This window comes from Leptodactylus fuscus, chromosome 4 (genome assembly GCF_031893055.1).
Source record: "Leptodactylus fuscus isolate aLepFus1 chromosome 4, aLepFus1.hap2, whole genome shotgun sequence".
In the NCBI taxonomy this organism is placed as follows: Eukaryota; Metazoa; Chordata; class Amphibia; order Anura; family Leptodactylidae; genus Leptodactylus; species Leptodactylus fuscus.
In genome coordinates, this window is record NC_134268.1 from 71,430,216 (window position 1) to 71,551,330 (window position 121,115).

General features: G+C 41.4%; 1 protein-coding gene across 2 annotated transcripts; it reads right to left on the bottom strand.

Annotated features, from left to right (window-relative positions):
• Positions 1-21,720: 21,720 nt before the first annotated feature.
• MYOM1 (myomesin 1) lies at positions 21,721-106,284 on the bottom strand. Of its 2 annotated transcripts, XM_075270634.1 has the most exons (37): positions 106,172-106,284; positions 92,233-92,392; positions 89,145-89,279; positions 88,102-88,315; positions 83,881-84,038; positions 82,459-82,551; positions 79,301-79,389; positions 74,890-74,949; positions 74,642-74,806; positions 73,793-73,954; positions 70,415-70,556; positions 68,172-68,371; positions 67,398-67,454; positions 67,174-67,298; positions 66,690-66,873; positions 66,255-66,429; positions 65,693-65,814; positions 59,054-59,250; positions 54,566-54,692; positions 53,254-53,438; positions 52,921-53,035; positions 52,667-52,826; positions 52,322-52,428; positions 49,839-49,883; positions 46,850-46,986; positions 45,722-45,866; positions 44,873-44,932; positions 43,546-43,613; positions 43,288-43,401; positions 42,524-42,611; positions 41,994-42,032; positions 41,607-41,712; positions 29,830-29,993; positions 29,104-29,140; positions 26,779-26,801; positions 24,857-24,912; positions 21,721-23,871 (listed from the first exon to the last, which is right to left on the bottom strand). In XM_075270634.1, the coding sequence occupies exons 2-37, from the start codon at positions 92,364-92,366 to the stop codon at positions 23,584-23,586; spliced, it is 4,476 nt and encodes a 1,491-aa protein (XP_075126735.1). In that variant the 5' UTR covers positions 92,367-92,392; positions 106,172-106,284; the 3' UTR covers positions 21,721-23,583. The 2 variants fall into 2 exon arrangements, with proteins under 2 accessions (XP_075126735.1, XP_075126736.1); XM_075270635.1 differs by lacking the exon at positions 92,233-92,392 and having other exon boundaries at positions 106,172-106,258.
• Positions 106,285-121,115: the final 14,831 nt, after the last annotated feature.

Genomic DNA, 121,115 nt, shown 5'->3' on the forward strand with positions numbered 1-121,115 from the left:
TCCGACCTTAGACTCCGCCTCCTCCGGCAGAGCCAGCGCTGATTGGCCGAAGGCTGGCCAATGCATTCCTATGCGAATGCAGACTTAGCAGTGCTGAGTCAGTTTTGCTCAACTACACATCTGATGCACACTCGGCACTGCTACATCAGATGTAGCAATCTGATGTAGCAGAGCCGAGGGTGCACTAGAACCCCTGTGCAAACTCAGTTCACGCTAATAGAATGCATTGGCCAGCGCTGATTGGCCAATGCATTCTATTAGCCCGATGAAGTAGAGCTGAATGTGTGTGCTAAGCACACACATTCAGCACTGCTTCATCAAGCCAATACAATGCATTAGCCAGTGCTGATTGGCCAGAGTACGGAATTCGGCCAATCAGCGCTGGCTCTGCTGGAGGAGGCGGAGTCTAAGATCGCTCCACACCAGTCTCCATTCAGGTCCGACCTTAGACTCCGCCTCCTCCGGCAGAGCCAGCGCTGATTGGCCGAAGGCTGGCCAATGCATTCCTATGCGAATGCAGACTTAGCAGTGCTGAGTCAGTTTTGCTCAACTACACATCTGATGCACACTCGGCACTGCTACATCAGATGTAGCAATCTGATGTAGCAGAGCCGAGGGTGCACTAGAACCCCTGTGCAAACTCAGTTCACGCTAATAGAATGCATTGGCCAGCGCTGATTGGCCAATGCATTCTATTAGCCCGATGAAGTAGAGCTGAATGTGTGTGCTAAGCACACACATTCAGCACTGCTTCATCAAGCCAATACAATGCATTAGCCAGTGCTGATTGGCCAGAGTACGGAATTCGGCCAATCAGCGCTGGCCAATGCATTCTATTAGCCCGATGAAGTAGAGCTGAATGTGTGTGCTAAGCACACACATTCAGCACTGCTTCATCAAGCCAATACAATGCATTAGCCAGTGCTGATTGGCCAGAGTACGGAATTCGGCCAATCAGCGCTGGCTCTGCTGGAGGAGGCGGAGTCTAAGGTCGGACCTGAATGGAGACTGGTGTGGAGCGATCTTAGACTCCGCCTCCTCCAGCAGAGCCAGCGCTGATTGGCCGAATTCCGTACTCTGGCCAATCAGCACTGGCTAATGCATTGTATTGGCGTGATGAAGCAGTGCTGAATGTGTGTGCTTAGCACACACATTCAGCTCTACTTCATCGGGCTAATAGAATGCATTGGCCAGCGCTGATTGGCCGAATTCCGTACTCTGGCCAATCAGTGCTGGCCAATGCATTCTATTAGCTTGATGAAGCAGAGTGTGCACAAGGGTTCAAGCGCACCCTCGGCTCTGATGTAGCAGAGCCGAGGCTGCACAAGGGTTCAAGCGCACCCTCGGCTCTGATGTAGGAGAGCCGAGGGTGCACTTGAACCCTTGTGCAGCCTCGGCTCTGCTACATCAGAGCCGAGGGTGCGCTTGAACCCTTGTGCACACTCTGCTTCATCAAGCTAATAGAATGCATTGGCCAGCGCTGATTGGCCAATGTATTCTATTAGCCTGATGAAGTAGAGCTGAATGTGTGTGCTAAGCACACACATTCAGCTCTACTTCATCGGGCTAATAGAATGCATTGGCCAGCGCTGATTGGCCAGAGTACGGAACTCGACCAATCAGCGCTGGCTCTGCTGGAGGAGGCGGAGTCTAAGATCGCTCCACACCAGTCTCCATTCAGGTCCGACCTTAGACTCCGCCTCCTCCAGCAGAGCCAGCGCTGATTGGCCGAATTCCGTACTCTGGCCAATCAGCACTGGCTAATGCATTGTATTGGCGTGATGAAGCAGTGCTGAATGTGTGTGCTTAGCACACACATTCAGCTCTACTTCATCGAGCTAATAGAATGCATTGGCCAATCAGCGCTGGCCAATGCATTCTATTAGCGTGAACTGAGTTTGCACAGGGGTTCTAGTGCACCCTCGGCTCTGCTACATCAGATTGCTACATCTGATGTAGCAGTGCCGAGTGTGCATCAGATGTGTAGTTGAGCAAAACTGACTCAGCACTGCTAAGTCTCTGCATTCGCATAGGAATGCATTGGCCAGCCTTCGGCCAATCAGCGCTGGCTCTGCCGGAGGAGGCGGAGTCTAAGGTCGGACCTGAATGGAGACTGGTGTGGAGCGATCTTAGACTCCGCCTCCTCCAGCAGAGCCAGCGCTGATTGGTCGAGTTCCGTACTCTGGCCAATCAGCGCTGGCCAATGCATTCTATTAGCCCGATGAAGTAGAGCTGAATGTGTGTGCTTAGCACACACATTCAGCTCTACTTCATCAGGCTAATAGAATACATTGGCCAATCAGCGCTGGCCAATGCATTCTATTAGCTTGATGAAGCAGAGTGTGCACAAGGGTTCAAGCGCACCCTCGGCTCTGATGTAGCAGAGCTGAGGGTGCACAAGGGTTCAAGTGCACCCTCGGCTCTCCTACATCAGAGCCGAGGGTGCGCTTGAACCCTTGTGCAGCCTCGGCTCTGCTACATCAGAGCCGAGGGTGCGCTTGAACCCTTGTGCACACTCTGCTTCATCAAGCTAATAGAATGCATTGGCCAGCACTGATTGGCCAGAGTACGGAATTCGGCCAATCAGCGCTGGCCAATGCATCCCTATGGGAAAAAGTTTATCTCACAAAAATCACAATTACACACCCGATAGAGCCCCAAAAAGTTATTTTTAATAACATTCCCCCCTAAATAAAGGTTATCCCTAGCTATCCCTGCCTGTACAGCTATCCCTGTCTCATAGTCACAAAGTTCACATTCTCATATGACCCGGATTTGAAATCCACTATTCGTCTAAAATGGAGGTCACCTGATTTCGGCAGCCAATGACTTTTTCCAATTTTTTTCAATGCCCCCAGTGTCGTAGTTCCTGTCCCACCTCCCCTGCGCTGTTATTGGTGCAAAAAAGGCGCCAGGGAAGGTGGGAGGGGAATCGAATTTTGGCGCACTTTACCACGTGGTGTTCGATTCGATTCGAACATGGCGAACACCCTGATATCCGATCGAACATGTGTTCGATAGAACACTGTTCGCTCATCTCTAACTATCAGTGAATTGAATGAGATTTCATAAAATCTCATCCACAGATTTTGGGGAAAAAAGAGCTGCAGAGAAACAGTGTTTTTCAAAAACGTCCTCCTCACCTTGTATAAACCGTAGATCTGCCATACAGTCTACAATATCGCCATAATTCACATTTCTGATTGATGGAACAGATTGTGATTGTGTTTTCTATATCCTGCATTAAATCCACTCATCTTCTGCCTGTCATTCATAATGTCAAATGTATAAGAAACACAAATGATCATGTCAACAAAGTAAAAAATTGTTGTAGCATATTCTGTAAATGCATGTAAATAAGTGCCAATCAACCATTATATGTGTATCTATAGCCAGGGAGCAAAGCGCATTAAGTGTCATTCAGACAAAGGCACTATGTTGCGGAAATGCAGATTTTTTTGTTGCAGATTTTTTTGCGTTTTTTTGAGCCAAAGCCAGGAGTGGATTGAGCAGAAGGCAGAAATATAAGAACTGCCTATATATTTCCCATTAGTTTTAAAGGCATTCTTGGCTTTAGCTCAAGAAACCACAAGAAGATTTTAACATGGGACTTCAGTCTAAAGTAGGAAAGAGAGAGCGTTATTGGCTTTAAGGAAACTCTTTGCTGCTATCAATATGTGCCACTCCATTGATTCTGGCATAGTAAGTTTTTACTTTTCTGTTTTATTAGTTTTATTAATATAGTATTTTAAAGTTCAGCACAATCTTTCCATAGGTTCTCATAAGAAAAATACTAATAATCAGTCTCGCAGCATTGTAGCACATCCCAATAATACATACAATAATATTATTAGATTCATTTAAACAAAAACAAACTAAGACTAAGACCGTTTGCACATGATTGAACAGCATGGCCGGCACACGGATGTCATTCATGTTCTGCCCATGCATTGGCCATGCATTCGTGGCCCCATTCAGGACTTGTCCTGAGTTTTGCAGCCCGGACTGCACATAGGACCATGTAATTCCTGGTCGTGTGCATGAACCAACAAAAATGAATGGATCAGTGTGCAATATGGGAAAAATCCAGACAGAACACTGAACCATGCCATGGTCATCTGCAATGGGTCTAAGGAAAAACTTCAATTTAAGGGGGGTCGAAGAGTAGCAAACAGTATATGACAAACCACTATCCTACGTGAATATGGAATGTAGTCTAATGGTCCTATTAGTTTTAGCACTCAATTAGGCCAACTACTGTTAGACAGTCCCAGACTGGAGCAGAGTTCACAGGACCACCCACCGGACTGTAAAGAGCCTAATCCATATATAGGGTGCTCAAACTAACAGGACTGCTCAAGAATAGAGGGGGGCTAGAGAAAAAAATCTATGTTTGCCAGAATCAGTGGAGTGGAGCCGATGGAAGGTTGGAAAGAGTTGAACTTGGTGGAAAGGGGTGGTGAAAGGTTTCTTTAGGAGACAGCCAGGCATATACCCGTTAGTATCTATAAGAAAATGCATTACAAAAAAGCAATGATAGCTTTTCATCAGGATACCTTGTGTTGAATGAGGAACTCTTTACAGACCATCTGCATGTATGTAACATATTGTGCATCTTTATACACCCAACTACTACCTAAAGACCACTTAAAGGGGTTGTCCAGTTTCAGACCGATATTGACAGACTAATGTTATAGTCACCACAGTAATCAGACATCTGGTAACCAGCTGTGCACCTTTTTGTCCATCACATGACCATGGATTCTATATCACATGACCATGGACTGGATATCAAATGACCAAGGACTGTATATCACATGATCATGGAATGGATATCACATGACCAAGGACTGTATATCACATGACTATGGACTGGATATCAAATGACCATGGACTGGATATCACATGATCATGGAATGGATATCGCATGACCAAGGACTGTATATCACATGACTATGGACTGGATATCAAATGACCATGGACTGGATATCGCATGATCATGAAATGGATATCGCATGACCAAGGACTGTATATCACATGACTATGGATGGGATATCACATGATCATGGAATGGATATCGTATGACCAAGGACTGTATATCACATGACCATGGACTGGATATCATATGATCATGGAATGGATATCGCATAACCAAGGACTGGATATCATATGATCATGAAATGGATATCGCATGACCAACGACTGGATATCACATGACCATGATGACTGATTTTTATCCACTAGAAATAACAAGTATGAATGATGGTATGCAAAGATCTACAAAACCATGAAGAACTGGTACAGAAAATGTATTGGAAAATCATATATCTTTTCATTATACAAACAATAATATTTGTCTGACACTGGACAGCCCCTTTAAATTGAGCTACATTCTGTAACTAGAGCCAGATGGGTAATTAGGTATAATAAGATTATGGAATTAGTAAAACCAGTACAGGAGAATTATGTACAAAAATCCAGACTACACCAAAATCATATTTATTGAACAGTGTTAAAAAGACTAATACAGTCTGTAATACCATACATAAAACTGTGAAAACAATAATAATTTGTGTGTATTTCATTTATAAAGGATTATAAAAAGGGTTAATTAGCTTTTCCAGAAAAAGCACCAGTAAAAATCTTGTTGAAGGGCTTGTACCTGGTGTTGCATCTTCACCCTATTTGTGTCTATGGTGATGAGGTGTAATACCATACATAGCCCATGGATAAGAGTGGCGCTATTATAATTATATATCATATGTGTTTATATGTGACTGTAGTTTATAATCTTTTAGCTTCTCTCTAGTTTAGATCTCTTAGGGAGAACCAATGGTACATTTATGGTCTTTCACGTCCTTATAGATGTGCAGTATTATATACCCCTAGAAAGCCGACAGTGAGCACAACAGGAAAGTAATTGACAATGGACGGTATTACATCTACACAGTCTAAGGGCCCGTGTACACGGAGTTAACACGAGCGCATTTTATAATACACGTGTATACAGTACAATACACATGCAAAAATAACATTCCCATTGACTTCAATGAAATTTTTTACACATGTAAAAAATTTCATTGAAGTCAATGGGAGTGTTATTTTTAGGGTGCATTCACACGATGTAAAGTGGAGCGTGATCTGGCACATCTACACGTGTCAGCAGTTTGCGCGCTCAAAAAGATCCCATTAATTTCAATGGGAGTTACGAGCGTATACGCCGCGTAATTTTGCGCCCGTAATTTTGCGGCGTATATGCTTGTAACTCCCATTGAAATCAATGGGATCTTTTTGAGCGTGCAATCTGCTGACACACGTAGACATACCAGATCACGCTCCACTTTACATCGTGTGAACGCACCCTTACACGTATATTCTATACACTTGTATTATGCTAAAATGCGCTCGCAGTAACTCCGTGTGCACGGGCCCTAATACTGCCTACATACACTGTGTAACCACACATCCTATTGACAAGGATAATTTGTAATTCCCAGTTGCTAATTTACATTTCCAGGGGGTGTAACAGAGGAACATTACAATGCTGTATTCTATAACATAACCATAACTCCAGCATTGTTATTTTATGAAGATTTTTTCTTACTGACACAGACCAGGATCGGTGACAGACCCTCTTTAAGTGATAGGAGTTATTTCTTCTTATGTTCTGTATTATCTGGATCACTGTTCTGAGTCAATTACTTTTATCTTCGGGGGAACATACTGGAGCTGGTAGAATTAGCTATTTTTGTAATTAACAATTTTGGTTAATGTGCAGAGCGAAATCTTCATAGAGATAAAAATAGACTGAGGCAGATCACAGAGCTCAGGAAGTGAGAAATGAACACTCTCATTTTATATAACATTTCCCTGTCAAAGGAAGATGCAGACACAAAGAGCCGAAATCTCAGACAAGTATTCCAGCTGTCGTTCTGGAAGTATTTTGGTTGACAATAAATTGTACATTTGCAGTGGGGGTAGGTGGGAACATGCTCTTACAGAGGACCTGTCACTTCTCCTGACATTTTTTTTTAGTAGATACTTGTATGCAATACAAAATAACAATCCTGAAGCATCTTTGGCCGGATGGAGCTCTGCCTTTTAGCCCCCCGTTTGTTATTCCTCCAGGAAATGCATCCGTGAATCTGGATTGTAATATCCTAGTTGTCATCAGGGTTAGCACTGAATGGGCAGTCCTATTCCGCATTCACATGACCAAGATTCATCCATGAAACTTGGTCCGTGTGTTCGCCATATTTATTGGCCTGAATGTCATGCCGGGACCTGGACTCCTAGCAGTATAGTTATCTGTTATGCAATGAGTCCCTGCCTCCCAGCCGCCATAATTACTAGGGACTCCGAGCATCACAGATCACTATACTGCTAGGAGTCGCTCCTGGTATCTCTGGCGAACACACAGGCACAGTTTCACCCATGTGAATGTGGCATTCAGGCTTATTCACATGATGGTGAAAAACGCCTGTGACATATCCGTTTTTAAAACAATGACAGTGAATGAGAGTATTCACATGTCCTTTTATCGCCAGAGAAAAAAAAAACGGTCCATTAAAAAAAAAAAAAAAACAACGGACATGTTATATATTATTTGTTCTATAAACCCAAATAAAAATCAGTGGGTCTATTTTTGCATTTTTTTCACGACCAAGAAACGGACACAATAATGTTAGTAAGGCCTTGAGCTGGCCGTAATTATTAAATGTTTATCAGCCAAACCGGCCGATTTCAATAGGATTATCCACCCATCTAATGTTTCTGTAGGACCTTCTGAAACCTGCATCACAGATGAGGGGAGGTAAGGTTCGGGCATGATAGTTGTCAACCAAATGAGTGTTCGGCCACAGCCATCAAAAGCATATGGGCTGTTTTAGACTCTTTAAGGACACTCATTTTTGAGTAGAGGAATAGTAACATTTTGTTGTCAATTTATTCATGAAATTTCCATTAGGAGTGGCAGAGGAACAGCACAATGCAGAGTTTAAAGAACGGATGATCCAGGATTATTTTATGGGGCTGACAGGTCCTCCATAGCAGGTTCAGCAGCACATTATATGCTACAATGGTTTTCCATCCTGTTCAGTGTCTCCGTCTTCCACTATAGGAATTTCATCAGGATCCGGAGTCTCTTCTATGGCAACAATCTCCTCCACACGAGGTTTAACCAATTCTAATGACGTAAAACATAAAGAGTAATTGGCATATTCTATCGCAGGCCCAGGTTATACATTTCACAGTCTTTACCAAACCTTATTATGCCCAGGCCTGACAGTAACATACCCTGAGATTATAGAGCTGTGGCTGTAGACCACCATGTAATATCCTGGGTTATCACTATTAGTTTTACCTGATATTACATGTCTAGGTTCTGCTACATTGTTGACAATGTGAGATTATCTGGTTCTTGGCACAGCTCACATTAGTTTATACTCTTGACCTTATATCCTTATAGTTCATTGCCGATGCCTCCCCCACTAGTGATACCTGTAATGCTTCATTTTCCATGTATTTGTGATGATGAAACTAATCCTTGGCAATGATGACCAGTTATCAGAGAGTCCATGGGCCACAGGAAGGAACAACCTCTAACTGTAGCACCAAATACATTGGATTTGACAACTGATAGAACTTTTTCTGCCAACTGAATAGCTTTAGTATGTCTTCTGTGCTATTTCTGTCATCTGATGTGACTCAGTTTTCCCATGCTGATATAACATATTGGCATAGTTCAGATTGTTAAACTGGCATTAGATATATAGGAGATGATCATACTCAGGGTCGGACTGGCCCGCCGGAGCACCGGGGGATCCCCAGGTGGGCCCCCGGGCCCGGACTATACTACTAATCATTTTAGCATAGGCAGGGGCCCGATCGGGCCCCTAACCACCCCATTGATGATCGGGCCCCTGCCTATGCTAAAATGATTTCAATCGGGCCCCTGCCCATGTCAGAGGAGGATTAGGGGAGGCGCTTAGGGCCCCTCCCCTAATCCTAAGAAACAGCGCAAGGAGAGTGGTAGCTCTCCTTGCGCTTGTTCAGCCATCTACGTATCAGCGTAGGCGGCGTCATCACGCCGCCTACGCTGATACACAGACGTCTGACAGAAGAGGATGCAGCAGCAGCGGGAGCAGCAGCAGCGCGCGGTCGGACGGTAAGTATAATAACTTTTTTTTTTGTTTTATAATAGGCCGCTGCCTGCTGGAGTATCTACCAGCAGGCAGCGGCCTATTTACCAACCCGGACCTGCTCACTGCCGCCCCCGCTTCCCCTTGTACTTTAGGCCGCGGCGGGCGGTAGTGAATAGGCCCGGGCCAGGCCGCGATCCCACTGCCGCTAATATTATACTCAGGGGTCTTTTCAGACCCCCGAGTATAATAATCGGAGCCCCAGGGGAGGTGAGGGAACATAATAAACAGTGTTACTCACCTCTCCGGAATCCGGTGTTACTCCTAGCTGGCTTCGGGGCTATATGGTAATGCCCAGACGTCACGTGGTCTGGGATATTACCATATAGGCCCAAAGCCTGTTCTAGCAGTAACATATAGGCCTGAAGCCTGTGGTAGTAGTAATAACCTGTTACTGCGAGCACAGGCTTTGGGCCTGTATGGTAACAGGCTGTTACTGCTACCACAGGCTTTGGGCCTATATGTTACTGCTAGCTCAGGCTTTGGGCCTATATGGTAATATCCCAGACCATGTGACGTCTGACACATTACCATATAGGCCCAAAGCCTGCTAGGAGTAAAATCAGATCCCGGCGAGGTGAGTAACAGTGTTTATTATGTTCTCTCACCTCCCCTGGGGCTCCGATTATTATACTCAGAGTCTGAAAAGACCCCCGAGTATAATAATAGTTCATGGGTGTGCAACTGTGGGGCATAATAGAGCTTGAAAGGTCCACTGTGGCCCCTGTAACCTCTATTATGCCCCACAGCAGCCCCCCTGCAACCTCTATTATGCCCCACAGTCTATTGTGCCACTGTGGGGCATAATATAGGCTGCAGGGGCTGCTGTGATATATATATCGCCCTCCCCTCACACACCAAGACCCAACCCCCACCGACCTGCGGTCAACTGCAATCTGACTATCTGATCCTGCAGGAGTCTCAGGTGTGTAAGGAAATGAAGAATATTAGAGCGAACAAAGCGGGGGGACCTGATGGTATAAGCGCAAGAGTTCTTAAAATGTGCAGTGACCAGCTGTGTGGTATTATAACGCACATGTACAATATGAGCCTGAAGCTGGGGGTGGTACCTCAACTGTGGAAAACATCTTGCGTGGTACCAGTCCCAAAGAAACCCAACCCGATGGGCTACAATGACTACCGACCTGTAGCACTGACATCACACCTAATGAAGGTCCTAGAGAGACTGGTCCTGACACACCTACGCCCCCTAGTGAGCTCCGCTCTGGACCCCCTCCAGTTTGCCTACCGGCCAGGCATTGGGGTAGATGACGCCATCATCCACCTTCTTCACAGAGCTCTCTCTCACCTGGAGAAACCCGGGAACACTGTGAGAATAATGTTCTTTGATTTCTCCAGTGCGTTCAACACCATTCAGCCAGGGCTACTGAGGGAGAAGCTGAACCTTGGTGGTGTGGACCATCACCTGTCCAACTGGATCCTAGACTACCTGACAAACCGCCCTCAGTATGTGAGAGCCCAGGACTGTGTGTCTGACACTGTGATCTGTAGTACGGGGGCACCACAAGGTACAGTTCTTGCCCCATTTCTCTTCACACTGTACACTGCTGACTTCAGGCACAACTCATCCAGCTGTTACTTACAGAAGTACTCCGATGACTCTGCTATAGTCGGCCTTATCACTGATGGCGACGATAGGGAATACAGAGACTTAAACCGGGATTTTGTTGAATGGTGCCAGCAGAACCAGCTCAGGATTAATGCTGGGAAGACCAAGGAGATGGTGGTGGACTTTAGTAAACGGAGAGGTGCTCCGACCCCGGTGGAGATCCAAGGAACATGTATTGAGATAGTCAGGACCTATAAGTACCTGGGCGTGCTCCTCAATAACAAACTAGACTGGGCTGATCACCTGGAGGCGTTGCACAGAAAGGGCCACAGCAGACTCTACCTGCTCAGGAGGCTGAGGGCCTTCGGAGTCCAGGGGACACTTCTTAGGGCCTTCTTCAACTCTGTGGTTGCCTCAGCCATCTTTTTCGGTGTGGCCTGCTGGGGAAGCAGTATATCAACCAGGGACAGAAATAGACTTGACAGGCTGATCAGGAGGGCCAGCTCTGTCCTGGGGAGCCCCCTGGACCCAGTACAGGTGGTGGGTGACAGAAGGATACTGTCTGTGGTGACCTCCATGCGGGGGAACAAATCCCACCCCATGTATGGGACCCTGATGGGACTTGGCAGCACTGTAAGCGACCGTCTGCTTCACCCCAAGTGTGAGAAGGAGCGCTATCGCAGGTCCTTCCTTCCAACCGCGACCAGGCTGTATAATCTACATCAGACCAAACGAAGAGCTCTCCGCACAGAGAACTAATGATTATGAGGATGACCATGAGGTCTTCCTCTTTCTCTTCTGTTTTTCCTTAGCTGCCATGGACTCCTAGTATATCTTCTCTTCTCAGCTTATCTGTGTCTACGTCTGTAACATATTACTCTGTATTATCCTGTATCTGTATTACTATGCTGCTGTAACACGCTGAAATTTCCCCAAGGTGGGACTATTAAAGGATTATCTTATATATATATATATATATATATATATATATATATATATATATATATATATATATATATGGTCTGGATGTGTGGAGAAGTGAGGAGTCAAAGATGTCTGTGTTTCAAACTTTACAGAGTCAAGTCACAGCTGGAAGAAGTGGTCATGGCGGTCCAAAGGGAAGAGATGGGAAATGTGGGAAGACGTCTCCTGTGAGTATTACTGCACAAAATATTACTGCATTGTATTTATTGTAATGTTGTGATTTATTGTAATGGTACTGCTAGCACCCCCAATCCCCCCGCTGTCTGAGGTGGACAATCGAAAGATGCCCCCAAATCTTTCAATTACTACAACTCCCAGCAGCTCCAGATGCCCTGGAACTGTTGAGAGTTGTAGTCCACCCACCCCATAGATGATGTCCCACTCTATTGTTATGCTGGTGCCCTTTTCTAGAGCTCCAGCATAACAATATCCAAGTTTCAGAAACGCTGAGGACTTAGGGTATGTTCACACATCAGTATGCCATCCGTCCGTTTGAATTCAGTTTGACACTTCAAAATGGACTGATACACATACTGATCTCTACTCTGGTTACAATTGCTACTTTTAATCCCCTTATCTGTCCTCTAGGGGACGGAGAGCGTTTGCTATCAGCATAAAAAGGTGTCAGTATACAATCAGTATGTGCCTCAGTCCGTTTTGAAGTGTCAAACTGAATTCAAACGGACGGATGGCATACTGATGTGTGAACATACCCTTATCTGCCTGAAAATGGCTGACACCTGGCGGACTTCATTATGTTAATGAGGTCTGCCACTGTCTGTGTGTAACAGCCATTTTAATAGTCCACCTCTCCGTCATTCTGGTCCCATTGTGGACCTGTATGACGGAGAGCTTGCCGCTGTTGTGAACCTAGCATAAGGCTATCTCTACACTATAACTTCTGTCATACAACCAAAGATGTCGCCCTGTGATTCTTTCACTCATGTTAGTGAATGGAGTCACATTGCAACCTGAGGGACCCAATGCGGCTCCATTCACTAATGTGAAAGAGTCCCAAAGGGACACTGTGATCTTTGGTTGCATGAAAGAAGTAGTGGTGTAGCCATAGCTGTTTTACACACTGTATTGTGCGTGAAAATGCACTTTAAATTAGTATAATGGCAAAAACTGGACGGGCGATATTACATATGGCAGTAGGGTGGGCCCCTGGAAATAATTCCACTGGTGGGCCCTAGTCACCCCAGTCCGACCCTGATCATACTGGTTTGGGCATCATGTACATTTACTATTGAATATTATTATATAGGTGCCATTTAATAAGACACAGTATATGTACAAAGCACATACTGTATATACTCGAGTATAAGTCGACCCGAATATAAGCCGACCCCCCTAATTTTACCACAAAAAAAAACGAGGAAAACTTATTGACTCGAGTATAAGCCAAGGGGGGAAAATGCATGACATTCTGCTTGTGCTCATGTTAATCCTAGCCGGCTTCAGGCCTATATGGTAATATCCCAGATGTCACGTGGTCTGGGATATTACCATATAGGCCCAAAGCCTGTGGTAGTATTAATAGCCTGTTACTGCTAGCACAGGCTTTGGGCCTGTATGGTGCATTATCATATAGGCCCAAAGCCTTATGGTAGCAGTAGCGGCCTGTTGTCATACAGGTCCAAAGCCTGTGCTGGGGCATTATCATACAGGCCTAAAGCCTTATGGTAGCAGTAGCAGCCTGTTGCCATACAGGCCCAAAGCCTGTGCTAGCTGTAACAGGCTATTACTACTACCACAGGCTTTGGGCCTATATGGTAATATCCCAGACCACGTGACGTCTGGGATATTACCATATAGGCCTGAAGCCGACTAGGATTAACATCGGATCCCGGAGAGGTGAGTAACACTGTTTATTTTTTTCTCTCACCTCCCCTGGGGCTCCGATTATTATACTCGGGGGTCTGAAAAGACCCCCGAGTATAATAATAGTGGCAGTGGGATCGCGGCCTGGACTCGGGCCTATTCACTGCTGGCCTCCGCGGCCTGACCACTAAGCCACCACGTTGCCCCAACCTGAGCTATAATTTCTGTTACACTCAGCGCCAATATGCTAGTATGGCTGGTTACTGTCAGGTAGAGCAGGCTGTCCATTTGACAGTAGAGAAAATAATTAGGTATAATCAATTTTTATAAAATTTTCAGAAAAACAATACAAGTGCACAATGTGAAATGCAAATGAAAGAGCATATCACGTAACAAAAGTTGCGAAAGTGGACTTGCAAGTCCAATACATGTAGAAGAAAACAACGAACAGAGGCGGAGAGAGACAATAAGAAGAATGAGGGAGGAAATAAAGGAACACCAGAAAACACACGGACAACAAAGGGAGGAGGGAGCCCACAGCAGTACCACAGTGCCAACAAGTATCAGGCACTGAGGGGAAGATCCTGTGAAGGAGGTCTGGGCATCGGTACCAGAGAGTCAAAATCTTAAAATTTTCCTCCTGAGCACTACAAGGCAGTGGCAATTTATGTGTGAGTAGAAAAGAGCAGGCCCAATCAGCAGGAGACAGATGCAAGCCAAGATCCCTCTCCCAGGAAGCCTTGTAGGAAGGAAGTCTCGGGGTGGCAGCCGATAATAAGACGTCGTACAAGAGAGAAAGAGAGTGAATCAGGGGCTTGTCTTGAGGAAAGATGTTCTCCAGATCCATAGGAGAAGATAAGAACGATGGTGAGGAGGAAAACTTAGGAAGAAAGGCAGTAAGCTGATTGTATTCCAACCAGGAGAGATATCAGGGTATTAGGATAGGACATCTGCAAATGACTGAGTAGAGAAAATAATTAGCATAGTTTTTGCTGAACTCCGCACTGATTACTCTGGAATGGCGAGGGCTAAAGAAAAAAATTCCATCTGTTCCAAATCACTGTAGTAGTGTCTGCTGAAGAATGCAAAGATTTAGGAGGTGAAAGGTCACGTACTGTTAGGTGGTCAGTCCTGGGCTGAAGCAGATAGCCTAGAACCGCCCAGTTGACTGCAGAGAGCCTAATTAGCATATCGGGTGCTGAAACTAATGGTTGCGTTAAGCTTAGCGTATAAGTCTCACAGCTTCTCAAACATATAGGTAAATGCCTATTACACTGAACTTCTAGCAATTCCTAACGTCGGTGGGTGGTTTCAAGCATATTCCAGGCAAATGTACAAAAGCTGAATTAACCTGAGCCCACAAACTTACACACAAGTCCCTATTTTTTTTTGTTATTAGCACCATTTGTAGTTTCTATTGTTAGGCTAAGCTAGTAATGGTGGCCTTTATAACTCAATATGTGGTGTAAGCGGATGGCTGGTCAGGTAATGGAGGGGGTGTACATCTCACCCAGACTACTCAGGTAAATGAGATGAGAAAACTCCAGAAGGAATGTTTGTTCTCAGCAGACAACTTTCTTCTGCTGAGCCTTTTGGTAAATGCTCAGTACTGGGCTGGATTTTTAGGAATGAAAGGTAGGATTGGTAGTGGGACCCGTCATTCCATCACCCTCCAGTCCACACTTTGGGGATGTCCGGCAGCAACTCAGCTGCAGAGAGTCTCTTCCTCAAGGAAGCTTAAGAAGCCAGCTCCTGCAGCAACATTTTGGCAGAGTTTGGCTGCAGAGCAAACAGAGAGGTCATATTTTTGGAGCGGTGTCCTGAATGATTCTACTGGCTTTTTGGGTTTCTGTTATTCTAGGTGAGGTAACCTATTCTATGTTTAGTTAGAGCATGGCCGGGCAGGGATTTATTTTTGTATTGTTTCCTTTTCTTGCTGCACTACCTTTTTTGAGTGAAAATAAAACTCTACTATTGGTTTGCACTAAAGGAACTGGACTTGTGTGTCTATGTCACCCCACCTAGCAACCCCAGACCCTGACAGTGGCTAGATTATTCCAACACTTCAGCTCTTGGTATATCTAGTCATGATCTTCTTCCTTGTGTCCCAAGACACTATATAACATTCCTATAACATTACTTCTCTCCTTATTGCACATCTTCCTTATATCTGTATTGTCAGTCCAGTTGTAGGTATTATGAAACCTGAGTGACGTGTCTGTTCCAGTATCTACAGGTCCTGGGTCCTGCTTCTTCCTTCTACAAACTTCTAGTCCATGAGGGAGCACAGTACCAATATATAAGTGAAGATGTCCTATATAACTCTTACCTTTGTCAGACTCCTTTTTCTTGTCTTGGCCTAACAAGACAGAAATATCATAGATCATAGATATAAGTATATTTATAAAGCTCATAGTTCACCAAATGGAAGAAACACGGTTATTATTTATTGGCTGCATACACCTTTGTATCAATTATTATTGAATTTAATGTATTTTGTATTAAAATATTTTTCAAATGGAATTTACATTAAAACAATGCTTGATTTCTATGGGCTCAGCAGCTGGTAAGTACAATACAAGCCGCAGAATGCCATTCAGTGCTAGATCTGTAAGGTAAGTTCTCTGACAAATCTGTCTGCAGATATCTCTGACACCTCTTGAATCTAAGATCAAATGTCATCAAAAACTAATACAAATTTTTGCTCAGACTAAGTTCACATTAGTGCCGGAGTCTCTAACGGAGACTCCACTGCAGAAACTGACAAAAATCGTCAGAGAGAAAAGTCCTGTACAAAGAACTTTTCTCTACATTGCTTTCAATATGAAAATGGCGGACTCCCAGCAGACCCCATTATAGTCAAAGGGGTCCACTATTGTCCGGGTGTATTTGCTGTTTTAGTCGTCACTTGGGTCCCCCAGAGAATCCTAACAACGGAGAGCCCAGCACAGATGTGAACCTAGCCTCAGACTCGCACAGTGCTATGGAAAATAGATGTAGAAGTGTCCATAGACTTCAAAGGGGTTTTCTGGGACTAAAAAGTTAATGACATTATTGATGTCCTTAGGATTATTAATCAGTATTAACAGTATGATCACACAGAGGTTTTTTTAAGAGGATTTGGAGAGTGTCTGTACCAAAATCTGTATGGAACACATGCAAAACTCTTGCAAGAAGTCTCCCATTCACTTCAGTAGGAAAAAACACATTGTTTAAAAAGGGTTTTCTTCCATATAATTTTTCTTCCTTGTGCAGCTTTTCAGAACCCACATTGCGGAAACACAACTTTTTTGTTGCAGATTTTGCTGTGGTTTTTTGAGCCAAAGCCAGAAGTGGATTGAGCAGATGGTAGAAGAATAAGAGCTTCCTATTTCCCATGTGTTTTGTAGCCATTCTTGGCTTTGGCTCAAAAAACGCAGCAAAATCTGCAACAAAAAAGTTGCGTTTCTGCAACGTGGGGCCTTAACCTAAGGAAGTATGTTAACTATTGGTGAGGAATCAACATAAAATCCACATCACTGGTTCAATAGATGACAATGGGAGGCTGGAAAGACCTCAGCACAATTTCTTCAAAAACCTAATCAAAACTGCATCAAAGTATTCCCGAAGATTACAAAAATTCATCCAAAACCTCTTATAAAGCTCCTATTTTTTTGGAGGAGTTTTCAAAATGGATTTGACATCTTCAAAAACTTCTGTGTGAGTATAGACCTATGTTGATGGGAGTAAGAAACCGGCTAAGCTGCAGTGATGCTCCACTAAGCAACAGATCCTCTTCACAGGCCATGTGATATCACATTCAGCTTTTATGTGGGTTTATCCATCTAATGTTCAATCTGTAGAAAACAACGGACTTGGGGCAGTTCCAATGGAATTGTATTTGTTCCTAAACACAAGACTGGTGTTATGGAATAACCGCAAGGCAGGATGGACTTGGCTACTTGGAATCGATGTTGCAACCCCAGAACAAGGTGCCAGAAAATACATGCAGGTTAAAGAGGTTCTCCCATCTGAACCTTTCAGCCAGCCTGTATGCAGCGTCTGCTTCTCACGTCCTGTATTTCTCTCCCTCCCTCTCCCTTTCGCTAAACGGTTCTAAGTGAGAACGAAAAAATAAAAGAAGCAATACCTCAGTTATTTGTTGCTGTTCCCACTTTGATGCTTACTATGTGTTAGAGTGCGGGCCGGAGCCTCCACTGCAATGTACGAAGTCTGCCAGCCTGCTCTGCTTTAAGCACAGTATCCTGCACTTCCACTCCCTGGAGGAGGAGGACCGGAACCTCTGCAATAGTCTGGGGGCACTTCCGGGGTTAGGGGGTCAGCCGTGGGCTGGAGGCAATTTAGGCCCACCGCTGGTTATTCAGTTTCCTCTGGGAATCAGCTCACCTGTGCTTCTACTCCTGTCCGCCTTTAACCTGCCTTCCTGTGTTGTTCCTGTTTTTGGCCTCCGTGTATGACCCTACTTGCTTCCTAGACCACCTCTCCTTGACTTGTGATTTGGATACCTCGTGACCTCCAGTGTATGACCCCAGCTTGCCTGAAGACTACCTCTTGTTGACCTGTGATTTGGATACTTTGTAACCTCCAGTGTATGACCCGACTCTTCTGATTACTCTTGCTGCACCCTCTGTTACCGTGTGACCTTCTGTGTACTGACCCAGCTTGTTTGACTACGTCCTGACTCCCCCCGGATTCTTCGTAACCTCTTGTGTACCAATCCGGCCTGCAAGACTTTCCTGAGGTGCTTCCGCTCCCCCTGGCAATCATATGTATTACACTCAACTCTGCTGACCAGCTTCTCCTGTTTCTTCACCCACCTAGGTGAATGTTTTTGGGTTTTCTGGTTCCACTGCAACTTGGGGTGCTCTGTGTGTGTGACGCTCTCTGGGCAGTTGTGGTTCTGGGTCCCAGAATTTACCAAGTCCAACTCCACCATCAGGAACTCTGGCAAAGACCTCTGGGGCCTAGTTCCACACTAGTTTGGAGAGCGTTGGACAGTGCTGTTTTGCTTCAGTGTGCGGGGAGTTCTGGTTGTCTGGGACTAACTTTCTATTATATATTGCACTAGGTTCCTAGCACCATGTCACTACTGGTTTCTAGTTCCTTGTTCATTCTCAACATACAGGAAATGTAGGGAAAGTCTAACTCAGTTGTTGACTACAGCAGGTCAATCTCTGTGGCTAGTGATGGGCTAACAAGTTATCTACTGACATTTCTAGAGTATCAAGAAAGGACCTGAAAATAGTAACCAGAGAGGGCCTGGTAAGAGTCAGAACAGGAGCAGGGCCAGATCAGTGAAGCCAGTATCGCTTCTTTCAATTTTTTACCAAACCTGAGTCTTATCTGAAATTTCTCTCCTCTAGGTAACTGCCTTCGGAATATTAACAGAAAAAAACTATGCGTTACTTGTCTTTTGTAGTAATAGTTTTCTCCAAAGTTACCTTTTTGTTTTCCTCCTTTGGTTCGAAATTTTGCTGGAGGTTCTTCTTTCCGTTCTTCTTTCCGTTTTCCTGGGGTCACAGTTTCCATGACATGACCTGCAGCATCGGCAACATACATAGCCATTCCAAGCTCACCCATCATGTGTGTCACTATTAGCTGAAGCAGCAAAGGAAGAGTTTTGTCATCGCACTAACATGCAATATTTACTGACTGTTTAGATAGCGGCAGCCAAACACTCGCAGCTAATGCACTTGATCAAGGATTAGTAGACCTAAGCATAAACTAATATTAGACAAAATCGAAAAGCAAGTTTAGCAGAAACGTAAAGTTGTAAATATTAATACATTTGCCGAGAAAATAGAGGTTGGTGATATTGTATGTACAAGCTCAAGGACAGTTCAGCAATATCAGATTTATGCACGGTGTTCACTGCATTTTTTCTTTGCATTTTCCTTAGTGTTTTTCACAGCTTTTTAGGCAGAAAAGGCTGTGTACAGATGATACAGAAAACACAGCATACATAGACTGACTTTTTTTGCTAATTTTTTTGTAGTCATTTACATTTTACTGCTGTCTGACAGTCTTGTAGGGTTCTTCCCTCTGTCTAAAAATGCCAGAATAAATAAATGTGCAAAATTCTTAGAAGACATTTAAAATTATTGTGAAAAACACTTAAGATGTATTGCATATAAAACACTGTAGGAATCATTACCATGCAGAAATTTCTTGCAGAAGTCAACATCTCAACATTTTCTTATCACTCCCATCCACAAGATGGTCAATGTGTAAACCTACACTGTTGTTACCTCCGGTCATATGCCCCAGGACTTTGTTTAGAATGGCATTAAGCCCATATAATGATGGGGTAATATGTACTTGGGGTGACACTAGATGGAGCTAGTAATTCATATGTGCAAAGAAGTGAATTGGCAGGAAGGTGTTAGACGTGAGTAAAAAATACTGTAAAATCTACCTTCTCCCTATCTAAAGTGCACAGTCAAAGGGAATGGTAAATAGGGTAACATCAAGTTATTGAAGCTGTGAAATGAAAATGCAGGGCAAGAATCTCTTTGTATGGCAATAATTTATTCTAGAATAAACTACTACAAAGGTTGGTAATGCTTCTTTTGAGTCAAGCCTGAAGTGGAACCATCCATAAGGAGTATACCTTCCATTTTTCTCCATCCCAACTCTAGATTTCTCCATCTTCTTCTGGAACAAGGTCTTCACAGCGTCTTCTTTCGGTGGCGACTTCTAGGCCTCGGGCCTAGGGCAAGCCAACTGCGCATGCTTGCTGCCACAAGAAAAATGCCTGCTTACATAGTATGCGCAGTTGGCTTGCCCTAGGCCAGAGGCCTAGAAGTTAGAAGCCGCCACCGGAAGAGGACGCGATGAAGACCTCGTTCCAGAAGAAGATGGAGGCGGCGCTGGAAAGTTCTCTGGCAGCGTGGAGAAGACAACGAAAGGTAAGAGAAGAATAGCCTTTCTTAAGGCTATTCCGATGTGTTCCGATGTGTGAAAAAAAAGTGATTGAATGATAGGATCCCTTTAAGGCAAAAAAAAAGTACACAGCAATGAATAAAGGATGTATGACTAGATCCCATGTATGGTCTTCATCTTTATGATTACTCATTGGCTCAGCTTTCACATTCTCTTCATGTTTGGAAGCCATTGTGGCAAGAGCAGTATGAAGATCAGGCTACTCGCTGATCTTTAGCATATGTGAATGCTTATTTCAATGAATTATTACTGTGAATGTTATTAGTGCCAGTCACTTTATAACACATGATGTCTTAAAGACATGAGCCCTGGGCTACCTATACCAACCAGAAATATCAAAACCAAGTGTATTCAACTTTAAGCTTGACTGCCTGAGATGCATTTTGCACAGTTAGTTGGCTAAAATGCTGAGGCCACAAAATTTGACTGGGCAATTTGAAATTTGCTTTTTTTGGACCATCTTGCAACGTGTTTGAAATGTAACAAACTTGCAGCAAAGGCGAGTTCAACAGACATTAAAAGACAGATGTACTGTAGACAAAGCCCCCTGTGTCACTGTCCGTCTGCATTCAGCCAAATGTAAAAAAAAAAAAAAAAAAAAAAAAGATAGAATCTTCTTCTGTTACATAAGTAAACAATTGTGGTGGAAGAAATCTTGTTTTGTTTTTTTTACACTGTAGTCCATGGGAATGTACAGTATGTAGACGGAGGGGGCTCCAGCAATGGACTGTAAATACAGTAGTGAAAATATCGATAGGTTCTTCCTGCATTGGTGGATTTGATGGATTTTCTTTCCATAAAAAAATTACAGAAACTCTGATGAAACCCCAGTAGACCCCATTAATGACAAAGGGTTCCCTTGGTGACAGTTGTAATTTGGAGATCCCAAAAAGGACTGCTAGGTGGTATAAAAGGAGCCCTACTCGGTAGTTATACAAGATTGTCCATATCAATAAGAATGGTTCACTATAAGATCTTCTCCTTCACTGCAGCCTCACCAATGGTTAAATATTAAATGTGATAAATCATATTAGGGTGAATACATATTACATGTCTCCAAATCCTTTCCACAACACTATTTATGAACAGAAATGAATAGGTGAAAAATTTTGTGATTTTAGTAAAAGTCATTGCAATCTGTGAAGAAGTGTAGAAGGTGAACATTTGTGATGAAAAGAAGGACACACAGTGAAACAATGGTGGAGGTAGAGATGAAAATTTGTGCTCAGTTTATTAGTGAACAATGATAGGACGCAAAGTGACTGAATACTCTAGGATTACCAGAAATGAGAATTAATACTACTGCAGGATACAGTATACGATGATATTACAGTACAGTATGATATTACACATTATACTACAGCACTGTTTCATTACACTCCTAAAACATAAACTTTTCAACATCCTCTTGGGTTGTGTACTGCCAAGCCCTGTAACTTATATTTAATACCTAATACCTTATTTTTCCCCTGCAATTCAGCATTATGTCCTGGATTTTATGTGACTCCAAATCAATATCCACATTGTATACTATTCTTTATACGGTTACAATATGGACATTGATACGCAAAGAGACTTGGAGTCATATCTTTTTTTATAAATCTGCTAAACTTTAGGAAGAGGCTTGTTGGGTTATAGCGGCTAGCGGACTCATCATATATATAACTGAGGTATAAGGTAGTAAAAATTTGATTTTTAAAGACACACCCAATATATTTTAGTCTTAACAGTACTCCAGTTCTTTTACCCACCTCATCTCATTGTGATATAATAGTACCTGTAGTCACACTTCATAATGCTGTAATGTTTTTTCGTTTTTTGTTTTTTACTTTATCCTTTGAAAGTTCTCTTTCTATACTGCATAGTAATGCCAGGCATAGGCACGCATACCCCATATATGCACAGATATTTTACACTATGATCAAAATGACTTTTCCAAGACATTCTACAAACAAAATATGTCCGTGCGCCACGAAAAATACTCACTTATACCTCTATAGATAACATTATTTTGGGGGGTTAGCATTTACACCAATATAACATTGAAACAAAAAAATAATAATAATTTCTGTGAATTTTTGTAGGGTCTTGAAGTATGGGTAATTCATAGAATTTCATTCATACCCCTCCTCTGTTAGAGGTGCAGCATATCCCCTATCTACACTTTATATATCACTGACAACCATTCCCAACTAAAGGATGGCATCACCAAGTGAATGCTGGCCATGTATAGAATTATTGTTCGTGAAAGTTGTCATTTAGTCGTTTATTGACCTGTGTAAAAGGCCCTTAAAATGGGGAAATCTAATGTAGCTTCTTCCTATCAGATAATACAAGTATAAAGACCTAGATAAAGATAAGACAATGCAGACTAGATATGTTCTATATTGTTTTGTAGCTGATGCGTGTGCAGTTTTAGGTTTGTTCTTCGTTTTATGATAGATTTCTCAAGACTATGCTTTGGGACGTAAAGACTATAAAGTCAAACTAAAGGGATGTCAGAAAATGGACAGATGTTATATTTAGATATAAGGGAACATACATTTTTGCCTCCATTATTATAAGGTTATATTTTGTATCTATAGCTAAATCATTAGATTCACAGTTTACGTAAACTTTTTCAGTCACCTCCTATTACTGTACTGTATTATTTTATGGGCTGGGCCAATAACCCCGCTGAAGTGTAATGGGAGAATGGACCAGCTGCAGGCTTATAGATATGGATATTGTCTCAGGCCATAAATGGCTACCACAGTGACAGGTGACAGATATATTTAAGGTTGTCTATGTAAACTAAGCTAGAAAAGAGGTAGGTTAAAGGAGTGGAGTCAATGACTTAACCATTGCTTCTCAAAGCTTCTCTTAAATCCTCTCAATAGTGCATATTCTTTGGATTTCCCCAAAAAAACAGGACTCAATATTGCATATTTATTAAGAAAGTGCGTTATATACCTTAAACAATGTGCACTGCTGAGAGGCCTTAAGAAGGTTTAAGAAACGACAGCTCATTCACACACTAGTAGCACTTAACATCATTCTATCCTCCGTAATTTTTCCCTCCTATTATTTTTTCTTAGCCTCAGTCTGATCCTCCTCCTCCGCTTCTTCCTCAACATCTGGATTAAACACACTTACAGTAAAATCATTAGTTTCAGTGCCATATTTGTTCTTTGCCCGGATGCAGTATTTGCCAGAGTCAGACTGTGAGACGGTGGTAATGGCAAAGCTGGCGTATTTCCCAGACTCGAACTTAAGGATGCAGTGGTCATCTCCAGTCAGCTCCCTCTCGTTCTTCAGCCAGGTGACCTCAGGAACTGGATCACCCCAAATGTTACATGTCAGGTTAAGTGCCTAGATGGTTACAACACAGGTACAAGGTCAGCGGAAAGAACATCGGCTTTTATGTATCAAAACTGTTCTTCATAGATCATGATCATCTTCATTGCAAGGTGCTGGGATCTACTATGTATTAGGTGGCATTTCACAATAATATGATGGTTTCGCCACCCCATTTCTTTAGGTCAGATAATGATCCTTATACTTGGAGGAAAATTTCCATTACCATAAATAAAATAGTAAACATTTACATCTGCATTGTATGATGTATTAGCTGCGTTGACAAATTTTGTCATACTGACCTCATGGATTCTTCACTGATCTGATGCTGTCTAGTCACTCATGATCTCCATTTACTGGTCGGGTAACCACATGTCAGTATAGGCTACATCATTGGCTACAGCAGTGACCTGATAAAGTCATGGACTGGCTGCAGTGGTTATGTGTCCCATATTGATACATCATCGTTGGACCAAGAAGTAGAGACCATTGGAGGGACCAGAAAGGATTGGAATTGGAACACTGAAAATTCATGAGGTGAGTATGACTGCATTTATCTTACAACTTCTAAGAATTTTCCCTGACTGGGAAATCCCTTTGTTCAGTAGACAATTACCGTATGCTATATAACCCATTAGGGCTACACATATCCTCCTCTTCCATTCTGCAAACACTGTCCCCATTACTGGTCAATTTTTGGTATTATGAGCCACTCAATAGATTCAAATGCAAAGAAAGGATTGTAAGCTGAACACACTGCCCCACATTACTGTCATTTAACAGTACTACACAGTAGATGAATACCTACCAGGCTCTTGAGCCTCAGTACACTTGGATAGTGGCCTATCTGGCAGGACTCTTTTTCATTGATGAACCTACCACTGCTGGTGAGAACCTGAGTGGCTACCTGCAGTGTTCATGTTTTAGCCAGACCTATACACCTTTCCAAAATCTACACAATTAATATTACTTAAATGGACAGTATGATACATTGCCTTACCTTTCCTTCTTGTATGGTAACAACATCTGGCAAACCTCCTACTACTCTGGCACGATCTAGAAGGACAGAAGATTTATTAACATGTATTCAGAAATACTGGGTGATTTGACAAACATGCATGGCTAGAGGCCCATAATATTAAGAACAGAGGTTAGAGGTCTTCTGAAATTGTGATGACAGCAAGAAGTACTTGTCTTATTGTCAGGGAGAAACATATCTGTGTACGGGATCTTTTACACCCCCATTATTATATTCCAGGACTGTATTTTTCTAACAGAGAAAAAATCCTGCATGTAGGACTTCTTTCTTTCGCTATAAAAGTAAATAGACATGACAGAAGAAGCTTACGTTATGTTTTTTACAGTAGAGTCAATGCAAACAGACTGTGCAATGTCTACATCTGTCGTTCTGTCAACAATAAAGTCTGTTGCTCTTAGTCTGCGATTGATAAGAGTGGCAGATTATAATAACGGAAGATTGAACCCACCCTAACACCATGCAGATATAGGCCGGACTCCCATAATAACTCTTGAAGTACATCTATTAACATTGGCATGAAAATGGGCTGTTTGGTAAAGTCACCAGAGCCATGCCTGTAACACTGCCAGCGGAGTGTCCCCTTAATAACATTGCCAGTTGAGTGTCCCCTTAATAACACTGCCAGCTAAGTGTCCCCTTTTTAACACTGCCAGCTGAGTGTCCCCTTAATAACACTGCCAGCTGAGTGTCGTCTTAATAACACCGCCAGCTGAGTGTCCCCTTAATAACACTGCCAGCTGAGTGTCCCCTTAATAACACTGCCAGCTGAGTGTCCCCTTAATAACACTGCCAGCTGAGTGTCCCCTTAATAACACTGCCAGCTGAGTGTCCCTATAATAACATTGTCAGCTGAGTGTCCCCTTAATAACACTGCCAGCTGAGTGTCCCCTTAATAACATTGCCAGCTGAGTGTCCCCTTAATAACATTGCCAGCTGAGTGTCCCCTTAATAATGCTGCCAGTTGAGTGTCCCCTTAATAACAATGCCAGCTGAGTGCCCCCTTAATAATACTGCCAGTTGAGTGTCCCCTTAATAACAATGCCAGCTGAGTGCCCCCTTAATAACACTGCCAGCTGAGTGTCCCCTTAATAACACTGCCAGCTGAGTGTCCCTATAATAACATTGCCATCTGAGTGTCCCCTTAATAATACTGCCAGTTGAGTGTCCGCTTAATAACACTGCCAGCTGAGGGTCCCCTTAATAACACTGCCAGCGGAGTGTCCCTATAATAACATTGCCATCTGAGTGTCCCCTTAATAATACTGTCAGCTGAGTGTCCCCTTAATAACATTACCAGCTGAGTGTCCCCTTAATAACATTGCCAGCTGAGTGTTCCCTTAATAACATTGCCAGCTGAGTGTCCCCATTGCCAGCTGAGTGTCCCCTTAATAACATTGCCAGCTGAGTGTCCCCATTGCCAGCTGAGTGTCCCCTTAATAACATTACCAGCTGAGTGTCCCCTTAATAACATTGCCAGCTGAGTGTCCCCATTGCCAGCTGAGTGTCCCCTTAATAACACTGCCAGCTGAGTGTCCCCTTAATAACACTGCCAGCTGAGTGTCCCCTTAATAACATTGCCAGTTGAGTGTCTTCAACAACCAGAGTAGCAGCAGACTGACCCCAGTATACAGTTCTTCCATCACTTTTCCACATAAACCATACCAACACTAGGCTAAAACAAGTCTTGTGATAGTGGGGATCCCCACTGCTCTAATCCATGGCATGGCATGGGACGGCTGGATAGATTGGTTCAGTTTTTACATTGATAACTAGAAGCGACCACTTTTACTATAGTAGTAGGAATTTACCAAGTAATATTACTGAGAACACCTCCCGATCATTTACAATACAATTATACATGAAGATAATAGAAGATTACTCACTTTTTTCTGCTATGGCTGCTTGCCTGTTATTGGAATAAAAGAAATAAAAGTAATTAAAAAATTACTTTCTAAACTCCCAAACCTATCCTATCCTATCCATTTAACCCATTGATACCAAACAGTACCATTTACAGTCCTATGAAAAAGTTTGGGCACCCCTATTAATCTTAATCATTTTTAGTTCTAAATATTTTGGTGTTTGCAACAGCCATTTCAGTTTGATATATCTAATAACTGATGGACACAGTAATATTTCAGGATTGAAATGAGGTTTATTGTACTAACAGAAAATGTGCAATATGCATTAAACCAAAATTTGACCGGTGCAAAAGTATGGGCACCTTAACAGAAAAGTGACATTAATATTTAGTAAATCCTCCTTTTGCAAAGATAACAGCCTCTAGTCGCTTCCTGTAGCTTTTAATCAGTTCCTGGATCCTGGATGAAGGTATTTTGGATCATTCCTCTTTACAAAACAATTCAAGTTCAGTTAAGTTTGATGGTCGCCGAGCATGGACAGCCTGCTCTCAAATCATCCCACAGATGTTCAATGATATTCAGGTCTGGGGACTGGGATGGCCATTCCAGAACATTGTAATTGTTCCTCTGCATAAATGCCTGAGTTGATTTGGAGCAGTGTTTTGGATCATTGTCTTGCTGAAATATCCATCCCCGGCGTAACTTCAACTCCGTCATTGATTCTTGAACATTATTCTCAAGAATCTGCTGATACTGAGTGGAATCCATGCGACTCTCAACTTTAACAAGATTCCCCGTGCCGGCATTGGCCACACAGCCCCAAAGCATAATGGAACCTCCACCAAATTTTACAGTGGGTAGCAAGAGTTTTTCTTGGAATGCTGTTTTTTTTGGACTCCATGCATAACACCTTTTTGTATGACCAAACAACTCAATCTTTGTTTCATCATTCCACAGGACCTTCTTCCAAAATGAAGCTGCCTTGTCCAAATGTGCTTTTGCATACCTCAGGCGACTCTGTTTGTGGCGTGCTTGCAGAAACGGCTTCTTTCTCATCACTCTCCCATACAGCTTCTCCTTGTGCAAAGTGCGCTGTATTGCTGACTGATGCACAGTGACACCATCTGCAGCAAGATGATGCCGCAACTCTTTGGAGGTGGTCTGTGGATTGTCCTTGACTATTCTCAACATTCTTCTTCTCTGCCTTTCTGATATTTTTCTTGGCCTGCCACTTCTGGGCTTAACAAGAACTGTCCCTGTGGTCTTCCATTTCCTTACTATGTTCCTCACAGTGGAAACTGACAGGTTAAATCTCTGAGACAGCTTTTTGTATCCTTCCCCTGAACAACTATGTTGAACAATCTTTGTTTTCAGATCATTTGAGAGCGGGCTGTCCATGCTTGGCGACCATCAAACTTAACTGAACTTGAATTGTTTTGTAAAGAGGAATGGTCCGAAATACTTTCATCCAGGATCCAGGAACTGATTAAAAGCTACAGGAAGCGACTAGAGGCTGTTATCTTTGCAAAAGGAGGATGTACTAAATATTAATGTCACTTTTCTGCTGAGGTGCCCATACTTTTGCATCGGTCAAATTTTGGTTTAATGCATATTGCACATTTTCTGTTAGTACAATAAACCTCATTTCAATCCAGAAATATTACTGTGTCCATCAGTTATTAGATATATCAAACTGAAATGGCTGCTGCAAATACCAAAATATTTAGAACTAAAAATGATTAAGATTAATAGGGGTGCCCAAACTTTTTCATAGGACTGTATGATTCATAATCTATTGACAGATTTTCTTATATTATTTTGATGGTTCCATTCTTATATTGAGTGTACTGTGGTTATAGTTATATCTATAGATAATGATGTGGCTTAAGGCCAACCCTGGTAAGGAACAAGTCTCAATTCTGTGAAAGGATCAAGAGTAGACATCTCCATAGTGATTTAGTGAAGAAGGTGGAGGCTGCTGACATCTTTCTGCAAAAGTATAAGTACAATAAAATCTAATCACCGTCTATTCCTCCTAAGACTAAAAGGGTTCCAGTAAATATTATCCACATTTAGCCCACCAAAGATCAATGTTCAGAAGTGCTAAATCTGGAAAAGCTCAGAGGATATTACTATGACTGAGCAATATGAACAATGAACTGCAAATATTGATTTTGAAAAGGCCCGTTCCTACACACCAGCACCTTTGTCCTGCCCGAACAACCAATAGAAAATGCAATGCAATAAGAAAAGCCTAGTCTGGAGAATTTGACAGAATTGACCTCACTGCTGCAAAGTAAGGAGGTGACTAGTTGAAGCTTTTACTATGGTTTCACATGCACTTACTTCAATCTCTGGAATTCAGCAAAGGCCTCATCGTAAGCTGTAAAACGAATAGCCATGATATTAGAAACCGAGGACCGGAAAGATACATGCAGATACAATGGAAACAACTGATGGAGATTTTGCTATGAAGCAGCCGCAAATCAGAATCAGCATTTGTAGCAAACAGATTTTGGTAAATTTTGATAGTGGAGTTCATTGTGAATGGCGAAAGGTATGGTAGTGTGCATATTGTCAAAACTACAAGAAAAAAACTGCTGTATGTGGATTTTGTGTCAATATGGTCTAATCGTTGTCAGAATGACTTCTTTAGGCCGTTTGTTCAAACATCCATGCATGTAAGTCACAAACGTGTATGCCATCGTCCTTGATTTTCATGAACTCATAGACTTCAATGGACAGGCTTGGTCCACAAAACCTACCAAAGTAGTTCATGTTTCAGTTTTTCAATACATCAAACATAATTTAAAGAGCATAGAAAGAGCAGGGATTTCCATCAATAAGTTACAAGTTATCCTGAATCTGTTTGCTCAAGACTACGTCATAAATAAATGTATTCCTTCAGCTTGATAACATGTTTCTGAAAGAATCATCACAGGCTACTTTTTCCATCAACCTAATAATAATTCTACATACTAGTATTTAGATACTATAGAAAAGTAGTAACATAAAACTTTTTTCTTATTGAAAGCAACATGCACATAAAATGACATATACGCTGTTCTTTACCTTGCCCGGAAAGATCTACGTCCCTTGTGTGAGTATTTTTTCCATCAAACATTTCCATCAGATATTTGCCCTTGTCATTTGGTGTGGGCTCATTAATCTGTAGCCATATCATCTCTCCGGTGACCCCGCTCTTCACTCTATCTGTATACTTTATCTTACTTTCACTGTAATGACACATGGATACATGAAAATACATTTAGATCACTACAGATGGTAGGTACACATTGTAGAGCTGGAAAGTAAAATGGATGCTTTCCGCACAAATTTGGAGATGGGGTATATATTAAGCACAAAGCGTTCCATAACTACTATTTTTAGATGTAGGCCTCATCCTTGAATACCAATCAGTTGTAGAGATGAGCGAACACTAAAATGTTCGAGGTTCGAAATTCGAATCGAACAGCCGCTCACTGTTCGTGTGTTCGAACGGGTTTCGAACCCCATTATAGTCTATGGGGAACATATACTCGTTAAGGGGGAAACCCAAATCCGTGTCTGGAGGGTCACCAAGTCCACTATGACACCACAGGAAATGATGCCAACACCTCTGGAATGACACTGGGACAGCAGGGGAAGCATGTCTGGGGGCATCTAACACACCAAAGACCCTCTATTACCCCAACATCACTGCCTAACAACTACACACTTTACACACTCAATACCACCTCTCTGACAGTAGGAAAACACCTTGAAACATGTGTATTTGGCACTTGCAGTGAGGAGAGCTTGTCACCAGCAGTGAATTTGGCCCTTGTAGTAAGTTGAGGTTGGCACCAACATTTGTTTTGAAAATCAGGGTGGATTGAGCCTCTAACCAGCAGAGTTTGGGCAAATTCATGGTGGAGGGAGCCTCTAAAAACCCCAGTTTGGACCAATTCATGGTGGAGGGAGCCTCTAAAAACCCCAGTTTGGACCAATTCATGGTGGAGGGAGCCTCTAAAAAACCCAGTTTGGACCAATTCATGGTGGAGGGAGCCTCTAAACAGCCCAGTTTGGACCAATTCATGGTGGAGGGAGCCTCTAAAAACCCCAGTTTGGACCAATTCATGCTGGAGGGAGCCTCTAAACAGCCCAGTTTGGGCAAATTCATGGTGGAAGGAGCCTCTAAAAACCCCAGTTTGGACCAATTCATGGTGCAGGGAGCCTCTAAAAACCCCAATTTGGACCAATTCATGGTGGAGGGAGCCTCTAAACAGCCCAGTTTGGGCAAATTCATGGTGGAGGGAGCCTCTAAAAACCCCAGTTTGGACCAATTCATGGTGGAGGGAGCCTCTAAAAACCCCAGTTTGGACCAATTCATGGTGGAGGGAGCCTCTAAAAAACCCAGTTTGGACCAATTCATGGTGGAGGGAGCCTCTAAACAGCCCAGTTTGGGCAAATTCATGGTGGAGGGAGCCTCTAAAAACCCCAGTTTGGACCAATTCATGGTGGAGGGAGCCTCTAAAAACCCCAGTTTGGACCAATTCATGGTGGAGGGAGCCTCTAAAAAACCCAGTTTGGACCAATTCATGGTGGAGGGAGCCTCTAACCAGCCCAGTTTGGACCAATTCATGGTGGAGGGAGCCTCCAAAAACCCCAGTTTGGACCAATTCATGGTGGAGGGAGCCTCTAAACAGCCCAGTTTGGACCAATTCATGGTGGAGGGAGCCTCTAAAACCCCCAATTTGGACCAATTCATGGTGGAGGGAGCCTCTAACCAGCCCAGTTTGGACCAATTCATGGTGGAGGGAGCCTCTAACCAGCCCAGTTTGGGCAAATTCATGGTGGAGGGAGCCTCTAAAAACCCCAATTTGGACCAATTCATGGTGGAGGGAGCCTCTAAACAGCCCAGTTTGGGCAAATTCATGGTGGAGGGAGCCTCTAAAAACCCCAGTTTGGACCAATTCATGGTGGAGGGAGCCTCTAAAAAACCCAGTTTGGACCAATTCATGGTGGAGGGAGCCTCTAACCAGCCCAGTTTGGACCAATTCATGGTGGAGGGAGCCTCTAAAAACCCCAGTTTGGACCAATTCATGGTGGAGGGAGCCTCTAAACAGCCCAGTTTGGACCAATTCATGGTGGAGGGAGCCTCTAAAAACCCCAGTTTGGACCAATTCATGGTGGAGGGAGCCTCTAAAAACCCCAATTTGGACAAATTCATGGTGGAGGGAGCCTCTAACCAGCCCAGTTTGGACCAATTCATGGTGGAGGGAGCCTCTAAAAACCCCAGTTTGGACCAATTCATGGTGGAGGGAGCCTCTAAAAACCCCAATTTGGACCAATTCATGGTGGAGGGAGCCTCTAAACAGCCCAGTTTTGGCAAATTCATGGTGGAGGGAGCCTCTAAAAACCCCAGTTTGGACCAATTCATGGTGGAGGGAGCCTCTAAAAACCCCAGTTTGGACCAATTCATGGTGGAGGGAGCTTCTAAAAAACCCAGTTTGGACCAATTCATGGTGGAGGGAGCCTCTAAACAGCCCAGTTTGGGCAAATTCATGGTGGAGGGAGCCTCTAAAAACCCCAGTTTGGACCAATTCATGGTGGAGGGAGCCTCTAAAAACCCCAGTTTGGACCAATTCATGGTGGAGGGAGCCTCTAAAAACCCCAGTTTGGACCAATTCATGGTGGAGGGAGCCTCTAAAAAACCCAGTTTGGACCAATTCATGGTGGAGGGAGCCTCTAACCAGCCCAGTTTGGACCAATTCATGGTGGAGGGAGCCTCTAAACAGCCCAGTTTGGGCAAATTCATGGTGGAGGGAGCCTCTAACCAGCCCAGTTTGGACCAATTCATGGTGGAGGGAGCCTCTAAAAACCCCAGTTTGGACCAATTCATGGTGGAGGGAGCCTCTAAAAAACCCAGTTTGGACCAATTCATGGTGGAGGGAGCCTCTAAAAACCCCAGTTTGGACCAATTCATGCTGGAGGGAGCCTCTAAACAGCCCAGTTTGGGCAAATTCATGGTGGAGGGAGCCTCTAAAAACCCCAGTTTGGACCAATTCATGGTGGAGGGAGCCTCTAAAAACCCCAATTTGGACCAATTCATGGTGGAGGGAGCCTCTAAACAGCCCAGTTTGGGCAAATTCATGGTGGAGGGAGCCTCTAAAAACCCCAGTTTGGACCAATTCATGGTGGAGGGAGCCTCTAAAAACCCCAGTTTGGACCAATTCATGGTGGAGGGAGCCTCTAAAAAACCCAGTTTGGACCAATTCATGGTGGAGGGAGCCTCTAAACAGCCCAGTTTGGGCAAATTCATGGTGGAGGGAGCCTCTAAAAACCCCAGTTTGGACCAATTCATGGTGGAGGGAGCCTCTAAAAACCCCAGTTTGGACCAATTCATGGTGGAGGGAGCCTCTAAAAACCCCAGTTTGGACCAATTCATGGTGGAGGGAGCCTCTAAAAAACCCAGTTTGGACCAATTCATGGTGGAGGGAGCCTCTAACCAGCCCAGTTTGGACCAATTCATGGTGGAGGGAGCCTCTAAAAACCCCAATTTGGACCAATTCATGGTGGAGGGAGCCTCTAAACAGCCCAGTTTGGACCAATTCATGGTGGAGGGAGCCTCTAAAAACCCCAATTTGGACCAATTCATTGTGGAGGGAGCCTCTAACCAGCCCAGTTTGGACCAATTCATGGTGGAGGGAGCCTCTAACCAGCCCAGTTTGGGCAAATTCATGGTGGAGGGAGCCTCTAAAAACCCCAATTTGGACCAATTCATGGTGGAGGGAGCCTCTAAACAGCCCAGTTTTGGCAAATTCATGGTGGAGGGAGCCTCTAAAAACCCCAGTTTGGACCAATTCATGGTGGAGGGAGCCTCTAACCAGCCCAGTTTGGGCAAATTCATGGTGGAGGGAGCCTCTAACCAGCAGAGTTGTGGGAAAGCAGGGTGGAGGGAGCCTCTAACCAGCAGAGTTGGTGGAAATCAGGGTGGAGGGAGCCTCTAACCAGCAGAGTTGGGGGAAATCATGTTGGAGGGAGCCTAGTATTAGCAGAATTGTGCAACGCTTATGGTGGATGAGTATGAGGATGCGGAGGAATTGGAGAGGTTGAGTACAGACATGGAGTTTCATGTTGGGGTGCTTTACACAGGTGGGCACAAAAATGAAGGCTCTATCCAGTGGTGGTTCATTTTTATCAAAGTGAGCCGGTCGGCACTCTCAGCTGACAGACGGGTGCGCTTGTCAGTGATGATGCCACCGGCTGCACTGAACACCCTCTCAGATAGGACGCTGGCGGCAGGACAGGACAGCACCTCCAAGGCATATAGGGCAAGTTCAAGCCACAGGTCCAACTTCGACACCCAATACGTGTAGGGCGCAGAGGGGTCGGAGAGGACAGGGCTGTGGTCGGAAAGGTATTCCCGCAACATGCGCCTATACTTCTCACGCCTGGTGACACTAGGACCCTCTGTGGCGGCACTTTGGCGAGGGGGTGCCATCAAGGTGTCCCAGACCTTAGACAGTGTGCCCCTCGTTTGTGTGGACCGGTGAGAACTTGGTCGCCTACTGGAGGAACTGTCCTCCCTGCCGCCAACGTCACATGCTGGAAACATCTCCATCATATTCTGCACCAATTGCCTGTGGCAAGCATTGATGCGATTGGCCCTCCCCTCTACCGGAATAAAAGACGAGATGTTGTTTTTATACCGGGGGTCAAGGATAGCAAAGATCCAGTACTGGTTGTCCTCCATGATTTTGACAATACGCTTGTCGGTTGTAAAGCACCCCAACATGAACTCAGCCATGTCTGCCACAGTGTTAGTTGGCATGACTCCTCTGGCCCCACCGGAAAGTTCAATCTCCATTTCCTCCTCATCCTCCATGTCTACCCATCCGCGCTGCAACAATGGGACGATTCGAAGTTGCCCGGAAGCCTCCTGTATCACCATCACATCATCGGACAACTCTTCTTCCTCCTCCTCCTCCTCCTCCTCCTCCATTAAACGCGATGAAGCGGACAGATGTGTGGACCTACTCTCCAGCTGTGACGGATCGGATGCTATCCCTGACTCCTCTGTGTGATCTGAGTTATCCCTGATGTCAATCAGGGATTCTCTCAGAACACACAAGAGCGGGATTGTAAGGCTCACCATCGCATCCTCAGAGCTCACCCTCCTTGTGGACTCCTCAAACACCCGTAGGATGTCACAAAGGTCTCTCATCCATGGCCACTCATGGATGAGAAACTGAGGCAGCTGACTTTGTGGCACCCTAGGGTTTTGTAGCTGGTATTCCATCAAAGGTCTCTGCTGCTCAACCACTCTATTCAACATCTGAAACGTTGAGTTCCAGCGTGTGGGGACGTCGCACAAAAGCCGGTGTTGTGGCACATGCAGGCGTTGCTGGAGAGATTTTAAGCTAGCAGCGGCTACTGTCGACTTGCGAAAGTGGGCGCACATGCGCCGCACTTTCACCAGTAGCTCTGGAACATTGGGGTAGCTCTTTAGGAAACGTTGCACCACTAGGTTGAAGACGTGGGCCAGGCATGGAACATGTTGGAGTCCGGCAAGCTCCAGAGCTGCTACCAGGTTCCGGCCGTTATCACAAACGACCATGCCTGGGCCCAGGTGCAGCGGCTCAAACCATATTGCCGTCTCATCGAGGAGGGCATCCCTCACCTCGGAGGCAGTGTGCTGTCTGTCCCCCAAGCTGATCAGCTTCAGCACAGCCTGCTGACGTCTACCAACGCCAGTGCTGCAACGTTTCCAACTCGTAGCTGGGGTCAATCTAACAGCGGAGGAGGAGGCGGTGGCGGTGGCGGAGGAGGAGGCGGTGGCGGAGGAGGAGGCGGTAGAGGAGGAGGAGGAGGGGGGTGTTCTTCTCGTGTCCCTGCCAGGAATGTTAGGCGGGGAGACGAGGTACACCGGGCCAGTTTGGGAAGCAGTCCCAGCCTCAACTACATTCACCCAGTGTGCCGTCAGTGAAATGTAGCGTCCCTGTCCGCATGCACTTGTCCACGCGTCGGTGGTCAAGTGGACCTTTGTGCAAAGCGCGGAACTAAGGGCCCGCCTGATGTTGAGTGACACGTGCTGGTGCAAGGCGGGGACGGCACACCGGGAGAAGTAGTGACGGCTAGGGACGGCATAGCGAGGTGCCGCAGTTGCCATCAGGTCCAGGAAGGCGGGAGTTTCAACAAGCCGGAACGCCAACATCTCCTGGGCCAGCAGTTTAGCAATGTTGGCGTTCAAGGCTTGCGCGTGTGGGTGGTTAGCAGTGTATTTCTGCCGCCGCTCCAATGTCTGAGAGATGGTGGGTTGTTGTAAAGAAGCGCCTGATGGTGCCTTTGATGGTGCAGGAGAAGGAGATAAGACAGGAACAGGGGAGGATGAGGGAGAAGTCAACAAAGTGGCGGAGGCAGATGAAGTGGTGTCCTGGCTCGTCCTCTGGAGTGCATCGCCAGCACAGTCAGCAGTGGCAGTGGCAGAGGCAGAGGCAGTGGCAGAGGCAGTGGCAGTGGCGTGAACGGCAGGCGGCCTTTGTCCTGCCGTTGCTGCCTGCCACTGATTCCAGTGCTTGGATTCCAAATGACGGCGCATTGAAGTGGTGGACAGGTTGCTCTTCTCAGAGCCCCTAATCAATTTCGAGAGGCAAATTGTGCAGACAACACTATATCTGTCCTCGGCGCATTCCTTGAAAAAACTCCACACCTTCGAGAAACGTGCCCTCGAGGTGGGAATTTTTCGGGGCTGGGTACGAACTGGAACATCTTGGGAGATTCCGGGTGTGGCCTGGCTTCGCCTAAGCTGCTGACCTCTGCCTCTGCCTCTAGCTACCCTTTTTGGTGCTGCACTTGCCTCAACATCCACACTACTTTCCCCGCTTGACATCCCCCCTGTCCAGGTCGGGTCAGTGTCCTCATCATCCACCACTTCCTCTTCCAACTCCTGTCTCATCTCCTCCTCCCGCACAATGCGCCGGTCAACTGGATGCCCTGACGGCAACTGCGTCACATCATCGTCGATGAGGGTGGGTTGCTGGTCATCCACCACCAAATCGAACGGAGATGGAGGAGACTCTAGTGTTTGAGCATCTGGACACAGATGCTCCTCTGTTAGGTTCGTGGAATCGTGACGTGGAGAGGCAGGTTGAGGGACAATGAAAGGAGCGGAGAACAGCTCTGGGGAGCAGGGACAGTTGGGGTTATTGTTCTGTGAAGCTTGGGAATTTTGGGAGGAAGGAGGACAAGACTGTTGGGTAATAGGAGGAGAGGAGGCAGAGTCTGACTGGCTGCTGGACAATGTGCTGTAAGCGTTCTCTGACAGCTATTGCAAGACCTGTTCCTGGTTCTCGGGCCTACTAAGGTTTGTACCCTGCAGTTTAGTTAATGTGGCAAGCAACCCTGGCACTGTGGAGTGGCGCAATGCTTGCTGCCCCACAGGAGTAGGCACGGGACGCCCTGTGGCTTCACTGCTACCTTGCTCCCCAGAACCATTCCCCCGACCTCGCCCACGGCCTCGTCCACGTCCCTTTCCGGGAGCCTTGCGCATTTTGAATTCCCAGTTAGAAATTGGCACTATATACCAGTAGCAAAAATTGTGGGTGCACGTAACCCCAATATATTCTTTGAATTCCCAGTCAGACAATGGCACTATATACCAGTAGCAAGAAATGAGGGTATTTATAACCCCAATATATTCTTTGAATTACCAGTCAGAAACTGGCACTATATGGCAGTAGCAAGAAATGAGGGTATTTATAACCCCAATATATTCTTTGAATTACCAGTCAGAAACTGGCACTATATGGCAGTAGCAAGAAATGAGGGTATTTATAACCCCAATATATTCTTTGAATTCCCAGTCAGACAATGGCACTGTATACCAGTAGTAAAAATTGTGGGTGCACGTAACCCCAATATATTCTTTGAATTACCAGTCAGAAACTGGCACTATATGGCAGTAGCAAGAAATGAGGGTATTTGTAACCCCAATATATTCTTTGAATTCCCAGTCAGAAACTGGCACTGTATACCAGTAGTAAAAATTGTGGGTGCACGTAACCCCAATATATTCTTTGAATTCCCAGTCAGACAATGGCACTATATACCAGTAGCAAGAAATGAGGGTATTTATAACCCCAATATATTCTTTGAATTCCCAGTCAGACAATGGCACTGTATACCAGTAGTAAAAATTGTGGGTGCACGTAACCCCAATATATTCTTTGAATTCCCAGTCAGAAACTGGCACTATATGGCAGTAGCAAGAAATGAGGGTATTTATAACCCCAATATATTCTTTGAATTCCCAGTCAGACAATGGCACTGTATACCAGTAGTAAAAATTGTGGGTGCACGTAACCCCAATATATTCTTTGAATTACCAGTCAGAAACTGGCACTATATGGCAGTAGCAAGAAATGAGGGTATTTGTAACCCCAATATATTCTTTGAATTCCCAGTCAGAAACTGTCACTGTATACCAGTAGTAAAAATTGTGGGTGCACGTAACCCCAATATATTCTTTGAATTCCCAGTCAGAAACTGGCACTATATGGCAGTAGCAAGAAATGAGGGTATTTATAACCCCAATATATTCTTTGAATTCCCAGTCAGACAATGGCACTGTATACCAGTAGTAAAAATTGTGGGTGCACGTAACCCCAATATATTCTTTGAATTACCAGTCAGAAACTGGCACTATATGGCAGTAGCAAGAAATGAGGGTATTTGTAACCCCAATATATTCTTTGAATTCCCAGTCAGAAACTGGCACTGTATACCAGTAGTAAAAATTGTGGGTGCACGTAACCCCAATATATTCTTTGAATTCCCAGTCAGACAATGGCACTATATACCAGTAGCAAGAAATGAGGGTATTTATAACCCCAATATATTCTTTGAATTCCCAGTCAGACAATGGCACTGTATACCAGTAGTAAAAATTGTGGGTGCACGTAACCCCAATATATTCTTTGAATTACCAGTCAGAAACTGGCACTATATGGCAGTAGCAAGAAATGAGGGTATTTATAACCCCAATATATTCTTTGAATTCCCAGTCAGACAATGGCACTGTATACCAGTAGTAAAAATTGTGGGTGCACGTAACCCCAATATATTCTTTGAATTACCAGTCAGAAACTGGCACTATATGGCAGTAGCAAGAAATGAGGGTATTTGTAACCCCAATATATTCTTTGAATTCCCAGTCAGAAACTGGCACTGTATACCAGTAGTAAAAATTGTGGGTGCACGTAACCCCAATATATTCTTTGAATTACCAGTCAGAAACTGGCACTATATGGCAGTAGCAAGAAATGAGGGTATTTGTAACCCCAATATATTCTTTGAATTCCCAGTCAGAAACTGGCACTGTATACCAGTAGTAAAAATTGTGGGTGCACGTAACCCCAATATATTCTTTGAATTCCCAGTCAGACAATGGCACTATATACCAGTAGCAAGAAATGAGGGTATTTATAACCCCAATATATTCTTTGAATTACCAGTCAGAAACTGGCACTATATGGCAGTAGCAAGAAATGAGGGTATTTGTAACCCCAATATATTCTTTGAATTCCCAGTCAGAAACTGGCACTGTATACCAGTAGTAAAAATTGTGGGTGCACGTAACCCCAATATATTCTTTGAATTACCAGTCAGAAACTGGCACTATATGGCAGTAGCAAGAAATGAGGGTATTTGTAATCCCAATATATTCTTTGAATTCCCAGTCAGAAACTGGCACTGTATACCAGTAGTAAAAATTGTGGGTGCACGTAACCCCAATATATTCTTTGAATTCCCAGTCAGACAATGGCACTATATACCAGTAGCAAGAAATGAGGGTATTTATAACCCCAATATATTCTTTGAATTCCCAGTCAGACAATGGCACTGTATACCAGTAGTAAAAATTGTGGGTGCACGTAACCCCAATATATTCTTTGAATTCCCAGTCAGAAACTGGCACTATATGGCAGTAGCAAGAAATGAGGGTATTTATAACCCCAATATATTCTTTGAATTCCCAGTCAGACAATGGCACTGTATACCAGTAGTAAAAATTGTGGGTGCACGTAACCCCAATATATTCTTTGAATTACCAGTCAGAAACTGGCACTATATGGCAGTAGCAAGAAATGAGGGTATTTGTAACCCCAATATATTCTTTGAATTCCCAGTCAGAAACTGGCACTGTATACCAGTAGTAAAAATTGTGGGTGCACGTAACCCCAATATATTCTTTGAATTACCAGTCAGAAACTGGCACTATATGGCAGTAGCAAGAAATGAGGGTATTTGTAACCCCAATATATTCTTTGAATTCCCAGTCAGAAACTGGCACTGTATACCAGTAGTAAAAATTGTGGGTGCACGTAACCCCAATATATTCTTTGAATTCCCAGTCAGACAATGGCACTATATACCAGTAGCAAGAAATGAGGGTATTTATAACCCCAATATATTCTTTGAATTCCCAGTCAGACAATGGCACTGTATACCAGTAGTAAAAATTGTGGGTGCACGTAACCCCAATATATTCTTTGAATTACCAGTCAGAAACTGGCACTATATGGCAGTAGCAAGAAATGAGGGTATTTGTAACCCCAATATATTCTTTGAATTCCCAGTCAGAAACTGGCACTGTATACCAGTAGTAAAAATTGTGGGTGCACGTAACCCCAATATATTCTTTGAATTCCCAGTCAGACAATGGCACTATATACCAGTAGCAAGAAATGAGGGTATTTATAACCCCAATATATTCTTTGAATTACCAGTCAGAAACTGGCACTGTATACCAGTAGTAAAAATTGTGGGTGCACGTAACCCCAATATATTCTTTGAATTCCCAGTCAGACAATGGCACTATATGGCAGTAGCAAAAATAGTGGGTGTATATAGCCCCAATTCTATTGCTAGGGGACTTGCAGGGTATTTCTGGGGTGAAGGTGGGGGGGCACACCGTTGGAACGGGTATCGGGGGTATATATCGGGTATACGGGAATACACTGACAGTGTATTCCATTCAGGATCCTGGGAAAGCTGGGTTGCGGCGATTGAGCCCGTCAGTGCCACGTTACACTGACAAGCTTCTCCCTGGAATTTAGCTCTTATAAGAGCTGTTGGTTGTCTTCTCCTTCCTATCCTAGCCTGTCCCTGCCTACCCAGAATCTAAGCCCTAGCTAGCTGGACGGAAACCTCCGTCCTCGGTGAATTGCAAGCTCAGAATGACGCGAACCTGGGCGGCGCTGTTCTTTTAAATTAGAGGTCACATGTTTTCGGCAGCCAATGGGTTTTGCCTACTTTTCTCAACGTCACCGGTGTCGTAGTTCCTGTCCCACCTACCCTGCGCTGTTATTGGAGCAAAAAAGGCGCCAGGGAAGGTGGGAGGGGAATCGAGTAATGGCGCACTTTACCACACGGTGTTCGATTCGATTCGAACATGCCGAACAGCCTAATATCCGATCGAACATGAGTTCGATAGAACACTGTTCGCTCATCTCTAATCAGTTGAGGTTCGGAGGTTGTGATATGAGTAAATACATTTAAAGGGGTATTCCACTTGGGGACATTTATGGTGTCTGCACAAGATATAGGGCTACTGTCTCCAGAATGGGGGCTCTGACTGTCACACATTGAGTTGCTTATTCATGTCTATAAGGATTGCAGAAACAGCCGTCAAGCTTATCATTGTGCTTCCTTGCCAAGCTGTGACAACTTTATATTGAACTAGTCCAATACATTAACTGGGTGACAACTAGTGACCTCACTTTACATGAACTCATGTATAATATATAAAATATAGAGTTTTCCACATAGTAAGTAATGCTTGCTAGACGAAGACACTGACTTACTTATGTCCCCAGCTGACTTTAAGATCCTCCACATAATAATTGACAAATGAGTAGAGTCTTATGCCTTCTTCATTGCTCTGGATCTTGACTGGTGTAGCTGATTCAGCTAAAAAAAGAAATGGAAGATTATTATATTTATTTTACAATATACACAACTGCTTTGTAGTGGTGGTTTCAATGTATAGTTGTGCTGGGAAGCTTTAAAGGTTTTTTTTTTACGACAAAGAAAACTTATCCTCTATTCACAGGATAGGGAATAGCTGTCTGATCAGCGGGTGCCAGATCTTTTTCTCCAGAACCCTATAGCTATGTCCCTAAGTATATCATGTTTGTGATATGTTAAGTTAGGCTTTATTCATACTATTAACTAAATTATGATATACTTACCAATTACTTTGCAGACTGCAGACATGAGATCATCAAATGCTGTGAAAATTGGAAAGTTTATAGTTATATAGGCTTTATTACTTGTAAACACATAAGACATATGACATGAAATGCAATGTATTATGGACTACAGCAAAACTGAACTCAGAACACATGCTAGGTTCACACTAGCGTTGTGGTCTCTGTCATTTGGGTCATCTGGGGGACTTGTACAATGGAGAGCTGGATCACTAAACAGCAGTTACACACGTACACTGGCAGACCACATTGACTATAATGAGTTCTGCCATGTGTCCACCATTGGTTAACTGAAAGTCTCCAATGGAGAGAGACTCCGGCGCACATGTGAGCCCAACCATAATCGAATATTGAAACAGATATAGCACAAAGAAGAACCCCGAAAAATCTGTAAGCCCATAGGCATGTTATTCCATAGGTGGACACAAGAAGGATGACAAATTTCCAAGACAGACAGGTAAGTATTTGAAGAAGCCAGCCAAGTGTTTAGAAACTAGCTTAACAGGTCTTACCTGAATCCACAAGCTTAAGGACACTCTTATCCCTCCCTCTGTCATCTTTTAGGATTAGCTCATATATGCCAGCGTCTTTCCTAGTTATCTATAAGTAAATATTAGATGGTAAGATTTGATGCAGATAGGATGAAACAATGTGACATATACACACAATTACTGAAATCTGACAACTGCTATGAAATATATAGGATAGAATAAGATAGTATGTTCGTTATCGAGGTGTGCATGGAAATCATAGGGCCTCATAGAAAAAAGTGGTCTGCACTTATTACTGAGAGTTCTGCAAATTGTACAAAATTCCACGATTGTATTTTTAGGTCCAAAATCCTATCTAGATTAATATAAAAATGCATCTATATAGGTAAGCTCTGTTTTCCAGCTTGATATATTTTATAGTTCTTGCTACTTTACATGCCACTACTAGGGGGAACTACTGGCATAAAGTGGGAGCTATATAAACCTGTATGCAGTGAGCAGGATAGGCAGTTCAGTGCCAGGGGCCTTCTCTACAAGGCCTATGCCATACAGACCATATACTTAATGTATAAAATATATTATTAGTGATAGGTAGGAATGCCATAGGGTGTCAGTTGTAAAGATAATGCCATATATACTATTGCTAGTCAGTCTCTATCATAGTAGATGAGGTTGGATAAAGACATCAGTCCATCAAGTCCAACCTATAACATTTGATCCCTGACTCTATCACTAAGACTAGTTGTAAAGGCATCTCAAGAATGGCAATGTTATAAGTAACTTACCTCGGTGATAAGTAATGTACATACACCATCCTTAAAGTCATGTTTCTCATCAATCATTATCTCTCCTCCATCCTTATACCATGTGATAGTTGTTTCATTCTTCATATTAGCAACCTGTTGTGAAGAATCAGACATTAAGACACTGGTCTAATATAAAATCCTATTATTAATTAGAGAGATAGATAGATAGATAGATAGATAGATAGATAGATAGATAGGAAGAGAGAAAGATAATGATATACACATGCACTTTCCTACCTTACTCTTCAACAGTACATTGCATTCAGGGGTAACTTCCCATCCAAGATACTCCACAAAGTGAGGACCTTCAAATGAATACAAGTATGTTTACAAAGAATGAATATATCATCAGTAAATCCAAGACAAGCACAGCACAGTCATGGCCTGGTGAGTTATAGGAAATCTGGTGGAAAAGGACATTCCACCTCAGTCTACCTTGATCCCATCCCGCTCTTCCCACTGTCTAAAAAAGTGGCAAGTGATGAGCAGAAGCTGATATGCACCACAGTGCACCATATATCTGCCACGTTAAGGGGCATTTTTGTCCACTTTCGCGGTGCGTCCATCTTAGTAAATGTGGGCCAGTGTGTATTGGAATGTGAGGGGCTGCGATTGGTGTATGGGCAGAAACAGGATGCCATCAAACATACTATAACATAGTTGCCCTGTATGTGGACTCATGGCTTCTCTGACTTGCCCATGCGCACATACACTCAGCCTCTTCATAGAGTCCATATACTCTCTATTTGCACCACATTTTCTGTTCCCTTATGAACTAGAGGGAGCAATAGTACCACAAAATACAAAAAAGCTAGCGAAACATAACCAGAAAACGACCATTAAACATTGAGGTGTTTTTCCTGTCGCTTTCCTGGTAGGCACATCCTATTGTATTATGTGCCCCAGTTTCATACGATATGTTTCATACAATGTATTGTCATCTAAATCAATACCAGGACTGCACATTTATATTCCTTAATATGCATTTCATTTAGCAGACACGTCTGCCCTCTGCTGGCTGTTGATAGCAGGACACATAGAGCTGCAACATTACTATACATGTATATACTCTTTACCACTATGTACTGGCTTACAGCGTTCTACATCATAGATTTCAGATGATTTGTTTTGGACATAGTTTGTCTTATATAACATGTCATTAGGGGGCAGTCTAGAGTATATAGCCAAAATGCTGCTAGAGCAGAGTAGCCAAGACCAAAAAGCCAAGTGAATAATATAAGGTAGTCCATACTAGAGGTAATGCTATAGAAGGTTTCTAGACTACATAGCCTCACCACAGAAAAGAGTTATCTCACATAGATATTCCCCATCCATATGCCTGCATAGAACTCCCATTATGAATCAGTCCATGCATTACATAGACGGACATTCATTTGAATGGTCTTCGCATACAGATACTTTACATACAAGTATATATATATATATATATATATATATTAAAAAACACCAAACATCTTCTAAACATCTCAAAAACCCCTCCAGTCACATCCCTTGTCCTTAATTGTGTCTAGACTTCACTCAGGGCTTTCGGGTTATACATTACCTTGTTTCCGGATCCATTCATGTCTCTGGAATCTGGCTTCCTTCTGCAACTTATCAAACACTGTAAAGGGGACATAAGGGCAAGGTTAGAAGAACAAATCATATAGACTTCCATTGTCAGATGTGCTAGGGAATGAATATACCAGTAATGCTCTGTCAAGCAGAACACCAAATATTTCATGCAGCTTTCCAGTGCTTATCCCTTATTATACATGGGATATAATACTGAGATTATTAGTGCTGCTAAAATAATAGAATAAACTGCTTTATGGACTAAGTGATTCAGAAAACATGGGGTTAAAAATAATCTACAGCGTATTTTACCCCATTGGACTCTGTTGAACATGTTTCAAGAAATGTAAGTTCCACCCGTGTTACCTATACATTCTGTACTGTAAAGAGATGAATGGCTGAGTGTGGATCTAACACATTTCCATTGCGCCATGTCATGTGAACTGAGCAATATCTATGATATAAGAAGATGAGCTATTGTAATGTGCAGATGGGTTTGTCACTATGTAAGGACCATTTGGGGCTTTTGTCATCTTTGATCAAATTTAATTGTTTTCAACGTTATTGATAAGCATTAACATAAAGATATGGATAGAAATGAAGATTATGTGTATTTATTGGGTGGTCTCTATGGTGTTATCTTGCGAAAAGCTTTGGCATTTGTAGTGGAATTGTGACAATTGTTTCCGTATTACTACAATACAGTTGTGTGATATTATGTGATAAAGGTGATATGTTACAGATAAGCCAAAGTAGCTTAGATATCTGTGACACTAAAAGACGATGCCCATAATATGTGCCCAGAGTCGATTTCAACTGGGTCACGTGCCAGACTCACCTTCACCAATAAGGACCAGGCTGGATTGGTTTGTGGCTTTTCCATCTTGTAGCTGGAAGGTAAAGGTCCCTTCATCCTCATCCTCAAGCATCTCCATAATCATTTCTACAATTCCAGTCTTACTGTCAATGTTCATCTTATATTTCTTTAAGAAAGATCAGGAAAGTACATGTTACTCTGTCAGTATGCAAGTATTCCAGAATATATATTCTCTATGTAGATGATCATATACATTACTATTATACAATATTAAATGAAGAGAAAAGATCAGAAAGCAGTTTTCTATTATTCTGATTCTATGATTCTGTCCTGCTGAACATGGAGTCTGAGCTAAAGGCAGCATGGAGTTGAGCAGACTGATAGTTTTGTGGGAAAAGATTCAGTATAACTTGTCATGTATTCATAAGAGTGTCAGCCCTTCTGTGTTTAGGAGTCAAGTGGGAGGTACTATCCAGTGACTACTGTGCATACCTAGATGTCTGTCAGTCAGTAAGTGGGACCACCCACTGGACTCCTAAACCCAGAATAAGCAGAGATTTCTATCAATAAGATACAAGTTATACAGAATCTTTCCCCACAAACCATATATCTATCTGCTCAGCTTATCCTGCTCTTTAGGCTGCATTCACACAGAGTAACGCCAGGCGTCATTTGTGTGTAATTTGTGTGTCTTTTACGGCCGTCATAAAACGTTTACATAGAGTTCTATAGGAAAAGACGGCCGTCATTTACAGCCGTCATTTACGGCCGTCATTGTAATGACGGCCGTAAATGACGGCTGTAAATGACGGCCGTCTTTTCCTATAGAACTCTATGTAAACGTTTTATGACGGCCGTAAAAGACACACAAATTACACACAAATGACGCCTGGCGTTACTCTGTGTGAATGCAGCCTTAAAGTGAGCCTACACATAGGACTGAGTGCAAAATGTTACGTTTCCCCTAATATTTCCATCTCCATTGCATAGTATATTTCTGGTATACCAGTATCCTGTATATTACCCTATTATACTGTGTGCTGCAAGAAGGAATTGGTTGAAGATATATAAAGATATCTCTCCTAGCTGCCATTGCTTACTTTTCACTTCAGACAATACTATAATATCTTGTGATGTCTATTAGCTTACGTCTCCATGGTGGATCTCCTTATCATTGAACACATAGTTGGCCTTAGCGCTACCAGAGAGTTTTTCAGCTTGCATCCAAAAGCGAACCTGTCCCTTTTCTAATATTTCTACAGACAAGCCAGATTTCAGTGGAATAACTGTAAAAGAAGATTGTAAAGTCAGTATAAGGTTCAGCTCAGTTTAGGAATGGGTATAGAACAGGGGTCAGCAACCTTCGGCACTCCAGGTGTTGTGAAACTACAACTCCCAACATGCTCCATTCACTTCCATGGGAGTTATAACAACAGCAGAGCAAGTATGCATGCTGGGAGTTGTAGTTTTACAACAGCTGGAGTGCCGAAGGTTGCCTATCCCTGGTATAGAACATATAGAACCTGGTCCTATATATAGAACATATAGAGCCTAGTCCTGTATATAGAACATATAGAGCCTAGTCCTGTATATAGAACATATAGAGCCTAGTCATATATATATATATATATATATATATAGAGAGAGAGAGAGAGAGAGAGAGAGAGAGAGCGCCTTTTCCTACTTCCTGGCGCCTTTAGTGGCTGCCTTGATACAGGGCTCCAAGCTGGGAGCAATCTCTATCTTTCCTTTCTCACTCTTTTCCTCTGTATCTTCAAGAATCGTGTCTGAAATTTCCCCATTGTGGGACTATTAAAGGATTATCTTATCTTATCTTAGTCCTGTATATAGAACATACAGAGCCTGGTCCTGTGTATAGAACATATAGAGCCTGGTCCTGTATATAGAACATATAGAGCCTGGTCCTGTATATAGAACATATAGAGCCTGGTCCTCTATATAGAACATACAGAGCCTAGTCCTGTATATAGAACATATAGAGCCTGGTCCTGTATATAGAACATATAGAACCTGGTCCTGGATGTAGAACATCTAGTGCCTGGTCCTGTATATAGAACATATAGAACCTGGTCCTGTATATAGAACATATATAGAGATGAGCGAACACTGTTATACATATTTGATTGAATATCAGGCCGTTCGGTGTATTCGATTGAAATCGAATACCACGAGAAAAACGCAGTAAAAATTCGTATACCCTCCCACCTTCCCTGGCGCTTTTTTTGCACCAATAACTGTGCAGGGGAGGTGGGACAGGAACTACAATAACGGAGTAATCGGAAAAAAAAACGGAAAAAGTAATTGACTGGCTAAATAAGGTGACTTCCAATTTATACGAATGGTGGATTTAACATTCAATTAATTTGAGACTGTGAACTATGTGACTGTGAGACAGGGATAGATGTACAGGCAGGGTTAGCTAGGGATTACCTTTATTTAGGTGGGAATGTTACTCACCCAGCTCTTTGGGGCTCTATCTGGTCGGGATCCCTGTTAGCTTGCGATATGCATTGACCAGCATTGATTGGCCGAATGCCATATAGAGTACAGCATTCGGCCAATCAACGCTGGTTCTGCCGGAGGAGGCGGAATCTAAGATCGGTCCACAGCAGTTTCCATTGTGGTCCGATCTCAGATGTAGCAGTGCTGACACAGCTCTACTACACGGAGAAGCAGCAGAGCTCAGCACACTCAGAGATGCAGAAGAACTGACTGTGCAGCAGGGTTCAATTGGATTGAGCTGATATAGCGTGACTGAATTGCTGTGTATCACACTTAGCTTTTGGGGGGTAGACCCTTAAAAATTGGATTGAGCTGATATAGCGTGACTGAATTGCTGTGTATCACACTTAGCTTTTGGGGGGTAGACCCTTAAAAATGGGATTTTCTGGGGGAAAACCCCTGAGAAAAGCTGGTTGGAACGTATATAGTAAGAAGTAACTGCCGTGGATTCCTGCTATTTTGTGGGGGACACCCCAAATAAAAGCTGGTTGGAACGTATATAGCAACAAGTAACTGCTGTGGATTCCTGCTATTTTGTGGGGGACACCCCAAATAAAAGCTGGTTTGCACGTATATAGCAACAAGTAACTGCTGTGGATTCCTGCTATTTTGTGGGGGACACCCCAAATAAAAGCTGGTTGGAACGTATATAGCAACAAGTAACTGCTGTGGATTCCTGCTATTTTGTGGGGGACACCCCAAATAAAAGCTGGTTGGAACGTATATAGCAAGAAGTAACTGCTGTGTATTCCTGCTATTTTGTGTGGGGACACCCCTAATAAAAGCTGGTTTGCACGTACATAGCAACAAGTAACTGTTCTGTATCCCTGTTTTCCACTGTCTGTGGAAAGCTGGACTCCTGTCCCTGCAGTGTATAGCTCTGAGTAGAGCTGTTGGTTTTCTTCTTTAGTTTTTCCCTGCCTATCTGAAGCTAATGCCTATCTAGCCCTCAGCAGATATGTTTCTCTCCCTATCTCTGACCACAAATCTGACGAATATGGCGGCGGCCGTTCTTATGAATGGGAGGTCACATGACTATGAGCTTCTGTACAGTATATAATAGCCTGCAGACTGTTGTAAAACACTTTTCTGTTTTAGAGAATATATATACAGTATATATATATATATATATATGTTTTAGAGAATATATATATATATATATATATATATATATATATGTTACACATGTTACACAGTGAAAATCTACAGAAATCATACATTTATATGCAAACAAACAATGTAATGTATCAAAAATTGGAAGCAAATACAGAGAATGACATAGCCCAGGGGCCCCACATAGGGTAAAAATCACAGTGTTTTACATTACCTACAAAGTGGATGGGATTTTGGCTAAACCCATCCACACATTGCAAAAAAATATCCGCAGTGGACATGCTGCGATTTCACAAACCATCATGTTTTTGTAAATCGCAGCAAGTCAATTGTGCCTATGGAAACACTGATATTTTCTATATAGGTATAATTGTAGCAGAAAGTCCACAGAGGAAAACTCTTATGTGGAATCCGCTTGCGTTACATTTCCGCCACGTTTTTTGCTCACTATGTGGGGCCTTATCCATAGTGTTATATTTTGCAATGATATCACTTTATTTACCTGGGAATTTGTGGTCGTGGCTGAGCTGCAGCAGGCGCTTGAGCTCTGAAGGGAGAAAAACAAACATGGTGACTCTTCTAGGACAGCACTCAGCAGAGAGACAATAGTCCCTGTGTACTCTATAACCCAATGCTGCGCTCCAAATTTGGTTATGGTCATGAGTCAGACAGTTCTTACTAGTAAAGATCACCTTTATTTAAAGAGGACCTGTCACCACCCCTGACTTGTCTGCTTTAGGTCAAGGATACATGGTGACACGACTGATTGATTTTAACTAATGAGTGACAGCTACAAGATAGCATATAATTCATTGCATTCATATGGACAACAGCTGTAGATCAATACTTGAGAAAATGCACAAAAAAAGAGACACTCAACCCAAAATAAATGTCTTAAAATGTTTATCATTTATTGGAGAAAAGTGAATAAAAACAATGAAAAATTAATTGGATCAATCAGTAAGGGGTCTAAGAATAATATATACAAATGCATTGAATAGAAACTCCATGTATAAATCCAAAAAAAGAGAAAAAAACAATACAAATAAAAAAATATTTGATTAAACATGAAAATGTCGAAATGCAAATATGAATCTAATATCTAAAATTACAAACAGTAATTATGTACATGTGGTCCACATATATGGAAATAAAAGTGGCGTAACTAGGAATGGCGGGGCCCCGTGGCGAACTTTTGACATGGCCCCCCCCACCAACCGACACAGACACCGAAGACCTCGACCGACCCCCTCCCCCTCCTACGCATTCCTGCGCACTCTATTATGCTCCATGGTGGCCCCTGCACACAGTAGTATCCCCCATAGTGGCCCCTTCACACAGTATTATCCCCCATAGTGGCCCCTCCACACAGTATTCTGTCCCACTGTGGACACCCAGAAACCATTATTATACTCTCCCCCCAGGGGGAGAAAAACATTAAAAAAAACTCTGCCACTCACCTATCTCCCGTCTCCTACGCTGTCAGCCTCCGAAGTAGTCCATCTTCAATGACGGCAGACGTCACATGACCCGGAACGCAGGCCGGGGTCATGAGACGTCAGATGACTAGGCCGAAGCCTGCCCGGATCGTGGAGGTAAGTAACAGTGTTTATGTTTCTTACCTCTCCCGGTCCGCTGATCATTATACCCGGGGGTCCGAAAAGACTCCGAGTATAATGATAGCAGCGGTAGCGGCTGTCACCGGGCCCCTAATGTCGCTGCTACGGCGGTAGTTACACCAAAGGGAAATAGTGCCTAAGTGATAAGTGCTTGTATACAACAAAATAACACGATCCATTGTGATCTCTCTCCTTTGGGGTTTTATACATATGGTGATACATTGACATATGTCTGATTCGTTCCTTTTTGGTTTTAAAATCTTGAAATTTTATCATGCTATTTTGTCCTATGTAAGCACTTATAGCTTAGGCACAATCTTCATATATTTGGATTACATGTAGGCGCTTACTTACTGTTCGTATTTTCTGAGATATTAGATTAATCTTTGCATTTGAACATATGTATATTCCATCAAATATTTCTCTTTTGTAGCTTTTTTTATATTGAGGGACATAACTAGCAAAGCCTGGGCTTCATAGCAAACTTTTGACTTGAGGCCCCACTCCCACACAGCATAGCATCCCCTTTCTTGTCCCCCATATGGTATAACACCCCATTTACACACACTATGATGTCCCAAAGTGGCACCCAGACAGTATACTGTCCCATAGCGGCTCCTCCGCACAGAATAATGCCCCATAGCACCCCCTTCATAAAGTATAATGTCCCACAACAGCTCCTGTACACAGTATAATGTCCCATAGTGGCCGCCATACACTATAATGTCCCATAGCGGCCTCCATACAGTATAATGTCCCATAGCGGCCTCCATACAGTATAATGTCCCTCAGTGGCCCCTATGGTAATTGTTCAGTGTTTTTGGGTTCACAACCTAACCGAAGTATAATGATCAGTGGCCCAGTGGAGGTGATTAATCATAAAAAAAAAAAAAAAAAAACAGTTATACTTACCACTCCTGGGCTCTGGCACAATTCCCTACTTTCTTCAGCCCTCTTCAATGGCATCACAGACATGGATTACGCCGGCATCATTATTCGTCATGACGCCAGCATAACCCATGTGACGTCTGTGTTGCCACTAAAGAGGCCCAAAGACAGCAGGAAGTTGCACCCGATTCCCGTAGAGGTGAGTAAGACTGCCGTCAGTGACGTCCTGACACTGTTTAGCATAAGATATGTGATATGGGATGCACAGAGCCCCCCGGAGGGCAGAAGGAGAAGTGGAGGCAGCTATGAGCAGGAACGGGGATCACTTTGGCAGTAGTTACTCCTGTGCTGATTTTGATGGTCTATTCCAAGGACAAGACATCAATATGCTGATTCCAGAAAATCCCCTTAATACATCATTAAAAAAACTAACTTACAAAATTTTACAAACTGTAAAAACTGAAGAATATTTGCTTACCTTCTTCATCTATTGCATAGCTGGATGAAATACCATCTGTTTCAGTGACAGCACAAGAGTAAATGCCAATATCTTCTTCCGAAGGGTCTTTGAATGAGATCTTTGTCCTAAGACATATTGGAATAAGTTTGAGTATTTGGTTGGTTACTGTATGGCAAATTGGTCTATGTTTTTATCTCCTCTGGTTAGAATAGGCATTGTAAAAAAAAATAAAAAAATAGTTGAAATCTTTGGTGTTCTTTTTCCAACCTATCATCTACCATTTTGATTTCATATGTGATTTAGCATCACTGACCAATATAGTCAGAAGAGGAATTCAGCACATCAAGTGTGAGGACGGCTCACCTGCCACCTTTGGTCTCGATATCGACTCTAGATGAATCATCGCCTATTGCTTCATAATTCTTGGACCACACAAATTTGGAGTCTGGAGTAAGCTGGTCACACTCAAAGTTCAATGAAATGACTCCATTGTCATCCACCTCAACAACTACCTCCTTGGTACCTAAAGCGATACGATAAAATAAGGTTACCCTGGTAGTTTTGTCCTATGTAGTGAATATAATTCTCTGAATAAGTGGAATCATGTTTCTTATTACCTGGTCTGGTTTGTGCAAGGACAGGATCTGTGATATCAGATATCTTTCCTACACCAGCCTGGTTCACAGCTCTGACCCTCAGCACATACTTGGCACCATCAGTCAGGTTCTGAAGCTGAAAGATAAGAAGTAGCTTTTAATACTGTGATACATTTCCAGAGGTTCACTTTTACGTATTGATGAAATGAAAATGCCAGAAACTGATTCCTATTTCTCATCTTGACGGACAGTGTATAAATGACAATATTCTTATTGTAACAAGCAATAATACAAGCAAGTTCAGAGATAGAGATGTCATTTACATTTTACATTGGAATAACAACTTGGGAATACCTTAATAAATGTGTTTGGTGTTGGCTTCTCGTTCACACCTCTCCAGGCTTCCTCTGGAGCATCTGCTTCTTTAACATCCACATAAAAGCCGGTGACTGGAGTACGACCAGTGTAGATTGGAGATTTCCACAACAGAACCATAGAAGTACTCCGGACTTCAGTGATAGCGAGCTCATGTGGTGGTCCTGGGCACAAGAAAATACACAGTAAACAAGATTATAATGGAGTGAAGACTTTGTCATGGATTTTACAGTTGGTACTCTGATCTTCACTTTACCTGTTTTAGTAATCTTCTAAATTAGATGTAAATATATTATTCTAAATAGTTATTGAAGATGCCTCAAGACATGTCATGTCCATGCAAAACTAACCCTACATGCACACAACTGAATTTTACTAGTGTGGCTGACTTACTGGCCTGAACATCATGTTAAGAAGCACACTATCCCATACTATATTCACTATGGGACAGTATGGCGTTGGGACACAGGGACTCCTAGCATCATAGACAACTATAATGCTAGGAGTCCCTCTCTCGGTGTAAGGTCCAGGCCGGTAAATCTGGCCAACACACGGACCAAGTTTACGAGTGAACTTGGTCACGTGAATTTAGCGTAAGTATTTATTTCAGGCAATCCGTAAACCATCTAATGGGCCCATGCCATCTTTTACCACCTATCCAAGACCCTTGTTAAAGGGGTATTAACACAATAAACTATGCTTGGCTGTTTCTGTAACCTCCATAGATGTGGAAGAAGAAAACCATGTACAAATATTTTACTTTTTTCCTATTACCAGTATATAGGGGGTGGTTGTGAACATTTTTTTTACATACTTTAAAGTTGTCCCTAGCCACACTTTATTAATGTATTAGCAGGGTGATCCATCTCCTATTCACTGTATATTGACTGTATATAGGGATATAGAAGATACAAAAGTGAGAAGGACATTTGAAATAGCTATGGTTTTATACCACTTAGAATTGGGCTACTGAACTTTATGCAGTATGTACATGTTTTAGCTAGTGATTTATATCTTTTTGTTATAGCTAAAATGGCAAATCTCAACCTTCATATGAAACCAGGACTAATTATCTAAGTTGTATAAATCAGTTTTTTGAAGTGATCATCTCTTGGTTATAGCATTTCTATGGAGAACTTTAGAGCCTGTGTTTTGCTAAAATGAACTAAAATAAGTTAATAAAGTATGCTGCAAAAATGTACACCAAACCCTTCGCTACACAGTAGCTAACTGATTTACATTCCTGCCATGTAAGACGTACTCTATATTCCTTAGATGTCAGTTATTTTACCTGGTACAGCAATGGTCCATTCTTCACATTTGAACGGTTTACTTGGTTGGGATGGGGTCCCGAGCCCCGCTATGTTGCAGGCAGCTACTTGGTACTGATAAATTATGTTTTCTTTCAAATTCAGAATCTACGGCAGAGAATAAGAGATCATATTTCAAAGTGAGTTATCCAAAGTGGTTGCATATATGGATTGCAATGATCTATCCTTTCTTTCAAATTCTTATTTTATTGAAGGTTTGTACAGGTGAACAAATGCACAAAAATACAAGCAGAATCATGAATCAGCACATTGCACATAAATATGAGCATAGAACATAAACAATAAAATAAGTTAACCGTATAGTGAGTTGGGTTGGAGGGGGGGGAGGGGAAGGGGGTCGGAGCGGAAGGATAGAGGTGGTAAGGGAGGGATAGGTCCATAGCGACTAAGTCAGTGCAAAAAACAAAAAAGAGCATGAGAGACAAGGCTGGATGCACATGTAGCTACTGGATAGAAACGGTTAGGTAATAACAAATATCAAATATCAGCTGATGCTAACAGAAGTATGTGGCCTGGTACGGTTTCGGTACTTGAACCATGGTTTCCAAAGGTTGACAAAGGACTGGTGTTTCCTCAACTCCCAGCTATACAGGTCTTCTAGCCTAGCTACTTCATCTATTCTACTCAACCATTCAGACACTTGAGGTGACTCTTTTTCCAACCAATGTAATGGAATTAGTATTTTGGCCGACTGAATTAAGATTGTGGCTAAATCATTCTTGGAAGGTGACCAAGAGTTGGCCGGTAACCAAAGTAAAACCGAAACTGGTGAGAGCCTGATCCTACATTTTGTTATTTGATGTATAATAGATTCGACTTGTAACCAGAAAGGCTGGATTTTATTACAAAACCAAAACATATGGGCTAACGATTCACCTCGCTCCCCACATCTCCAACAAGTGTCATCCTGTCTCAACTTCATAAGTTGTAGGTCAGCGGGTGCCTTATACCATCTTGTAAGGATCTTAAAGGAATTCTCTTGGATCCTAATACATGGGGAAAACCCATGGGATTTACTGTGAATATGAGAAATTTCTGGCTCTGAAAATGTGCGACCCAGATCTTTTTCCCACTTACTAATATAGGCTGGTTTCGGAGAGTGGGGATGCGTTAACAGGTAGGTATAGAGCAAAGAGATCATACCCTTAGAAGTGTCAGAACGAGAAAGTAAGGATTCAAACCACGGCGTGGGGGGGGGGGATGCGGAAAGGATTTTTTAAGGAGAGCATGTGTGTTCTGGAGGTCGGATAATTGGAGGAAAGTGTGAGCTCTACCCAGAAGTGGACTAGGCAATACATCCCATTCTAACAGGTCTTTGAGTGTGTATACACTCAGGAGTTTCCAAGCCTCTGAAATGTCTATTGCTTTCGGGCAAAGTAGGAAGGGAGTTAAATCACCCGGTACAGCAATGATCTATCCTGATATAACATATCTATAATGCTCATGGCAGGGTTACAAGACTGTTATAGGCTGTGGTTTATGTATTGTAATACTTTCTTTCTATTTTAAAGCTCTCCTGTGTTGGAATTACAGTATACAGCAGGAGGATTCTCTGATATATACTGCACTTCCATCTGAAAGCTGCCATGTATTCTCCTATAAAGATATACAGTACAATGACATAAGTTACCCATAGGCAACATGTGGAAAAATAAATGCTATTCAGCATACATTTTTATTGGATGGCCCTTCATAGAAAAGGTGAGTCTGCTTTATACAGCACAGATAAGGTACACCAGCCTGATGGATGCTGATTTGGCAATCTTTTAGTATTTGCAGTGTGAATGGAGCCCCATAGATACCTTTGGCATATAATTTGGGACCTTTCCTTGGTTATGTGGCAATCATAGGGCTCTAATACCAGGTCCACACCGGCCCACAGGTGGACAAGTAAATTCCCCAGTGGGCCTCTTAGCCACCCTGTGATATCACATTATCTTAATACAGATACTCATCATACAGCATCTTGACCAATGTGTCAGAATAATATATATAATAATAATGGTATAATATATAATATAATATATTTCTCATTTAAGAAGCTACCCCATTTCTTCTAAAATTCTGTAGACATACTGAGCAGCTGATATGACATTTTGGTGCAGTGTCAGGCCAGTACCCATCCTCCCTGGGCCCCATTGTCTATATCACACTACAGGGACCCCCATCATCTTGCATCGTCTTTCTGCTGCCTAAGGCCTGCTGCTGTGTGGACACATATCCTTGGCTCACAGACCTAAGAGGTACTAGTTCAAGGTAAGAGCCAGACAGCAGACTCATCACATGACCATGGACCGTAAATCACATGACCATGGTCAGAGTTTTATCCTCTAGAAGTAACAAAATGAAAGACAGCAAGCTGAGATCTAGAAAACCGTGAGGAATTGATACAGAAAGTATATTGGAAAATTGTATATCTTTTTATTGCACATTTGTTTGTCAATATTGGTCTGAAAGTGGCCAACCCCTTTAAGTGAGCAAAATTATTCATTGCCTGAATTCAATGGCAAGTCCTACAGTCCTATGAAAAAGTTTGGGCACCCCTATTAATCTTAATCATTTTTAGTTCTAAATATTTTGGTATTTGCAACAGCCATTTCAGTTTGATATATCTAATAACTGATGGACACAGTAATATTTCAGGATTGAAATGAGGTTTATTGTACTAACAGAAAATGTGCAATATGCATTAAACCAAAATTTGACCGGTGCAAAAGTATGGGCACCTCAACAGAAAAGTGACATTAATATTTAGTAGATCCTCCTTTTGCAAAGATAACAGCCTCTAGTCGCTTCCTGTAGCTTTTAATCAGTTCCTGGATCCTGGATAAAGGTATTTTGGACAAACAATTCAAGTTCAGTTAAGTTAGATGGTCGCCGAGCATGGACAGCCCGCTTCAAATCATCCCACAGATGTTCAATGATATTCAGGTCTGGGGACTGGGATGGCCATTCCAGAACATTGTAATTGTTCCTCTGCATGAATGCCTGAGGATTTGGAGAGGTGTTTTGGATCATTGTCTTGCTGAAATATCCATCCCCGGCGTAACTTCAACTTCATCACTGATTCTTGAACATTATTCTCAAGAATCTGCTGATACTGAGTGGAATCCATGCGACTCTCAACTTTAACAAGATTCCCGATGCCGGCATTGGCCACACAGCCCCAAAGCATGATGGAACCTCCACCAAATTTTACAGTGGGTAGCATGTGTTTTTCTTGGAATGCTGTTTCTTTTTGGACGCCATGCATAACGCCTTTTTTTATAACCAAACAACTCAATTTTTGTTTCCAAAATGAAGCTGCCTTGTCCAAATGTGCTTTTTCATACCTCAGGCAACTCTATTTGTGGCATACGTGCAGAAACGGCTTCTTTCTCATCACTCTCCCATACAGCTTCTATTTGTGCAAAGTGCGCTGTATAGTTGACCGATGCACAGTGACACCATCTGCAGCAAGATGATGCTGCAGCTCTTTGGAGGTGGTCTGTGGATTGTCCTTGACTGTTCTCACCATTCTTCTTCTCTGCCTTTCTGATATTTTTCTTGGCCTGCCACTTCTGGGCTTAACATGAACTGTCCCTGTGGTCTTCCATTTCCTTACTATGTTCCTCACAGTGGAAACTGACAGGTTAAATCTCTGAGACAACGTTTTGTATCCTTCCCCTGAACAACTATGTTGAACAATCTTTGTTTTCAGATCATTTGAGAGCGGGCTGTCCATGCTCGGTGACCATCAAACTTAACTGAACTTGAATTGTTTTGTAGAAAGAAATGGTCCAAAATACCTTCATCCAGGATCCAGGAACTGATTAAAAGCTACAGGAAGCGACTAGAGGCTGTTATCTTTGCAAAAGGAGGATGTACTAAATATTAATGTCACTTTTCTGTTGAGGTGCCCATATTTTTGCACCGGTCAAATTTTGGTTTAATGCATATTGCGCATTTTCTGTTAGTACAATAAACCTCATTTCAATCCTGAAATATTACTGTGTCCATCAGTTATTAGATATATCAAACTGAAATGGCTGTTGCAAACACCAAAATATTTAGAACTAAAAATGATTAAGATTAATAGGGGTGCCCAAACTTTTTCATAGGACTGTATCTGCCAATTTATAGACATGATAACATGCTGCAATATGAGGAACTTGCTTTTACTTGGCATTTTAGCTGAAGAGATGTAGAAGAGATAACATGAACTTATGCCATTGGTTTAACTGCTACATCTTGATATTTTATTAAACAAAACAACAACCAATGATAAGTCCTGGAGAAATGTTTCTGCAATGGGTTTTTGTTGTCTTCTTTGATAAGATATCAGGTTGCAGCAGTTTAACCAATTGCAAGTTCGGGTTAACTCTGCTACATCTGTATATAATGTACACGTAGTGAAAACATGCATATAACATATACTATAAATCTATACATTCAACAGGAATACTTACCCTGTAGGCCCTGTCACTTATGGCTTTCACATTGGCCTCCCGCCACCTTCCTGCAACACCATTGACAACCTCCCGATAGTTGATGTAGTAGCCTTGAATATCCACACCTCCAGTGATTTTCGGTGGCTTCCAGGTAATCACCATAGAGTCGCGAACGCTCTCGAGAACAGTGATGTCATATGGAGCAGAAGGAACCGCTGTTTTCATATGAACATTAGACAAGTAGTTTGGTTTATTTGGGATACTCTTAAGAGTCGTGTTAGGAGGAGAAACACATTAATATTGAATGAAGCCGTGTCAGGGAACAGAACAGAACTGAACAAACGTGATATAAAAAAGCAAGTGAATTAGGCATTTTACAGAGAGCACTAACCCCGTATAAGACCAGTGACTATGAATCGTGAAAATGAGGTGCAAGGATCCTTCCTATTCGTTTAGATGGGAGTTCATTCATGTTCTGAGGTCCTTCATAAATGCTGGGAAATCCAACACTAATGCCTTAACTATAACCAGTCTTAAATTTCAAGATAATGAAAAGTTAAACATTTTTGCAAATATAAATTATTAAAAATTTTGCAGAGTTTTAAGGATTTTCTTTAATACGACCATGAAAATCAGCCATGATTTAGTTATTGTGGTCGGGATATCATGTCATACATGTAGTATACCTGCCTGATAACCTGTCCACAATAAGGAGAACATGACTGGGTTTCTGACAAGTCCAAGACCATAGAAAATTCCTGCATTCATGGTCATATCCAATGGCAACCTATCAAGGCCGAAGACTGTAACCATGAAGATGGTTAGGGAAAATCTTTAAAACCCTGTAAACTTATATTTGCAAAAAATGTTTAACTTTTTACTATCTCCAAATTTCAAAATGGTTATATTCATAGGAAAACCCCTTTAATGTCATATAGCACATTTCAGGGGCTGCATTGCAAACAGCATATAGATTGGAGCATCACCGTGCATGGAAAGGATCAGTGAGGATTTCCAGCATTATAAATCCCATGATAAGTAAGCAATGTCATATCTTAGTGATACAACATCACTTGCTACAGTGAGAAAACCTTTTAAAATGAAGGCGGATTAATGTTTCCCTGTGTGAGAGTATATGTGTACATATATATGATAGAGCTCTGTGATATATAGATTTATATGATCTGAAGCAGTAATAAGCCTGACAGGACTCCTAGGAGAGACAGTGAGAGTCCGGATTGTCCTGCTCACTGATTGACAGCTTTCCCTATCTGCACATTCATATGAGAGGATTCAATGGCTGTGTTCTAGCCCTTGTATTAACAGCCAACAGAAGGCCCCAAAGACTTTATTGGATTTATTCACAAGTTCATGGATTCCCTTCCGGTCATGTGAATGTAGCCTATATAGGTGTGTCTATAGAAAGAGCTGTCAGTCACTGTGTGTTCTCAGGGTGAGCAGGACTCTTACTGTCAGTCACCCCTACAGTAAGTGTCTGTATTACTTCTGCTTTTTACTCAGAAATTTAGCTTCAAGTTATATAAAGTTATATATCACAGAGTGTTTGCCTTGTTACTCTACGAAGTATGTGATATGTTAGATACGGATTTCATGTTGTCACAATCATTGCACCTGCAGTTGTTGTTCACTTACCTGATCCAATACATTAGGGTATGTTCACATGGAGGAATTTGGAGAAGATTTTTAGGTGGTGTTTCACCTCAAAAGCCTCTCCAAAAACCAGCCCACAGGTTACTCATTAATCTGTCATTCTTTAACTAGTCATAATATGATATGGTTATTCCCTGTAACACTTTAGGCCACTAGGATGTGGCAGAATAACATTTATAGTGTACAGTATACTATTTCATATGTCACTTGCATTTACAGATTCTTCCGACTATGTATTTAATGAATAACCAATTATTAATGTATGTTAAAGGAAATATTTGCAAATCTGGCAATGACTTTTTTTTACTTACCTTTATCTCCTCTGAACACCGGAGTTACAGACACAGTTATACAACTGATACAAGACTTCTATAACTTTATAATATTCAACCAATGGCAGATTGAAGTGTAAATATCAATTTACTTTGTTATAATGTTATGTTCACATCTGCACCTTGATGTCCGTTGCTCTGCTCTGTTAAAGGACCAGAACAATGGTCCTTCAGGGGTCCGTTCTTTTAAACTGGCGGACAAGAAAGTCAGACTTGTAGCACTTTTTTGTCAGGTAATTTTCAGCGGTCACTGCGGCAAAGCCTCCAAATGGAGAATCTGGTGCAGATGTGAACCCAGCCTTAGAGAATGTAGATACAATTGTAGTGTAGAGATATTCTAATGTTAGGGGGTAGGCGCCATATAAACAGAGGAGTGGTCCATAGCTTGCAGTCATCCCATTTCCCTACATTTTGGGCTCAACCCCTTCTTTTAACAGGCATTGCAACATTAGTGAGTAAGAGAGTGCAGACTAGTCATGTACCATTTTCTTTTATAGAGGATAAGAAGGGGTAGAGGAAATGTGCAGGTTATGTCCTGGGTGTGATAGTGTTAACCAACGTCAGAAGGGTGAGAGGTATTTTATTGTTTGCTTTGGGGTTCCATCTCCCCTATGTACTCTTTGATGACATGTATATGGAATAGATGCATTGTACTGTATTATATAATAAGAGGTCTTTAGTGGTCTCACAAATTGCTAGAATAGAATTAGCAGCAGAAAGCATTGTTCCCTCGGCTAGAGTTAGCACCACTTTGCTTTTTTAGGTGGTAGCATCATGAGACCTCCAAAGTGCTCAGTGGGGATGAAAGTGGTTGAACCATTCCATGACATATATGGCATATCCAGGCTATATACCACCTATGTCTTGGGTCTAAGCCTATGTCTTTAGGCTTAGGTTATACCATCAGGCGCAAGTCTGATGGAAAACCCAACTACAACATGGATCAGCTGAATTGATATATTGCTCCTTTTATTGATTCCTTTTATGAGTAAACTGACAACTGGGTGGAGCTCGCTTGGTGTGTGTGTCTACACTGTTAGACACTGTCTAACCACTGCTGAAGATATCAGACTGTGAAGGGACAAGGAATCCCCTTTTAACAAGGTAACACCCAGTTTTTTCCAAAATTTCAAAGAGAAATAACAGAGGAATGGCAAAGCGCAGTTATGCTTAGGGGTATTTCATAAATGCCTGGTGTTTTTATAGGTTTTTATAGGATTTTAGAAGGGTAAGTGAGTGATAACGTCAGAGTATTATCCAGTGTACAGTGTGTATTAAACCAACACTCATTTATTAGACAATGTAGTCAGTTACTGATATCCTATAGACCAGGCTTTATGATGAAGGTACAATGTATGGTATACCAAAAAGTGTGTAAACTCCACCCATTTAATACAAAATATCTTCTGGTTACTGTAAAGTTGTATTTTATTTGCTATTAGTCCATTACAGGTGCAGTAACTTGTGTTGTACCTCGGCATGCAAACTTTCAGCAACATTTATTGAAAACATTTGTGTTTTCAATACAGTTAACATTAACATACATGATCCAAATTTATGACATTGACAAATGCAAAGTGAACAGTGGTTAGCAGAACATAATCTCCTGGCAGATATTGGGTCTATTACCTAGACTTGGCATTCTGCAAACAAAAGAATTTCTCTAGTGGTAAAAATAGAATAAAACACAAGTGACTTTTAACAAAACTGCAGCGTTCCATGAAACTTCATGTTTAACTACCCTGTGTGAATGAGAAACAGTCCAGGCAATAGATCCCAAATCAGATTTACAGATTTTGCATGCAACAATACATTCAGTAAGATGCAATGTAAGTTCCAAAGTGACATTCAGATTTGTTTGCAATGTCAGCTAAATATTTAGGTTTGCCACATAATTGAGATATATGTAGATATTCAGAATTGACATCCTTCATTTTAACTAGCATACAATGTTTTACAGGCATTTTAGGTGCCAACCTGAACCTGTCCATGAGAAGGTCATAAAGACCTAGTTGTACAAATGGGAGGATGGCTACTTGCCGTACAACAAACCACTGATGTTTTACAATTCATTCATGAATACATTGTGAACGTTCCATTTTCTACCAATTTATGTTATATGTGATTAAATTACATGTGAAGTTGATGTGGTTATCCACTATCTAATAATGATGGCTTATCCTTAGCATAGTTCATATGTATTAGATTTGCCATGGTCTGATATCCAGGACCCCTGCAGATCATGTTGTACAGATTTTAGTGGTGGCATTAGGTACTGCAGTGCTGCTCCATAGAATGCAATTGGGATACAATGCTACATTACCTAACACCACCACTACATATCATACAGTGAATGAGCTCCAATATTACCGAGAGCTGCGTTGTCTCAGAGCAACTGATCTGCGGGGATCTCAGGTGTTGGACCCTCAGAGATCTAATATTGGTGATCTGGCCACGAATAATAGAAAGTGGATAAACCACTTAATACAGCATAAATCAGTCACATGTTTATTATAACTAGTAAAGTTTGCTACTTCTGCCTTCATTTCTTAGTAGAATACCATAAAGGGGTTGTACTCTGAACATTTTATACTACACCGCACCAAATGTAATACCCCAGCAGCACACACTACAATATCACTACTATATACCAACCACTCTACTATAGGTCATCATTATTACTAATGTCACACTCTACAACTCATACAGGCCACCATCATGTTCATAGTGAATCATTCAAGGACTACCAGCATTAACATTGCCATTTCTGATAAATATGTTGGAGGGATGGAGACAAATACTAGATGTGTATTCAATGAACTGTATTGTCCATGACTTATGGAGTTGGTGGGCAGGGGACTTTGGTTTCACACTTACTTTCATCCTCAGCTCCTTCTTTCTCTGGTGAGTGTATGGGAGCCATGGACTCATTACTTGCACTTATAGTACTTACTCCTGCAGGTCCAGGTTTACCACTTTTACTGGGTGATATGTTTTTGGTGTTAGCACTGCTACTGAGCAATGCGTCTGTGATAGGGGAATGCTGTGTGGACTCATGCTTGACTTCCCGACATGCAGGGGAGTCTGTTAGTCCATCAGCACTAGCAGGCAGTTCAGGACACGCACCATGTGGCAATCCGCCCCCTACAGCATCCAGAAGATAACAAAGACATTGTTATTATACTGTACATCTATCCTATGATTCACTAAGCAGCAGAGGACTGGTAGATGCTTCTAGGACTGTTATCACATTGGATGCTGTGCTAGCCATGCAGAAAAGAAAGCTGTAGCCTAAAAGCTATTCCTTCTGACCTCACCCCCAGACACATGCATGCTTAGCTTGACAAACCAAGCATGTATTTGTATCAGAGAGCAAAGTAAGCCACTATGAGACACCTCTAGCGGCAGCTTGTTTCCACTAAGAGTAAGGATTGGATATGTTGAAACTCAGCTACCTAATCCTTTTTCCTCCAACATCTGACTTTGAAGGCATTTAGTGGTTGGCTATTAGATTTGGCAGATTTGGCCAACACACATCTAATGTGTATGGGCACTTTATAAATACACTGAAGATTAGTAAGTATGGTCCCAAGACGGATACCTAGAAATAGAAGTCTCATAAATTTAAGCTAATGTAAGTTACAAGTCTAAGAAAACTACTGCATGCTCGAAGAAACAAGAGCTACAACAGTCCTGGATGCTAAAGAGAAGCCCTCTGTTGTTTAGTGGATATAACAGAACATATACATGCACAATGTATACAATATGTTGCAGTAGAAACTGAGAGATTATAGGTTAGTTGTGGGATAAACCAATATATTAATTGCTACGTTCACATGAACCGCATAGCATATGGTTTAGCATTGATATAAAATTATCCTGTCTGCTAAATATAATTCAGAAAGGGGTGAGCAACCTCCAGCACCCCAGATATTGTGAAATTACAACCTCCACCACGTTATGACAAACATAGCCTATTATGGCATACTGGGAGTAGTAGTTTCACAACAACTGGCATGCCAAGGGTTGCTGCCCCGGCTTTAAACATATAACTTATGTGCCAGGAGCAGCATACTCTAGGTACCCTGATGGGCCAGTCCAACACTGCTTTTTTACCCAGACACAGACAGTGATAATATAGAGAGAATTGGGACACTAAACCACCAATAGGTCAATGACCAGTGGTTTAGGCCCCAAATTCACATGACATGTTACCTTTAAATCATTGATCTATCTATGATACAATGCAGAACATTCAGCTGCATGCAGTTAGCTACTTGCAAATGAACTAGGACTATGTCATGCAACAATGGTAGATCCGTGCAATATGTTAGTAGATAACTTACAGGCATGACAATGTACAAGTGCAAGTGTACAACCGTTAGGAATGGATATCACATACTGAACCATGAAGTCTGGATTTTCATCCACATAGGCGCGATAAGATGAAGACATGGGGCTCCTTATGAAGTGGAAGGCTACGAACACTATGGGTGGTGAAATGTGTACTCACAAAGAACATCCCAGATTAATATTGGCTAGATTGTGATGAAATACATTTGACAGGAAATGTGGAGGTGATGGTGCAAAGCAAAAGCATTGGTGAAATGATCATTCTATCAGGTCTGGTGATTATTAATAAGGCATCACTTACCAATGGCAGCTTTCACTTCTATTGCCTCAGAGTCAGAAGAGTAGCCACTAAGGCCTGCAGCATTCACAGCTCGGACTCGGAAAATGTAGTGTTCACCAGTGTGAAGACCATGGCAAATAAATCTGTGTAGAATAGATAGAAGCAAAGAGGTATACAGATAGGAATGGGAATTAATAAGTGTGAGCAAATGAACTGTGCATGGACATTGAACAGGAGATCATTTACATGTACACATGAAGAATTTCTGTAGGACTTCTAAATCTCCATAGGATTTTTTTTTTTATCATGGGAAAGACCCATGAATAACATGTGGCCACTCACATGAACATAGTGTCAAATATGGGCCTTATCTGCAGTGCCTGAATAATAAACCATATTGGGCACACACAGTGCCACTCTTATCCATGGTCTGTGGTTGGTATTGCAGTTCATTCCCTTTGAAGCAAATAGAAGTGAGCTGCAATAGGTAACGGGTAAAGTATATAATATTATGTTCAATGAAGACAATCATGAAAGTCTGTAGTGTGAATATACACTAAGCTGTAGCAGGATCCTTGGTTACCTTGAGCCTTTAACTGGGTTGTTGTTGCATGGTTCCCACTGGCCAGACCCTGAAATGCTGGCCTCAATGTAGTATCCCACCAGTTCTCGGACATCCTTGGACTCTGTCCATGTAAGAACCACAGAGGTATCTGTGTTCCTTGTAGGCACAAGATTACTAGGTGGGCTGGGGATGTCTACAAAAAAAGAAAAGAAAGCTGTTAAAAAAACATTGCAGAAAGAGCATCTATATATATAAATATATATATATATATATATATATATATATATATATATGTATATATATATATATATATATATATATATATATATATATATATATATTATTATTTATTTATTTATTTAGTTATTTTTTTAGCACATTCTTTCAGAAAGACCAGACAGTGCAACTACACTTGTTAGCCTCACGGCTGGCTACGTAATTGATATCACTTACCAAGTTTGTCACCCACTACAGTAGACTCCGTTGCCTCTGAGGGTTCCCCCACTCCAGCAGAGTTGCAGGAACGTACTCTGAAACTATAAGACTTTCCTTCAGCAAGATCAAAGAGGGCAAACCTTGGAGACTTTACTGGGATTTCTGTGTTGACTCTCTGCCAGTTCTCTGTGCCAGCGACACTCTGTAACGGCAAGATAGAGTAAAGGGTTAAAGGACCATTAAGTCTTGTTCAGATGTGTTCGTGGATGTTTGTATCATGGTGCAACATGAGTTTTCTTGCATAGAATTTTGTATTTAGTCCATTTATTACCTATTCTATTTAGTCCAAAGGTTATTACCAAGATATTTCTTACTCTTGAATGTAAATCTGTCTTTTTATGCAGCAATATTAGGTTCTATATTTGCAGTTTTATTCGTTGGTTGCATTAGTTTATTTTAAGCAGCATTAAGTGGAATACAATTCATCCAAATTCAATCTTACCTTTTCTACATAGTACATGACACCCTCATGTCCACGCAGTGCAGGGGGCTTCCAGCTCAGCACCACATAGTTTTTGGTGGCTTCTGTCACAGTCAGGTTTGATGGTGGCCCAGGAATAATTCCCTCTGGTATTGGTAAAAGAGAGTCATTTATTACCATGTCCAATATATTGTAATACACATAATCATAATAATAACACTCAATGCCTGGGCTCAGTTTCTGACCTGTGGGTTCCTCTTCTGTCACAATGATTTGTCCAGTCCATGGAGCAGAAGGACGACCTGGTAAATATTATAAAGTCACTAAAAATATCCATGAAACAGTGATTGCAAATATATAATCTGATCATGGGATAATAACATGTCCTTTAATTTTCTGATGGGGTGGGGGCAACTAAAGAACAGAAATACGGTGGACCAAATAGTACAATTCACTAGTAGAAGTAAAAAGGGAAGAAAGATGGTTGACATGAGGGGAAATGGAATGGGAAGGGAAAGATGGGAGAATAGTAAGCTCAAACTTCTCATTTTTAAGATCTTGGTTTCCTTCCAGTAAATGTAAATGTTTTGGTATCCATTAAGAATTTGCTACAATGTATCCAGTCTTGCCAATTCTTTGTGAGCTAAATAGTGTAATTGGGTATAGGTGAATTTGATATGGGGAGAAAAATTCCCTCTTTTGTCCAACAGCCTTGACTCATTTTATAGAAACTCATTTTATACTAACATATTGTAGCAAACTCTCAGGATAGATCAGAGATTTGTGATTTATGTAGCTCACAAGGGATTGACTACAATAGATACAGTTGTAGCAAACACTGTGCAGATGTAATAACTGGTGGTGTCAGGTGTAAGATCCCCACCAATCTGATACTGATGACTTACATCTTGGACAACCCATGTAAGAAAGAGATAGTTGTAATTTCAGTGCAATATTATACTTTGCACTGAAGTTTAATATCTAACTTGCAGCAAGATTTAGCATTAGTTCTAACTTACTTCTGAGTCTGGCTCTGTCTGCAGGATCTAGAGCTGCTACTGGCTCTGATACACGAGAAGGTCTGCTCATTCCAGTATTATTTACAGCCCTAACACGGAAAATGTATGATCTTCCTTCAATCAAACCAGTCACGGGGAAGCGGGCAAACTTCACAGGAGTGTCATTACACTGGGTCCAGTGACTTGTGCCAACCTCACACCTTACACAAAAAATGAAGAGAGGTGAAAACTGTAAACACAATACACATAAACGATGAACACATAAGACTTGTTACACCTACATAATAAAGTATATGTCTACCTGTGGTGTATTTGTGCCTATCCCTATATGAAATGACGTACATTGAGATATAAACTGGTTATACACATGAGATAGCTAATTCAACCAGCAGCAATCTCACTTGATCCCCATATATGTTCTACTCAGCTAAGCAGTGCCTGTGTACAGAACAGTAGAGGGTACAAAGCCAAATCCAACTGACATCTGCTATGGTGGAGAGTATGGAAGAACCTTATACACATTAGACATCATCAGCTCTAGCCAACATGCATCTAATATATATGGCCTGCTACAGAGATTTGCTCTTAGTCTCATTACAACCTCTTCAATATGGTAGGCAATGGGAGCTAGACCATCATAAACCAGCTGACTGCCTTTGGTCTGGCTCTCAAGAACACTAACAGCCATTTTTGCTGGAAAAAGGTGCTTTAAAGAGGACCTTTCACCATTTTGCCCACAGGCAGTTCTATATACTGCCGGAAAGCTGACTCCCCCCTCTCTCCCTGATAATGCTCGTCTATGGACGAGCACTGTGAGCAGAGGGAGGGGGGCGTTCCTCCCGGCTCTCACAGCACAGCACGATTGGCTGTGCTGTGAAGAAGGACGTCTCTGGCTAACTGTCAGAAACGCCCTTCTGACCATAGAAGAGCTACGGTACTGGACCGTAAGCTCTTCACACCGGGCCCACATCGGGAAAGCCGACAGTGTGCTGAACTCAGTGTACTGTCAGCTTTCCGGCAATATATAGCCTATGGGCAAAGTGGTGAAAGGTCCTCTTTAAAGTTACTATATCCCCTGCAACACCCTCTATAGGTGCAATATAATATTACATGCCACCTTTCAAATAGATGTACTGAGTCAGGCAGAGTAGTTCTTGTTACTGTTTCTTTGCTCTGGTTAATAGAAATAAGACAATCTGTTTAAAACATTATCCATATTGTGAGTGGCAAGGTATTGCTAAAAACATAAACTAGTCTGGACTGTGACAGTGTTTCTTTATTTGGCATTGTATTCTCAAACTCATTGCAGTATATTTATTATTTAATTCATGCCTGATATCTGGCAGAAATATTCGGAAACTTAAGATTTGCGACTTTTGAACACCAGTTTCAACAATAATAGTTGCAGTTGGTGTTTTTGTACCTCCCACGCCACCTTCATGAAAGGTATAGATTCCAGAATAGGGGCACGGCCCGGCACAGGATCAATGGACGATGCCATGGTCACACTATGACCCAGACTAACAAATTACAACTATGTAAGAGCCTAAATTGGATAAACTTTTCTCCATACATCTAGATCCTCTTTACGGGTGTCATATCTCACTATTGTCATTAGCATTTAGTTTTGAAGAGAATAAGGATCATTTTCTTGTTATTTTTTGTTATGATGGACAAATTTTACTTTGGTTAATTTGCTTTGTAAATGCAAAACTGAGAAACTTTCTGAATAGACTTAATGAAAATGTCCTATCATTTTGCTTCTGCAGAGTGTGTATAACTTCCTCACCTAGTTGGCTGTTCTGCTGAACCTGACATCTCACTGACAGCACAATGTTTTATTCCCCTCCTTCTCTTAGTGGTAGAGTTAACCACTGGCTGAAAACTGCTTATCAAGGGTTCTGAAATATCATAGTCATGAACATTGCAACTTGAAGTTTAGTGCAACTGTTTTAACTCATGGTAACCAATAGCATGAGTAAAAATAATCTTTTCCATTTCAAAGATTTCCATAGCTTTGGGGCTACACGGCTAGGGATACACGGTGATCTCTGGTCGTGTGATGGGAGCCATGGCCAAAGTCTGTGTGTAGATCTAGCCTAAGAGTAAAAAATAGTTTCTTATATGTTCAATGTTACAGAATAACTATTAATAAATAAATACATAGCAACGTATACACCCGAAAAGTCATTTGCAGAGCTATGCCTATTTTTGAGCTAAATATGGATGTGCATGATACTAACCTGTCAATAAAATATCCTAGGATTGGACTCCCACCATCAACTGCTGGCTGTTTCCAGGAGATTATTACATAGTCCTTGTTAGCATCAAGACATTCCACATCCAGAGGAGCAGCTGGAGCTCCATCAACCTCTGGTTCACCATCTATAATAAAGTAGGACAGAAGGCAATAGATTTCAATGCATTAACAGCAATGAACTGAAAGAGTATTTTAACGGGACCATTAGGAATAAGGCATAAGAACATCAGAGAGTTGGTCCTTCATTTGAGACTCAACTTTAAGAGCCATAACTGCTTACAAGCAGTGTGAGCAAATGCAAATGAATGGGAGCTGAACTTGAGTAACTTCTACTACACTAAGAACAGAGGGTTGAGGGGATATCGTCACTCCATAGGGAGAGAACCACCATTTAGGTGTGTGGAGTCTTATTAAGCCAAGAGCGCTCCACTGTGCAAAGGAACATGGGAAGAATATGCAAATCTGACTTCCATGATGTAATTAGGAAGCCAGTGCCTCAAGTATGCACACCAATAGAGGGCGCTGACTGAGAATGTGCAAGTCTATCTTCCATGATGTAATTAGGAAGACAGAGTCTCAGGCAAGCAAACCAATAGAGGGCTAAGGGTTTTTCCCTAGAATTGGTCATTAATATACGTGCCCTTTGGGAATTGTTTGTCCTCCACAACTAATATATGCGTATACAGGGCAGGCTGCTCTGTCAAAGTGAAATCTAGCTCACTATGTAGTCCTGTATTCTGTCATCTTTACAGTGAAACAAAATAAATGTATAGGGGATCACATTGGTAAAGTCTTTGATCACCACAGATTTCCAGAATAAAATCACTGAACAAACACCTCTGACACTTATGTATTAGTGGCATATGAGTTATACTTGTTACTAAATATTGCATAAAATATTGCCAATTATTTTGGATATGTTCCATCATTTAGTGGGCAGCTTATACAAAAAAATAAGAACATAGAATGAAAAATTGATGTATTTTTGTGTAGATCTTTCCCCTATAAAAGCCCGGTACTGGTGTTCTGGTGTTGCTATTTAGATAGTGTATTATGATGGAGACTATTTGTAGGTGTGCCGATTTGCGTCACCCCAGTCAAGGTTGTCTTTCCACACGTATTGCTGAACTTAGCATAGGTTGCTTTTTGGATCCTTTACTTAGAGCCAAGAATGCAAAGCACTTGAGAACTACCAGACTGCCCGACCATCAGCTGCTGCTTATAACAGCTGACACAGAGATTAAATCTGTCCCCGCTCTACTGGTCATTCGATAGCACAGGCTCTACATAATACGTAGCAATCTTTAATTCAATTATAAAACCGGGCAATCTTCGCCTGTTATCTACAACAATAGGCTTAATCTCCCGGGCATCCTGTTTGTGGATATTAAACACCAATATTAAATATCTTCTTGGTTGGAGCTCCACGTTTGAAGACTTTAGACACATGGCTGAATATTGGACCTGACTTTATCTGACAATTTATATTTAATTTGGGTTTCCTTTGAAACATGACACAATTCAGCTGTTTCCTTTGTGTGTACTAACAAATAAGAATATTTTGAATCAACCCAAGGTCAAACTTTTTTTCCATAAATCCCGAGTTTAGGTGAAAATAAACTTTGTAATATAGTTTATAAAAAAAAATGTGCCTGTTTCTTCACTGATTTGCCTCCTTCTGCCACTGATTAAATCTATATAATATGAGTCTATGGAGAGGAGAGAGGGAAGAAGAAGAGAGCCCCTCAAAGCAGAGAGACATCTGTCCTGTAGAGACACAGCTGGGTTGTCTTGAATTTTTATCCAGCCTTCTGCTTACAGTGATTACTTATGTAGTGCTGTAAATGACCTCTTACCTAGGTCTCTCTCTTTCTCCTCCTCCCCTTCCCCTCTCTGTAGACTTTATTGTAATCTTATCTGCTTCAGTACAGGAATAGGTACTGAATAATGACCAAAGTATTACTAACATTAGGTTCACACTCAGTGGCGTAACTAGGAATGGCGGGGCCCTGTGGCGAACTTTTGACATGGCCCCCCCCCCCAACCGACACCGACGTCGAAGACCTCGACCGGCCCCCTCCTCCGCACTCTATTATGTCCCTTAGTGGCCCCTGCACACAGTATTATGCCCCATAGTGGCCCCTGCACACAGTATTATGTCCCATAGTGGCCCCTGCACACAGTATTATGTCCCTTACTGGCCCTGCACACAGTATTATGTCCCTTACTGGCCCCTGCACACAGTATTATGTCCCTTAGTGGCCCCTACACACAGTATTATGTCCCTTACTGGCCCCTGCACACAGTATTATCCCTCATAGTGGCCCCTGCACACAGTATTATCCCCCATAGTGGCCCCTGCACACAGTATTATACCCCATAGTGGACACCCATAAACAATTATTATACTCTGGGGTCTTTTCAGATCCCAGAGTATAATAATCGGAGACCCGGGGGAATAAAAACATAAAAAATTACTGTTTCTTACCTGTCCCCGGCTCCTACACTGTCTTCTCCGCTGCCATCCTTCTGAAATGACGTCAGACGTCACATGACCCGGGACGCGGGCCGGGTTCATGTGACGTCAGACAAGTATGAAGGAGGCCTGGCAGGATCGTGGAGAGATAAGTAACAGTATTTTTTACGTTCCCTTACCTCTCCTGGTCCGCCGATCATTATACTCGGGGGTCTGCAAAGACCCCCGAGTATAATGATAGTACTTATGGGGCCTATTAACGGCCTATTAAAAAAAACACACACAAAAAAATGCAGCGGTAGCGGCTGTCACTGGGCCCCCTAATGGCCCGGGCCCTGTGGCAGCCGCCTCCGCTGCCTCTATGGTAGTTACGCCCCTGTTCACACTAGTGTTTCAGTCTCAGTTCGAGACTCCATTTCCCATTCTGCTTAAAATAGGTATAGAGAAAAGTCTTGCACATTTTCGGCATAAATCGGGGGGACCCCATTATAGTCTAAGGGGTCCATGGGTTTCCATGAGTAACCTCTTTTTATGCAGATAGAGTTTCCATTGTCTCAATAAAGAATACCTACACCCAGAAACCAAAATATAAGAGAGTAGCAATGCTAAGGGAAGTCCATAAAAGAGTTTTAGAAATTGACTGTTCTTTTTGTGACTTTTTACAATGTCAATGATTATGCTAATAAGACAAGTTTACATTTTAATTAATCCATTTAGAAAGAACAACGTAAAAGTGCAGGTGGAGTAAAACCAACCAGTACATAATATGCAGATATCTTCCTATTCACTGTATATGAATAGGTAGATCAACCTTCTCATTGTCTGGGCTTCTGTAACATCTCCTAAAGACAGAGTACATAAATATATTTCTCGTCGTGTTCTCACCTCGGACAAACACGTAGGCACTGTATTGGTCATAGTATTCCCCCATGACAACTCGCAGAGTGTATAACCCTTCATCCTCCTTATTGAGATGCCTCAGTGTTATGGAGGCATGTCCTCCACTCCAGTGTGTGCTGACCCATTTTGATGGTGTGACCAAAACTCCTGAAAATGACAACCAAATTGCATTACACAAAATTAGTTGCAATTCTAACGTATTAAGTAACACTGGACATAACAGCAGGATTACAATTTTTGATATTCTCTAAAATGTACTAAGAGGTGGTAAAAATCAAAATATAGGTGCTCTCACGTCCCACTTCACCCTGTAGAAATGTATTTATATCTATAATGCATTATCTTTATCCCTCATGTTTGTGTTGTGCTTTCACCTCATTGACTTTAATGTGGAAAAAACGGGCATTGAACCAAATTACTGTCACGACTCTCCATGGTTCTCAATAAATCCTGGATTTTCTCAAACTACGTCTTAAGGTTAGGGCCACACACTGCAGAATTTCCATCAAGTAAAGTAAGCAACATGTTTCCTTGAAATATAAATTCTCTGGCAGATGCCCACCTAGCTCACACAGACCATGGGACCCTCCTCCTTTATTCTTTTTACTTTAAGTTGGCAGCCATTTTAGAGATTCCCCCCCCCCAAAAAAAAAAAAAATATATAACAGAAGTTTCAGTTATGTTACAAACTAGAGTTTTTGCAAACTTTGAGGTGAATCCAGTTTATTAGAAACTGGTTCGCTTATCTTTACTCATAAATCATCTTCGGTATATTGTGCATTGTGACTTATAGGTTACATTCATCATTTAGTGAAAAGGGGGGTAACCACCTACCATTTCTATACCATTGGATTTCTGGCTGGAAACGTTTGATGGTTGGATGAACAATGACTGTCGAACCAAGACTCAACGTGTCACCTTCTTTACCAAATGACACTCCAAATGAGTCAACAAAATGGATATCAAACTTAGTAGCAAAGCCATGTGGAGTAATAGCAACTAAGAGAGAAAAGAGACAAGCTGTAGGCAAGCTCCATATACCATAATATAACATTATAGCATTGCACCAGGTTGTCACTTACAGCTGAATGGTTCACTCCTTGGAGGCGTCAAAGGTGTAACATCCAGTTCGCCTTTATACCCTGAAAATAGAAATATTACAATGATAGAATGATTTGTATATATCAAAAATAAATGTCTTTATAGAAATATATACATACTAGCTTTTACCCGCGACTTCGTCTGCGGTGAGTTGAGAATTGGGCGGACACAGACGTGTGAAACTGTAAAAGTGCTTTAAAAAGTTTGGTGGGCTAGCAAATGTGATTTGATGTGTTATATTGTGTATGTTGTGATACAGACAATGTGATGTGTTATACAGCCTGTGTACAGGAGTATATATGTATCAGGTACTGTATATAACAGTGATAGGAGATACATGTAATATATAGTATATACAGTTTGTGTACAGGAGTATATATGTATCAGGTACTGTATATAGCAGTGATAGGTAATACATGTAATATATAGTATATACAGCCTGTGTACAGGAGTATATATGTATCAGGTACTGTATATAGCAGTGATAGGAGATACATGTAATATATAGTATATACAGCCTGTGTACAGGAGAATATAGGTATCAGGTACTGTATATAGCAGTGATAGGTAATACATGTAATTATATAGTATATACAGCCTGTGTACAGGAGTATATGTGTATCAGGTACTGTATATAGCAGTGATAGGAGATACATGTAATTATATAGTATATACAGCCTGTGTACAGGAGTATATATGTATCAGGCACTGTATATAGCAGTGATAGGAGATACATGTAATTATATAGTATATACAGCCTGTGTACAGGAGTATATATGTATCAGGTACTGTATATAGCAGTGATAGGAGATACATGTAATTATATAGTATATACAGTCTGTGTACAGGAGTATATATGTATCAGGTACTGTATATAGCAGTGATAGGAGATACATGTAATATATAGTATATACAGCCTGTGTACAGGAGAATATATGTATCAGGTACTGTATATAGCAGTGATAGGTAATACATGTAATTATATAGTATATACAGCCTGTGTACAGGAGTATATATGTATCAGGCACTGTATATAGCAGTGATAGGTAATACATGTAATTATATAGTATATACAGCCTGTGTACAGGAGTATATATGTATCAGGCACTGTATATAGCAGTGATAGGAGATACATGTAATTACAATGTGATGTGTTGTATTGTGTATGTAGTGATCCAGACAATGTGATGTGTTGTATAGTGGATATCTATATGTAAATGTGAGTGAGTAGAGTGAGGGCTACTCCTGAGGTGACAGTAAGGAGTGTGCAGGCAGGGTGAGGCAGGAAATGCCAGGCAGTGTGTGTGAGTCTATAGCTGGGGCTAGGAGTCCTGCTTTTGTGAGTCTCCTGCTAGGAAGCCATGTTGTTTAGTGGCACCAAAAGTAGCCTGTGACTCAATCCTAAGGGAAAACTATGTTTGTGGAAAATTTCACGCAAATCCGTCCAGGCGTTTTAGCGTGATTGAGGAACAAACATCCAAACTCACAAACATCCAAACACACAAACTTTCACATTTATAATATTAGTAGGATCAGGCACTGTATATAGCAGTGATAGGAGATACATGTAATTATATATTATATACAGCCTGTGTACAGGAGTATATATGTATCAGGTACTGTATATAGCAGTGATAGGAGATACATGTAATTATATAGTATATACAGCCTGTGTACAGGAGTATATATGTATCAGGTACTGTATATAGCAGTGATAGGAGATACATGTAATTATATAGTATATACAGTCTGTGTACAGGAGTATATATGTATCAGGTACTGTATATAGCAGTGATAGGAGATACATGTAATATATAGTATATACAGCCTGTGTACAGGAGAATATATGTATCAGGTACTGTATATAGCAGTGATAGTTAATACATGTAATTATATAGTATATACAGCCTGTGTACAGGAGTATATGTGTATCAGGTACTGTATATAGCAGTGATAGGAGATACATGTAATTATATAGTATATACAGCCTGTGTACAGGAGTATATATGTATCAGGCACTGTATATAGCAGTGATAGGAGATACATGTAATTATATAGTATATACAGCCTGTGTACAGGAGTATATATGTATCAGGTACTGTATATAGCAGTGATAGGAGATACATGTAATTATATAGTATATACAGCCTGTGTACAGGAGTATATATGTATCAGGTACTGTATATAGCAGTGATAGGAGATACATGTAATATATAGTATATACAGTCTGTGTACAGGAGTATATATGTATCAGGTACTGTATATAGCAGTGATAGGAGATACATGTAATTATATAGTATATACAGCCTGTGTACAGGAGTATATATGTATCAGGCACTGTATATAGCAGTGATAGGAGATACATGTAATATATAGTATATACAGCCTGTGTACAGGAGTATATATGTATCAGGCACTGTATATAGCAGTGATAGGTAATACATGTAATATATAGTATATACAGCCTGTGTACAGGAGAATATATGTATCAGGTACTGTATATAGCAATGATAGGTAATACATGTAATTATATAGTATATACAGCCTGTGTACAGGAGTATATATGTATCAGGCACTGTATATAGCAGTGATAGGTAATACATGTAATTATATAGTATATACAGCCTGTGTACAGGAGTATATATGTATCAGGCACTGTATATAGCAGTGATAGGAGATACATATAATTACAATGTGATGTGTTGTATTGTGTATGTAGTGATCCAGACAATGTGATGTGTTGTATAGTGGATATCTATATGTAAATGTGAGTGAGTAGAGTGAGGGCTACTCCTGAGATGACAGTAAGGAGTGTGCAGGCAGGGTGAGGCAGGAAATGCCAGGCAGTGTGTGTGAGTCTATAGCTGGGGCTAGGAGTCCTGCTTTTGTGAGTCTCCTGCTAGGAAGCCATGTTGTTTAGTGGCACCAAAAGTAGCCTGTGACTCAATCCTAAGGGAAAACTATGTTTGTGGAAAATTTCACGCAAATCCGTCCAGGCGTTTTAGCGTGATTGAGGAACAAACAACCAAACTCACAAACATCCAAACACACAAACTTTCACATTTATAATATTAGTAGGATCAGGCACTGTATATAGCAGTGATAGGAGATACATGTAATTATATAGTATATACAGCCTGTGTACAGGAGTATATATGTATCAGGTACTGTATATAGCAGTGATAGGAGATACATGTAATTATATAGTATATACAGCCTGTGTACAGGAGTATATATGTATCAGGTACTGTATATAGCAGTGATAGGAGATACATGTAATTATATAGTATATACAGCCTGTGTACAGGAGTATATATGTATCAGGTACTGTATATAGCAGTGATAGGAGATACATGTAATATATAGTATATACAGTCTGTGTACAGGAGTATATATGTATCAGGTACTGTATATAGCAGTGATAGGAGATACATGTAATTATATAGTATATACAGCCTGTGTACAGGAGTATATATGTATCAGGTACTGTATATAGCAGTGATAGGAGATACATGTAATATATAGTATATACAGTCTGTGTACAGGAGTATATATGTATCAGGTACTGTATATAGCAGTGATAGGAGATACATGTAATTATATAGTATATACAGCCTGTGTACAGGAGTATATATGTATCAGGTACTGTATATAGCAGTGATAGGAGATACATGTAATATATAGTATATACAGTCTGTGTACAGGAGTATATATGTATCAGGTACTGTATATAGCAGTGATAGGAGATACATGTAATTATATAGTATATACAGCCTGTGTACAGGAGTATATATGTATCAGGTACTGTATATAGCAGTGATAGGAGATACATGTAATTACAATGTGATGTGTTGTATTGTGTATGTAGTGATACAGACAATGTGATGTGTTGTATTGTGTCAGACAATGTGATGTGTTGTATTGTGTATGTCGTGATACAGACAATGTGGTGTGTTGTATTGTGTCAGACGATGTGTTGTATTGTGTCAGACAATGTGATGTGTTGTATTGTGTATGTCGTGATACAGACAATGTGATGTGTTATATAGTGGAAAGCTATATGTAAATGTGAGTGAGTAGAGTGAGGGCTACTCCTGAGATGACAGTAAGGAGTGTGCAGGCAGGTTGAGGCAGGAAATGCCAGGCAGTGTGTGTGAGTCTATAGCTGGGGCTAGGAGTCCTGCTTTTGTGAGTCTCCTGCTAGGAAGCCATGTTGTTTAGTGGCACCAAAAGTAGCCTGTGACTCAATCCTAAGGGAAAACTATGTTTGTGGAAAATTTCACGCAAATCCGTCCAGGCGTTTTAGCGTGATTGAGGAACAAACATCCAAACTCACAAACATCCAAACACACAAACTTTCACATTTATAATATTAGTGGGATGCATACTTACTCTTCACCACGACGGACGCATATGAGGAGTTCTCTCCTTTCACATTCATTGCTGATGCATGGTACTGAGCCGTGTCCTCAAAATCGCAGCTGCAATAATACAATAGATATACAATCACTATTTGTGTTATATTGTATAATACTGTACAAATAACAGGCCATAAACATAAATTTAATATTTATTACAGCGAATGTCTAAGGCCTAGTTCACATCTGTATTTGATAATCTGTTCGGAGAGTCCACATGGGGACCCTCTGAAAGAAATACCGAACGGATTGGCAATTGGTGAGCAGTGAAAGCACATGGACCCCATAGACTATAATGAGGTCCGTGTGTTTTCCGTGTAATGTCCGCATGAGTCATGCGGACAGGAAAGTAGTTCTTAAAGTACTCTTCTATCCACATGTTCCATGCGGACACAACGCAGAAAACACATGGATCCCATTATAGTCTATGGGGTTTGTGTGCTTTCATAAGCTTTGACAATGCATCCGGTATCCGCATGGAGACCCCCCCCGAATGGATTACCAAATGCAGATGTGAACCAGGCCTAAGAGTGCAAAAATAATATGCAAGTTACTACCTGCACAGCATTTTTCTTGGATCCTGCCACTCAGCCACTTTTTAGCTCATCTTCAGAGCATAGCTGTGATCTGTGACTACAATTTAGTGACAGTGCCTACACGGAGTCTGAGACACCCCCTGTCTTATGACTCAGGCGGAGGCTGCACACCCTCATGTTATAACCTCCGATTCAGGCTGCTGCCTTCTACCTCCCTGTAACTCTCCAGTCTACCATCGTGTTATGACGTGAATCAAGAGCTCATTTCTATGACAGCAAGTGCAGAAAGATCACAGAATACTGTGGTAAGGGCAGATGATAGACTGGGGAAAATGAGCTTGAGCAATGCGAAGACTTAAGGGTGGTCTTAAATATATAATATTTTTGTAATACATATTCCATACACTTTGGAGCTGCTCAGATTTTAAGAAAATAAAATAAAACTAAAATTAAAGGTTGTTTATGATTTAACATAGATCCAATCATATGTGCATTACCCGATAGAAACAGGATCTGGACCAGCTATAATAATGGCGAACTGGCATGTAAGGCCATTGTGCGGATGTCTAGTGACTTGGCCTGTGAAAATCAAGTCAGCTGGTCTTAAAGTGAACCTGTCATCACACCTGACATGTCTGTTTAGATAATATAATATAATATAATATAATACTTGTATAACTGGAATAACAATGACATTTACAATTCTGGAGTATATTTGCTTAACAACTTTTGTTGTGTGTTATTCTATTATTCTATGTAGAAATTAAAGAATAACTTGACAACTGGGAGTTACCATTCTCCTTGTCTGTGTCTGATGCTATCAGTAATGATTGGACAATATTAGAGTGTACATGGACACTTCCTAAACTAGTAACACTCAGTTGTCAATTTATTTATAAATTTCTAGTAGCAATAGCAGAGAAATGGCACAACATAGAGCCGTATCAAAAAATTCTCCAGAGCGGATATTGTGGGATTTATACTGGTTTCATACAAGCATTTTTTTTTTCCACCAAAAACACAGTTAAAACCACTGTTACTAGATGTTACAGTTTATTCTGTATTCTGTACATTACATACATAATACAGGTTAAAGCTAAAGATCCATGCAGCAGACTATAAAAATGCATTCATGGTCGTATCCATTGCCAACCATTCAATACAAAAGACTGTCACCACAAGTGACAGTTCGAGGAAAAGCTGCAAAATGATTTATATTTTCAACAATGTTTAACCTGTAATTGTCTACATATTTAAACAATTATTTATGATCATGGGAACACTCCTTCAGGCTAAGGCCTCACTCCACGTAGCGCAGCTAAACAATGCTACACAAACACAGTGGGATTTTTTTGTGGATGGGATTAGATAGAATCTCATTCACTGTGATGGTACTGTAAAAAAAACTTTCCTTTTTTTTGGCATTTTCGCAACATGGGGCCTCATCCTTAAGCAAATAGGATAAGAAGGAGGGAAGGATAAAAGTAAGACTGCAAGTAGACGCTGATGTATAAAAGATTAGATATACAAAAAACATTCCATACACTGTAAAGGCCAATATAGGAATATAACTTGGGGGAGGGACCGGCAAGGAATGTATCTTAGGTACTGAATGTGTCAATGGGGATAAAGGAGGAGGAAGGGCAGCAAAAGGAAGAGTTAATATTAAAACTACATAACAATATAAAATGAGTACTGGACTAGCAGAAAACACATTGAGAATCCTGACCACCAGCCCTACATCTTCTCAATTAGATTTTGGCCATCTTGTTTGCCTTTCTATATTTACTGTGAAACCATAAAACACAAAAGGTTTCTCTTTAATAGGTTTGGCATTCATAGTGGCAGCACTCATTGTATATTTACAATGGGCACCAAACAAACCACTGCGGATATTTATGACTATGCTTATTTCTGAAATATGTAACATACTGTATGTAGCATTGCTGTAACCAAATTCCATTCACTCTTATTTCTAGCTGCCAAATCAGGATCACTGTTGTATTTATTTATAAGGTTCATGACAAACACAAAAAGAATGCATCTCCAAGCCAAAAAGCAAAGAACAACTTAGCTGTGGCTTACTTACTTAATGAACAAAAGAACAAGTGGCAGGATGTCAAAACTCTCACATTCCAAGCAGCAAATGTGACAGGAGAAATGGTTCTGTTATATTCTAAGAAGTGACGTCACCCAAATAACTACTCTCCAAGGTCACTGCAGTCTATGTAACCTTCTGTATAAAATAAAGGTGCATTACATATGTAGTTGTACTTGTACACCAGCATGGCATTCTTCCAAGACCTAGTTTCCTTGTACTCAGCGATAAGTAAGATATGACGGCAATGTGTAAAGTAAATTGTCAGGGAGGTGATGAGAAACCATGGAACAGAAGCTAAATGGTGTTAATCCCAGATCACTTGTGTTCTGTTAGGTACATGACGGGTCACAAGGATGACATTCAGAACACGTTCACATTAACAAACAACTACAAGAACCTGACAACCTTCTCATCCAGGTACATGTGGAAAGACACTTTGTATACATAGTATATAAGAGTCAGTTACATTATTATTACATAGCACTCATTACTTACTTAAAAATCTCCAGTGAATGAAGGCCATATCCACTTTCAATTTTGTACTTCTCAGGATGGGGTTGTTCATTGATGGGAACATTATTTTTATACCTGAATAGAAAATAAGCAGAAGCAAGTTGTATGCCGCAATGGACGTCATAACATAAAGAAGACAAGAGGATCGGGTAGATGAAATCTAACTGTCTGATCATTATCAGCCGACTGGGGACCCCATACACATTAGGTGGTCATGCAGTCCTGTTAAATCTGCAGGGTAGGCCAATATTAATCTGATGTTTATAGCCAGCTGATGCTAAGTTCACACTAGCATTTCGGTTTCTGGTCTTTGGGTCCGTTTAGGTACCCAAAAAGCAAAAAACCTGTAAACTTCAAAAGTGGTTACCCATGGAAACTCGTAGACCCCATGGACTATAATGGAGTCCCGCCATGTTTCAGTCTGTAATTGGTAGAGAGTAGAGATGAGCGAGTACTGTTCGGATCAGCCGATCCAAACAGCACGCACGCATTGAAATGAATGGATGCACTTGGTACTTCCGCTTTGACACCGGCCGGCCGCTTAACCCCCCGCGTGCCGGCTACGTCCATTCATTTCAATGCGTGTGTGCTGTTCGGATCGGCTGATCTGAACAGTACTCGCTCATCTCTAGTAGAGAGGAAAGCAGGATTTATGTCTTCACATATTTTAAGCAGAATGGAGAATGGAGACCCCTGAACACTAGTGTGACTGCAGCCGTAAAGTGGCCCATAAAGCTTCAATAGCTATTCATCCCAACTCCCCCATATACATGAACAAAGCCAAACATTCGAATGTGGTAAATAGGAAGATAAGAGTAGACCACCTCTGGTGGTGGCTTATCTTCCCTGAGAGCAAACACCGAAATTCAAAACTTTCTATGCCTACTTACTCCAACATCATCTGGGAAAAGTTGGGAGGCCCCTATAGCATGAGCCAAAGAGAGCTATTGGCTAATGTATGGATTTGCACAAACAAACTGTTACCGTCATACAATCACTGCAACTACTATCATGAGATAGGCAGAGCTATGTCACAATAAAATACAAAACATGTCAAAAATAATGCCATGTATTTGTAGTGGAATCTGTGGCAGAAATTTCCAGCTGAGACATATACTGTATACTTGATGTGCTTTACCAATGCAGCTGGTCCACACCAAGACATAGCCCCATTCAATACTGCCACCTGGTATGGTACCAGCACCACGTCTGTACTGAGACCACAGCAAGTATTTACAGGCTGCTCTAATGAAGCAGAGTGCAGTTTCCCTTTGGAAACAATGGAAGCAGTGAGGAGACAACTAGCAACGTTTTCCATACTGATTCTGGCACTATGAACATGTTAAAATCCACTTGAATAAATGCAATGTACTATGAGGTTACGTATTATAAAGCTGAGCATACCAGGTGACTCGTGGCTCCGGCCAGCCACTCACTGTACAGTGAAGTTTCACGTTTTGTGTCTCCCAGATGGTGTGAGAGCGAGGTTTGATGATAAACACAGGAGCGTGTAACAATGTGTCCTCATTTATCTTTCTGTGAAATTCTTCAGTGTCATCTATCTAAAAAAAGGAAAACAATATTAATTGTATGTGAGCGGAAAAGACATTGAAGGTAGTAAATAGTGTGTTCATAATGTGGTAAGGATGTGGCCATGATGCGGACAAAAACTGTGAAAGTATGCCAATAAAATTCCTTGCAAACTGATTCTTTATCTAGTTAATAGCAGCATAGTTTTGCAGGTTATCACACACATTAAAGGGGCAGTCGAAGCTAAAGATATTGATGATCTATCCTATGATAGGTCATCAAGATTAGATTGCTCCAACATCTAGCACCCCCACCTTTCAGATTTTCTAAGCAGCTGATACACAGAGAATGGAACAGGAAGAAGACAGCTCTGCTCTCTGTGTAGTGTTCAGACTCAAGTGACTCAATTCTGCTAATACACATAGAACAAAGCTGTCTGCTTCCTGCTCCATTCTCTGTGTATCAGCTGCTGAGATCAACTGTTCATTGGGGCTTTCTGGCATTGGCTCCTAACCAGTCTGGTATTGACGGCATATCCTTAGAACAGGTTTTCAGGAAAGGTCATCAATAATTATATTAGAGTCAATGTGAGTGGACACTCCAAAAGCAGTGTTCCCTTTAAGCTGTGTGCTCTGGACAAGAAACAGTTAAAATATTTTAATCAGGTTTAATGAGCTTAGAGGGAACATTATTTCAGGGTGGTGTCACATGGCGCAGGTCCAGCCACACGCCAGTTTTCACTAACAGTAATGAATCATTCATCCATTATTGCCCAGCATGTAATAAGACTGGTATGTGTCTTCACAGATCAGAAACAATGTATTCATTAATACTACAAATTCCATTGACAAGAGGTAACTTTTTTTACAACTTCATCTTAGACATGAACAGCTGACTTATAAGGCACCTTAAAGAATGAGGAGAGAGCTTCTAAAAAGCTATAGCTATATCTTTCGGTATACAAGGTTTAAATTACATTTATCAGGACAAAATGGCCAAACACTGACATTTCCTTAAAGTTGTCTATACACATGAGATAGCTGTTGGTCAACAACTACCTCTCCCAATTTCCACTTAAAGAGGTCCTTTCATGTCCTCCTGCAGATCTGGTTTTATATAATGCTAGAAAGCTGACAGTGTGATGAATTCCCTTTATGTGCCCGGGGCAAGAAATATCAGTGTCATTACCGATATCTCTACACTGCCAGAAAGGTATCCATGGCAGTCTAGCTGGGCTGTGAGGAACACCCCCACTGACTGTACTCGTCTGCCCAGCCATGATGCTAATCTGTGAGAAATGCCCCCCCGCCCCCCGTACTAATCTGTGGACAAGTACTGTCAGGGGAAGGGGGGTGTTCCTCACAGCTTACAGTCATGGCTGAGTGGTAAGGAATGCCCCCTCAGACAGTACAGAGCTATAGTTACGTACAGTCGGGAGAGGCGTTCCAGGCTAAACTGTCAGGAACGCCCTTATGACAGTGAAGAGATAACGGCACCAATAGCTCTTGCCCCAGGGCAGCGCACTGTTGGCTTTCTAGTGGTATATAAAACTGCATCTGCTCGAGGACATGAAAGGTCGTCTTTAAGGTAAATTAACACATGTAAAATTCTACCATTAAAACCACATTGCGGTTAAAGTCCAATGTCTGTTGTTGCAGATTTTGTCACCTTTTTTGAGCTAAAGCCAGGAATGGTTACAAAAGGAATGGGAAATATACCTTTCACCTTCTACCTTCTGCTCAATACACTCCTGGCTTTGGCTCAAAAAAACCGCAGCAAAATCTGAAACAAATAAAAGCTGCATTTCCGTAATGTTGAGCCCCATGTTACAAAAACTAAATATTTTTGCTGTAGTGGAAACGCTGTGGCAAAAAATGCTGCATTTTACAGTTCCTGCAAAGTGGATGAAATTCCGGTTAGAGAAAAAATCTGCAGTGGAAAACTGCATTTTAGTCGCAGCAAGTCAATGATACCAGCAAAAACAGTGGTGCTTTATGTATAGGTATAATATGTCTGAAGAGGAAAATCGAAATGAAAAATGCAGCAGAAAAAAATGAGATGTGTTTTCACAGCATTTTTTTCCTCAGAATTTTTTTTTTTTTTTTTGCTGCTCTTCTCTATGTGGGTCCATAAAAGTCTGGTAAATATGTTCTCCATGTCTGGGACCCATACCTATCTTTAAAATGAGCCCCACAGCTATGGTCGGGCTTTGTGAAACATAATAGCTAGGAGACACGGTGGTTCTGTAACTCCCATGGAGTTGAATGAAAGTTACATAAACAACATAGAACCATTCATAAAGCCCAACAATAGCTGAATGGTCATAACTGTCCTTAGCCATACCCCCGTTACCTTTGATTCCGGTAATGCATGCAGATTTTTATAGTTTTTACCTGTAGAATGAGAGTCTTCAATGTCTGCTCTCCTTTCTGTGTGATCTTTCCTCCCTGCAGACTGGATTTTGTGTGCTTTCCTCCCTAAGTATAGCCTGTATGATCTGCCTTCCTGACAATGTCTGGAAGTCTTGAACTATTAAACCATAAAAATCTGCAGCATGCCTTCATATCTCATTCGTATTTCAGATTGTTGTAAAGTACTTACCTGGTGATAAGTGGATTCTAAAACAGTAATATGTGGCCATTGTAATACTAACAGCACAGCAGTTTCATTACACTTTTACAAGTTACTCAGTTTCCACAAATTATTTTCCAGGTTCCCTCGAATGCCCTCTTAGTGCACTCCAGATTCTTAATCTTGTCATGTAATTTCGAGGCAGCTGAAGTTTCTCACATTTCACAGGAGGCTAGCCAGTGTGAGATGTGCACAGAGGTGTGAAAGACAGGTCAGAGAAAAGAACATCTCACTTTGCCTGGTATATGTATTATCCAAGTTCTGAGACATTGCAAGCTCATAAAGAGTATTGTACAGAGTGAAACAGTCATAGCTATAGATCGTACTTCTGTATGCCTATAATGCAAGCTGTATTATTGAGAAACTATCCCTTTTCTGCAATGTAGGTCCTTAGGCCTCGTTCACATCTGCGTTGGTATTCCGTCCGGGGGGAGTCCGCATGAGGACCACCCACACGGAATACTGAACGCAACTGCAAGCGGTGTACAGTGTAAGCACATGGAACCCCATAGACAATAATGGGGTCCATGTGCTTGATGCCAGATCTGCGCAGGGATCATGCGGACAGGAAAGTACTTCACAATCTACTTTCCTGTCCACATGATTCATGCGGGCAGCGTGTGGCAAGCACACAGACCCCATTATAGTCTATGGGGTCCATGTGCTTTTACTGCACACCACTTGCAGTTGCGTTCGGTATTCCGTTCGGGAGGGGGGTCCTCATGTGGACTCCCCTGGTCGGAATACCAACGCAGCTGTGAACCAAGCATTAGCCTTAAGCTACATTCACATGACACTAAAAACATTTGGGTGCACCCTTTGGGTGCAATCTTGCGGTGGAAAATTGATGTTTTTTCACCTCCGTTTTGCACCACTTACAGGTGCATCTAGCCTAAGGCTGGAAAATTCCTTTAGGTTGGGACCCCACAAGGTGAAAAGCAAATCCCATCCACAAGGTCCTAGCAAATCCCATCCACACACATTGCAGAAAAATATGCACAGTGGAAATCCTGCAATTTCCAAAACTGTTATGGTTTTCAAAATTGCAGCATGTCAATTGTACCTATGGAAATGTTAGCGGTATCACTATCGGTATAATTGAAGCAGAAAGTCCACAGAGGAAATCTCTGCAGACTTTCTTTGAAAAACAATGTGATGCATTTTCTCCACCGTGGTTTTACCTGCAGTACTCTTTCGCTACGTGGGGCCTTAGCCTAAGGCGTTTTTTGAAAAATTTTTAAGATTTTTTTGTGGAGTGAGGATAGGATTAGCTAGAATCTCCGCGGTGTTTCTACAGTGGCAACAATGCTGCATTTTTGAAACATTGGGCTTTAGCGGTAGAATTATCAAAATAGTAGCTAAAAATAGATAGTAGCTGAGAATGACTCCAAGCACATGAGATTCCAGATAACTACACGGCTTCAGTATTTCTACATTTTTCCCCCATTCTATAACACTTGTTACCGTCTTTTTGAGAGCTAGGCGTTCTGCCTTTTCACGTATGGAAACACTCCTGGATTTCTTCTGATATGTCTCTGAATGTGCTGCTGATGAAGAGGAGCTTCTGGACACACTAATCCCTTCTCCACTGGCAAGTAGTTTCCTTCGAGCAGTATATGCTGCCGTCTCTTTGATTCTTTCTTCCTCTGTGTCAGTGATCCCACTGACATATTGGTGACTGAGAATCAAAGATATGAGAATGTATTTAGATGAAATGATTTAGATTTCTGGTGGAAATAAAAAAACTGCAGAAAATGCATTACAAAATGTTAATTGTAGCAATGTGTGTTTTTAGCCTATAAAATTAAAAGCAGTATTTTCGCAATGGAAATTGACAAAATTCAATGAAAAATATAATTACAAGGTGCGTTTTTTTTATATAGCCATTTCCACAACATTTCCCTTAGATCCACGCAGCCAGTCAATTTCTGCTGCAGGTTTTTTCTGCAGCATGTGGATAAGATTTGGCCAATCCTAGGGGCAATACGGTGGCTCGGTGGTTAGCACTGCAGCCCTGCAGCACTGGAGTCCTGGGTTCGAATCCCCGCAGGAACAACATCTGCAAGGAGTTTGTATGTTCTTCCCATGTTTGTGTGGATTTCCTCCCATTCTACAAAGACACACTGATAGGAGAAAAAAATGTACATTGTGATCCCTATATGGGGCTCACAACCTACAAAAAAAAAAAAAAAAAAAAAAAGATTTGCACAATCCTCATTTACTTTGCAAGGATTGTTAAATGTGGTGTTTTTGATGCAAGTGTTTTCCCCGGTCCGCCACTTCTCCTTGTGCATAAAGCCCAGTGTATGTAACATAAGCCTGTTTCCATGGGTTTTCTATGCTGCACACAGGCCACAAAAGGTGATTGCAGGATTCCTTTCCACTCATATTCTGGCAAGGAATGTATTTTATGGTGCAAGTCATAGGAAACTTTGCAGAACAGGTGCAATGTAAAAGTCACAAGGATTGAATGGCTGGATACAAGAATAAACATAATACATACGTACCGTCCTCTGAAGACAGGAACCACGTAGCCTAGATCTTCATTCTCTTTATCTGCAGCAGTGGCTAAAACCTTTGATCGTTTTGCTCTAGGACTCATCTTATATGATGTATCCTCTAATGATTTGTGAGATGATATTCTGTATTAGATATAATAACAGTGCATTACTACAATATTAGTACATTGTTTATTGTACACATTATGTGGTTTACATACGGTATATATTGTAGAGTGAATCTGGATCAGGTAAATAACCCAAAGTCTGATTCACACAGTGCAGATTTAGTGAATGTGCAATTTTTTTTAGCTCTATTAAATACTGTTGAACAGAAGATATTATATATGTTGTAATGACTGAATCCAGGGAAACCCTAGTGTTTTCCGTATAGGTATAATAGAAGCAGAAAGACTGCAGAGGAAAACTCTTAAGAGCGCTGCCGAAAAACCACAATGTGTTTCTGTCGCAGTTTTCCTGCAGGACTTTTTGGTTGTGGCTTTCAACGTATGGCCTTAGCCTTTAAAGAGGACCTTTCACTTACTGGGGCACATGTGGTGTAATACATCGCTAGAAAGCTAACAGTGAGCTGAATTCAGCGCACTGTTGGCTTTCACATTCTGTGCCCCCGGTGAAGAGCTATTGGTGCCGGTACCCTAGCTCTTCACCGTCAGAAGGGCGTTTCTGACAGTCAGTCATGAACGCCTTTCCTCACAGCAGCGCCTATAGCGCTGTACTGTGAGAGCGGGTTAGGAACGCCCCCCAGTACTTGTCTATGGATGAGCACTATCAGGAGGGGAGGAGGCGTTCCTCATCGCTCTCACAGTACAGCGCTATATATCTGAAAATTGGGAGAAGAACAAGTTTTCTGTCATTATGATCCAATCTTTATTTTGGCTGAGATAAGGCACAGAATAACCACGGCAAAACTGCCCTGAGTAAGCCTGGTTTGATTCATTGGAAAATTACTTACAATAAAGTCCCATACACACAATTTTAAGTCATTCTTATATAAAACATGCTATAAAATGTACAAAACAAATACAAAAACAATATATCTATAAGTGACCATAACCAGCACTATAGTTACATTGTATATGCTTTAAGTGTTACTTCAGGCACAAAAACTGAAATTCAACCTTTGTCCTGAATTTTGTCATTGTACTTGTGCTTTGAGCTTTACTTACCTCAAATCTACCGTTTCAGAAATCCTCTGCCATTGTCTTAATGGTGTTCTGTGGCAATTTCTCTACCAAGTATCACTATGAGCGGCCATTATTCTGCATATCCTATGTAAGTGTCAGAGCTGCTCATTCTGACACTGCTCAGGCATGGTGGACAGCACAAATAACAGAAAGTTGGACACCCGACCATGAGCTGCTAGACAAATACACAGATACACCCATAAAAACGGGTTGCAAGATAATCAAAAAATTTTCCAAAGTGAGGAATTGTGATAAAATAACAAAAAAAGCTAGACTTATCCATGTAATGCATCACTGCTTGTTTGTGGCAATGATGTGCCCAAGCACCGAATCACTGACCGTGACTGGCGGCAACATTTATGTGGGATATATGGGCACATTGTAAGTGCAGACTAGTGAGCAAGGTATTAGTTTATCTGTTGTCTTATTACAATTCCTCAACTTAAGAATTTAGTAATTATCTCAGAGAACCCCCAAATAATGACATAGGGGAGCTGCATTTTCTATGAGCTACTGCTCTGGCTCCTGGAGAGGATCCTAGATCCTAAATTTTCAGTTTTTCCTTTAGACGTAGTCAGAAAGTGTAGATTTGTCTCAATCCATGAGTAAAGCTATGAGTGGTCTCAGTGCACTTGGAAGAAAACCTATATAATTCACACACAAATAAAGAAAATTCAAACATTGACAGAACACATTGAAGTAGTAAGTACAATGCAAGAAGCAGCAAGAACAGATCTATACAAGCAATTTTTGTTTGCGCGATTATCGTATCATCTTAAGACATAGATGGTGACATATTTGCAACATAAATGATTAAAATTATGGCATTTTGTAGGGCACCATAATTGTAAAGCAGTTTCTGGACCACATCAAGGCTTAACATAGGAAACAAGACTTGACAACATATTAGGACAAGTCACCAGTGATTGACATATATATCTCAGGATTATTTTAAGGATACGGAATAAGTAATAGGAAGAAGTTGCAATGTGTGAACATAGCCTGATAGGGGCTCACTCAATGCTTAGGAAATCAGATTTAATGATCCCATTGCCTTTAGGTACTTGAATGCAGTGCCTGAGACTGACCTCAGATGGCCCTATTTGTTCTATATTTACACTTAGATAATCCTAAATTCGATTCTATTCAGTGAAATTTTCCACCATAGATACAATGGATTGCATAAAACAAAATGCTAAAATTTTTAAAATTACGCAACAAAAAATTGCTTATGTAGCAAAGTCTAAAGGGGTTATCCTGATCATTTTTTGACAACCTATATCTTCAGTATACGTTATCAATAACAGATCAGTGGGATCAAACAGTTGGGACCCCGGGTGATTAGATGTGTGAAGGGGCCACAGTGATCATACAAGCACCAGGACTTCAGTCTTTACATTGCGTGTCATTCTTTTTATAGCGACCCTGTGATGTAATTGCAGCCTCGGTCCATAGAAGTGAATGAGATAGGACTGTAATTACATCACATTATGAAACAGACCCTGTACAATGTAAACAGTGAAGAGGTCACAGTGATTGCACAAGGTCCTTGTCCCCTCCAAACAGCTCAACAGTGGGGGTCTTGGGTTTCAGACCCCCGCTTATCTCCTATTGATGACTGATCCTAATGATAGATCATCATTAAAAAAGAACTGGATAATCCCTTTAAATTAAGATTGAAAGAATCAGAAAAGGAATACATTAAGAATAAAGGTGACAGACAAGAGGTAAAAACAGGGGAGGACCAACATTATAGATGAAAGTGAAAGAATCTTGCAGTGTGAACAATAAGTTAAAGAAGTCTGGAATTACTCCATATAAGGTAGGTAGGAAATATTAGTACATGAATGTAAAACCAAATGAGAAGGGCTGCAGTTATAAGGAAGAGTTACCCAAGATGGCTGCTGTGTGCAGCAGAGTGACGCTTCTCTTCATGCTGGTACTGGCTTAGGGTAGACTGCAGTTCTGTGCTGCGATAACCACGGTCATAATGCTGATGACGCTTTTGGTAGAAGGGTATAGACATCCTGCCACCTCTGTTCACCCTTTATACTAGGTTAAAAATAACTCTGTTTATTCAATGCTTTGTGGATTGAGTTTTATTAATGTTCTTGTTAAAATCAAATTAGTCATTTTTATGGATCAAAACTAATTGTTAGAGGCGATTAGTGATAGGTTACACTTATAATAACATCCAGTGTAAGGAAGATGCCAACTATGCCAATGCTGAGCTTTACAGTTATCAGACCATTGTTCTTTTATCTTATTTTTCATTGAAATTTAGTCCTGATTTTTTTTATAACCAGCCCATTGAGCTTACAGCTTCGTCCATGAAATAGAGATTAACTAGGCAGTCCTTAACCTGAGGCAGGGGCTGCACTACAACTCCCACTCTGTGCAAATAATAATATGAATAATACCAATATACAAAAAGTTAATGAAAACTGAATGTCACATTCTTCAGATAAATCCTTAAAATAAAGGTGGAGGGGTGAGCCCTGAGATTCTTCAAAGCAAAAGATTCATGGCCATCCTGTGGACAGGGCCGCTTCAACCATAGGTGCAACTGTGCAGCCACACTGGGAGCTATGGTTGCAGGGCTCCCTCAGCTGCCCCAGATCGATTGGGACTGTCACACATTTCGGATGATGTCCTGTTCTTCTGGGTGGCAGGCAGTGACTTCACCTCTATTTGTGTCCTCTATCTTAGGACACAGATAGAGGTTGAATACTATATTGGAGGTATTAGCTCCATGCTCTATTATTCAGCCTTTGGCTGATAATGTCTGTGGCATGGAAGTGCAATGAGCGCCGAGCTGCAGACATTACAGTCGAAGCCTGCAGGTTTACAGTAATGTGGTTCAGGTTTTTGTTTTTTTTTTGTAAATGAAACATTGGTGGCTGGGTGGGGCAGGAGAAATTACGTTATGGGGACTATTGGGGGGCCCACTTTCAAAATTTTTGCACAGGGCCCCCTGATGTATTAAAATGGCCCTGCCCATGGACATCCAAAACTATAAATCAATCACAACTTTTACAGATAATCAATAAAGAGCTTGTATCCTCCAGACTTTTTTTCTCAGGCACCAGCCAATGACAAATTCATTGACCCAATATTAGAGTAATAATATTCTTAATACCCTTAACAGTCACATTCAAATTGCAAAACCCTTTTTTTGTAAAACCCCTTAGGTGCTGCAGTCCACTTTGACAACAGCTCTGTTTCATCTAGTAATATCTAGGGATCTACAGGGTTCGAAGCAAGGTCTTGGCCTTATTTTAAAGTGAATATTCTTGGCCCCGTGCTGCTGCAGAGTTAGAGCCATTTTAAGTTACTGCTACCTCTGCAGTTTTATTGAAAGTCTTCTGCTCAGAGTGCGCTGTATGTACAATGTAAATGTAGGTAAGGTGGATGTACTCTGTAGAGGAAGAGATGTGTAAAACTGTGAGGGGGATGAAGTGTAACTACAATTTTATTTCTTTTTTCAGTTAAAGATAATGTTTGTAATATACTTTATACAAGAAAATGTCTATTTCTTCACTTATTAGCCTTCTTCTGATGAAATCTGTACAATATATCTCTATGGAGAGGAGGTGGAGGAAAATGGGAGATCCTCAAATTGAGAGACATCTGAAATATCAGAAGGCTGTTCAGCTAGCGGGAAAAAGAAGTGGCATGCCCTATCTTCACGTGGATTCTGCAGCCCAAGACACCCTCATGCTAAGGCCTATTCATTCAGCATTGTATCGGCATCTCATCGTGGGTAACCGTGCCAAAAAGCCACATGGCAGAATAGGTTTCCGCTGAGTGAACTTACCCTAAGACAGCATCAACAGTGCTATATCTTTTTTATTAAAAAGATCTGGTATATCAAAATAGTTCTGTTGTACTGGTAAACAGGATAGTGGCACTATACAAAAAATATTAGGCTCCTTTCCTCCTTATCTTCATTCAGACTGTTTACTTGTATAGAATACATCTCCATACTTAACACATAGAAGTTTATGGTGAGGAGAGTAGAGGAAGATTGATTTATTGATTGATTTATTTGGAATATACAGCTTTCTTCAAAGAGCTCCTTCACTCACAGTGTAATAGAGTTTAGAGACTGCAGTTATTTGGGTGTCTCTTCTAGTAGCTACCTCATCTCCCTCCATTCTCCATAGACTTCAATGTAAATAGTAGCCTGATAACTGAAGAAGAAATAGTACAACATTTATTTTACTCACCTATACTATTCATTTATGAAAAGTTGTTTTATAATAAGAGGTATGATTTAAATTAAAATTAAACATATTTCCTGTAAGATAAGATAACCCTTTAATAGTCCCACCATGGGGAACATTCAGGAAATTCTATGGAAATAAGAAGACAAAACAGTAATACATTAGTCTGGATCTTTAACCCTCATCATGTGTATGTTTTAAATATTCTTACAATTATTACAAAAGGGCTTCTGACCTTCACAGTATCTGACATCTGTCAGTGCTATTAAATGGCATGTACACATTATATTATCTTCTGACATGTCATTGAGAAATGTCAGGAGATGTTGTTGGTGGCGCCCCTCAGCTGAGGCTGCCATTACTCTCATATCACATGTTAGACTATGTTTCTATGTACACATAACTATTGGCTTTGCAGCACTACAATTACTATCTACATTAGTTCCATAACAAACTTACTATTCAATTACTGAAGAGAGAAGCTGCAAAAATAGTCTTGCAGTTAAAAAAATAAAAAGTTACCTTCAATGCTATAAAACAGGAAACACTGGGGTCCATTATAGATTTCTATGAGACAACCTTACAAACAAGCAGAAGAAGAGGCTAAAATGTAACCCTAAAATTCACTGGTACTAATATGCAAACCGAATAGAGAGTAGAGAGTAGAATATAAAGACACTCTTGTGTTACATAGGTCAAAAAGGTAAAAAAAAAATATATACCTATAATATCCAACTAATCCTAAATTACCTTGAAAGCAACTCTGATATATAAATTGTATGGAAAACTTCTAAATGTAACAAAATGTATACAAAGTAAGGATTTATAAAGCTAGCTACTCCAAAATTCTGGCACCAAAGGTTCACAAATATAGGTTTTGGCCACTTTGTGGGCTCATTTATACATAAATTTTGCAACTTGCAACTTTTAGGCTAAGGTCCCACGTAGTCAAACAAAGAAAAAGTAAAAATAAAAAAATGCTGAGAGGAAAAATAGAAAAAAATATCACCTGAAAAACTATTTGTGTAGAAAAAATGCCCGAAGAAAACTCCAGAAAAAGCAATACTGGCATTTTTATTGTTTGTTTGTTTTTACAGATAAGTGGCTCTTAAAACTTAAAAATCCCCCCCCCCCGTATATGTGTACATTTATTATATTGAACACAGAAGCTCTTAAAACAGAGGGACAATAAATTCAGGCGACCATACGAGAAGCAGAAAATGAACTACTTATTAATTACTAGCATTTACCCGTGATTTCGTCCGCGGGTTGTTGTTGGTGGACGATGCGACGGCGTCCGCAGACCCCCACTGATCCCAAACCCCTCTTTTGTGCTGACCCCTCTCGCACGGCACACCATGAACTCGTTCCCCGCGGAACCCATCCCGCATGGCACTGTAGTACCCCCAGGCCACCGAAAGTCGTCTTGCGCAACCCCCCCCCCCCCCCGGGTGGGCCCCAAACCCCTCCTCTGTGTCCCCCCTGCCCCAAAGCCCAGGGCACCGTACTGTCCCCCTAATCCCTGTCCCCAAAGCTGCCACACATGCCCCCCCACACCTCACACCCAAGACCCACCAGCCCCGCGGCCCTGTGCACTTCCCTGGGCCCCCAAACCCCTCTCCTGACACCCCCCTGCCCATCCAAACGCCGCTCCTGCTCCCCCACAGTGGAGTGCCCGGCTCCATACCCTGCACTTCCCTGGGATACTCACACAGAGCTGGCTCATCCACTCCACGTGTGGTGTCCTGCAGATGGAGGCTGCGTGTCTGCCTCGGACCTGAGCCGTGAGTGTCCGGCATCTTGTCAGGGGCACAGACTGTCCCCAGCCTCTGGAGTTGCCAAGCGCCATAAGGGTGATGCAGCATGGCCAAGTTGCGCTGGAGATCCCGCACATGAGGTGCCATCTTCTTTACTCCACGCTGTTTTGGGCTGCATCCTCCCACAACATAGCGCGCACCAATCGGCGTGCGCTGTAAGGGCCTGTGATGACGTCATCTCAGGTCCTCAAACTTACTCTGTACCGAACTTCGGTCCTCACAGTCATGATGCCCAGACACCCACGGGGATGGTATGTAGCCTAGCATCTATTCCGGCCAGCATTCTATGTGTGTGTGAAATTTCAGGACAATCCATGCAGCGGTGTAGGAGTGATTAAGGAAAAACATCCAAACACACAAACTTTCACATTTATAATATTAGTAGGCTAGTAAGACTTTGGAAAGCAGATGCTCCTGCAGACACTGACTTTCTCTGTCTTGTTATGTGAGATATTTTTGCAAAAGTCAAAACGGACTGCTATTATATGGAATTGAAGTCAGCTTCTCAGCTACCGATCACCAATGGTCACCTTCTCAGATGTACGGTGATAATGAAGTGACAGACGGCTGTTGCATTTTTATATTTAAGCTGGAAGTCAGAAACACTATGGTATTCCCTTTTTCAGGGCCTGGGGGGTTAGTGCATGACACAAAGGTTCTGCCATTGAATCTCTGTGTCATATATGGCTTCCTTAGGCCCTGCACAAGCATAAAACAATATAGCGTATTAGATGTGGCTGATGTTAATCTTTAAGAATTATTTAATGACATCACCTAAACCTCGAAGTGTTACTATAAGTCGTCTAGGGCTCCTAGTTAGGTCTGAGTTATTGCATGATATCTGCCCGCACCAACAGCTAGGATAAGCTAGCACTATGTCATTCCTCATCTCATAACTTCATGTAGGTACATTCTAATATGTTCATGACTTTCACTCTTGCCAAGGCTAAAATTGGCCGTACAGTGTGCTGTCCTGAAACCAAGCCCAAGTAACACGCAACAAGATCAAAGTAAAGTTTTGCCATACATGTAATACACAGCAGTTTAATAATGAGAATCACTCGTGGAATAACTAGCTTGGAAGAGATCCAGATAAGTAAGTGAATGTGAATACTGCAGCTCACTCATGTATTGTCTCCCACTGCCCTACTAGTCAAGACCATGTATTTAGTGCCCATAGATTTCTCAGAAAAATGTTTTCAAGCTGCAGACTCTCAGTACTGGCTATGTAGGAAAATGGGGCGTGCATGTAAATGGGGTCTGACAGTCCTGTTCATATGCAATGCAAAATTTCTAAGCAGATTTTATGTAATTCTATGGAAAAAATGGAGTATCTTGCTACTTATTTTGGAAGGGCAGCACGGTGGCTCAGTGGTTAGCACTGCAGCCTTGTAGCACTGGAGTCCTAGGTTCAAATCCTGCCAAGGGCAACATCTGCAAGGAGTTTGTATGTTCTCCCCGTGTTTGCGTGGGTTTCCTCCGGGTACTCCGGTTTCCTCCCAAAGACATACTGATAGGTAATGTAGATTGTGAGCCCTATATGGGACAGTGACTGACAATATCTGTAAAGCGCTGCGGAATATGATGGTGCTATATAAGTAAGCATAAATTAAAAAAATAAAGATTATCCCCATTAGATAATAATAGGGATAATCCTTGTGTGTATCTGCTACAAACATGCAGCACATTAGTGACACAAAACTGAGTGTAAGACGTTATTCACACATCACTGTTTTGCATCAGTCTAATACAAATCCAGAAACCAGTCCAAAAGACAAAACCAGTACACTGTTTGGTCTGCACTGTGTTATACAGAGGAGAATCAGCAGCAATGCCCATGATCAGTACCCACAGGCACTGACCGAGGCACCATTTTAACACCGATCGCTATCCCCCAGAACGAGATCTGCGTCCATGACCATGATCATGGCAGTAAAATATTTTTTAAAATGTAAAGATTAAGTCACTTCTCTTTCCCCAGATCAGATATAAAACGAAATAAATAAAGTAAAACACACACTGTATAAATTTGGTGTCCCTGAAATTGTACTGACCCATAGACATGCCATTTTGGCTGCATAGTGAACGCTGTATAAACAAAGCCTGTAAGAAAGTTGCGCAAATGCAGTTTTATAAAACTGATTTTCTAATTCCACTACAACTACACTACTAATTTTTTTTCCAGCTTCTCGGTTGATTGTACAGAACATTAAATGATACTACTATGAAGTACAATTTGTTCCACCAAAATTAAGCCCTCATGCGCCTGTGTAAATGGAAAAATAAAAAAGTTATGGCTTTTGGGTGAATGGAGTAAAAAATGAAAATCATGGTGGGAAAAGGGGTAAAGCTGTTCTCCTGCTCTCTATCTTCTGCTTGTTAATAATAGATTGCTCTCTACTGTATATCCAGCTTCATACATAGAGCTTTGTAGAAAAGGAAGGGGCTAAGCAGGAGGCTGCTGTCACTGGTTAATCGGTTTATTGCCTCATTCTGTGCACTGGTTGCCTCCAATCTACAAACCTAGCAGTATTTAAAAAAGCATAGAATAGAAGAGTGCAACAGCAGCAAATATGCGAGTATGTTATTTAGCAGCTTCTTCATCATCAGGAGTACATCTGCTTTTGGTTTCTAAACGGCATAAGAACACCTAATACCGAAACAGGTTGTGTAAGGGCATCCTTACTTAGTGTAAATGATCAAAATGATCAATTAGAAAAAATATAATTTATAGAGATGTGCAAACGAGTTCAATCCTAACTTTCCACAAATGTTGGGTTCAAACAAACCAAAACTTCTGGTGGTCCGATTTGCACAAACTGGTTAAAATGTTAGCCACCATGTGAAACCATGGGAAAAGCAGAGATGACGAATTAGGGAGACAAGACATGACAGTTGGAAGAATAAGAAATAAAGTCCATTCATTCAGGCAAAATATAACAGTTGGCTCATCACAATGTCTATCAGTTCTGGTATGACAAACAGGGCAGTGGAGGTGGCTCGTATGCTCGTAATAGTGAGATCATAGATGTCCAAGTCCAGAATGATTGCCCGAAAAAAAGGTGAAGAAGCCTTGACTTTAATATCATCATAAGACACACCGGCTCAAGTTTTGGACAAAAACTTTAGAATTGGACAGTAGAAGATTGGAAACAGGTGATTTGGAGCTATGAGATGAAAGTCAATAGGCTGGGCTCAGATGGGTGCAAATGGGTCTAGAAGAAACAAGGGTAAAAGGGCTAATGGATCATGAAATTGAAGGACCTGTAAAGTTTGGTGGAGGAAGCCAGATGATATGGGGTGGTTTCACAGCCAAAGGCATTAGATACTTGACAAGGAATGATGGTGGTCTTAATGCTGAGCTATATGTGAGTATCCTACAGGACAAGTTACTTCGTACACTAAATTACTATGCAAGACAACAACCTGAAGCATATGTGGAGATTAGCAAAGGAAAAATTTAATGACAATGAAGTAGAGGTGCTGGTTTGCCCCCCACAGTCCCCAGACCTCAACCCAATCAAACACTTATGGCTAGAGTTGAAGAAAAAGTTGCATTCATACCCAGATGAGTCGACCACTATGTACCAACTTTAGGAATGGGCAAACAGACCTGGGATCAGATTTCAGTCGAGACATGCTTGAATCTGATCAAGAGCATGCCCAGAAGGATTCAGGCAATGTTGAGTCCCATGACAATAATCTGCATAACTAATCATATGTTAAGTAGTTGCAAGACAAATTTATGTATGAGATAGCCAAGATGACTGTCTATAAAATGATGGTAGTCTCACATCAGAAGCTGCAGTGGATGGTGAGATATGGAGCCTGAAAGACAAATGTTCAGAACATTGTTACCCTTTTGTTCGTCGGTGTATCTGGCATAATTTGCCTTTTTTTCTGTGCCAGACTGAGGAAGTGATATATAACACCTCTTTTAGTCATTTTTATAGTACTGTAAAATTTGGCCTGTTTTTTCCTTGCTAAAAACCAAAAAAATAAGTCCAAAATTTTAAAAAGCGTGAAAAAAATCCAACTGTGCAGTGTTTTTTTAAATAGACTGTTTGTTATCACTATCCACCTTCTGAATCTTGGAAGGTTCACACATCTCTAATCATGTATCAGTGATGGAAATTGTTTGATTATGTGTAAAAATTATCTTCATTTGTTTGACCAATTGTTATTAAACGTAATTGGCTGCAATCCATTTCCTATTGAACTTTAAGTTGGTTCTAGTACATATAGTGGTTGTCAATGTGCAGCGTATGCTAGTTATGAATATTAAAGGGTTTTACAATATAGATAATCCATTCTAAACATAGGCAATCAATGTTGGATAGTTTGGGGTCCACCTCTCGGCATCTCTGCCTTTAGCTGTCTGAAGGGACCATGGTGCTTGGGCAACAGCTTCAGTCTCTTGATCAGTCCATATACCAAAAATCTGCTTAATTTTGGAAAAGAAACTTAAATAAACAATCCATCTTTCCCCCCCTCATTTCTACATAGGTAAGGTGCAGTGATGGTCTCATTCATCTCTTATGTTGCCTGGTGCTGCCCCATGTGACCTTCTTCTGAGTTGCCCAAAGTCTTTTTCTGTTAATTAAAACTTAGATTCTCAATGCATTGTTCTGAAAATCTCATCTTCAGTTCCAAAGGAATGCATTGAGAGTTTGGGTTCCAGTTGACTGAAAATGCAGTGACTTTTGGAAACTCAGAAACAGGTCATGGGGTATTGCTTAGCACTGTCTGCTGGAAGAGGCAACAAATGCTGGTATTACCCCACTACTGAGTTTCCAGGGGTCACTGTCTTTTTCAGTCAACAGGAACCCAGTCTATGGCTCTGTAGCCAAGGAACTGCACCTCTGTTCCGTTCATATGAATAGAAGCAGAGCTGTTTCCATGCGTATATACTGTATACAGCTTCTAGTAGTCAAGTCAGTTGATCAGTGTGGGGTCTAGGTAGGGCTGAGCTACTATGTCCCAAATCAAAATCACAACTAATTGGACATTTTACTTTGGTTATAATTAATAAACAATTATTTTAGGACACTCCCCTTTTTGCATACAGCTCCCCCTATTTATATATCATACCTTACTACTGAATTTGGTTTCAGTTATTTGCATCAGTGTACAGTAAGTGACATATCCTTTGGTCAATGGCAATGTTAGATAAGATGGCATGGATGCCAAATAGTTGAAATAATCAATATGAGTAAGTTAACAATTAATTGAGCTGACTTTTGATTATTTTTTGATTAATTTACCAGCCCTAGGTCCAGGGGGAAGACCCCCCTACAGATCAGATACTGATGACGTATTCTGTGGATACATTGTGATGTGCTGTTGGTCTTTCACCAAATTATGGTAAAATCTCTAAAAACCATTAGATGTTCACATTAAACCACAAGGTAGTTGCTAACTTGTAAAATGTTTGTGAGATAATGTGTTTATTGGACAAAGCTAGAGATATTCAACTTGGTTTCCAATGTGAATGATGCCAATTATAAACTGGTTCTGCCAATTCTACCTCTCCCAGGAGTTGCAATTCCATTGCTATATTTCAATCCTGCTTCAGGCCTCCTGTGAATGCTGGAGCTGCCCAAAATGAAATTCTAATACTGATGATATATCCACTGGATGGGACATTGGTATGTGATCTGTGGGGGCCTGGGCCTGGCAGGGGTCAACTGTTCTGGCAACCTTCAGGCACCAAAAGCTGCTGTAGTGGACAGAGTTCCCCAGAACCATAGTCATGCAGTGGACGGGGCTGTGGCCCTGTTCCTATTACTTTTATAGCAGTAGCCTGCACATGCTCCTTGTCTATTACAGCAGTTTCCAGTGCCTGGTGGCTTCCGGAACAGGTGACCTGTATGGGGTGTCCGACCCTCACAGATTACATACATCCTTTGGATAGCTCAGCCGTATGAAAAATCCATTTGTGGCTGGAAACTCCCTTTAACTTGCCAGGTATCAACATATTTAGGAATACTATTGGTTTAATCTTTTACTACAACTACTGACAGCACTAAAGCCCTTCATCACTGACCAAGACCAATATCAGCTGTTCTACTGAAACATTATTGGAACTGCTTCCACTCCACATACCATCCTCACAATCAGTCCATTTTTGGGTTGTATTGACAACTCCTGACATCCAGAGGTGTTATCTACATTTTTGTCACTATCATCAGTTTAGTGTGTCTAACATAAATTTGTATGTAACTCTTTGTATCCTCTTTTTCTCATTGCTTATTATATACCAACATTATTACCATCAGCTCTTTTTTATTATTTCTAATCCAGTCAATAATTATGACCTAATTCTCATATTTAGGCATGGTTTATTTTCACTGTATACTAAATGACATCACTTCTATTAATTACTACTATTATTATTCTTGGAATAAATTACACTCTAAGGAGGATACCTGTCTATTGGCCAAATACAAAAGATGACATCACATTTTAGTTCTAACATGCCGAGATCTTTTGTCAACACTATCTTTATTCTTCATGTACTGACTCACAACGCCTAAAGAAACATTATCTTTGTCTATGATCTTGAAACTTTATTTTAATAAGTAAGACCTTAGCCTAAAAGCTTTCAAAGATCTCTAAGCCATCTAACTAGTTATTTACATGGGTAACCTAAGGACGGCCATATGCATTAGATAAATGCTGGTGGATCGTAATAATGCAAAACCAGAGTCTGGTTGGGTCTCTTTTTGGAAGCTTATCTATTGATATCTGGAAAGGAAATAGTTCTAACATATCTGAACCTGCTAAATGTTTTGACTATTATTTGTGTGACTTATCATTGCAGGCTGCCATTTGTTACTAGCCAACAACAGGGAGCAGGATTATTCTGCAAGAACCATTCCCATACACTGAGAAATAAGACACTGGTGACTTCAATGGAAGAATCATCACAGTTAGAACATTTTGTAGTTTATATTATGTAGTCTACTGTGGCTGTTTGGGTGCCAGAAATATGTGTTTATTTAATGGGGTCTTCACAACTGGACAACCCCATCTCAGATATAAGCCATCCAGCAAATACCTACTAGCTGCAGGTCCAGCTCTTGTAACTAACACTGATAAAGATCCGCGTAAGATTACTTATTTTCCCTGCAGCACCTAAATCGACAACAATAATATTCATTACACCATGTCCATAAGAGCTGCTCTTTTTAGAGTCTCTCCACATACAGAGGACTTTCAAGTGACTGTTCCCCCCACAATGTCCAGCCATCAGTATGTAGAGCAGGAAGAGCAGAGCAGATTGATATATTGTTTTTGATAGAAAAGCTTCAGTATAGGCTGTCACTTATTCATGTACATATCTGCCCATTCTGAGCTTAGTAGTCAAGTGGGCGGTCTTTCTCGTGGTTGTTATCCTTCACAGCATGCGTGTGCATGCAAAGGTAGCTGTTCATCACTCAGTAGGACCATCCACTTGACTCCTAATCCCAGAGTAAACACAGATTTAAAGAATGTGGAGACTTTATAGCTGAAAAAATAAACTGTGATGCACCTTTACATCACATTACCATTGTATAAATAAAAGGGAACCGGGCTTTCTTATGTATGGGCTGTGCAAATAATGGACACAGTAACCATACAATGAAAGATGGCGCAGTCACATAATTTATCCACAGTAAGGGTGCATTCACACGGAGGAAAATGGCGCTGAATTTGGTGTGGAATCCGCGTCAGATTCAGCGCTGAAAAAAAAAGCCTCCCATTGACTTCAATGGGTTTCTTTTGGGAGGCTTTTTTTTCAGCGCTGAATCTAACTGTTTTCTTGTGCAGGTGTTGAAGTGGGGAAAGCTGAGGATACATTCACATGGATAAAAGATGTGACCGCCACCATCTTTCACTCTGCATGGGTGTAACGATCAGCTGCTAGGGGGGCCAAAAACTAAGTTAGCCCATTTCCATAGACACCAATTATTCCTTCACTTCACTGGGACATCATGATGCTCGCATATGATATTGTTAGAATTGCTGATATTGTAACATCACTTTGTGTGTTATTTCTGTACTATGAGATTACTGTGTGCATGACCCTGGTACTGTGACATCATGTTATCATTGGCATAACCCCATACCGTGGTATCACTGTGTAAATTATCTCTGTGCTATGACATCACTGTTTGCATTATCCTAGTACTGTGGTATCACTGTGTGGATTATTCCTATACTATGACATCACTGTGTGTATTATCCCTATGTCATCACCACAAGCATTATCCCAGTACTGAAATGACACTGCATGCATTATTCCTTTACTGTGGCATCACCACGTGAATTCTTCCTATATTATGACATCACTGTGTGCATTATCCTAGTACTTTGGTATCACTGTGTGCATTATTCCTATACTATGACATCACTGTGTGTATTATCCCTATGTCATCACCACAAGCATTATCCCAGTACTGCATGCATTATTCCTTCACTGTGGCATCACCACGTGAATTATTCCTATATTATGACATGTCACTGTGTGCATTATCCCTGAACTGTATCTAGGAATAACACAACATGCATTATTCCTGTATGGTGATATTACTATGTGTATTATCCTAGTACTGCAACATCACTGTGCATTATCTGTAGTGTAAAAGCACTATATATATTATCCCTGTATATAAAGGAGAAAAAATAATTGTACTGAACTTGCTGCTTATTATACTTAAGGTGTCCCATTACCAGGGCCCCATGAATACTTGTTATGCCACCGTTTCACTGTACAGTAGCAAAGTTTGCTGGATCCATTGTTTGAGCTACTTCTGCAGGCACCGCTGGAGGCCTTTATTTGCTCAGCTAGATTTTGATATGAATATACAGCATGTCACAGTTTATTGCATGTTCCAATATTTCTCTAAAAAGCACCCTATTCTTGTAAACTGGTAAGTTACTCTAGAACTTTTCTACCCAAACTATATATCAATCTGCTCAGCTCTGCCTGCTCTATAACATACTGTCAGCCGACTAGATTGCATTTTCACTGTTACAGTTTCCCTTTAAGCACTGTGCAATCTTAGTGCAATCTTAGTGAACATTCCATGCTGAAAAGACACCATGTTACTAAATACATGTGTTACATTATATCCTCATATCCAATAATATCACACATTCATTAGCCTGGAACACCCTCAGCTCCAGTTCTCAGTCCAGTGGAATGAATTTACCCTATTGGCTATGGAAGGATTTCTACTTCCTCAATTCAAAATTATATCTTTGTATTTGCACAAAGATATTTTAGGATATTTAGAATTAGCAAGATTTGAGTGTCTTGTATCTTATAGTCTATTATTATTTATATACCAAATAAAACTTATATAATAAGCTTACAAACCCAGTCTGATATTCTCAACAGTTATTGGCACCTTTGTAGTTATGAATCTCTGATGTATAGTTACAATATTAGTTCAATTATTTTCAGCAAAACAATACACACAATGATAAGACTTATACAAATGCATAAATATTTAAATAAATACAAGTATAATTAATTGGACATTTTTGACAAATACCCTCAAACCACACAGTATGCACATAAGCACAAACACACAGAAAACATTAGTTCCATATTGTTAGTGAGGATGAGCTCATTCTTAAGAAAAGTCAGACAGAGCTCAGCGTCCCAGGTTTATGTCACTGGATAAGGAACAGGCTCAGCTTCAAGGTTCAGTGTATTAACTGTAGATCTTAGCAGCCATTAGAGGTGATTATTTTGGGTAGATGAGACAAGTGTGTCATATTTAAGAGTTGACACTTACCTCAGTGCAGGAAGTACTCTGAGAATGTATGTAAAATCTAGGAAGAAAAAGGGGAAAATCCAGAATCCAACAATGAGATTGAAGAGATCAGTACTAGGAACTGGACATTGGAGTCCAGCGCAAAAATGATGCCTGGTGTCAGTGGAATGTCAGAGCCCCAGTCCAAGCCATTTATGGACACATGTCAAGATAAATATAGCAGCACAGGGAGGGAGAGAGACAGAAACAAGCTGCTATCTCTTCATAACCACTTATACTCTCATACAAGACGCTAGAGTTTAACCATTAATGTTTCATTCACAATCAATTTTCTTTGGCAGAGAATTAGGAGAGGTGTAGAACTTCACTAACAATATACCTTACTAGATACTGGCGGATCTTTGCTAGTGCAATAAGGTTCCATAGGCCAGGAATATTGTACTTAGTAGACTGATAGGCTAACTGTTTATTGAGAGGTTTTCAACGCTTCTGACAAGGATTGGCTTCTGTTATACCCACAATGCACTGGGATCTGAAAATAGGGCCCTACTTGAGCAAAACTCTTACTAAACAGGCCACAGCTTTTACTGAAGGTCACTTACCTTCCCTGCTGTAGGTATAGTAGGAATATATACAGTATATAAGACAAGCAATTAGAGACACCAGACTCAAAATATAATAATCCACAAGCATATTTGACCTGGACATAGATATGTCGTCTTGTGTGAAGTCTTTTAGTGTTCTTTTCCTTTATTTCTGACTTATTGTGACCTAACATGTGCTGTATTTTCACAGATTGTCAAAGTCTATAAGGTTTTGTCACCCAGCTTTCCTTAGATATTGAAGTACAGATAAATTTGCATTGTTATGACTTAAAGGGGTTGTCTAGGATAAACTAAGAATTAACCCCTTAACTACAGTAAATCCCCTCCCTCCACGTAACTTCTAATTTACTTCAATTAAAAAAATGTATAATTACCCATATCCTTGGAGCGGTCAAGTGACCGCCCCAGGGACACTTTCTAATAATCCGGTGATGTTCTGTTTCACTGCTTCCAAAACGGAACATTACCATTACTCTTCCCTCCCATCTCGATCAATACTTACCAAGCCTAGTAGTGGGAAGAATAATTTAGCTAGGGAGATGGGGGAAGGGTGGGAGGAGCTAGTAATGGGAGGGATTGCTAGGCTAGGGAGATGGAGAGGGGCTAGTAATGTGCGGGATTGCTACGCTAGGGAGACGGGAGGGTGGGAAGAGCTAGTGGTGGGCGGGATAGCTAGGCTAGTGAGACAGGGAGGGGGAGTGTAATGGAGAGAGGAGGGGGCTGAGTGAGAGGGAACTAGTGAAGAAAAGGGAAGCAGCACAGCAGGAAGTTATAACATGTAAAGAAATGTAGAGGATGCAGAAGCAACCAGAGACACCCAGAAATCACTCCAAACACTGTTATAGGTAAATGGGCATACTTATTAACTAGAGATGAGTGAGTACTGTTCGGATCAGCCGATCCGAACAGCACGCTCGCATAGAAATGAATGGACGTAGCCGGCACGCGGGGGGTTAAGCGGCCGGCCGCCGTCAAAGCGGAAGTACCAGGTGCATCCATTCATTTCTATGGAGCGTGCTGTTCGGATCGGCTGATCCGAACAATACTCGCTCATCTCTATTATTAACCCATTACTAGCACTAACAGACCTTTCTAAACAAAAAAAAAAAAAAGATTTTCTGCCCGGAAAACCCCTTTAACTACTCACCATAAATGTGTCTGCCAGTCTTTGCTAGTTCTCAAATGTGCCTGCATTATTTATGAGAGAACAGCTTTCTTGCTTCTTCCTGCCCCTTAACCAAAGACCGATGGCTGCTGTGCATAATGCAGATGTAACACGTAATCTCTAAATTTAATAAAGTTATTAAAAATAAATGTTACAAAAATTAAAAAGAATAAACATTCTTTGTTTAATATTTATTAAACAAATGTAATATACAATAAAACCATGAACATATGTATACATATTTTTTTTTAACTTATTTAGCTTGCATATATAGCGCCAATATATTCAGCAGCTCTTTATAGACATTACTATTGCTCGCTGTCCCAAGTGGGGCTCACAATCTAAATTCCTTATCTGTCTTTGGAGTGTGGGAACTAACCAGAGTACCCGGAGGTAACCCACATATGATAATAGCTGTAAGAAATGTACAACCAAGGTAACTTGTTCAATATTCTATGTAATCCAAAATGGTGCAAAAACAGGTACAACGCGTACCACAAAATACAATGCTCAATTGCTCATACAGTGATAAAAAGTAAAAAGATACAGCTTTTGCAATGAAATGTGACTAAAATAAATGGATTTAAAGTGATTTGCCTCTGAAGATGAAAAATATTTGTGGGTTTAAATGAACAAATACATGTTAAGCCCCATGTAGGCACACACTTGCATCTTTAGGCCATTGATTATGGTTTTTGGATACATCACTTTGATTTCTATAGCTCATCTTTCAATTAATCAGGAAGGATTGCAATCTGGAGACTGTTAGTATGTATTCTGTTTTATCATAGACCTTTGGATGTTCTGACACTTGTAGGTCACTCAGATGTCACATATCATAATAACTGCAGTGTATGAGTCTTCATTGTCCTTCACACACTCAACAAATTATTTATCGACTCAGTATTGAAACCGCATTAGAAAATATCCTGGAGAGTGGCACAGACCTTCATTGTACCTTTCATTCTCACTCTGCCCAGTGCATAAAGGGATTGTCCAACTTTACGATATATAAATAGCCTATCCTTAGGAAAGACCATTAGTATCAGATCAGTGGAAGTCTGAGTCTTGGCAGCCCCATTGATCAGCTGTTTGTAGGGGCCACACTGTCTCCTCTTCAGTGTTTACATAGATCCATATATCAGAATACAATTGTAGTGGTTGTTCAGGAATGGCACAGCGCTGCAATACCCAAAACAGTCCACACTAAATCTACCAAGGATGGATCATCAATACTGTAATCTTGAGAAAGCTTTTTAAAATGCACCTTCACACAAATTTACATGTGCTCAAGAATAAATTTGCTTTCTATGAGCTCTTTCTGCTCAGTTTAAACTTTGTAAGTGCAAGGAGCAGTTTTCTTTCTGCATGTTTCGTGCGACAACAAAGCAGAAACCACACGGACCCCATTATAGCCTATGGGGTTCGTGTGGTTTCTTAGCTAACCACTTTTTAATGCGTATAGGTTTCCATTTCCCTGACTGGAATAATGAATGCAGATGTGAACCGGGCCTCAATTTGCAATATTTTTTTCCACACCTGCCTAAAACCTTTGCACAGCCCTTCATATTTGGACTTTTTCATTGACCATTCACATGCAGAGTGCTATACTTTTTATGTTTCCTTTACTTCCTTTTGTGTATGTTTAGAAGATGTAATAAATCCTTGTTAGCACAGAATTTAATTTTTAGAAGTTGATCTTCCTGTTGTTAGGCTAGACATACACGCAACACAACTATCTGCTAACCTCCAAATTAACTCATGTTATTGTGCATGTTCAGTTTAATAAGACGAGGAAGAAAATTATGGACAGCTTTAAAGAGGTTTTCCCATGACAGACATTTACGGCATATCTACAGGATACGCCATACAGTAAATATGTGATAGATGCAGGACTCACCTCTGCAACCTATACCTACACTACCGTTCTAAAGATTAGGATCACTTAGAAGTTTCTTATTTTTGAAAAAAAACGCAGTTTTTTTTCAATGAAGATAACATTAAATGAATCAGAAATACACTCTATGCAGTGTTAATGTGGTAAAAGACTATTCTAGATGCAAACATCTGGTTTTTAATGCAATATCTACATAAGTGTATAGACGCCCATTTCCAGCAACCATCACTCCAGTGTTCTAATAACCCCAGGTTCCATCTTACTAGTCAGACTTAAATTTATATTGTAACTCTGAGCTATGCCATTCCCATAATGCCAATAGAAGTGAATGGGAATTACGGAAACAACATAGTTCATTTGCTACACTGTTACACTGGAAACAGCAAGGCTAGGAGAGTTACATTGTTTCCATAAGCTCAACCATTGATGACAGTCTGTTAGTGAGGTACAGTGTGTAAGAGCTGGGGGACAGAACCTGAAGGAGGGGTTCATTTTGTAGACAGATTTGTGTCCTATCTCTAGGACCTGCACGTATCAGACATTTATGGAATATCTTGCGGGAATAACAGATTTTTCCACTGACTTTTTCAAGTCAGTGATGGTATATGGGTAGAATCGGGTATCGCTTCCTAATTTGTTGGGGTCCAACTGAAGTGAGCCCATTCACTGATTTTACTTGAACAGAGCTGTGTTGCAGTCCCCTGCAAAGCAAAACTCCCATCCAAAGGGACTTCTGTCCTTGTGTTTTTGAGATTAGATGGACCTCTAATGATTAAAATGTAAATGGTCTAGCCTACAAATATGCAACTAAGGCCTGGTTCACATCTGTGTTCGATATTCCATTCAGGGCGTCTGCTTGGGGACTCCCCGAACAGAATACTGAACGCATTAAAAAGCAGTTAGCTGAGAAAGGACATGGACCACATAGATTATAATGGGGTCCATGTGTTTTCTGCACGGTGTCCAGACAAATCATGCGGAGAGAAAAGTACTTCTAGAACTCCTTTCCTCTCTGCATGATTTGTGCGGACATCGCATGGAAAGCACACGGACCCCTTTATAGTTTATGGGGTTTATAGTTTCATGTGGTATTCACTAATCGGGAATATCTGATAGAACCAAATCTATCAAGTCTTATTGATACTTGCTGATTAAAGGGGCTCTATCATTGGGAAAAGTCATTTTTAACTAAGCACATCCTTGCATAGTCTTTAGAAAGGCTATTCCACACCTACCTTTAGTATATAAATCGCCTCAGTGGTTTTTGAATGAGCCGGTTTTTATTCATATGCTAATGACCTTACAGCCAGCACAGGAAGTTCCCAGCGGCACTGTCTCTTTGCTATTCTCTCCTATCTGTGTGTGCAAACAGGTCATCAGTCATCAAGTCATCATCAGCAGCAGCAGCAGCCTGTGCTGTACACATACATAGGAAAGAATAGGCAGAGTGTGCAGGATCAGACTTCTGGGGTGCACCAAGAGGCTTATTAGCATATGAATAAAAACTGGCTCATTCAAAAACCACTGAGGCGATTTACATACAAAAGGTAGGTGTGGAATAGCCTTTCTAAAGGCTGTGCAAGGATGTGATTAGTTAAAAATGACTTTTCCCAATGATAGAATCCCTTTAAAGAAGCATCCTCTTTCTTCACTGACATCTGGGGAGAAAGATTTAGTGATTAAAAGGGTTACGCAGCTTTTAAAAAATCTTATGGCCTCAGCGGAAGGGAACAGGGACCTCACAGCAAGATGGCAGCCAAGCTACAGGACTGGACATCCCAGGGAGGACACCGGAGCTCCAAGGACAGGTGAATATTTTTCTTTGCTGTTTTTTCCACCTCCCCCGACCTAATTAGAAAATGTTTAGCCTGGAAAACTTCTTTAAGGATAGGTCATCATTTAAAAGCTAGCTAACCCCTTTTATTCCGCTTGACAATTCCACATGACAGTATATACTTTACAAAAGCCCAATCATGCAACTATTTTAATCTTTTTAATTGCTGCACTAACCATTGTCCTCGTAACCTGGCTACAGGCAGTTGTATAAGAGGGTTGCCTGACTGTTATAATAACCTTTAGTTGCTTGAAAATGCTTGTTATTAGTATGCAGAAGACTATAATTCCAGAAGCTTTCTTCCTATTCTGATTTGCACCTCTAAAGAGGTCACTGGATGTACAGCAACAGCTGCTGAGAGGAGGGATGATGTCAGGGAAAGCATTTAAAGATCTATTGACATGCATCTTGAACAAGGTGATATGGAGACGTCTATTTTTGACGTTTTGATTTCCTTTGCTCTTCATGTCAGTTTTGTAAAGTTACTATTATATTATCAATACTCAACGTGTATGGTCTACAGCTTATACATATACATGTAACCGTAAAATATTCTTAAGAGATCAGTAATGATGCACAACTTAAAATGGTTTCCCCAGAAGTTGTAAACTTATTGCCTGGCACCAACATGATTCTAGGTCTCTCCATTTCAGTGGGGTGACAGTCAAGCATGCATGCTCTGCTATCCCTGACAGTAGTGCACAAGCTCAACCTCCACTCCATCCAACTGAATTAGGCCATACCCCTTTTCTTCAAGGTTGCACCTCACAGCATGTTAGACAGTTTTGGGTGCAAATTACTAGAGATGGGCGAACAGTGAAATATTCGAGATTCGACTACTCGATCGAATATGGAATCCCATTATAGTCTATGGGAAAAAATGCTCGTTTCAGGGTAAACCACTATTCAACTAAAGGAGAGTCACCAAGTCCACGAGTAGCAGGAGGAGAGTGTTTAGGAGGAGTGCTGTGCCGTTAAAGCGCATGGACCCCATTATAGTCTTTGGGGTCCATGCGCTTCAACTGCACAACGCTTGCAGTTGCGCTGATAAAAAGTAAGCTCCCTCGTAACCGCAAGCTGCCAGCTCTCCCGACTAGCAAAGATGAGCCTGCAGCAGGCTCTTCCTTGCTAGTCAGGAGAGCTGGCAGCTTGCTGTTACGAGGGAACTTACTTTTTCTCATAGGAATGAATTGACCAGTATTGATTGGCCAGTGTACAGAATTTGGCCAATCAATTTTCCCCCCGCTATAACGTTTACCATACAGGAAAAATATTTTTATAGATTTGTAGACCGGGCGTTTTCAGATACAGTGATACATAATATGTTTGTGTTTCACAGTATTTAAGTACTTTTATATGTGTTCTAGGGAAGGGGGGGTGATTTGAATTTTTAATACTTTTGGTGCAGTTGTCGTGGACAAGGACATTCTATAAGAATTGTCAAATAGTTGGAAATTACTTTTTCAAATGTGCTGGAAACAGCACAATAAGCCACTTACTAATACAGTAAAACCTCTCCTCTTTAAGACCACTCCTTAGAGATGACACTCCTCTTAAAGATTGATTTTTTTTTCAGGACCACCCCCTTATCCAACCAAAATTTTTAAGTGGGAACTACTTTGAACAGACCACACATTAGTCTTTCAAAAACAGTGAGACCAATATGGAGGCATAGCTAAGCTGTACATCACTGGACTACTGTGAGCAATAACAAGAGACTTGCAGGGGACATTAGAAAAGAAAGGTCATCAGCATCAAAGAGTCCATATCATAGTCAATGTAATCTGCTTAGTAATGGGGTCCGTGTGTTTTCTGCACGGTGTCAGCACGAATCATGCAGAGAAAAAAGTAATTCAAGCAGCACTTTTCTCTCCGCATGATTTGCCCGGACACCACGAGGAAAACACACAGAACCCATTATAGTCTATGGGGTCTGTGTGCATTCATTGCTCACTGCTTTTTAATGCGTTTGGTATTCCATTTGGGGGGGGGGTCTCCAAGTGGACTTCCCAAATGGAATACCGAACGCAGATGTGAACCAGGCCTTAGCAGGAAAATTTGCGAAAAACAATTAAACAGCAACATGTTTTGAAAACAGAACCTCTTTTTTCACCAGGTATAGTACGCCAACGTGATCCCCGAGACCCAATCAGTGGTCGCTGACTTGAGGCAGAAGTGCTGAAAAGAATGGAGCTGCTCTGGAAGGCAATTCTGGAGCACATGGAAGGTAAGTAACATTATTTTTTTCCTCACTTCCCCTGGGACTTTGCCTATTATACTCTGGGGTCTAAAGAGACTTCACAGAATAATAATAGCTAGTGAATGTTAAAAATTGGAATATTATTAAAGTTGGATTATTATACTATGTGGAGGGGCCAGTATGGGACATAATACTGTGTGCAGGGGCCAGTATGGGACATAATACCGTGTGCAGGGGCTGCTATGGGCCAATATTCTGTATAAAGGTGTGTTTTTGCAAACAGATACATAATGTGCTTCCACCATAAGGGTGCTGCTGTGCTCCTGCACACCTACATTTACCAATAACACTGTGCAACAATGATTTTGCTACTGAGAGAAAAACTTGTGATTTATTTATTTACTAAAATGAGTGCGCTGATTCCAAATATGAAGTTTTAGTTTGCCTCACAAGTCTAGATTTTAAGTTATACATGTAAAGCCTATTCAGTTATAATATTAATGCATTAAGTACACCCACAAATTCTTAACCTTTTCTTCACTGTAAGTTACATAGCTTTGGCTGCTTGCCACGAGAGACATTCTATTTGTGATAAAATATAGAATCTCAAACTGATAGATTAGACATTGCCTGCCAAGATTTTTTTTTTAACTCTTCTTCTTCTAACCCCCACTTCCCAGCACATAACTTTAACCTAACAAGACAAAGAAAGCAAAGAGAAAGCAACATGGCAAGGTGTAGGCCTACATCAAGATCAAACATAAAGCCTTAGGCCAGTGATCTTGGCAACCTTATTGCCAACTGCTCTTTCATATAACAGTTAGTGAACTAAGAACACCTCTGCAACCACAATAGTAACACAGCTTCAGATGAAAATATTTGGCTTTGAACTTAAAGAGCTTCTCAAATGATCTTCAAAAGGAAACAAGTTGTTAGTTTCAGGTGCTCCTGCAACCTTGGTGAGATACTTGAAGTGGGTATGGTCTACATACCTAGTTACCTATCTATATTTACAGAAATGTATATAAAAGGTGATGCCTGGCTATTATTTTAACCAGAAATTTACTAGTAAAATAAAACTATTCACTGATATAAAAATATTTTGAAAATTATGCCATTTTGTCCACTATACCCCTCCCCTTCTGCATGTCCAAGTGACTGATGTCTGCTGACATTTCTGTATGGCAGGAAAGCTGAAGACCACATGTCTGGTGGGAAAGAGACCCCCAATTCCCTTCCCCAACTGTCCATGAATACTGGTAGACTGTTGGCTGAATCCTCCATGAGCATGACATAGATAATTGAGACAGTATGAGTTGGCACACTAGATGAGAGACACAAATGTTCAAAAGGCAATATTTCCCTATGAAGGTCATGGTACATCTTTAGAGTAGAGTAGATATGAGAGGGCTGGGTATATGGCCAGAGTGAGGCAGTAGAATTAGAGTTTGTGGTGGTAGTGAGCAACTCAGAGCAGGGGAGGAGGCTGACATGACCCGATGGAATCGGAGGATGGGTTGGCCCATGGAATGAAATAGAAAAAGGGAGTGAAATGCAGCAGGGAAGTCTGGGTTGCCGAGGTTGGAGTTATAGGGCCATCATTACGGAAAAGTCTCCACCCAGCACCATAGTCAGCAAGACCCAAGGATCTGACGTGTGACTTAAGGGAGCAGATAAGTCTTAGTGTCTGACCAAAATCGCTTATGAAGCCATGGAAGAGCAGTGAGAGGGCTCAGATTCCTCTAGGGCAATACAGAGCTTAGAACTCGTGGAATGGTGCCAATAAAGAATGTGAGTCGTGACTGCGGCCAAGAAGTAGCTAGAGTAGGCTGGGGTTGGCACACCTCCTTCCCATTTAGGCCTAACAAGGGTACTCTTTGCGATTTGTGTGGGCTTAGACGCCCAGATAAACCTGGTAACAGCTTTCTGGAGTCTTGTAAAGATGTTTAGGCAAGATTACAGGGATGGTTTGAAAGAGGTAGAGGAGGCAGGGTAGTACAGTCATTTTCAGCAGATTAATACGACCTAGCCAGGAAAACCCCTTGGTATCCCAACAAGCAAGATCAGTCCGAAAAGTGTGCAAAATCGGGAGGAAATTCAGTATTCTCATGTAACTTTATATTGGTCAAAATACTTTACTATTATAAAGAGATCAGATGAAATGTATTAGAAACTACATTTACAGACCTAAAAATGAAATGTTCATAGCTGATTCTTGTGCATTTTCTAGCTGGACCTGGAAGACAGACACATACAGAATATCTATATACATATATCAAACTTTTTAATTTTCTCACAGAAAATAAAGGATTCTGTCCACATAAGGAATAGGAGCTAATTTACATACATGACGTTAAGTATTCTGATACTCAGATCTGCTTTAACCATTCCAGACAGCAACCCATAACAGTAATGGTGCCAGGGCTTTAAAGACGTTGGCCGCTCTGCTTCAGAGCGGCTGCCACAGCCAGCGGGTCTCCGTTGTATTGCACACTTCACTCTGACTGCGAGCATTGCTTTCTGTTAAAAGTAGGTCCCCACCGGCCCTCTACCTTTTTCGTTGCAAGATGGCTCCTGTGTCCTGTTATGGCAGCAGGGAGCCTAATGAAAACTCCCAGGCCTGTCAAAGAGATATAGCTATTGAGGCGTCTACAACACCATTACTATCTGGGGCAAAAATTACATTACACAATTTATTTATTTTTGAGAGGGGAGGGACTATAGAAATAGGGGTACCGTGATTATTAGGGGGTTAAACTGATAATTGTGCTGTGAACAGCTCCTTGTATGGACATAAAATTTGTTAATTGAATTTCCCCAGCACAACAATGAAGTAGAAAAAAATGATTATGCATAAAACATAAGTTCTAGTAAAAATAGATCCTGTCAATGACCTAAGGGCATGTTATTATAAGAGAACTTGACATACTTAACAGTCTAGGGAGGCAGAATTATGTGAAGAATGCAGAAGTGGTGATAACAACCCATGATTCCTCTCTAGTGTAGTCTATGTGTAAATATAACAGAATTAGAGATTTTATTTATAAGTAATAATTGTGCACAATGTTTGTGTGTTGCATTACTAACTACAGCACCTTTCTCTGACACGAGCTCCCTCTGCTGGTACCTACATAATCTCATGGATGGTGCCACTTATTGTGGTAGAAGAGATGTCAGCAAGCCAATTGCTATGAAACTACAACTCTGAGCATGCTCCATTCACTCGTGTGGGGTGGGAAATCCAAGAAGAGCAGAGTATGGAAACCTGCTGGATAGAGGTGTGACCCAAGTCACACTTTGCATTTGAAGCAGTGTTTTATCTTTAAAGGGGTTGTCCCATTACAAGGATCCTATCTATACTGCTAGTTTATGTGGATTTAAGACTTTTCCTAAATACATTGCTTTATCAAAACTGCTTTGTTTGGCCGCTATCTTAATTTATTCACTTCATTGTTGACACTGCGTTTCTCTGGCCACTGGGCTTATCTGCTCATTTCCCAAGTGACATAGCTGCCTGCTCTCAGGGGGGAGGGAGGGGCTGAATGCTGCTTATGTCTGACAAGTAACAGAGCTCCTCAGATAGGGGAGGGGGGAGGTGAGAGCTTCTGGATTACTGTGCTGTCTATCTTCAGCTTTTCCACTTATCAGCCAGTTCAATTGAATTTGGCTGATAAAGGCTGAGATAGGGAATCCGGTACCTCTGTATGTAATGCAAGCTGATTCAAATCCAGCTCTGCTACATCAGCCTCTACATCAGCTTCATACTGTGGTAATGCACGTACAACCAATCCCTCATTACTGACTGCTAACATAGCAGATAGCAGAGCAAGTGAAACCCCGACAACCAATGTGCCCAGAAAACCAGGAAGTGAACAGAGCACAGAGCCTGAAGGTTGGTGAATAAAAGTTATGGGAATACCACCTTAAGCCTAAACTAGGAATGGATCTTACAAAGCTGGCAGACCTATAGAGGGAGCACATCATTGCACTGAGAGAAGCAAGATAGTCCTTTTAGGACCTTCTGATCCTGCTGTTAGAAGGTGTGAGGTGCAGTGGTTACAAGGGGATAAGTATAGCGAGAAGACACCAGATGAACCAGACAGATCCCCAGTACAGAGGATTGTTTGTCTGTAGATCCACCTGCACAAGAGCTACTGTGTGAGTGGATGGTCACTGCTCACATATGGACCAAAGGTCAGGAACACTGGAGACCTCAACAAAGAGCCATCTCCAAATGTTAAGGAAAGTCTGCAGGATTTGTTGTTTTATGTCTATGCAGAAATCTAAAAAGAAAAAAAGGAACCAGAACACCGCTTTACCAATACAAAAAGGTCACAGCCACCAGTATAAAGAGTAAAAATACATTTTATTTCCCAATGTGAAAAACACAATGTAAGCATCCCACAAACATACCATGGGCATTTCCTGATAACTCTATACATAATCTGAATCTCTAAGGCCTGGGACACAGCGAGCATACCTTTTTCATGTCAATCTAATGTTGCTGCTCAGAAAATCACATTTTTAATCTATATTCAAATTGACTGTTAAAGGGGCAAAAAATATTTTTTTTAAAAAGGTCTGTCAGTGCTATGAATGGGTTAATAAGCAGTGCCTTGAGTGGTTTCTGGGTTTCTCTGGAGGCTCCTGGCATCTTCTGCGTTTGTTTACATGGTGTAGCTTCCTACAACTACTGTAATGCTTTGTTCCCTCCCCCTCCCACAACGTCTTCCTAGTTAGCAAGTATGGTGTGCCAGCTTTCCAGGCACTATTGCGCGTGTGTGGGGAGCTAGCCTTCCCTGGATGACATGTCGGCCCAGGTCCAGTGGAAATGGTAAGCATAATGAGGGGTGCCTACACACTGACATAATAGGTCAGGATATAGATTATACTGATGAGCCGTTACATCAGCAGTTAAATTTTTTTTAATATATGTAGGTCACAGGACATTGGCACACTTGTCAGCATCCAGCACCCGTGGTGGTAACAAGTCATATCAAATCATACAAGCTTTATTGGCACGTCCGAATAGATATTTGGCATTGACAAAGCTAGTAAAGTGTGTGTGTGTGTGGGGGGGGAGTTGGATTCGGGTGGGTGAGTGATGGGTATGGGGTATAACAGTCCGTGGAGTCTCGTCTTCCTCTTAGTTGGTCACCGCTATATGGGGAGGTGGGGTGGGGGTGGTTTGGGGTATAACAGTCCGTGGAGTCTCATCTTCCTCTTGTTTGGTGACAGCTGGACACGTATTGGGCAGCGATCTCCACAGTGGCCTCTTCTTCTCCCAGTAGGATGTAGAGTTTCCTCTTCTTGTCTGCAGATATGAAGTCTGGGATGTGGGCAGAGAGTCTTTGGTAGTAGACGGCCCTCACAGCTGAGTATTTGGTGCAGTGTAGTAGGAAGTGAGCCTCGTCTTCTAGGGCCCCCTGGTCACAGTGCTGGCACAGTCTATTCTCCCGTGGCTTGTATGTCTGTCTGCCGCCCCGTCTCCATCTCCAGGTTGTGGGCGCTCAGTCGCTTTTCACTCGTAAGGAGGTGCTGGTGGCTGCCAGTGCACCTATTTCTGTCTGTGTGCATGAAAATAGGGCAATGTCCTTGCAACAAATGCAAGCTATATAGGTATGAATGATTCATCCATCCCCACAAAGTAACAATGCTCTATTTAAATACTGTAAAAGAGACGGCAAAAATAGCCTTTCTTGTCAGTCTTCCCCAGTCAGGCGTTACGGAAACATAGAACTGCCACATATAGCTGTTACTATAACTCCTGATAGAATGAGAACATGTAGCGTGATGTGCTAAGTTCTATTTACCACTAGGAGAGTTATAGATACAAAGTGCGTGCTTATATAGAGGACAGGGTTTTATGGCTGTGTGCTAGCTGTTTCTATTTAACAGACAGCACACAGTATATAGAATATAATAGCTCTATTCACATCATGGTGTGGTAACAATATGTACGTGGGGGCAACTGGATGGGGACAATATGTACTGTAAGGGCAACTAGAGGGAGACAGGAAACTGGTGGCAACTTGAGAGGGACATAATAATATAAAACATCTGAGGGCCCACTTGGGAGGGGTGGCAGGTTAATGTCTGGGAAGCCACAGGGGTGTAAAGTTAATGTCTGAGCAGCCTTATACTGAATAGGGTCACTAAGGAGGCAGTATACTGTGTGGGGGCATTATAATATGGGCAAGTCAGGTATGCCTAAGGCTACTTTCACATCTGCAACAGTCTTTAATGCAGTACTCATTTGCACAAAGGACTCCATGTGTTGCCACTATTTTAGAGGTCTGCCTCTTCGAACCCTAAGGGGACGTTCACACTTGCGCCCCTGTGTCATTCCACCAGGTTTCCATCCTAAGCCCCGGAGAAACTGCATCGGGGACGGTTTCCTGGCGGTCAGTTTTAGAACCCATTTATTTGAATGAGGTTTTAAAAACAAACCACCATTGTCTGTATGCAGCCTCTCCACAGGCAAACCGTTTTTTGTTTTTTTTTGGCCGGACACAAAGTTGGACACGCAGGACTTTGTGTCCAGCCAAAAAAAAAAACGGTTTCCCTGTGGAGAGGCTGCATGTGGACACTGGTGGTTTGCTTTTAAAACCCATTCAAATGAATGGGTTGTGTAACTGACCGCCAGGCAGCCTCCCCTATACTAAAGCCATGTGCAGTTTTTCTGGGACTTAGGAAGGAAATCCAGTGGAATGACACAGGACACAAGTGTGAACACCCCCTAACAGCAGAGAAGCCATGCTAGTGTAAACCTCCTGTAAGTGGGGTGATGGGTGGGGGCCACTTATGACGCTTTTACGCTGCACCCACAAAAGTGTTAAAACAACCTTGAAAAACCTTGAAATCTACTCCACTATTTCTAAATGGCAAGCCACAAGGCTGGATACACATTGTACCAACTAGGCCTGCTACAAGAGTTCAGCTCTGAAGCCTTCAAAATGGTAAATTCAGCTGTGACCTATAATACAGGTTGTAAGTAATGAAAGGCTTCTTAGAGTTACTGGTATGGAAGGAGTTCCACTACACCCCACACTGGGACACCCTGACAGGACTCCGAGCTACAGTCCGACCCCTACGGCCTCCACCCGGACAGCTGCTCATTGTTCAGGACTGTGGCTAAATATGGCACCGGACCGCCAGCTGCTGCCGCACCCCGTGTAGCTGCTCTCTAGCACCTCACACTCTATCGGGCCGGCTAATCACAAGTCCCGCGAGAGCTGCGCGCCCGCTTCCATACAAGGACATA

Excerpts from the sequence above, each read along its gene's own strand:
- MYOM1 (XM_075270634.1), bottom strand. The coding sequence starts at position 92,366 with ATGTCTATACCCTTCTACCAAAAGCGTCATCAGCATTATGACCGTGGT. Across the intron at positions 84,039-88,101 it reads GCCTAGCTCTCAAAAAGACG|ATAGATGACACTGAAGAATT; the intron begins GTAACAAGTGTT and ends TCCTTTTTTTAG. Across the intron at positions 29,141-29,829 it reads CGTAGATCTTTCCGGGCAAG|CTTACGATGAGGCCTTTGCT; the intron begins GTAAAGAACAGC and ends TTCGTTTTACAG.